This window comes from Perognathus longimembris, chromosome 6, assembly GCF_023159225.1.
Source record: "Perognathus longimembris pacificus isolate PPM17 chromosome 6, ASM2315922v1, whole genome shotgun sequence".
Taxonomy (NCBI): Eukaryota; Metazoa; Chordata; class Mammalia; order Rodentia; family Heteromyidae; genus Perognathus; species Perognathus longimembris.
Window position 1 is genome coordinate 76,273,045 of NC_063166.1, and position 143,078 is coordinate 76,416,122.

At 43.4% G+C, this 143,078-nt stretch overlaps 4 protein-coding genes and 1 long non-coding RNA gene across 7 annotated transcripts; 1 reads left to right on the forward strand and 4 right to left on the reverse strand.

Annotated features, from left to right (window-relative positions):
* The first annotated feature begins 1,338 nt into the window (after window positions 1–1,338).
* Stk4 (serine/threonine kinase 4) lies at window positions 1,339–81,620 on the forward strand. 3 transcript variants are annotated; one of them, XR_007211361.1, is made up of 12 exons: window positions 1,339–1,443; window positions 6,892–6,972; window positions 16,866–16,994; window positions 20,064–20,178; window positions 22,444–22,608; window positions 24,531–24,698; window positions 26,524–26,661; window positions 27,980–28,108; window positions 29,143–29,329; window positions 42,251–42,408; window positions 77,843–79,842; window positions 81,275–81,620. XR_007211361.1 is itself a non-coding variant. In XM_048349492.1 (11 exons), the coding sequence occupies exons 1-11, from the start codon at window positions 1,409–1,411 to the stop codon at window positions 77,999–78,001; spliced, it is 1,464 nt and encodes a 487-aa protein (XP_048205449.1). In that variant the 5' UTR covers window positions 1,339–1,408; the 3' UTR covers window positions 78,002–80,175. The 3 variants fall into 3 exon arrangements, 1 of the variants encoding a protein (XP_048205449.1); XR_007211362.1 differs by having other exon boundaries at window positions 77,843–79,234; XM_048349492.1 differs by lacking the exon at window positions 81,275–81,620 and having other exon boundaries at window positions 77,843–80,175.
* Window positions 81,621–89,604: 7,984 nt separating this feature from the next.
* Kcns1 (potassium voltage-gated channel modifier subfamily S member 1) lies at window positions 89,605–94,234 on the reverse strand. Its single transcript, XM_048347475.1, has 2 exons — window positions 93,202–94,234; window positions 89,605–90,245 (listed from the first exon to the last, which is right to left on the reverse strand). Exons 1-2 carry the CDS (start codon window positions 94,225–94,227, stop codon window positions 89,775–89,777), a joined length of 1,497 nt encoding a protein of 498 aa, XP_048203432.1. The 5' UTR covers window positions 94,228–94,234; the 3' UTR covers window positions 89,605–89,774.
* Window positions 94,235–99,944: 5,710 nt separating this feature from the next.
* On the reverse strand, window positions 99,945–104,267 carry Wfdc5 (WAP four-disulfide core domain 5). The gene is made up of 4 exons (XM_048349403.1): window positions 104,180–104,267; window positions 100,585–100,725; window positions 100,338–100,492; window positions 99,945–99,950 (listed from the first exon to the last, which is right to left on the reverse strand). Exons 1-4 carry the CDS (start codon window positions 104,265–104,267, stop codon window positions 99,945–99,947), a joined length of 390 nt encoding a protein of 129 aa, XP_048205360.1.
* Window positions 104,268–124,411: 20,144 nt separating this feature from the next.
* Window positions 124,412–124,818, reverse strand: Wfdc12 (WAP four-disulfide core domain 12). The gene is made up of 2 exons (XM_048347477.1): window positions 124,734–124,818; window positions 124,412–124,569 (listed from the first exon to the last, which is right to left on the reverse strand). The coding sequence occupies exons 1-2, from the start codon at window positions 124,816–124,818 to the stop codon at window positions 124,412–124,414; spliced, it is 243 nt and encodes an 80-aa protein (XP_048203434.1).
* Window positions 124,819–131,313: 6,495 nt separating this feature from the next.
* LOC125353822 lies at window positions 131,314–133,425 on the reverse strand. Its single transcript, XR_007211364.1, has 3 exons — window positions 133,302–133,425; window positions 132,333–132,932; window positions 131,314–131,487 (listed from the first exon to the last, which is right to left on the reverse strand). It is a non-coding gene; the product is annotated as an uncharacterized LOC125353822 (long non-coding RNA).
* Between the last annotated feature and the right edge of the window lie 9,653 nt (window positions 133,426–143,078).

The window sequence follows — 143,078 nt, forward strand, 5'->3', positions numbered from 1 at the left end:
TCTTTGTCTCTCCAGGATGTAATAGAGTTTACCATCCAGCATGAACATGTCCTTTAAAAGCTGTATGTTGGGGCTGGGAATATGGCCTAGTGGCAAGAGTGCTTGCCTCCTATACATGAGGCCCTGGATTCGATTCCTCAGCACCACATATACAGAAAAAGCCAGAAGGGGTACTGTGGCTCAAGTGGCAGAGTGCTAGCCTTGAGCAAAAAAAAGCCAGGGACAGTGCTCAGGCCCGGAGTTCAAGCTCCAGGACTGGCAAAAAAAAAAAAAAAAAACACACAACAAACAAACAAACAAAAAAACTGTATTGCTGTATTTGACCATTGGCCAGTGGCTCACATGTGTAATCCTAGGAGGCTGAAATCTGAGAAGTTCAAGGCCCACCCAAGCAAGAAAGTTTGTGATACTCTTTTATCTCCAGTTAACCTTCAAAAAGCTCAAGCGGTGGAGCATTAGCCTTCAATAAGAAAAGCCAAGTGAGACTATGAGGCTCCAAGTTTAGGAAGTGGGGAGTTTGGGAGGTAATTCAGAAGCAGAGGCCTTATGGGTAGATTCCGTGTCCTTATAAAAGAGGCATACCATAGTGGACAGCTGCTTCCAAGACGTTGGGACACAGCAAGAAAGTGTCCTCTATGAACCAGAAAGGAGCCCTCACCAGGGGCTTCAGTTGCCTCCATCTTGTGTTTCCAGCTTCTAGACCTGTGAGAATTAGACTTGTGTCCATATTATACTTTCCTGCTACTAAAAAAAATCGCACAGACTAAGAAAAACAGTTCAAAACTGCAGAATTATAATTGACCAATCATGATTGCTGGTTAGACATCTACCCTAAATCCGCTTGTTTTTCAGCTTAATGTTTCAAGCCAACATATGAAAGTATTGGCTGAGCCTGGGTTCAAATCAATGAAACCTTAAGACTTGGGATTCTTATTTTTAACATTACTTGCCAGTGTTTTCTCAACTAAGGCACATTATTTAAGGGAACTATTAACACTGGACAGAGCATTTTAAGGAGGAGATGGAAAGGGGATAGTGGGTTGGGGATATGGCGCAAAGGTACTTGCCTAGCATGTACAATGACAAAGAAAAAGAACAGTTCTTGTTCTTGCTCTCGTCGGAGCCCCAGTACGGAATACCTCGGGAGAAAGGAGCCTGAGGCAGAGACAGGTGCAGGCCTGCGGCATCCTGACAAAGCGAGGCGGCCCTCCAGCACTTCCGGGGTCCGGCTCCGCGCAGGCTGCGGCGCCACGTGACAGGCCGCGGCCCCGCCCCGTTGGCGCGCTCACGCCGCTTCCGGTAGGGGCGGAAAGCGGAAGTGTGGGAGGGTCTGCGGGGCGGGGCTGGCTCCGGGAGGTGCGAGGCAGGATGGAGCTGTGAGCGGAGTTTGGTGGCTGCCGGCAGCGCCATGGAGACGGTGCAGCTGAGGAACCCGCCGCGCCGGTGAGAGAAAAGGCAGCGGGCGGGAGAGGACAACGGGGGAGCCGTCTCGGGCGGGGGGGGGTCTCTTGTGTGGGAGTTCCCCCACCACCCTCCCCGAGGGGAAGGGAGCTGCGGGGCGAGGCGACCCGGCTTGGCGGGGCACCTGCTGGTCGACGGGGCCGTCCAGCAGGCAGAGGTCGGGCTGCGGGGGCTCCGGCTTCGAGGGGAGAACGAGGGAGGACTCCCCTCAGGAACGAGTGGACCAGCTAGGGAGAGCGCCTGCCGGGGCCCCTGGAGGAAGGCTGTCCCCCAAAAGAGACCCACGGAGGTGGCGGGGTGTGCTGCGTCTGGATGAGGACCTGCGCGGGGTCGGTCGCCGGGGATGAGGGAGAACTCGCAGAGAGCCAGACTTCCTAAAGTAGTTTTCAAGTCCCACCTATAGGTGCCGGCGGGGGAAGATCTGTTGCGCTCAGAGCTTTGCCTCGGAGGGTGAAGTCGTGCGAGAACCGGTGGAGAGTTTGTAACAGTTGAGAGGTTTGGTGAGGATGGCGTTCAGGAGGATATACTTGGTGGTGTCCCTACTCGAGGGTGACGGCAGCGTATTCCATCGTAATTTCCTTTACAGCCCCTCGCCCCTTTTCAGGTCCCACCACTGAGAGACAGATAAAGAAATAAGATAGTTTTAGGATGAGCCACGGAGATCCAGAAGAGTCGAGAGACACATGGACCCAGCTAAGCCACTCCATGCCTCTGTTGTGCTACCACCAGTTACTCCATGCCCCTCGTTCAAGCTTCTCTTGGTTTGTGACGAGCAACTCCATGGTCCTCTTTCAGACTTTTGTTGATTTGTGACTATCAGCTTCAGATCCTAGTGGTACCTGGAGTGGCTTTCGGTCTAGTGCAAGAAGGCTGATCCTATCAAGAGTCTGAACTCCTGATTGGTTGCAGTTGTGCCCATGAGTTCCCCAGTGGGCATCAAGAGATGTCTGTGGAGACTTGCCACATCTGGAGAAAAGTAGGGAGTAAGGCTGAGAGTGTCGCCCTCTAGGAGGTGCAACATGGTTAACTTCTATCTCACAGAGAAGACATTTGACTTCCTGCTGCAGAATGAGCCCTGAAGTAGGAAGTGTTGAGAGCGCTGGGAGAGGTGAAGGGAGGGGATTGACAGCCCAGACATTGCACAAACATTGTTGGACTGGGCTCTTCTTTTTTTTTTTTGGCCAGTCCTGGGCCTTGGACTCAGGGCCTGAGCACTGTCCCTGGCTTCTTCCCGCTCAAGGCTAGCACTCTGCCACTTGAGCCACAGCGCCGCTTCTGGCCGTTTTTTTCTGTATATGTGGTGCTGGGGAATCGAACCTAGGGCCTCGTGTATCCGAGGCAGGCACTCTTGCCACTAGGCTATATCCCCAGCCCCAACTGGGCTCTTCTTGATCCACCGGTGAGATGAAGTGGGACCATAGTAGCAATGATTCTTGTTCTTACAGGCTACCAGGCACGGTTGTAAGTGCTTACCGTGTTTCCTGTCCAGTTACATGAAATTGCTGCAATTTGATCATTATTGATGAACTGTAAAAATGGTAGTTCCATATAGTTCAACATATCGGATCCCTTGGACCCTCATATCTATTGAATAAGCTGGATATCCCTGTATCTTTGCTTTACAGATAATAAAACTGAAGTGTAGATGTTAGTGTTTTCCTGAGGTCGAGTTGGGATTTTAATATCCAAGTGTTTGGTCTAAAGTCCATTCCTCTCTCTGTGTCTGTGTCTTTGTCTGTGTCTCTGTGTCTGTCTCTCTTTTTCTCTGTGCGGGTCCTGGGGCTTGAAATAAGCACTGTCTCTGAGCTTGTTTTGCTCAAGGCTAGTTTTCTACCACTTGAGCCCACAGCTTCATGTCCAGCTTTTTGGTGATTAATTTGAGACTGTTTTCTCACTTCTTCCTCTTATAAAGACACCGAATTATATTGGACTAAGGCCTGGTCATATGACCTCTGTCTGTCTTACTCAATGATTCTATCTCTAAACACAGTCAAATTCTGAAGGACTAGGAGGACTTTAACATGGTGGGTGACACGGTTAATTTTGATATTAAAACATTTAAAATATACCTTATATATTTGTTGTAACCTATATGTAATTCTGTTTGAAATGAATGATAGGCATCCTAAATAAAATGAGCCTTCTCATAGTTTTGACATGGGAGATAGAGGTTGTAGAATTAGCCAGACTTCTGAATGACCTCTTCATAAACATTATTTGTGTTTGGAAGATACAGGTGTCTGACAGCTTCAAATGGCATGCATTTCCAACAATCCCAATGAAGGAAATGCTCTGTATGTTCATGAGTGTGGTATTTGTGTGACTAAGTAACTGGTAATAGATAGGTATCTTAATGTGGCAGTGGTTTTAAAAAAGTGAGTTGCCATTAGGTTGTGGTATGGTGGAAGGCATGGAGTGCATTCCTGGGATTTTGGCTCTGCAGATGGCTCTATGGCAGGAGAAAGACATCCACCAATATTCAGTGCATGTAGTCTGTATTAGCCAGACCTATTTGTTATGAGCAAGCACTGAAACTGCTCCAGACCTGGGAAGTCCCAGGTGAAAGAGTCACATCACCAAAGTCACGCCATTGTGGTCATTGTACTTGTTCCATGAAGACTCGTGGTATAAAATGCCAGTATGACTCACTTATCAATAGATTCTCCATGTCAATTTTGACTTGTTAATAACCTCATAGTACATTTTATTTATTTATTATTCATTCATTACCAATCCTGGGGCTTGATCTCAGGGCTGGGCACTGTCCCTGGCCTTTTGTGCTCAAGGCTAGTGCTTGGAGCCATGACTCTATTTCTGGCTTCTTGGTGATTAGTTTGAGATAAGAGTTCCATGAACTTTTATGCCCAGGCTGGTTTCAAACCATGATCTTCAAAGCTCATCCTCCTGAGTAGCTAGGATTACAGGCAAGATCCACCAAGCACCCCGCTCATAATACTTTTTAGATGAATTTCTGTTTCATTTTGGTAACTTGCACAGTTAGGATTCCCATAACATTTGTTGATACATTTAACAGATAATATGGTTATTTTTTGACCACTGCTTTGTTATATCAAGCACCAGAGATAATTTGTTTTAAATTACTCCTGGTCAAAAACAAAGAAAACACTTAGATTGTTTGAAATAAACTTGTAAGCAGTTATATAAAGTTTGTCACAGTATTATCAGAGCCTTGCAACTGTCTCCCATGGCAGTAGCTGTTTCCTTTGTTTTATACTGTGGTCTCTGTGGTAGCTGAAATAGCTGAGTTTTGCTTTCTGTAAACTATAAGAATCAACACTTCAAAGAAACACATTTGATCTGTATGTAAACTGTTTATAAAGCTCCAATTTTACTTGATTAATGAGGCTTTTGTTTATATAATTCAGAGCTTTACCAAAAAACCCTGGCATATGAGCTGTTCATTGTAATTCCTGAGTTCATAGAATTTCACTTCTGAAGTTTTAGAGGAGTTTCACTTCAGCTCTTCAATTTTTTTTTTTTTTTTTGGCCAGTCCTGGGGCTTGGACTCTGGGCCTGAGCACTGTCCCTGGCTTCTTTCTGCTCAAGGCTAGCACTCTGCCACTTGAGCCACAGTGCCACTTCTGGCCATTTTCTGTATATGTTGTGCTGGGGAATCGAACCCAGGGCCTCATGTATATGAGGCAGGCACTCTTGCCACTAGGCCATATCCCCAGCCCCTCCTCAATGTTTTTGGAACTGGGAATTTTTATGCTGTCATTGGAATTTAATTTTTAGGATCTTTGTTTTTTCAAAGGTCAGTGTGGTCACTGTGTTCTGTTGATCTACAAGTTAAGGCATTGACCTTTTTAGTTTTGCATTTCTTTAGTATGTAGTTATTGACTGTTTATAAAATCTAAGATTTTTCTTTTGAGATCGGGCTTTATAGGTATTTATACTTGATGTGGTCAGGATTTTTTTTTTGTCTTCTGATTTTGCTATTTAGGAAGGTATAGTTGTGTGTGTGTTTGAATTCAACTCTTGTAAGAATTGGTATTGTCTAGTTAGCTTAAACCTTTTTCTTTACAAGAAATCTGCAGAGTGACTACTTCCATATTTCACCATTTCCTGAGCTCTTTGTGTCCTTTGCCATTTTAGGAAGCCATTGTGTAGAATGAACACACACATAAAGACACACGCACAAACATGTGCACACACATATACACACATACACACACATATCCCCTACAAGATTCTTTAAGCCTGTTGGCAATTCTCAGAGGTTTCAGAATTTTTTAAATGTTGTTAATTTATAACCCCATGGTTGCTATGACTGTTTATCATCATCAGTAAAATAAGAACTGTGTAGAGGCTGTGACCAGCCTTGCACCTCTGATTTGGAGACTAATCAAAAGTACACAGCTGTTCTTGGGAGAGTGTTAGAAGGACTGTTTCAACTCCCAATTGTCAAGTTACTTTTTGCTTTGCTCATACCTAAATACTCACTTTCCATTCTCTGTTTCTGTGGTCCTGTAGAACTTAGATGTTTTGACAGTTACCAACGTTTTGCTAATAGAGTGCAAGGACCAGCTTCCTTGCCACCAGTGCAATTCATGTTTCAGTACATTGTTGACCTTACTTTTCTGAAGAGATCGCTATGTCCTTTCAGTTCATGATTCTAAAGGATTTATCTACTGATTGAACCTCCTCTACAGCATTTCAGCAACATAACATTTCTCCCATTTTCTGTTTAAATTTTCCAACCACTGGGAATTTAGGAATACTTATGATAGTCTAAACATTGTAGAGTAATTTCTGTTGTCAGAAAATTCCTGTACATGTTGATTGAATTAAAGTCTCGATTCCTGGCAACTCCTCTTCTGGTTCTGATTTTGCTGCTTAGGTGACCCAGAACAAGCTTAATCATCCCCCAGAACAATCCTTCATTGTCCTCAACTAGCTTTTCAAGCTGGGCACTGGTGGCTCCTGCCTGTAATTCTAGCTTCTCAGAAGGCTGAAATCTGAGGATCCCAGTTTGAGGCCAGCCTAGGCAGACTAATCTGAGAGATTCCTACTCCAGTGAACCAGCAGAAAGCTGGAGATGGGGGTGTGGTCCAAGTGGAAGAGCCTCAATCTTGAGTGAGAGGCTCTGAGTGAAAGGCTGAGTCAAGCCCCAGTACCAGTATGTGTGTGTGTACACACACGCACACACACACAGCTCTTAAAGTTAGACATGGTGGTATATACCTAGCTCTTCAGAGGCTTAGGCAGAAGGATTGCGAGTTTGAGGCCAGCCTTTGTTACATAGTAAGACTTAGGCAAAGTGAGACAAAGTCTTCGCTTTTGTGGCTTACCAGTGAAAACTTTGTAGAGAAATTCTTAGTATGCTAGTTGTAAAATAAGTGATATATTTTATGTTTTAGTTGCTAGGAAGTAAAATGGTATTTTGTGTTTATATTTCTTCATTCACAGGCAGCTGAAAAAATTGGATGAAGATAGTTTAACCAAACAACCAGAAGAAGTGTTTGATGTTTTAGAGAAACTTGGAGAAGGGTAAGTATGAAGAAAATAAAAGTAGATTAGAATGTCCCAGTCTTTATTCTGCGCTAGTACTTGAAGGATGTGAATTTTGTCTTGGTGTACAAGCTTGATTTGAGCAAAAGAAAAAGAAATGTTGCATATAAGTCTGGCTATAGAAAAAGTAGGAGGTAAATTTGCTGCTTTAAATGCCTTTCATTACTTTGCCTTAATCACTGTTCTAAGCAAATTTAGTGTGACTCTCAGACATTAACACCAAGGACACCTACTGTTTCCTCTCTCATTGAATCTGTGGTATGTATGATTTTATATGCCTAACAGATAATACTAATTAAATTATAATAATTGTGTTTTTAGTAATCAAACATAGGTGCCTCTATTTGCTGCTCATGACTTCTGATATGCAATCACTGTGGTCTCATTAAAAAAGCACTTTAATTCAACATTTTAGTTATTGCAGCTTTATGGAATATAATAAATAAAGGCTTGCCATCCTTTGTAGGTTCCTAGGAGATCCAGAACTCTCCGTTGGGAATCTCGTTTGGGTCTCTTGAAGTACAGACTTGTGAAAGAGTGAATGAAATATGGCAGAAATGATATTTACTGATAGATGCCTTTCATAATACAGTAGGGGTTATATCATAATTCCTCATGTCTTTACATATATTTTAAATCTAATTGTGTGTATTGATTCCTTCTTCTGTAACTTTAAAATATTAGGAGTACCTTTTCTTAAGTCTTCGTTGTTAACTTTCCCCTTAAATAGGTAATAAATTCATATTTCAAAGGTAAGTTTATGCATATATAAGCATATGTGTGTATGCTTTTCAACCCTCAAGGATACTTCTTAGAGCTGGGTGCTGGTGGCTCATGCCTATATTCCTAGCTACTCAGGAGGCTCATATCTGAGTATCACCGTTTGAAGCCAGCTAAGGCAGGAAAGTCTGTGAGACTCTTATTTCCAATTAACCACTGAAAAACTGGAAGTATTGCTATAGCTCAAATGGTAGAGTGCTAGCCTTGAGCAAAAGAGCCCCGGGCCGTGCCGAGGCCCCAAGTTCAAGCCCCACTACTGATTAAAAAAAAAAAGAGTACTTCCTTATTCAAGAGAACACACTAACTTTTTGGGTTTTTTGTTTGTTTGTTTTTTTTTTGTCTGTCATGGGACTTGAACTCTGGGCACTGTTCCTGAGCTCTTCAGCACAGAGTTAGCACTTCACCACTTGAGCCACAGTGGCACTTTTTGTTTTTCTGGTGGTTAACTGGAGATAAGAATCTCATAGACTTTCTTGCTCCGGCTGGCTTTGAACTGAGATCCTCAGATCTCAGCCTCCTGAGTAGCTAGGATTACAGGCCTGAGCCACCGGCACCTGGCACTAACTTTTTTATACTGAATAGCATGATTGCATTTGTTTGCCCTTCCTCCCTTTCTGCACCTACATCTTTTTTTTTTTTTTCAAGACCACAGCACCTTCATTTTATTTTCCAAGTTTCTCAGCCATTACAGAAAAGCTCAAAGCTGTAGGGAAAACAAAAATTAGTGAAACAAATGGACTGTCTGTCAGTGGCCAATAAAAGGAAGTTCTGGCAGTCACTCCAACACACACATACAGATATCTCTTCATCTGCGGTTGATAGGAAATAAATTGAATGCACGCAGGAGCCTGCTGCCATCACTGCTGCCCGGCTGAGCTACTCACCCCTCTTGCTCTTCCCAAGGCAGAGCCCCATGTCACCTCACAGCCCACTGAGTGGGGCTGCACCCACATCTTTGCCCTCCCTAAAAAGAAAAAATAAACCTGAAAGTAAAAAAACAAAACAAAACCCATCCACTTCCAGGAATTTATTTTGATAAATAGTTTTTTGTTGTTGTTGTTTTGTTTTGTCAGTCATGGGGCTTGAACTCTGGACCTGGGTGCTGCCACTGAGCTCTTTTGCACAAGGCTAGTGTTCTACTACTTTGAGCCACAGTGTCACTTCCAGTTTTCTAGTGGTTAATTGGGGCTAAGAATCTCATGGACTTTCTTGCCTGGATTGGCTTTGAAACAGGATCCTCAGATCTCAACCTCCTGAGAAGCTAGGATTATAGGCGTGAGCCACCAGTCCCCAGCTATTTTTCCTATTTTTAATGACAATATGTTACTATACTAAGAGCATGGGCTCTGAAACACATAGACCTGGGTTGGAAGTCTTCTCCACATTTATTAGTCATCTGAAGAAGTGAGTTTGAGGTTAGTATTTTGGAACCTCATAATCTATAAAATGAAGGTAGTACCAATCTCTACTTCAAAGGGTTATGGCAGGTAGATGAAATAATACAGTATTAAGTACAGTGCTTTTCACAGAGTAAGTGCCTAGTAAGTTGTTATGATATTTATTATTTATTTGCCAGCATTAGGGTGTTAATTCAGAGCCTAGTTATTTTACTTTGTTTTATTTTTTGCTGGTCCTGGGGCTTGAACTCAGGGCCTAGGCTCTGTCCCTGAGCCTCTGGTGCTCAAGGCCAGCACTCTACTACTTGTGCTACAGCACCACTTCTGGCTTTTTCTGTTTATGTGGTACTGAGGAATCGAACCCAGGGCTTCATGCATGCTAGGCAAGCACTCTTATTTTAGAGATAAGACTTTCCTGAACTTTATTGTACAGGCTGGCTTTAAGCCAGTTTGAACCACGATCCTTCAGATCTCAGCATCCTGAGCAGCTTGGATTATATGCATGAGCCACCAGCACCTGGCTTGCGTCCTTCTTCCCTCCCTCCCTCCCTCCTTCCCTCCCTCCCTCCATCCCTTCCTTCCTACCTACTTACCTAGTGCTGAGACTTGAACTCAAGGTCTGGAGCCCTTTTTTGCTCAAAACTTGTGCTCTACCACTTGAACTACAGCTTCACTTCGAGCTTTTCAGTGGTTCTTTGGAGATAAGAGTCTCTGGACTTTCCTGCCTGGGCTGGCTTTGAACTGGCATCCTCAGATCTCAGCTTCCTGGGTAGCTAGGATTACAGGAGTGAGCCACTAGTGCCCAACATTATTTATGTTTACTTATTTATTTAGTGCCAGTTCTGGTGCTTGAGCTCTGCACCTTTTGTTCTTACTGTTTTTTTTTTTTTATTGCTCACAGCTGGTCCTTTACCACTTGAGCAACACCTCTAGTTCCAGTTTTTTGTTGGTTAAATGGAGATGAAAGCCTTACAGATTCCCCCCCGCCCCCTACTTACTTTGGGCTGGTTTTGAACCACCACTCTCAGATCTCAGCCTTCTGAGTAACTAGAATTATAGGTGTGCCAAGCTTATTTTATTGTTACTTTATTTTGTGCCAGTTCTGGGGCTTGAACTCAGCACCAGGGTGCTATCCCTGAGCTTCTTTTGTTCAAGGCTTGCATTCTACCCCTTGAGCTACAGTGCCACATCTGGCCCTTTCTATGTATGAATGCTAGGCAAGCACTCTACCACTTAGCCACATTCCCAGCCCAGTTTATTTTATTTTTCAAGTAAAAAGATGGATTTATTGGGGAAGTAAAAGTATACTGATGGGCCAGGGTCACGGCCCAGATTTAGGAGCTGGGACTGTGACCATAAAAAGCAGGCTGGTGGGCCAGGCTGTGGGCCAGGCTGCAGCCCAGGCTAGGGAGCTGGGGTTGGGTTATGAAGGCAAACACCACATGGTCAAGCCTGCCACACGCAGGTGGCCAATGAGGTTACAGAGCATGCCAGGTCACACACAGGTGGCAAGTGGAGCTACAATCTGCCTCATAGCAACTGTTTGAATCAACCTATCATTTTAGTTAGACTTGGCACACGGATTTGGCAGGGCTCACATGATGCAGGTGGATTCGCCAGCTTATTTTATTTTTAAGTATCAACTAAATCATTTTTTTAGACCTCATCACATCAAATTTAGTTAAAACTTAACTCTTAAAAGTATATTTAAATGTTTTCATAGGTTACCCTGTGTGAGTTTTTTGGGTTTGAGGCGTGTCAAAAGAAAACTATGAACAGAATATGTCAGAAATATAATGTAAAAGATAAAGCAAAGTAAAGCTAATGGTGACTTCTTTCTTTTTTTGTTTGATTTCTTTTTAAAGTTGTGTTTTAGATCTATGGATGCCTTCAGCAAGAACTTGGAGATTTTCCCATATTGACTTCATCAGGGAGAAAAAAAATAAAGCTTCAAATCTTTCTCATACTATTCATTGCTCCTTTAAGTGATATTACAGATACTTGGGTTTCTGTTACCCTGATTTAATGAATCTGAGCACGTTTTTTTGAAAATAGCAAGATCCTGCAAGAAGACCTTACCTGCACTTGGTTCTTAAATTCAAAATGTCACATTGTCCTTAAATGTTTCTGTAGAACGAATGGATTACAAACTTTTTTTTTTTTTTTTTTTGCCAGTCCTGGGGCTTGGACTCAGGGCCTGAGCACTGTCCCTGGCTTCTTTTTGCTCAAGGCTAGCACTCTGCCACTTGGGCCACAGCGCCACTTCTGGCCGTTTTCTGTATATGTGGTGCTGGGGAATTGAACCCAGGGCCTCATGTAGATGAGGCAAGCACTCTTGCCACTAGGCCATATCCCCAGCCCGGATTACAAACTTTAAAAAAAAATTTTTTTTTTTATTGTGAACTCTTTATGACTGGTGTCTTGTGAAATGGGCTCTTGCTAAAGAACTATACTGGATTCTAGAGGCTGCAGGCCTCGTTGTGAGGAAATGCTATGGATCTGTGGTGTTGTAGTCACAGCTTGGAACCATGAATGGAGAGTACTTGGAGAGTGTCTTAAATTGGAAGCTCACTTCCTTTTATTCAGGTTATACTTAAAGTTTTACATACTGATTCAGTTAAGTTTTTAATCATAGAATAATAACAAAAATATCAGTGCTCCTGGTTTTAGATCTAATGAGTGGTATTGTTTAGGGGCTGGGGATATAGCCTAGTGGCAAGAGTGCCTGCCTCGGATACACGAGGCCCTAGGTTCGATTCCCCAGCACCACATATACAGAAAACGGCCAGAAGCGGCGCTGTGGCTCAAGTGGCAGAGTGCTAGCCTTGAGCGGGAAGAAGCCAGGGACAGTGCTCAGGCCCTGAGTCCAAGGCCCAGGACTGGCCAAAAAAAAAAAAGAGTGATATTGTTTAGGTTGGTCTCAGATAATGCATAATTCCCATTTCTCTACAAAGATCTTTGCCTCCTATAGCTTGTGTGAAACATCTATTTGTTATGTGTGTTCTTTGCCATTAAAATTCATTGAGTTGTTTTTAGTTTTTGTTGATGGCAACCAGGCCTTAATGGGCCTGCCTATAAGCTTTTGTGATTGTGTTTGCTAACAAACTGGTTTAGGGAAATATGAAGATTGTTTTGGTCATGATTGTTAGTGAATATTTTCCAACATCTCTCTCTTCCATTTTTTTTTAATTTTATTGTTAAGGTGATGAACAGAAGGGTTACAGTTACATAATCAGGTAGTGAGTATACATTTCTTGTCATATTTGTTACACCCTCCCTCATTTTTCTTTCCCTTCCTTAGCTCAGATAAACATAGATACAATATCCAGTGTACCAAAATCATATATAGTGACCACAGTGGATACGCCATAGGAAATTCACCTAGTACATTAAAAATAATGACAACAATAAAATCCTCCTGTTTCTATCTCTTGGAGTTCATTTTGCTTAGCCTCATCTTATATAATCATTGAACAATGTATATATATATATTTTTTATTAGAAAGATATGGGGTTGAGGATTTAGCTCAGCGGAAGAATACCTGCCTGGCAAGCGCAAGGCCCCGAGTTCGGTCCTCAGCTCTGGAAAAAAAAAACATAAAAGAAAGATAAATTTATTGGGCTATTTTTCCTATTTATTTATTTTTTAAATTAAATTTTATTGACAAGGTGTTGTGCAAAGGGGATACAGTTACATAATAGGGCAGTGAATACATCTCTTGTGATATCTTACACCCTCATTTTTCTTTCCCTTCCCTAGATCAGGTAGGCATATATACAATATCCAGTGTACCAAAATCATATACAGTAACCACGTGGGGTATGCCACAGGAAATTCACCTAGATCTCTTCCATTCTTAATGCATGGTGAAATTTACTATAAAAATATTTACATACATCGTTTATAAATAGATCCTTTCTTTTAAAGGATCTATTCATTTAAATGGACTTTATAATAAGGATACATTTACCACTAAAGATCAAGGATAGGAAAATATTTGTCATAATAAGAGAAGGACTTGAATCCCTCTGTCTGGAGATTCACTTGGGCTTCCTAAATGAACTTGTGAGCAGTTGTTAGATTCTCTATCTGAATTAAAGCTGAAATAAATTTACCTGACTTCCCCTCGAAAATGTCATTTTCTTGTAGCCTGAGGGAAAGGTGGAGGTACTGGTCTGACTATAAGTATGGCAATTTGAATGCACCTCATTTAGGTATGGTAATTTGGATGTTAAGATCCCCAGAACCCTACAGTGACACTTGGTTTAAATTTTGTAGCCCAAAAGACATCTTACTGAGTATAGTGTGGAGGAAAATCATTTAGGATAAAAGGAAATCCATGCTGCCATTAGATAATTAGCAGACCAAAAAAAAAAAAAAAAATGGGAGGGGCTGGGGATATAGCCTAGTGGCAAGAGTGCCTGCCTTGGATACACGAGGCCCTAGGTTCAATTCCCTAGCACCACATATACAGAAAACGGCCAGAAGCGGCACTGTGGCTCAAGTGGCAGAGTGCTAGCCTTGAGTGGGAAGAAGCCAGGGACAGTGCTCAGGCCCTGAGTTCAAGGCCCAGGACTGGCCAAAAAAAAAAAAAATGGGAGAATTCATACCCAAGGAAACAAAACTAATGAGATAAAAGATTTAATAGGCTGTATGTTTTTTTTTAAATAGAAATAAAGAGATTTAGTATGTTTGTTAAGGTCTTAATTTGAAATATCTCTGGAAGGCTCATTTGTTAAAAGCTTGGCTGGCAACTAATGGATTTGTTGGGAAGTGTTTGGATCCTGAGGGCTGTGACTAGTCTGAGTTAATACACTGATAGATTCATTATTAGGAAGCAGTGGTCACTAGGAAGTGGGGTCTAGTTGGAGGAAGTAAATTATGGGGAGGGGAAAATATATCATGTCCAGGGCCCCATCTTTTCTCTTTTCCTCCTGTCTGTCATGAAATGAGCTACTTTGTTCCACCACATGTGCTCTGCCATTTTATTTTGTTTCACTATGCATGGACCTAACAGCAGTGGAGCCAAGTGAACCAAGACTGATAATCTACTTGATCTTAGCCAAAAGGCTGAGAAGCTGATCAAGACCTAAACCTCTGAAACTATGAAGTGAAAAAAAAAATTCTCCTTCCTTTAAATTGTCAGGTGTTTCGACATTACCATGGAAAAAAGCACATAAGCAATGTTTGTTTTTGATGTTCAAAAGCTAAAACAAGGGGCTGGGAATATAGCCTAGTGGCAAGAGTGCTTGCCTCCTATACATGAAGCCCTGGGTTTGATTCATCAGCACCACATATATAGAAAAGGCCAGAAGTGGCGCTGTGGCTCAAGTGGCAGAGTGCTAGCTTTGAGCAAAAAAGAAGCCAGGGACAGTGCTCAGGCCCTGAGTTCAAGCTCCAGGACTGGCAAAAAACCAAAACAAACAAACAAAAAGCTAAAACAAGGAAATAGTAACTTTTAAAGAACCCCAGATTATTAACATGAAAAGTTGGCCCAATGAAAGAATTAAACTTTGGGAATCCTGATGGTGAAAAACTGTGATAATTTAAGTTTCATTGTGGGAAACTAGGAGGACATCGTAAATGTGATAAAAATTCTAGAAGTTATTAAAAGAGATAGAGGGAATGTTGAGAAATTTCCATACTTGAACGACATAAACCCTCCAATTGAAGACACTTAGGAAGTGCCAAATAAATCCTAATTACAGAAAAAAAAATAGAAATTTAGGATGAAGAAGACATCAGCTACTATGGAGAGATTACCAATAAAGAATGGTAATCCATTTAGTATCCTTCTCAGGAATACATGTGCAAATAAAAGTGCTAAGAGAAAGCTATCATTGAGGCAGAATTCGCCAGAAAAAAATTCCGACAATTTTGCGTGCACATAATATATCAAGAGTACCTTTGGATGAGAATAACAGAATAACTGTGGCTAACCTGTAGAGGCATTTAATGAATAAACAATACATTTTAAGTAAGAGAGTCCAGAACTAGGTGATAGACTTGGTAGTGGTTTGGTATGAGCAGTTCACATAGTCTCAAGATGGTTATATTAGTTTCAAGCATCATCCCTCACTGGACAGTAACCAAAACAAGGAAGAAAGTGGCTGGGGGAAATGTTCCTTGTCTTACTCTGGGAAGAAAATCTTTCCCAGAAAGATTCTGTCAGCAGAAGTCTAGTCAGATATCACTGGTTAAAACTGAGTCAAATGTTTGCTAGTTCAGACTGGCAAAGAGAAAATGCAGGCTCACACTGGTATAGTCTACTATGATTTACACCCTGGGACCAAGTGATTTGCCATCTTAACTAACTTAGAGTTACTTCAAAAGAAAAGACAGTGGTTAGGTCTTACTCATAGCTTTCTGTGGTGAAAGAGTATTTGATACTGGGTTTGAACATCATTATTACTAGTTTGTAAAAGAGGGGATCCTGATGGAATTTATGTGATCTGCATAGTTTTGTTTGTTGTTTGAGTGTTTTTGGTGTCAGTCTTGAGGCTTGAACTCAGGGCCTTAGAGCTGCCCCTGAGTTTCTTACTTTTTGTTCAAGGCTAGCACTCTACCACTTGAGCCATAGCTCCACTTCCAGTAGTTTTAGTGGTTAATTGGAGATTAGAGTCTCATAGACTTTCCTGTCCAGGCTGGTTTTGAACTGTGATTCTCAGATCTCAGCCTTCTGAGTAGCTAACTACTGGCACCCGATTCTGCATGGTTTTTATGTTTCTTTGATGAGATAAATCTCCAGCATCTTTGATACCTGGAATGTTTCTCTTAGTTTGACATATTAATTGATACTGTACATATTAGGTGGTATGCAGAAGCAGGTGTGTTTGGGAAATATGAAAGACAATTTAGTCATTATTTCACTGAGAATCACCTAGGATTCTAATGAGAAGTCTGTTTAAGATTATAATGGTGTCTCATTTGATCTTTGTAACTGTATTATAATTGTACTTTAGTCATTTTACAGATGAAAAAGTGGACGTACATAAAATCTAATAATATTTATAAATAATAGCTAATATGTCCTGATGGTAGGACTTAATTCTAGGTCTTTATAATCTAAATCTAAAGTTATTGTAGCCCCCAAATTAAATGGCATAGAAACTTCATTTATTTGGATGTCAGGTTTTCAGGAAAGGTGGAATAGAAAGCAAAATGTTTATACATGCACTGTTCATCTGATAGTGGTGCTAAAGAGAATTAGATTTGAGTTTTTCATAATGTTTAATCATTATTGCACATAAGAGGAACAAGGAGAGATAAACCTTGGGGTACTCAAGTGAATGTAAGAAAAACTTCCATATTGTATTCTAATATAAGTGTGGAAAAGAAACAAGTGCTGCATACAGATACCAGGATTCAGATATTGAACCACTTATTAATTACATATGTGACCTTGGGCAGACATGTAACCTGTCTGAACTTGTTTTATGTTTACTTGTCAAACAGAAATGATGACTGTACTATTTTTTTCTGAAGGCTTAAACTCAGATGATGTGTACAGTTTCTAGCAGGTATTAAGGATCCATTAAAATTATAATGTTCATTTCACAATATTCATAAATGTGTATGTTACAAATATGTATGTGTATATATGTGTATATATATATACATATATATATATATGAGTGAACTGTATTTCTTGGCTTGCTTTGCTTTTGTAAATGTTGTCATTTCCTCAATTGTAGGTCCTATGGCAGTGTATACAAAGCTATTCATAAGGAAACGGGTCAGATTGTTGCTATTAAGCAAGTTCCAGTGGAATCAGACCTGCAGGAGATAATCAAAGAAATCTCTATCATGCAACAATGTGACAGGTAAAGACTTGGGGGATTCCTTTGGAGAGAATGTGGTTTTGACTTTCTGTGATTATTTGAAATTGGACACAGAGATTTTATTTACTTAGATATTTTGCAGAAAGAGATTGATGGAATCACTGTGCATATTCTTTTCAGAAAAAAAACCAGGAAATGTTTGAATGTTTTGAATCTGTTTTACTTTATGTGTCGGTAAGCCCTTTTAGAAACTAGGCAGAAGAGACAGGTGTGGCTTTTTTTTTTTTTTGATAATGATCTCTTACTTCCTGTTGAGAAACTTTTTCTGTAGACAAAATTCAACTGCTTTTTAGCTCTAGAAATCCTAGAATATTAAGTTGGTCTATGCTAAGAATTTATTTAAGCATTACTATTGCATCCTTTACCTTAAATATTAAATATTCAAGCTGAGAGTAGTTAAGCATTTTATTTTTGAGGAACTAAGTTTGTCAAATGCAGAAAGCAGGAAGTTGACCTAAAAGTTGACCACAGAAAAGCACGTGGTATGTGCTGAAACGCTGTGACCACAGGGGTTGGTCACTGTGATGGAACAGGCTTTTATCTAGCACTCTATAGATTAGAAAGAAAAAGTTAAGGGGAATGCCAGCACTAGGGAGTTGGAAATGTAGTTGAAAAAGTTTCACACTTGAGGTGTACTTTATTTTTGTTTATTTATTATTTAGTGGTACTAGTGTTTGAACTCAGTACTTCATGCTTGCTTGGTAGGCCCTCTATGTCTTGAGCCATGCCTCTACCTCTTTTATCCCTGGTCCTTTTTAAGATAGAGTCTTACTTTTTGCTTGGAGCTATCTTTCCTATTTATGCCTCCTGCAGTTTGGGATGTGCCCTTACACCTAGCCTTTTTTTTCCTATTGAGATCTAGTGCTTCATAAACTTTTTGTCCAGACTAGCTTTAAACCATGACTTTCCTGATCTCTTCCTTCCTGCATAGTTTAAGATAACAGGCGGGAAAACCTGTAGGTAGAACAAGTAAGGCTATCTTCCAGGAAGTCTGCCCAGAAATATTCTCTTTTCTCTTTTTCCTTCTTTTTCTTCTGTATTTGTGATTACTGTTTACTAAATAAGGTTCTCATTTTTCTTGATTGTATTGAGCAGATTAAATTAGCAGTTTTTCTTTTCCTTCTCTATATAAACCATTATGTTTTGTAAACTGGAACTTTGTTCATAGGGTTTGGAAATGAATGAAGGAAATTAGAAAATTAATGAAGAGCTATTTTGAAGATCCTTCTAAGCACTGTAGGACAAATGCCTTGTGTGCTGGGAGTTTATAGACAAATTAGGCAGACCAGGATACGCATGTACAGGGAAATCTAGATGACAGTACCAGTCCAGATAGAGATGTACATTGTCTCATAGAGGCAGTAAGTACCACAGGAGTTGAGGGGAGAGTACAGTGGGCATCTGAAACTTAAGAGATTTAGCTACCCATTCTTAATATTGTGTGTGTGCTGTGTGTGTGTGTGTGTGTGTGTGTGTGTGTGTTTTCCTTCTGTCCTTGTCATTGGTGTGCATTGCAAGGATGAAGGGACATGTGAAATTCTAAGAGTTAAGAAAGGCAAGCTAGCTTCAGCATCTTTGGTTGCTAAGCAGTTTCATCTGATCCTACCTAGTTACAGCCAATAGCTTGCAAGAGGACAGATTATTTAATTTATTGGGATGTTGTACTTCTCTCTGAAATCTTTTGTTTAATCTTCGAGCTTGGAAACTAAAAATCTAAAATTCCAAATTAATCTCTTTTGTTTAATATCTTCGAGCTTGGAAACTAAAAATCTAAAATTCCAAATTAATCTTTTTTTGGGGGGAAGGGGAGGAGGCTGGTCCTGGGTCTTGAACTCAGGGCCTGGGCACTGTCCCTGAGCCTCTTTATATTCAAGTCTAGTGCCCTACCACTTGAACCACAGTGCTACTTCTAGCTTTTTCTGAGTAGTTTATTGGAGATAAGAATCTCATAGACTTTCCTGCCTGGGCTGGCTTCAAACTGCAGTCATCAGATCTCAGCCTCCTGAGTAGCTAGGGTTACAGGTGTGAGCTACCAGCACCCAGCCAAATGAATCTTGAATAGATAGATAGATAATTTCTGCTACTATAAAATATGTCTGACTTTTTGGAAAAGAAGGAAATAACTTTTCCCTGTGGAGAAATCATTGTTAAAAACTTGTTGATATGCATATCCTTCCGTGTCTCTTTTATAAAAAAAAAATCAGAGTATTTTCTTAGTACCAAATACTCCCCTACAACATTTTTCATGGATTCACAATGTTCATTATATGGACATATATTTATTAAATAAACCCTCTAGTGTTGGCTGAACATTTAAATGGTATCTGAATTTTCACTTTTATTGACAGTTTTATGTTGGTGTCCATTTTGTTTCTACTTTTGTATTGGAAGTCCTGAGGCTTCATCAGGCTTTTGTGTGTGCTAGATAAGTGCTTTATTGCTTGGACCACATTCCCAGCCCTTTTTATTTTCATTAATTTTTGAAATCAAGTTTCAGTTCTTGCCTGGTCCTGGATTGTGAACCTCCTATTTATGCTTCCTGCATGGCTGGGATGACAGGCCCATGAGACCACACCAGGCTTGGGACCTATTTCTTTTTGAATGTTTATAATTTATTTCCAAGGGCAAAGTGTAAAACTGAAACTCTAAAGTGTCCACCCATTTTTACACTTTCTATTACTTTTTTTTTTTTTTTTTTTGGCCAGTCCTGGGCCTTGGACTCAGGGCCTGAGCACTGTCCCTGGCTTCTTCCCGCTCAAGGCTAGCACTCTGCCACTTGAGCCACAGCGCCGCTTCTGGCCGTTTTCTGTATATGTGGTGCTGGGGAATCGAACCTAGGGCCTCGTGTATCCGAGGCAGGCACTCTTGCCACTAGGCTATATCCCCAGCCCTCTATTACTCTTTGGTTATCACATTTTATGTTTTTGTTAGGAGAGCACTTGTTGTAGTTTTAATTGGGAATAATTGATTTTTTGAGATGACTAAGAGCTGAATTAGTTAATAGAGATGTTTGAAGACCATTCCATTAATTTGTATTGTGTATCTCTCCAGCCCTCATGTGGTCAAATATTATGGCAGTTACTTTAAGAATACAGATTTGTGGATCGTTATGGAGTACTGTGGAGCTGGTTCTGTATCTGACATCATTCGATTACGAAATAAGACGGTAAGTTTACCTTCTAGAAGGTTGCTGCTGAGCCATCTTCTTTTCTGTGGACTTTTAGTCATTTGCTTGTTCTATCATCTCTGCAGAGATGACTGAAATGTCCCATTTTCTATGGTTCTTTGCATGTCCTTATTTACTTTTTATCTCCTAAATGTAGCCATTTCTTTTTCTTCTTTTTTAATGTAACAGTTTTAACACATTGACTGATATTAAAAAATCCAGTGATTTTTTTTTTTTTTTTGGCCAGTCCTGGGCCTTGGACTCAGGGCCTGAGCACTGTCCCTGGCTTCTTCCCGCTCAAGGCTAGCACTCTGCCACTTGAGCCACAGCACCACTTCTGGCCATTTTCCGTATATGTGGTGCTGGGGAATCGAACCCAGGGCCTCATGTATATGAAGCAGGCACTCTTGCCACTAGGCCATATCCCCAGCCCCGGGTGATTTTCTTTTTAAAGCTTGCTTTACTTCTTTATTATTGGGGGAAAGAATAAGTGTCAAATCTGACCTTAGCTTTTTGCCAAGGCTGGCACTCTACTGCTTGAACCATACCTCCACTTCCAGCTTTTTGTTGGGTGTTGGACTTTCCTGTCTGGATTAGCTCCAAGCTGTGATCCTTAGATCTTAGCCTCCTAGATAGTTAGAATTACAGGCATGAACCACCAGTGCACGGCTGAGCTAAGACTTTCAAAGGTACTTGCTAGTTGGAGAATATTGAGAAATTGCTATTGAGAGAATCTCAATAGCTTATTCTTAAGAATTACTCCCTAAGAATAAAGGCTACTCTTTCTCTAAATCCTACATTTTTCTTTTTTCTACAGCTCTTTTCCTTCTAAATGTGAGCTATTTGTCATCAGAGTAGCTGTTTATGATGGATTTTGTTTAAAACTTGGGATAGCTCTTCACAGAGTCAACATTTGGTCCGAGCTGGTTTCTGTGCCAGTCTCCAGCATTCTCAACTACATTTAGCCATCATCATTCAGCATCCAGTATGTGACAGCTAGCTTTCTTGGTGCTGAAGATACAAATAGGAACAAGAGGCATTTTTAATGGTACTCATATTTCTAATAGGGAAGACATCATACAAATAGGTACTCCAGTATTTCATAGTATGTCTGATATACTGCATTGAAAAACAGGTGCGATAAGGGAGTAGAGAATGACTTAGGAGTTGACTAAGAAAAGTCTCTGCTTGTCTGATGACATGACATTTGGGAAAAGTAAGTGATATAAGGTAGCAAATGGTACAGACATTAGATTGAAGGTGCTATAGTCAGAGATCAGCAAATAACAGGGTTGTGGTAAGGGCATATGTGCTTCTATTTGTCAAGTAGCAGCAAGGAAGCCAGTGTGGCTGGAATGGAACAAGAAGGTAGAACATGCTAGAAGTTGGAGAGACATCTGATGAGGAGTCAGATAGTGTCATGTGACTTAGAAAGCTATTGGCAGGTTTTGAACAGATTTGGCTTATGTTTTATTTTTCCAGTCCTGGGATTTGAACTTAGGGCCTAGGCACTGTCTCTGCTCAAGGTTAGCAGTCTACCACTTGAACCATAGCACCACTTCAGACTTTTTCTGTTTATGTAATACTGAGGAATGGAACCCAGGGCTTCATGCATGCTAGGCAGGCACTCTACCACTAAGCCACATTCCCAGCCTGGCTTATATTTTAAAATGAAACATTCACTATAGAGGGTAAAGGGCAGAGGCAATAAGGCCAGTTAAGAAGCTATTAGAATAGTGCAGGCAGGACATGATGGCAACTTGAATGTGATTACAAGAAGATAGAGATGAGTAAAGAATGAATAATGAAGTTACCTTTTACTGAGAGAACACTGTGAAGAGCAGAGTAGTTTGGATAGGGAGGAGGAGAGGATAGAGTGGACCAGTACTGGAGGTTGAAAGTAAAGTCTCATGCTTACCAGAAAAGTAGTGTTGTGATCGAGCTGCACCCTAAGCCCCAAAATAAAGAATTGGATTTTGACATATTTTGACATTTTCTTTTTGTGATGCTTGCTAAGTACTACTCAGGTAGAGATACTGTCAGCCTATACATGAATTTTGTGTTTCGGGGCAGATCTGGTCAAGAAATACCACAAGTAGTAGTTACCATGTCGAAGGCACTATAAGCAGTCAGATGCTGATCAGAGAATAGGATGTTTACAGTCAAGGAAAGGAGTTTGAATATGACTTTTTCCCTTTTTTCTACTATGTGCTGTAAACAGAATTTGACTTCTTGTTTTTTGTGGGGGTTTTTTGTTCTTTTTAGTTAACAGAAGATGAAATTTCTACAATATTACAATCAACTCTTAAGGGTCTGGAATACCTTCATTTTATGAGAAAAATACACCGAGATATCAAAGCAGGAAATATTTTGCTAAACACAGAAGGACATGCAAAACTTGCAGATTTTGGAGTTGCAGGCCAACTTACAGTAAGTAAAAACTTGCTGCTTTTTTTTTGAAACTTCCAAATCTACCTGGAGGAGGCAATTAAAAAAATTACTTTTTTAAAGTGTATTACTTAATTTAATTGTGTTAATAGAAAAGTTGTGGAATCTATGAATAGGTTACAGAAGAGCTAATAGGTTGTTTTTCAGGTCCTTTCTAAGGGTTCCAGTCACAAAGTTCAACATTAACTTTTTTTCCAGTCCTGGGACTCAAACTCAGGGTCTGGGTATTCTCTTTGACCCTTTTTTGCTCAAGGCTATCACTCTACCACTTAAACCACAGCTCCACTTGCAGCTTTTTTGGGGGGTAATTTAGTGGAGATAACAGCCCAGGTTGGCCTTAAACCATGATCCTCAGTTCTCAGCCTCCTGAGTAGCTGGGATTATAGGCATAAGCCACCAGTGTGGGGCATCTAAGTTTTTATACCATTTGCTTTTTGAGAGACATATTGTAATTTTACAAAACCAAGGGCAGGAAAATGTTCAGAAGGTCAGACAGCAATTTAAGATAATGGGAGACTGGGAGTTTCTCTTTTTCTCTCCCATTTGACAATGTCTTCCTATGCATCTCAGGCTGGCCTTGAACTCAAAATGCTCCTATCTCTGCTTCCCAAGCCTGGGATTACTGTCCTGGCTCCATCAAGCCTAACAAACTCTTGGGTTCACTTAAGCGATCCTCCTGCCTCAGCTTCTAGGGTAGTTGGGACTATAGATGCCTGGCTCCCTTTTGAGCATTTCTGTAATTTTGTGCATCTGTCTTCTGGCACTGGTGTGCTAGACACAGTTTTAGAAATGTATTTGTTGCTGAGCACCAGTGGCTCACACCTGGGATCCTAGCAATTCAAAAGGCTGAGATTTGAGGATCTTAGTTTGTAGTTTGAAATCAGCCCATGTAAGAAAGTCTGTGAGGTTCTTATCTCCAATAAAAGCCAGAAGTGGAGATGTAGCTCAGGTGGTACAGTGCTAGCCATGAGCAAAACAGCTCAGGGACAGTGGCCAAGCCTCAGTTCAAGTCCCAGGACTGGTTCTAAAATTAGAAATGTATTTGGATTAGAGGATATGAGCATTTAAAAATTTAATAAATATTGCCAGTACTAAAACAGTTGTACTAGTTTATATTACAGAGATCTTGTATTTTGGCTCCTGATTTTTTAGTGCTTTTATCAGTACTACTTACTGGTTACAAAAAATAACAATCTCGATTAGTCTTAATAACTAATTGAGTCCTATTAATTAATCTTTTTATGTTTCTTGGTATTTATATTTCTTCTGTATTGCCTTTAGGATTTTTTTTTTTTTTTGCCAGTCCTGGGGCTTGAACTCAGGGCCTGAGCACTGTCCCTGGCTTCTTTTTGCTCCATGCTAGCATTTTACCACTTGAGCCACAGCTGCACTTCTGGCTTTTTCTATATATGTGGTGCTGAGGAAAAGAACCCAGGGCTTCTGTATACAAGGCAAGCGCTCTACCACTAGGCCACATTCCCAGCCCAGTATTGTTTATATATATATATTTCTAGTGTACAATATTTTTTATTATAGAAAAGTCTCTTTTCTATAATAATATAAGGTCTCTTTTCTATAAATGTGCTGGTGGCTCATGCCTGTAATCTTAGCCACCCAGGAAGCTAGATCTAAGGATCATGGTTCAAAGCCAGCCCAGGCAGGAAAGTCCATGAGAATTTAATCTCCAATTAGCAACCAAAGTCCACGAGACTCTTATCTCCAATTAACAACCAAAAAACAGGAAGTGGAGCTGTGGCTCAAAGTGATGGTGGTAGCCTTGAGCAAAAGAGCTCAAGAACAGCACCTAGATCTGAGTTGAAGCCCCATGACTGACCACAAGTAAAAAGTCTCTTTTGTTCAATAGTTTTAATGACTAGATTTGGTCTCTCCCCTTTCCACTTTAGGATACAATGGCCAAGCGGAATACAGTGATAGGAACACCATTTTGGATGGCCCCTGAAGTGATTCAGGAAATCGGGTACAACTGTGTGGCAGACATCTGGTCTCTGGGAATAACTGCCATAGAGATGGCTGAAGGAAAGCCCCCGTATGCCGATATACATCCAATGAGGGTAAGGGTGTGGATAGTCATCAGCACTACAGAGTTAGTGCAGTGGTTTACTTGGTTACATTCCAAATAGTAAGTGAACTGATGGTTATGTAATTGATGTGTTCCCATAGATGAAGCTCTTCCATTATTAATTAATGTAGGTATAATTGTGAATTTTTTTTAATTTATAAATTTAAGCTGGCTGCTGATGGCTGACACCTGTAATCCTAGCTACTTAAGAGGCTGAGGTTGAGAATCACAGTTTTATGTCAGCCTGGGCACTACTGAAAAAAGCCAGAAATGGAGCTATGGTTCAAGTGGTAGAGTGCTAACCTTGAGCAAAAAAGCTCAGGGACACATACACACACACACGCACACATGCACACACACATATTCATACCTTTTTTCTCACAGTTCTACAGGCCAGTAAGTACAAGATCAAGAAACCAGCAGATCAGTGTCTAGTGAGGTCGTGTTCCTCTGTAGTCAGACTGTTGAGGCCCTCACATAGCAGATGAGTAGAGGAGAGAAATTCTTTTACAAGGGCTTCAGGAATCCCATCTACAAATGCTGGGCCCTGTGTTTTAATCATCTGAAGTTCCCACCTCTAATTACTGTCACATTGTGGGACATTGAGGTCATAACTGTGATCAGATCACCAGACCCCAGTGTCTACTGGTTTCACTAGTATATGTGATCAGTTGATCAGAGATCATATCTTAATAGTCTCCTGGCAGGACATAGGCTAGAGAAGTTCTTAGTTTTTTATGTGTACATACATATGCATATATATATATATTTAAAATAGTTTTTACATCCATGCTTTACCATAACATTAGCCAGTGATAAGTACTTATTGTCTTCTTTATAGCATCTTCCCATCTATTTCAGTGTGCTATGGACTCATAGGCAGCATCTCTACTGAACCTGTCTCACTGTTGACACCTTCAGGAGTTCTGAGACTGCTTACTGAAGAACCCTTTTTTATACCACTGTTGTAAGACCCTGGCCTTGCCTTCCTCTCTATACCTCCCGGAGAAATCTCTTTTCCCATTAAAGCTTTGAGTTGTTTTTAAAAACATTCATGTGCCCAAGACAAACTCTCCTCTTTTTTGCTGGGCAAAATGAGGAAGAGTAGAGGATTTACTGGTATATTTTTAGATTCATAAGATGCAATTTAAGTTGTTTAATGCAATGTTGTTTGGTGTGAGTGTGTATATGAGAGAGAGTGAGAGCGAGAGAGCGAGAGAGACACAGAGAGACAGAGAGAGAGAGAGAGAGAGAGAGAGAGAGCTGGTCCTGGGGCTTAAACTCAGAGCCTAAGTGCTGCCCCTAAGCTTTTTTACCTTAAGGCTAGTGCTCTACCACTCCTGGCATTTTTGGTGGTTAATTGTAGATAAGGAGTCTCATTTACTTTCTTGCTTGGGCTGGCTTTGAACCATGATCCTCAGATCTCAGCCTCCTGAGTAGCTAGAATGACAGTCATGAGCCATGGGTACCTAACTCTTAGGCTTCTTAGAGAAAAGTCATTTTAAAAACTTCAGATACAATTCTCATCATGTTTGTATTGGGGCATTTATTTTATTTTATTTTTTAAATTTTATTTATTTATTTTTTTGCCAGTCCTGGGCCTGGGACTCAGGGCCTGAGCACTGTCCCTGGCTTCTCTTTTTGCTCAAGGCTAGCACTCTGCCACTTGAGCCACAGCGCCACTTCTGGCCGTTTTCTGTATATGTGGTGCTGGGGAATTGAACCCAGGGCTTCATGTATAGGAGGCAAGCACTCTTGCCACTAGGTATTCCCAGCCCATTTTATTTTACCAAATCTGTTTTGTTTCTTTTGACCAGGCAATCTTCATGATTCCTACAAACCCTCCTCCCACATTCCGCAAGCCAGAACTGTGGTCAGATAACTTCATGGATTTTGTGAAGCAGTGTCTTGTAAAAAGCCCTGAGCAGAGAGCCACAGCCACTCAGCTCCTACAGGTATGAGTCACCCTGTGAGGCTGCTTCTCTTATTTCATGCACAGACTCACCAGAAGATGCTGTTAAGTCACCTGCTTGTAATAAATCTATTTGAGCAGGAAAGACATAGAAAATAATCTTAACTCATTGAACATAGCACTAATGTAAGAAAATATAGGGCCATGTGGGATTAGAGAAAGGGAATTTCGTGTGTGTGCTGAGTCTGTGTAATCAGGTAAACCCTTTGAGAGGTGGCTGTCATGTTCGTTTTATAGGTGAGAAAAACTGGTTAAGTTAATCCACTTAGAATTGTTCAGCTGATAGTAGGGTGGCCAGTGGCAGAACCTTGTTCTGATGGCCTGCTTTCTTTCTTTCTCTCCCTTCCTCCCTAACATATGTATCCTGTGCTAGTCTGGAACTTGTAATAGTGAAATTACAGGCTTGTACCATCATGCCTAGCAAAAACCTGAGTCTTTCTTGTTCCAAAAGTAGGAATGCCATCAGGTCTACCCAGTTTTGAGGAGGAAATATAACATCAGTGCTGGTGGTGTGCTGCTATTCAGAGTAGGAGGAGGCTACATTGGTTGGAGACACTGGAAGTGTTTTCTTGGAGGGAGGGTGTGTCTGTGTCTAGGCCTTGAAGGATGGATAGGATTTGGCAGATAGCTAGAGGCTTGGCTTCAAAGGTCATACTACCCAGGTTTGAAGTGTGGATCCCTATTTAGTTGCTTGTCTAAGATCACAGACTTATCAGCACTCAGCTAATGTAGACACTATTTTTGCACTAAAATCTACTTTACCTCAGTATGTGGTTGGGTCTATAATGCATTGACTTGAATAAATGAGGTGAGTATATATGCAGTGATCTCTAAACAATGCTTTTATTTCATTTAAGTCCCCCTCTCCTAAATTACCTCCCAAATAAATGGACTCTGCATATCTCTTAGAAAAAACCCAGTATTATTTATTATAGTGTAATAGGTAGTCTGAGTCATTTGAAAAATATATAAAATTTTCAGGACTGTTTCATGTTTTGCAGGATGGCTAGCTAGTGTCTCCATCCCTCATCACCTGCTGTGTGTGTTCTTGAAGCATTTAGAAAACTTCGTGTAGGGAGTTCTGAGAATTTTAGATTAGATGGAGAGAAATGATATAGGTATGCCAAGGAGTACAAAAAAAAAGAGCAAAGCCTGAATGTACAATCTCTCTGTTCAGAATGATATATAAAGAGAAAGCTTATAGTCATTGATCAATTCACATTTTATTAAGTACCTAGTATGTCTTCTGTACTCTGTTAAATTATAAATTGTCTCCAGCGTTTTCCTCTTTACTGTTTTAGCATCCCTTTGTAAAGAGTGCCAAAGGAGTGTCAATATTACGAGATTTAATTAATGAAGCCATGGATGTGAAACTGAAACGCCAGGAAGCCCAGCAGCGGGAAGTGGACCAGGACGATGAAGAAAATTCAGTGAGTGGCAGGCAGTGCTGTGGGGCTCAGGCATGAATGCTTGTTAGTTCCCAATAGCCGAGACTGTAAGATAAATAGATGATTCTGGATTAGCTTGCAACTGGAGATTCTTCTTGAAGGACTGTGCCCTGACCTATATCCAGGTTCATTGAAGCTTGGTAAACTTGTTGCCACAGTGCTTCCTAAAACACTTACATTTTACTCTTGCCACCATATCTTTTATTGAAGCTAACTTTTTGTTGTTGTTGTCTAACTCTCTACCTGTTGTTGAACTCTCTACCTGATGCTTCTGCCCGTTGGCTAGTACTCTACCAACTAAGCTATGCATGCCTCCAACTCCTGAATTCAACTTTATTCAAGACAGGTTTTCTAAGCCCTTTCCGGTGAATCTAGGACCTATACTCAGATGTATACACTTTACACTTATAGACTGACAATCTTGAGATTGTAAGGGTGCTTATATGAGCTGCTTAGATCTGTTTTGCCAAAGTCTAATAAGAAGTAAGGAGTTGGGCTGGGAATGTGGCTTAGTGGTAGAGTGCTTGCCTGGCATGCACAAAGCCTTGGGTTGGATTCCATATAATCAGGAAAAGCCGGAGGAGGTGCCATGGCTCCAGAGGTAGAGTACTAGCCTTGAGAAAAAAGAAGCAAGGGACAGTGCTCAGGCCCTGAGTTCAAGCCCCAGGACTGGCCAAAAAAGAAAAGAAAAGGAGAGGAGGGACTAGGATATAGTTCAGTGGCATAGTGCTTGCCTAGCAAGTACAATGTCCTGGGCTTAATCCCCAGCACCAGAAAAGAAAATAAAGAAGTGAGATGGGTGGTAAAAGAAGTTCGGTTTTAAGGTTACATATGTTTTCCCACATGGGTGAATTGTAATTTTCTTTGATGAAATAGTATTTTCAGTCCTATTAAGTAAGTTTAAAACCTGAAGACATATGAAATCCAGAAACATTGCACTGAGAAATAGTAATTCAGGAAACTTACAAGGTGTTTTGCTCAAAGTAGGTCCAGTTTGAAGTTTTGTCATTTTGCAGGAGGAAGATGAAGTGGATTCTGGCACGATGGTCCGAGCAGCAGGTGATGAGATAGGCACTGTCCGAGTAGCCAGCACCATGAGCGATGGAGCCAATACCATGATTGAGCACGGGGACACGTTGCCATCACAGCTGGGTACCATGGTGATCAACGCAGAGGATGAGGAAGAGGAAGGGACTATGAAAAGTAAGGCTCTCTGATGAAGTAGACTAACTCCTCAGACAAAGCATACACATTCCAGAAAAGATGGTTTCTTGTGGTTCATGCAGGCTTAGCCTTTCTGTTGCCTCAACCAAAGGAGGCTTTACATTGGAGGGCTGAGTGGGGAAAGGCTGGCATGTGGAGGAAGAGGCAAGAAGGCTTTTGAACCCAAACAGGTATTCTCTCATTGAATGTTGTCATCCATGGAGGCAAATATATAGATACCATTTTGAAATCCTAAATATTGTACATACCGAATTTTCAAGATAGTTTGGTATCTAGCCAAGGTTTACCAGCATTCAGTAGTCACAAGGATGGGTATCTAAGTTTAAAATTCTATAAAGTCCCTTCAGAAGTATCCATTCTGCTCTTTTCCTTTCTTACTGAGATGGGGATCTTATTCTGTCCCGTAAGGTCCCTGAACACCTGGGCTCAAGCGACCCTCCTGCCTCACCTCCCATGGAGCTGGGATTGCGGGCCCTATCACCATGCCTCCCTCTCTGCTTCTTTTCATATCTAGCTGGTCCTTTTTGCCTCTAGGCCTCATACCTTGTGTCTCAGCTTTCATCTTGAGGCAGCTATTGACTTTCCCTTTATTTTGAACATTACACACCAATTTTTCAGAGGAAAGGAATTGGGGAGTACAAAATGATAATAATCAAAGTTGGAAGGTACAATTTAGCTAAACATAGGTTTAATGCACCAAGTCTTTCATTATCTTTTTTGTTGTTAACCTTCCTCCCTCCCTCCCTCCCTCCCTTCCCTCCCTCTTTCTTCTCCTCCCTCCCTCCCTCCCTTCCTCCCTTCCCTCCCTCCCTCCCTCCCTCCCTCCCTCCCTCCCTCTCTCCCTCCCTCCCTCCCTCCCTCCCTCCCTCCCTCCCTCCCTCCCTCCCTCCCTCCCTCCCTCTCTTTAACATTGCTAGGCATCTAACCCCAGGACTTGTAGACCAGACAATTATTCTATCACTGAACAACATCTCTCCCTCCTGGCTTTTTTTTTTTTTTAAACAACAACAACAGTTTAATGTACCTTCCTCTTTTTTTTTTTTTGGCCAGTCCTGGGCCTTGGACTCAGGGCCTGAGCACTGTCCCTAGCTTCTTTTTGCTCAAGGCTAGCACTCTGCCACTTGAGCCACAGCGCCACTTCTGGCCATTTTCTGTATATGTGGTGCTGGGGAATTGAACCCAGGGCCTCATGTAGACGAGGCAAGCACTCTTGCCACTAGGCCATATCCCCAGCCCTGTACCTTCCTCTTAACCAGGGATCAGCCAACTGTGGTCCTTGGCCAATTCTGGCCTGGTGCCTGCTGTTGGTAATAGACTTTGATTGGAATGTAGGCATGGCCATTCACTTATGTGATGTTGTCTATGGCTTTTTTGTGTGCTAATAGGCAGAATTAAGTAGTTGTAAGAGGGAACATATAACCCACAAGGCCTAAAGTACTGGTTCTCAGGCTTGTGACAGAGAAAGAGGTTGCTGTTTTAGTTCCTTTGTGATTAGTTTATTCAGTAGATTTTTCTTCAGTGCCTACTGTTTCTGAAGTACTTTGCTAGATGCTAAGGACAGCATAGAATGAAGGAAGCAGTCTTTGCCCTGAATGAACTGATTGTCTAGTCTTGGAAAAGACCACTAATTACAGCTCAGCATATGAAGTGAGCTCTAACAGGGGAATAACCTCAGGGTGTTGTCAGAACAGAACTCAGACAGGCCTCACTGAAAAATGCCTAGAGGGAAAAGGCAACAAGATTGCCATCCTGCAGAGTGGGCAGAGGTGTCCCAGCACAGGGAGTGGAGTAAAGAAGGTGCTGGGCACAAGCTAGATGAGGCCAGGGAACCCAGGTTGGCTCTCTGTGTTTGGGATGGACAGCTAGCGGCAGGCTGCTCAGGCTTCTCCAGTCTTCATCTTCCCCATTAAGGACTGTATGTTTATTGTCAGCCTCTTGTTTTCAAATGGAAAATGTTTTCTCTTTTTCTCTGGGAGACCCAGGCTCATTAGCTGGCTTCTGATTTCAATTTTATAAATGGTGAAGAAGTGGTAGCAATGTTGGTAGATGCTTAAATTGGTAAAAATTTTTGGGAATGTTTCAAGAGTTTGAAAAGTTCAAACCTTTGGTTTAGTAAATTCTATTTCTAGGAATTTGGTTCAAGAAAATAATTGTATTTATATTGAATACACACATACACACACACACACACACACACACACACTCACACGATATATTTAAGAATATTCCCAAGCATAATACTTTTTTTTTTTTTGGCCAGTCCTGGAGTTTGAATTCAGGGCCTGAGCCCTGCCCCTGGCTTCTTTTTGCTCAAGGTTAGCACTTTCTACCACTTGAGCCACAGTGCCACTTCTGGCCTTTTCTGTGTATTTGGTGCTGAGGAATTGAACCCAGTGCTTGCCTCATGTATATGAATGCCTCATATATATGCCTTTAAGTTTAGCTTTGTATATGAATGCCTCATATACATGAGGCAAGCACTCTACCACTAGGCCATATTCCCAGCCCCTCAATCATAATATTTATAATTTAAAAAATGGATTAATTTAAATGTTTAGTGATGAATGATTGGTCAGATTAATTATGGCATATCCCAAGGATGAAGTACTTTACATGGGAAAACAAAGAATCCTGTTGTGAGGAATACTTAGTGAATTGAGGAAACAGCTGAGTGAAAATTATAGCATGATTATAGTTTTGTAAATATAAAAAGGAAATATATGTATAGAATAAGTACTGAAAAGAGAAAAAGAAGGAAAAAGGGCTGGAGGGAAAGAAAGCAAGTCTTTAAGTATTCCTGGCAGCTGATGCTGTCTTGAATAGAATATGATAGGCATGTACACTACCGCTAAGCCATATTCCCAGCCCTTACTGCTTTTTAAATGGAATTTTTGTGTGTTTTTGGATGACGTGTCCTTACATACTATACTGTTGGTTTTTTTGTTTCAAACTTATCTTTTAGTAGAGGTACATGAATATATTTTGAGAAATGGGATTTGCTGGGTCTCATGGTATGGGCACTTTGGCTTATACTTAGAATCTTCCACATTGCTCCCTTCCCCTCCAAATAATGTATACTTTCACTAGCAATAGGTATATTTTTTCCACTAGTTGATATTTCTAGGTCTTTTGCTGCTTTGTCAGATGTTTTTGTTTTTCATGAAATATTTAAAATGATAAATGGAGTACAGTAACAAATGTGCACCATCCATTGTATAGAAGAAGTGGTCACTGTTTGTCCCCTCAGCTATATATTCCTCTCATTTTTCCACAGATAATGATGTTTTGTTCCTTTCTATTTGAATTTATTTTGTCATTCTAGTTTCTTAAATTTAACACTTAGTCTTTTTTATTTGTTCAGCATTTTAATTTTTAAATGTTAAGGCATTACCTGAAAAGCATCACACAAATGTTTGTCTGTAGTGCTAATGTGTTTGGATTACTTTTGGCAGTCAGTTTTATTATAAATTAATCTACTGAGGTGACATTTCTGCACTTTCTCTGTAAGGGAAAAGCTTCAGAGAGGGTGTTCCTTCTTCATGGTCCCATGGCTAGTAGTGATAGAGTGGGGAACTGCAAGCTCTCCAGGTTGTTCCTTCTTCATGCTCCTATGTCTAGTAAGTGGTAGAGACTGAGCTGTTGTCATTCTACTGAATGTCTGATGTGTTTTGGTTGTCTGTGCTTCCAGGCACTGATTTTATAATAGAAAACTTCTGGAAGCTAGTAGTAAAACTTGTGCTGTCTTCTGATTAGATTCTAGGGATGTCTTTAGTTTGTGTATGTGTTTTTGAGACATTATTATTATACTAAGTAGGATGGAAGTTAACACTATTAATAGTAATTAGTGAGTAAACAATATATACCAGTCTTTGTGTTTAATCTTTTATAAACATTTCACATTATTTTAATCATCATAGCCAGGCTATGTGGCAAATATATATAATCACTGTTTTACAGCAGTTGAAACTGGGTTAGAGAGATTAAGTAGCTTGTTTCTGATTATATAACATGTAATAGAAAAGTCAAGATTTGAACCCAGATATGCTTGATTGCAGAGCGAATGTTCTTAACCATTAAATCATGCTGCTTCCACAGAGCTCATTTATGTTGATTGTCCAAACTAAGGCTCATGTTATGGTCTCAGCCTGTAGTGATTTGTCTCTCCTTGCTGGTTTCAATAATTAGCTCCTCTACATGCTCTTAGGAGTTCCAAAAGGAAAGCAGATGTCAAGGGGGACATGCCTCCGGTGGATGATGATATTGTTATATCTGAGAGCCATGTTTCAGATACACACACACACATACACACTTGCTTTACCAAGAACACTTGCAAGAATAAGAAGTAAACCATGCTCCACACTACTTCTGTCCCCGCTCCCTTGTGCTGGGAATTGAACCCAGGGCCTAAGCCATGTTAGCAAGCATTCATCTATGTTTTTCATTTTTTCCCTTTTGAATAAGATATCTAGGAAAACCTTGTTTGTCCCCAAGAACTGAGCAGCATGTTCCAAGTGATCCTGATAGGTTGTAGTTGGGAGTCATTGTTTTTTCTCTGGCCAGCAGAGGGAGCTCTGTGATAGGTTATGTGTTAAATTCTATCCCAAGTCACCAAGCCCTTTATTTATTTCTTTATTTATTCTTTATTTATTCCTTTATTTATTCTTTATTTATTTTTAAATGAATCTTAAGTAAGTATAGCAACACTAGATCAGTGCCATTATTTATTTAGTTGGGAGATTGGATGCCTCATATTTGGCAAAATTCAGGTAAGACTGATGTCAGCAAAACATCTCAACGTAGTAACTTTTCTTCCTCAGATTTCTTAGTGGACCTTAACCAGAATTGGTGTAGCATGCAACTCTGAATATTGTTTTGAAGCTTTCAATAGCTTAAACTGTCCTAACCAAGACATTTAACAAAAAGTAAAAATAATAATTGTTGGGTAGAGTTGATTTTGGAGAAAGTTACTTCATGTGTAAAAGTAAATAGTAATCATATTTTACAGCTTTTTTGGGAGCTGCTCTATTTGGGGGGGAGGGGGTGCTTGGCATTGTGCATGTTATCCTACCACTTAGCAATACCTTTAAGTTTAGCTTTGTTGATTTGATTTGATTTTGCCAGTACCAATGTTAGAGCTCAGGCCCTCACGCTTGCTTTTCAGTGCTTTTGTCCCACCAGAGGAAGTGGAAGGAGGAAGGATGACAGTCACAGTAGTCAAGTACCCATTTACCAACGTCTTGCCGTGCTGTGCTTCTCTCTCTGTGAGACTTAGTGACTATAATGCCATGATCTTTATAGCTCACCACATGTCCAAGAGAGACAGACAGATCAGCTGTTCTACCTTGGTCCTTCCCAGGCTTGTTGAGCTAATGGAAGCAGGAAGTAGAAGACTAATACAAAGTTCTTTTCCCAGACTTGAGCCTTTCCAGTTAGACTCTTGTGAACTGAAGGGAGTGAGTAGGTGATTTATCTTAAAAATTTGCATTTAGGGGGCTGGGATATAGCTTAGTGGTGAAGTGCTTGCCTAGCAAGTGTAACGTTATGGATTCAATCCCAAAAAAGAAAAGACCAAAAAAAAATACAGTTAAAAAAATATTGGGGCTAGGAGTGTGTGTGTCTTAGTGGTAGAGTGCTCGCCTAACATGCATGAAGCCCTGGGTTCCATTCCTCAGTACCACATAAACAAAAAGCCAGAAGTGGGGCTGTAGCTTAAGTGGCAGAGTGCTAGCCTTGAGCAAAAGAAGCTCAGGGGCAGTGCCCAGGCCTTGAGTTCAAGCCCTAGGAATGGCAAAAAGAAAAACAAATAACATTGCATTTAGTTCACAGAATTCTTCTTTGTCTCTCTCTCTCTTTTTTTTTTTTTTGCCAGTCCTGGGCCTTGGACTCAGGGCCTGAGCACTGTCCCTGGCTTGTTTTTTGCTCAAGGCTAGCACTCTGCCACTTGAGCCACAGCGCCACATCTGGCCATTTTCTGTATATGTGGTGCTGGGGAATCGAACCCAGGGCTTCATGTATACGAGGCAAGCACTCTTGCCACTAGGCTATATCCCCAGCCCCTCTTCTTCTTTGTCTCTCTAGAATGATAAACTCATTAATCTCTTTAAAATGGAATTTTAAGGTATAGTGGCATACTTAAAGCAACTCTGATAAATTACTGTCACAGTATTATGTGGTGAAAACATGTATTTAGAGTTTCAGAAAGTCCTTAGGGGCATGAAATTCACTGTTGTGAATTTCCTCCTTTAAAACCAAAGGTCAGGTTCTTACTGAAAAGATTTTATTTCAACACTGTCCATCAGATACACATGTCAGAACTGCGTAAGAGAAAGATTCTTGACTGGCGGCCTATTTTCTTTTCACTTACAGTTGTCTGAAGGGCGTTTTTGTTATAAACATTGCCTCTTTTGTGTGTTATCTTTTTCATTCTCTCTGGGATTATAACATTTGCAGTTTCAGTGGTTAGGACATAAAATATGTTAGCACTTTTTTTAAAAACCACTGTAACCTAATTGTCCAATTTCTGATTGCTTCAGAATTTTAAAAACTATCACCAGAGAGTATTAAGGGGCTGTGTATATTTGTCACTCCTATTTAGCATCATAAGACAGGTGCACACATATTTACTAGATTTTAAATTTAGGACATTTAGCTTTGCTGGAATCATATTTCTCTTTTGGAACTTAAGGCCTGGGAGCTGTCCCTGAGCTTTTTTTGCTCAAGGCTAGCACTCTACCACTTGAGCCACAGGGCCACTTCTGGCTTTTTCTGAGTAATATATTGACGTTAAGAGTCTCAAGGATTTTCCTGCCTGGGCTGACTTCAAACTGCGATCCTCAGATCTTAGCCCCTTGAGTGGCTAGGATTACAGGCGTGAGCCACCAACACCTGGCTAGAATCATATTTCTGAGTAAAAAATGAAAAACTTTCTTTTGGTAAGACTTTCAGAATCAGTCTTTGAATCTTTGGTTCTAGGCCTTATACACTGAGTCTTATTGGGAAAATTATTCCCTTTTTGGGCCTTCAGTTTCCTAGCCTGAAAAAAAATGGCATAGAAAAGTTCCTGTTTTGTAGCTGGCATGATATAATGTACATAAAATACTTAGTGTTTAAATGCTAAAACATGGTAGGTATTATAATAGATATTTATAAGTCTTATAATATATGAGCGACTTTTTTTTTTATTGCACCTGAACATTCCTGCAGCCAGGACTATTTATATCCATCCTCATTCCTTTTTTTCTTTACAGTTATGCTTTTTAGTCAGTACTCTTTGTTATTAACCATGTTAAGTGCCACCTTAAGTGTGTCTGAGCATCAGCAGGAAAATGGTTGAACTAAAGGAAGGTCACTTATTCATTTCAGTAATGTTTTACAAATACGCAGAGAAGAAAGTGGAAGAGAGAGAGAGAGAGAGAAAGAGAGAGAGAGTTAAATTCCTTGGCAATAAGAAGATAGATGTTTTTGAGAATCTGTTAAGTAGCTCAGCACAGCAGATGACAGATTCTAAGACAGGCCAGACTTTGGATCCCCATGAGCCTTCTTTTGTGAAGTTTCAACCTCTTATCTTAATACTGTGGAATTTATTACTGACTGGATTGTTTTCCATCCCTGAAAGATAATCTCCGTGGCTCCCTGTGTATTTTATCAGAAGCTCCCACTTGGGTGACATTTACAATGGAATAGCAGACATCTTGCTACTTTAGCTTTTCTCACAGTTTCACAAATAGTCAAGGTCATCCTGCCAGAGTAAAGACTAAATCCTAATAGTTTGTGCCATTTTCTTATTGTGTCCAGATGTTGGGCCTACATTTATCTTCGGAAGCCATTAACATTCTAAAAAAAATTCTTTTTTGGATGAGCCGAAAAGCATAGACACCTTGGTGCCTGAAAATTTGTTCAAAACACCCTGCCAGACCACGCATTAGCCATGGATGTACCACATCTCACCGTGACTTGGTGAAGGGTTCATGGTCTGTATTTTTGGGAATTTAAGGTACTGCAGTATAGTTACATTAGTAAGAGGAAAGCCAAGAAGAGCCACAAAGAAATATGTTTTCCCAGAACAGGGGCACAATAGTAATGAAAAACAAAAGTAATTCCAAAAGATATACTTTGGCTCTTTTGCCTAAGTGGTAGGTAAATCAGTCTTGATCATTAATGAAATCTGTTTCTCTGGTGCCCAAAGCTGTTGTAACCATCTTGTTTTTGTCAGAAAGAAATGGAGCTTCATGGATAGCTAGGATTATAGGTGTGAGCCACTGGCACCAGGTAGTATGTATGTATGTGTGTATATATGTAGTATTGAGGGGTGTACTTGGGACCTCACACTTGCTCAGCTTGCTAACTCAGCTGGTTTTCTACTACTTGAGCTATACCTGTAGCATTGCTTCTTGCTGATTATTTGGGGGATGAAGTTTCATTGACTTTTCTGCCTGGTTGGATTTGGACTGTGATCCTTTAGATCTCAGCCTCCTAAGTAGCTAGGATTACAGATGCAGCCACTGGCACCTGGCTTTGACCCAGCACAGCTTGTGTAATTTATATAAGTACATGAGTTGATACATGTAAAGCAACCAGGTGCTAAGGAACAAAACCAAAACCCCAAATCATATACCTAACAAATATTAGACTTAAAACCTAAGCCAAACAAAAACTCCTAGAAGCCCTAAAAAGTTTACATGATGGCATAGTATTCTAAACCAGAAGGAAACACCAAGGGATTACTGGAGTTTTTCCTTGCAATTTTTTTTTATGTATAAAGCAGAGAAGAAAATGTTGGCTTTTACCCATTTCCCTTCTTTGAACAGTTAATTACCATTCAGGTAGAAAAGAGCTGTCGTAGGAATTAAGGAAAGAATCGGTTACCCATTGTGGTTTTACTTAGTGACAAGTCTGAAAAATGGAAGCTTGAAATGGGAGGTCATAAAGTCCAACTCCTTTGTAGTTAGCCCTGCCCTGGCATCATTATGTTTTGGTTCACATAAATCCAAAATTAGGAGTGAACAGTAGAGAGAAGAGATCTTGCTGCTTGTTTGAACATTGAGTTAGTGACATGTAATTTACAACCATGGGCATCTCTTAAGAGTGTGTAGTTAGTGGTTTTTAGTATATTCACAGTTGTGCAACTGTCACCCCCATCCTCTTATTACCCCCCATCCAAGGGGGGCAGGATTTGAAATCACCCTTGGGCTTGCTAGGCAGGCACTCTTATCACTTTATCACTTGAGCCACACCCAGCCCTTTTTTGCTTGTTATTTAGTTATTTAGTCTTGTGATTTTGCCCAGTACTAGCCTTAGACTGCAGTCCTTTTATCTATGGCCTCACATAGGGAGACCATATGGGACATAGGCACATGCTATTTCACCAAATAAGGTTGAGATGATGGTCTTGATAACTTTGTTTTCCTGGATTGACTTTGAAGTGTGATTCTCCTGACCTCTCCATGAATTACAGGCATGAGCCACCAGCACCCAGCTGGATTGTTGCTTTAAAAAATGTAATTTTATTGTGATTACTAAAAGATTGTACAGAGGGATTACCAGTTCATTAAGTCAGGTAATGAGGTGAAGATATTTCCTTTTTTTTGACAGTGTTACCCCTTCCTTCACTCTCTCTTTCCCCCTCATGTCCCTCCCCGTAAATTATATAGGTCATTTTCCACATTGGATTGTTGCTTGTATGTAGCATTTTTCAACAAAAAAATTAGCAGAAGATATTAAGTGTTTATCATTTAACTCCTTTGCCTGTAGGGCTAGACAGGTTGCCCTTTTAGCTTGATAGATGTGGCTCGCAGAGAAAAATAGGCCAGTTACAGTATAGGAGTTCATGCATTTCCTGCATCAGATAAAAGAATCAGTAAGATGTGGCTGTTTTTAAGGCTTTTCTCAGTCTAGTCTCCCCATGGCTTCAGGTTTCTTCTATTATTATTTCACTGAATGTCTTCCTTGCCTGGGATACATCTGAAAAAAGTTCAAGTTGAAACAGAAAGCTGGTCAGCCAACCAGCTGAAGCCCTGGGGACAGTGTAGCCTTTAATCAGTTTGGAGTGATTGTCTTAAGCCTTTCAGCACAGTCAGGCTGCTGTCCAGCTCTTGATCATCTAACTAAAGGATGCCGAAAGAAAAGTTCAAAGATAAAGTTCCTGGGAAATTCCATTCCCTCATTCTTTCTGCACTCAACTTAATGGCACCACTAACATGTCAAGAATCTTCATTTTGGTTTCAGAGCATTTATAATATAAGGGTTAGCTCACCAGACTTAAAACCTGGTCGCTTGTATTCGATCCTATCCTTGTTGGTTACTAGCTATGAAATAAATCTTAGGCAAAATTCTCACCTATAAAGTGGGGAAAATAACATGTACTTCAAAAGTAGTAGTGCTTTGGCTCTTGGTAGTGCATGTCAGTGCAGGTCCTTTCCCCCTCATTCTGTGGTTCAAGGGTTTTGATGAGACATATGTGAAAGCACCTAGTAGAAAGCCTGAACGTCAAAGGCATTTAGTGAGTGTCTATTGAATTTGAATTGAATTCCTCAAGGATAGATCTCTTTTTGTGGATAATGTAGGGTGTGTGTGTGAATGGGGGGCTGGAGTAAAGACACACTATATCCAGCTTACATCTACTAGCCAATAAAACACTTCAAAATTTGATGGCTTAAAATAGCAACCATTTTACTTCATGATTCTGTAGATTGACTGCTAAGTTGCACTCATCTAGACATTTCTTTTGGTCTGGTCGGGTTAGCTTAGCTGTATGGTCAGCTGGTAGAATAGCAGCTAGGACTGACTTGATGAAGGCCTCCACTAAGGACTAGCCTCCTCCATGTGGTATTTTGTATTTTACATCTAGCAAACTGACTGCTTTATTTGCATGGTAGTAGAATACACAGAACTTAAAAACTCTCATCTGTAGTCAGGAACAGAATCTAAACCATTGATTCCAAGGATATAGATTTTTATTTGTGGTACTGGAGATTAAAACCAGGGGCACGTGCATGCTAGGCAAGCACTCTACCACCTGAGTGGTGCCCCAGGCTCAGGACAGGATGTTTTTCTTCTAATATTTTTTGTTTTGTTTTGTTTTTGACAGTTCTGGGGCTTGGACTCAGGGCCTGAGCACGGCCCTGGCTTCTTTTTGCTCAAAGCTAGCACTCTACCACTTGAGCCACAGCGCCACTTCTGGCCTTCTCTATATATGTGGTGCTGAGGAATTGAACCCAGGGCTTCATGTATAGGAGGCAAGCACTCTTGCCACTAGGCCATATTCCCAGCCTTTTTCTTCTCATATTACTACACACATACACATGCGCACGCGCAACAAAATTGCAGGGATTTTTCTAAGGTGCTCTTTCTAAAATCAACTTTAGGTCTTTGGTAATCTGATATATGTAACCTTTTAACCAGTCATTTCTAAGAAATGTGTGAATTTCACTCTTGGCTTATGTTTGAATAGGTGATTAGATTAAAAGAAAACTTTTCTATTTCCAAAATTTATTATAGTTTTTAAAACTTTGAAATCTGGGCTGGGGATATGGCCTAGTGGCAAGAGAGCTTGCCTCTTATACACGAGGCCCTGGGTTCGATTCCCCAGCACCACATATACAGAAAATGGCCAGAAGTGGCGCTGTGGCTCAAGTGGCATAGTGCTAGCCTTGAGCAAAAGGAAGTCAGGGACAGTGCTCAGGCCCTGAGTCCAAGGCCCAGGACTGCCCCCCCCAAAAATAAATAAATAAAACTTTGAAATCTAATAGATATCAGATATTAACATCAAGATGAAGGCAGAAATAATTCATATGGAATTTTTGATTCTTATCTATTTGAAAGAGATTTAAAAAACAAAACAAAACACCAAAAAACAGTTAATGTAGCCGGGGCGCCAGTGGCTCACACCTGTAAGTAACCCTAGCTACTCAGGAGGCTGAGATCTGAAGATCATGTTTTGAAGCCAGCCCAGTCAGGAAAATCTGTGAGACTCTTATCTCCAATTAACCACCAGAAAACCGGAGTGGAGCTGCGGCTCAAAGTTGGAGAGCTCAAGCTTTGAACACAAAGGCTTAAGGATAGCGTCCTGACCCCCCCCCCCCAAAAAAAAAAATCCCAGAAAACAAACAAAAAACAGTTAATGTTTTAGCTCACAAAGTACCATCTCTTGGTTTGACCCCTAGCACCAGAAAAAACAATTACATAGCATTTCACAGAGTAGATGGATTGTGATTTCTTAATTTTTTTTTTTTTGGTACATATGTTTCTTGTTCTTTTAATTCAATCTTGAATTTATCCAGAAAGGTCACCTCACTGTATTATCCTCCTAACTACCTATGGAAGAAAGAAGTGTATATGGCTGACATTTGCTTTTCAGTTGTTTTTAGTCTAAATAACACAGAGGTTATTTGTTACAGAAAATCAAAAATTGTTATTCACAGCTTGTTTAGTTGTTGGAGCATGCAAATCTTTCTGTATAGAAGGATGGATTCCACATATCTTTCAGGGGAACTTTGGTGTTTTTTTTTTGTTTTTTTTTTTTGCCAGTCCTGGGGCGTGGACTCAGGGCTTGAGCACTGTCACTGGCTTCCTTTTTGCTCAAGTGCCTCTTCTGGCCGTTTTCTAGATATGTGGTGCTGGAGAATCGAACCCAGGGCTTCATGTATACGAGGCAAGCTCTCTTGCCACTAGGCCATATTCCCAGCCCTCAGGGGAACTTTGGATTCTATTCAAGTCTATGAGAAATATTTTGAGTGAGCATTTGCACATTTGTGCATTTTTTTCTTCTGTTTCCCTGGATTTCTGAAGGAAATCAGAAAAGCCTACTGTTAAAGAGATGATAGCCTCCCTGGAGATCTGTTTACTGAACTTACCTAAAATACAGGTGTTTCTTTTTACCTTTTCTCTTTCTTGTTTTTTCAGGAAGGGATGAGACCATGCAGCCTGCGAAACCATCTTTCCTTGAATACTTTGAGCAAAAGGAAAAGGAAAATCAGATCAACAGCTTTGGCAAGAGTATACCTGGCCAGCTGAAAAATTCTTCAGAGTGGAAAATACCACAGGATGGAGACTATGAGTTTGTGAGTAATGTCAGAATTAAATGGTTATATCTTCTAAATTTATTTGAAATATCACCCATCCAGTTGTGTCATTTCATGACAGAGCCCTGAGCAAGTAAGCATGGTGTTTTTTAGGTTGTTTTTATTTTATTTTTTTTTTTAGTGTAATCTTTCTGTAAGTACCTCCAGTAGCAGCTCCTGAGCCATGCAAGGACTTCATGAGTTTGAAACAATGATAGATAGATAGAGTGTGGGTACATGTGTGCTTGTGTATGTGCGTGTGTGTGTGTGTGTGTGTGTGCGTGTGCGTGTGCACCATAATCCTGGGGCTTGAACTCAGGACTAGGCACTGTCTTTTAACCTTTTTGCTCAAGGCTAGCACTCTTAACACTTGAGCCACAACTCTACTTCTGGCCTTTTGGTAGTCAGTTGAAGGTAAGAGTCTTACAGACTTTCCTGCCTGGGCTGGCTTCCAAACAAGATAGTCAGAGCTCAGCCTTCTGAGTAGCCAGGATTATTGGCGTGACAGAGGCACAGGCCAGCACAGGCCTGGCCAGAGGCAATGATATTTTTACTGGCATTTGTTGTTCTAGGGATCTCTGATGAGTGGTATCAGTTTTGCTTTAAAATCCTTTATCTGCCCTTTCTCTTTTTGTTCAGTTTAAAATAGTTTAATGGTAAGAGAAATATGTGGTTATCAAACAAAGCTGCAACTGCCATTAACAGTTTATTGAGAATTGTGACTTTATGTTTAGGAATTAGATCAAAGGGAGGCTGACCTTGCTTTGTGTTGTCTTCAGTGTTTTTCTAATCATTTTGCTAATCTTAGCCCTGAGGATTATCCTGAGTCTTTTCAGAGGATGAGTTTTAACTTATTCCAAAATGCCTTGTGTGTTTTTCTTTCTATGCTGTGGAACCTTCTCCTTCCACCACAGACACTTAGTAATGTGCATAGGGCTTTAACAAGTTAGAGACAACAGAGAGATGGTGGAAAAGTAAGCTAGAGGACTCCATATTGCTTTTGTGAATATTTCTTAAAAAGTATTTCCTTTTAGAATTTTTTTTTATCTTTACATTCTTAAATCCTGAAGCTTCATAGCTCTGTGTGTGTGTGTGTGTGTGTGTGTGTGTGTGTGTGTGTGTGAACTTAGTTGTTAGATTTGAATTCTGTAGGTCTTTGTAGTCCTGGCTTTCTACTTTCCTACTGACTTCCATAGAGGAGGTGATATCATTTTCCCATAACTTCACTTGTACTTTTATAAAAGGCTGTCATTTACGGTAGAGATCTTTTGAGGACCAGAATGATTCACTTGGGTTTATTTAGGTGATTAGCCACTGTCCCATGCCAGGGCCCAGTTTCATTTGCTCTGTCATCAGTATTCATTCATCTGTTTCTTTGGATGCCATCACATACTCAACACTGTTCTAGGGCTAGAGAAGTAAACAGAAAAAACAACAAAAGCCCATCCATCATAGAAAATAAACTGTTTAGTGTGTCAAATTGTGATCAATATTGTAGAAAGAATAAAGCAAAAGGAAATAAGATGGGAGAGGGGAAGGAGAGGGAGAAGAGAGAGGGAAAGAGAGAGGGAGGAGTGTGTTTATGTAACTTTTTTTTTCCCCTGTGCTGGTCCTGGGGTTTGAACTCAGGGCCTGGGCACTGTCCCTGAGCTTTTTTAAAATGCTCATGGCTAGAGTTCTACCACGTCAGCCACAGAGTCATATCTAGATTTTTTTCATGTTTTTTTGGGGGTGGGTTGGGGCAGGGGACATGGCCTCTTCAGTTTTCCATATTATTGGGGCTACTTCATTTGTACCTATCTTACCTGTCGGGCACTTGCGGACATTGATATTGAGATTCGTTCCAGAAAGTATCTGATTTATATATCCTGAGGTAATCCATCTGCTATGTAAAATTCTATTTTTACCTTCAGAATTTCAAGATAGTTTAGTTTTTAAATTCTCATTTAAAAGCATTTCATATTGCCAGGTGCTGGTGCCTCATGCCTGAGGCTGAGATCTAAGGACCACAGTTCAAAGCCAACCTGGCCAGGAAAATCTATAAGACTTTTATCTCTAGTTAACCACCAGAAAACCAGAAGTGGAACTGTGGCTCAAAGTTAGAGCACTGGCTCAAAGTAGTAGAATGCTAGCCTTGAATAAAAGAGCTCAAGGATAACACCTGAATTCAAGGCTCCTGACCACCCCCCCGCCAAAGCATTCCATATTAATCAATGAAAAAATTGAAGTAGGATTTACACAAACTGTTACATCAGATAGTACCAAAGATCAAATTTTAAAAATACTTTTATGCATTGAAAGATTAATATATAGCTCTTACGTTAATGCCACAACAAGAATTTGAAATGATAGCCTGTAAGGTTGGTCCTGAACGTTATCCCCAGAACAGCAATGTCAACCTCACCTGGAACCCATGCCCCAGTTGTACTAAAGCAAAGTCAGTGAGGAGAGCACCAAGTAACGTATTCACCTGTCTCTAGTGATCAATCCACAAAAGTCTGATCTAAAAGCTTTTCACAGTATAGTATATCTTCTCACAAGTTTCTTCTTTCTTTCCTTTTGGCTACTATAAATACCTATAAGAATATATTTGTATTTCATTAACATATTCCTTATTTTCCTTTTTGAGTCTCATGTACTCATATTGAAGATGTCAGAGTACATAGAATATGTGGAAACTAGGTATATCTATAAATCACATCCTTTGAAGAAGAACAGTCTTATGATTGGAGAAAGTCCTGAATAATCTCTTTCAACTAAAGAAGGGTGTGTCGGACAAGCTAATGTATTTCTCTCAGTCTCATAGAGACACTTTCTGATTCCAGACAAGCACTATTTGATTAGGAAAAAAGAAACTTCTTTTCCTCCTGTGAATGCACTTGCTATTTTGAACTGAACCTTTTTCCTAAAATGGCAAATAAGAAATAATTTAATAAAAAATGGCTGTATTGGATACTTGACAAAGCTGCAAATTTTCATTTGAAACTAAATACTTAATCCCATTTCTAAAATTGAATTACTTTATTTACCAGGTTAAAAAGAACCAAACTCCTCTTAATGTTCAAGATATATAGTGATTAAAGTGAAAAAAGGTGCTTGAAAATGCAATGTTCAGCCGGGTGCCAGTGGCTCACTCCTAAAATCCTAGCTACTCAGGAGGCTAAGATCTGAGGATCTCGGTTCAAAGCCAGCCCAGGCAGTGGAGGGTCTCTTATCTGGCTCAGTCCATAGGAGATAGAGGAGTCCTGGTCCATTTCGGTGTCGCTCAAGGTAGTGCAGATGGCTCTCCCTTCCCTCGATGGTGAGGTAGAGGCAGGTTCGGGTCCTGGCGATTTGGCAGCCAGGGTGCTGGTAACTTAACGATTGAAGTTAGTAAACACTTTATAGAGAACATTGCAGCAAGGTACCAGTCCCTTGCTTATTGTAAACATTTGTCATAAAACATAAGGTGTCCAAACCCTTTAGCTCCTATTTCCCTCCAATGGGGGCCCCTAAGATAAGCAGCAAGGGGAGGGCAAAGGAAGGAACAACAGTGTGCAAAATTTCCCTTTAGTTCTTGTGCAACGCTATGGGCCACGCTGCCACAGCAAACATTGCGCCAAAAGGCATCAGGCAAGGTCCAGGGAAGAAAAAGGGCCAACACTGGGTCCATCACTGGTACAGGCAGGCTTTCCCGTTTCTCCATGGAAAAATCCACCACGGTCTTTGTTTTCCTGAAGAGAAAACAAGGAGAGACATCCCTCAAGGGCAGGTGCCCTTGGGTGGTCATTCAGATGAACAATATTTTAATTCTCTAGCTGGTATCCAAATTGGATTCGGTTCCCCAGTTGGGAAAACGCATGCGAAGCCTCTTCCCGCACTGATAAGTGGGTCCGGGCCTCGCCATGCTCCTGTAAGGGGGTCCTTCCAACGGACTTCCACCTTTAAGTAGGGTGTTTGGCTTGACCAATGTCTCTGGAAAGCCGACAGAGGTTGGTCCTTAGAGAAATTTAAAATACTCAGTGTAAACATCGCTGTCCTCAGCTGGTCATGGGGGCTTCCCCCCCTTTTTGTTTTAATAATTGATCCTTCAGGGTCTTATTATGCCTCTCAATTATGGCCTGACCCTTTGGGTTGTATGGTATTCCAGTGGTATGTTTAATATTCCATGTTTGGAAAAAGGCCTGTAAAGGCTTGCTGATGAAACAAGGTCCATTATCTGTCTTTACCTGTAAGGGGAGCCCTAGGATATGATAGCAAAACATTGTAGGAAGTGGCTCTCAGCATGCTGTGCTCTTTCCCCCAAATGTGCTGTGGCCCAGCACGCATGTGAATGAGTATCTATGGACATAAATATATATTTCAACCTTCCAAAAGGAGCATAGTGGGTCACATCAGTTTGCCAGATGACATTAGGCTTTAGGCCTCTGGGGTTGACCCCGGAGATTGCAGAGGAGGGACTTGCAGAAAGGGCATACATGACTTGCAAGTCCTAATAATCTTTTTTAAGTCTTTTATAGGAATTGAAGGAAATCTCTGATGTAACCCTCTCTAGTTTAAATATGTACGCTCATGGAGTCCTTGGGCCATTTGAAGGTTTTGAGGTTGTACAATGACCGTAGCTACAATAGTCCCATTAGTGGCCAGCTGGTCGGCCATATGATTACCTTGTGTCAGGTCCTCAGGCAGTCCTTGGTGTCTGCGAAGGTGCTGTAAGAGTATAGGCTTGGCCCGCTCTTTGTTGAGACCTGACTTGGATCATCAGAGGAGTGATTGGGTTTTCATCTAATTTAATACATGAGGACACCAGGTTTGGTAGCAAATTAACCACATACAAACAGTCAGAAAACAGGTTCATTGGCTGCTTGACATGGGTTAGTGCCAGGGCGACTGCATACAGTTCCTTAAACTGTGCAGATCCAGTAACTGCCTCAAAGTAATGGGTGTTTCCTTTCCCATCGGCAGGAGGGGAGGTGGAGCGTACCACCATGGCAGACCCCACTCTTCCCCCACCTGTAAAAACATTGGCAGCCTTGACAAGAGGCCTGGTAGAGAAAAGTACAGGAGGGGTCCATTGTAGCCTGAAAAATGAGGTCACCCACCTTGAGGTGCCATAATGGCAATCTACCTTTCCCATAAAACCCTCCAGGGCACTGGACACCCGTGTGTTATTCCTTCTGACCCATTCAAAATCTGACAGCCGGTAGGGAATGGTTAGCACATCGGAATCTCGCCCATAATGTCTCAGGGAAGTATCCCTGCCCTTAATTACCAAGTCAGCTAGCTGGTCTAGCTGGGAATAAACCCTGGGAGCTCCTCCCACTGACGCGTGCACCCATTGAAGAGGCTCGCCTGACTGGGTAATAGTGGCTGAAGAAAGCTAAGACCCGGAGAGGATCCAAAGGTAAAGTGGGCACTCAGGCTTGTAGCGGGCCAATCGTGCCATATTTAGGGCCATTTGGATTTTTTGGAATGTTGCTTGAAGTGATGGAGTTATTGTAATAACATCAGTGGGCACTTTGCCCTTCAAGGAGTCATGGAGCGGAAGCAGCTCCTCTGTAGGCAGATGAAGCCAGGGTCTTAACCAGTTAATCTCTCCCAACAGTCTTTGCATCTCCACCAGAGTATAAGATGACTGGAAGGATAACTGGGGTTTAAGAGGGCACACAGAGTCTAGTTTTAAGTTCTGCCCCCAAGATCTTAAACGGGTATACCTTCTGAACCTTGTCACTGGCTATATGCAGTCCTCCTCTTTGTAGCTTGCTATAGGCAGCGTCTAGCACTTGGACATCTGCGGCTCCAATAATGATATCATCCATATAGACATATAAAATAATATCTGACTGGCTCCTAAGAGGTTGAAGAACTTGTGGCACATAATGTTGGCAGAAGGCAGGACTATTTACCATGCCCTGAGGTAAGACTACCCACTCATACCTCTGGTCTGGCCCCTGGTAGTTAACCGAGGGCATGGAGAAAGCGAACTTTTCACAGTCCTGGAGGTCAAGGGGAATGGAAAAGAAACAGTCCTTGATGTCAATTATAATGAAATTCTGATCCTGAGGAATGGAGGGGATCCAGGGCAGCCCCCGTAAAGGGGTGCCAGCGGGGATTATCCGCTCATTAATTTTTCTTAGGTCCTGTACCATCCTCCATTTACCTGAGGCCTTTTGTACAACAAATACAGGACTGTTCCAAGAGCTCAGCAAAGGTCTAATATTCCCTAGGGACAGTTGTTCTGATATTATTTCCTTTAATCTTTCTAGCTTGTTTGAGGCAAGTGGCCACTGTTCCACCCACACCGGGGGACCCGGAAGCCATCGAATGGCAGGGATGGTAGGAACAGTGGCCCTTAGAATTGGGGGTGAGGCCCTATAGAAGAAACAGGAGCCTCCTGCCCCGAGGCCTCGGAAGGAGGCAGTCTCTGATAGTCACTAGGGCCACCTGACAGGCCCTGGCCTGTGATGATCGAGGCCTCAACTTTTCCCAAGATATCCTGTCCTAGCAGGTTATCTGGTAAGCCTGTCATTATCAGGGGATGCACTATTCCCTTACCACCGTTCATGTCATCCCAGGGAAGCCAGTCCCTGGTTGTCTCACTCTCAGCTATGCCTCCCACCCCCGAGGTCTGGGGTCCGGGGATTAAGTCCCACCATGGAGGCACCCCCTCCTTTAATATAGTCCGATCTGCTCCTGTATCGATTAAGAATCGGAACCTTTTTCCAGATGTAATAATTTCTGTCTTTGGCCTCATTTCCGGGACTATTGGGACTGCCCAGAGGGCCTCAGGCTGGTCATTAGGCCCGTCACTGGGCTGATCACTGGACTGATTGCCTCCTTTGGGTGACGGGGCTGGAGGGCACCCCACTACTAGTTTAAAGGCCTCCCCTTAGCATCAAATCTGGACTTAGAATCCTTTAGCCAATGAAATCCCTTTTTGCAGCAGGGGCAAGGTTTTGTGGGTAGCTCCTTGGTCCAGCCAGAGGGCTGTCCTCTCGAGGCACCAGATCTTACAAGACCAGAAGGACACTCCCTCTTGAAGTGGCCCCAGCCACCACATTGGTAACAGCGCTCCCTGCTTACCTCACCGGTGGGGGCAGGGGCAAGCTCCTCAGTAAGCAGAGTGGTCAGCAGCTGTGCCTGGCGGGCTAGCGCGCTGATGCCCCCACGATGGCCCGACAAGCGTAAATCCAGCTGTCCACAGATCTCTCCTTTACTCCTGCACAAGCCAATCTGCATTCTGATGTCATCCCTTCCCACACCAGGGTCCTTAGAAATTGATTTACCTGGGACCCAGGAAACTGTCGGTGGAGATTGTCCCTCACTCAGCCAACCAAGGCAGCAAGACTCTCATTGGTCCCTTGGGTAGCTTTTACTGCCGGGGTCTCTAGGGACCCCCTCTCCCAAGCCACGCCATGCGGCCAGTCCCACAGCCTGTATCTGCTCCCGGTAGGGGGCAGGGAAGGCAGCCCGTTGGGGGCGGGTGGATCCAAACAGCATGCCAAAGGTTATGGGGATTGGGGGATCGGTGGCCTGATTTCTCTCTGCCTGAGCATAGCACTCACATCTGAAAAGGGAACACCACTCCTCATACATTGTTCTATCAAGCAGTGACCGGGCCAGGCTTCTCCATTCCAGAGCGGTAGAAATCCAGTGGGCCATGCTCTCGAGTAGGCTCTCCCCCCAGCGGGTGTTCGGTCTCCCTCCCTCGAGGACTATTCTCCTGAATTCTCTGAAATCTTGTATCTCCTGGGGCCGCCACGAGGCTGAGATGCTACCAGGTTGAGATGCTACCAGGTTGAGATTTGCTGAGTCGTCTGAGCTCGGTGAATGCGCGCTGCTGCAGCCACTGGGCTGCTGCTGCCGCTCAGCAGGGCTCCTTAGATCTGCATATGTGTAGAGCTGAGCCAGGCCTCTGGCGAGGGAGGGGGAGGGAGACGGCAGGAGCCACTGCACACATCGTTCTCCCGCCACATGCCTGGGGCCGCGGCCTCCCGAGGCACCCGCTGCTGCCCTGGGCCCCACGTCCTCGGAACCCAGCATGCGGAGCCGCTGCCGCTCGCTAGTCGGGACTTTAAAAGTCCCCGGCAGGGTGGGGGGGGCCCCGGACCAGACTGCTGCCGCCGCCCCGCCTGGCACCAGGAGACGCGCAAACCTGCGCGCCACCCAGGGCTCGCGTTCGCGCCCGTGCCCATCCCCGCGTTTTGGAGGATGAACCTCAGTATTTTAAGAGGCGAATTATTCCACCTGTTCTGACTCTGTCCCATCTTCTTTGCTGACCTGATGGGAGAACCACGTGTCCCGGAGACTCCACTCCAATTCCCTTAGGGCTTGCCGGTAGCTGCCGGACTCCCTCCCGTGGGCTCTGGGCCCCACGTTCGGGCGCCAATTGCCGGGCTAGCTTTACCTCCCCTGGTGCAGGGATGCTAAACTTACTCCCTTATCAGTGCTCCCCTTTTCACCCTCTCCCCTGGGCACCCGACCCGCGGGCGGCCAAGGTGGAGCGAAGGGACATGGGCAAGCCTAAAGTGCACGCGGCCGAACGAGATCCCCTCTTCCTCCCTCCTTACCCACCGAGGAAGCCAGGCGCAGACGGATCTCGAAGATGCTTCGGAGAGCAATCTGGTTTATTCTGGAGGGGCTCACAGTAATATGATGATGACGAGGATTGAGCACGAGCTGGTGATAGGCTGGCGAGCTTGTCCATCCAAGAGCAGCTCCCAAGGACCTCCCTCATGGACTAATATCACTTCCCATAGTACCGCCCTCTGGGCAAAGCCCGAGAAAAGAGAGCACACATGCTCGCTGGTGCAAGGTGGGGGATGGTCTCAAAGCTACCCCTTCTGGTTCGGGACCCAGAAGGAGATAGGTGTGGCTCACTTCCACACTGCCCCAGGGCTGGGGGAAGGGCGGCGTCTCGGGAGCGCTCTCATCGCCCTTCCCCCCTTAAGGCCAAGATGAATCCCCAACAGAAGCCAGCCCAGGAAGGGAGGTCATGAAACTCTTATATCCAGTTAACCACCCAAAATCCAAACTGGATCTGTGGGAGCTCAAGTAGAGGGCAAGCCTGTAGCAAAAAAAACCTCAGGGCAATACCTAGGCCTTGAGTTCAAGCCTTAGGACTGGCACATACACACAAATGAAACTTAAAGAAAAATAAGACATTTCAGGCAAAGGATGTGTCTCAATGGTGGAGCAAATAATTAGTATATACAGGGCGTTGAGTTTATTCTTAGCACCAAAAATAAAAGGTGGTGAGAGATGATGTTTCAGTTAGACAAAACTCAGAACATAAAGTTAACAAGGTTGCTAGAAAATGGGAAAACTTTTCACATAAACATCTGACTTTAGAACACAGGTTAAACCAATGGCTAGCACCTAATATTTCTGTTATAACTGAAATACAATGTTTTTTTTTGAAGCAAAGCACTTTGCAGTTGAGCTGTAAGCTCAACCAGTGCTTTTTCCAGGGCACCATTTCTCTGAAAAAATATGAACAAGCTGGTTATTTAGGCTTGGGTATGTAGTACATGTTTTCTAAAATTGAAAAAGCCTGTCATTTAAGTCGGCTGAGGAGTTGTTGCCAATGATAAAATTCAAACTTTCAGCATAAATTAGAATTTTGGAAAACTCAATTCTACCATCAGCATGATAGCTTCCCTACACTTGAGACAGTTTGCTGATAAGATTGGCCACAATTTAGAGGAATGTGATTTTTTAAAGTACTATGTAAAGTGGATTGCCAGTGGTTCACACCTGTAATACTAGCTACTCGAGACATTGAGGTCTGAGGATCACAGTTTGAAGCCAGCCTGGGCAGTAAAGGCCATAAGATTTTATCTTCAGTTAACCACCAAAAAGCCAGAAGTAGAACTAAGGCTCAAATGGTAGAGCAATAACCTTGAGCAAAAAAGCTTAAGGATGATACCCTGGCCCTGAGTTCCAGGACTGGCTAAATAACTAAATACATAAATGTCCTCAGTCTTCTTTACTTTGGCTTTTTTATTGCGGGGTGGGGGGGGGGGGAGATAGAGTATCATATTTTTCTTAGAGTTGGCTTAGAGTGAAATTTCCTATTTATATATCATAGTATTTGGGGTCATAGACGTTAACCACTGGACTCTACTTGTTAAGATGGGTGTCTCATTCACTTTTCTGCCCAGAATGGTCTTGAACTGAGGTCTTTCTGATCTCTGCTTCCTAAATAATTAGTGTTAGAGGTATGTACTCACTATTTTTTTTTAAAGCAAGGAGTACATTTATACAGAAGTATGCTTCTGCCAGTCTTTTGCTGATTACATAAACTAGCCTCTAAGACTAATATAATCATAACATCATGTGTCATAAGAGAGTAAGCAGTCCATCTCTTGGCCAAGCATTATTAATATGCTCCAGGTATCAAGACTTCGCCAAGTTAGTGTTAACAAGTGCAGTCCCTGGGGCCTGAAGTTACTAATTGCTATAATCAAATCCTGACATTTTAAAGTTTGAATCTCATTACAGTCAGGGCCAGATTGGGCTCAGTTACTTTATGTCATAATTTGAAGTCAGAAAATAAAAACAGCTGTAAGTTCAGTAGTTTGTTCTTCATCAAGAAGGTTCCAGAGGGCTGGGGATATAGCCTAGTGGCAAGAGTGCCTGCCTCGGATACACGAGGCCCTAGGTTCGATTCCCCAGCACCACATATACAGAAAACGGCCAGAAGCGGCGCTGTGGCTCAAGTGGCAGAGTGCTAGCCTTGAGCGGGAAGAAGCCAGGGATGGTGCTCGGGCCCTGAGTCCAAGGCCCAGGACTGGCCAAAAAAAAAAAAAAAAAAAAAATTTAAGGCTGGGGATATAGCCTAGTGGCAAGAGTGCCTGCCTCGGATACACGAGGCCCTAGGTTCGATTCCCCAGCACCACATATACAGAAAACGGCCAGAAGCGGCGCTGTGGCTCAAGTGGCGGAGTGCTAGCCTTGAGCGGGAAGAAGCCAGGGACAGTGCTCAGGCCCTGAGTCCAAGGCCCAGGACTGGCCAAAAAAAAAAAAAAAAAAAAAAATTAAAAAGAAGGTTCCAGAGGCTGAAGAGTATTTAAAAAATATAAATTAGTTATTAACCTAGAAAACAAAGGTTTAATTTTCAGCCAAGCAATGGAAACCTCCCTCTTCCCCTTCTATTGAATTCAGGGCCTTGGGCTTTTGAGCCATCCCCTAGCCCAGAGCTTGCTTAAGCTCAGAGCCTTGGAGCTTGCTAGGTCAGTGGTGCACTGCTTAAGCCATTCTAGTCCTGTAAATTATTGCCATGCATTTGAGCTCTTACCAGATTTGCTTAAACACTCTCCTTACAGTACTAGGGCTTAAACACAGAGCCTTGTATTTGCTTTTTGTGTGTTCTACCACTTCAGCTATGTCCCCAGTCCTTTCTGCCTTGTGTATTTTTGGGTAATGTCTCACTTTTTTCCCCCCCAGAATCTGGTTTAGACCCCTGTGCTCCTGTTTCCGCTTCTTCCTACTTTCTTTGAGCTGTCAGAAATCCTTTAATTCAATAACTTTTCTTTGCTTAACCCTCCCCCCCCTCATTTTTTTCCTTACACGGGCTTTTGACAATTCAATAATCCACATTCCTTGGATGTGAGAGCTGAGAATAAAAGAAGACTTATGTCAGTCTTCTTACCCCCATCCAAAGTGAGAATCTCTGTTAAGACTAAAAGTACACATGGAGGCAGGAGGATAGAGTTCAAGGCCAGCCAGGGCTACACAGTGAGACTTTACTTAAAAAAAAAAAAAAAAAGAGTCCTCTAAAAGGAAATTAAAACACACAAACCACAAACAAACAAACATGACATGAAACCCTTTTCCAACACAAGTCAGCATCTTTTGTCCTTGATGGCATGTTCTTCAAGCTCTGACAGTTTTTGAGTGGAAGTCAGGCCTCGTTCCTCCACTGCTTGCTTCGCTTTGCTGTTGGAGTTTGATTACTGATGGACCGACAGTGTGGAGAGAAAAGGCACTGAGGTGATTTGGAGGCAAACGCTGGTTGATGGCCTTTCACTGTACTTTTAGGAGAATGACATAAATCTCAGGTGGTTCTGTGCATCCTTTTTATTTTTCTGACTGACAAATGTTAGATTTCACATTTGTTCAGAAGCTCTTTGCATGGAAGTAGGTTCTACCTCTGTGTACCATGCTGGTTTAGTTGAGTGGCATTGCATCTGGCTATTCAGATCACTAGACTCAAGCTCTCTGGACTTCAGTTTCCTCAATCGCAATATTAGACAGACCCTAAAGCATAGAGAGTGTGGAGTGCTAAATGGGTAATGCGTTAAGCACTTCATGCACGCCAGCTTCCTCTTTCCTTCCACCTGCCCTTTCTTGAAACATTGTCCACTGAGTCCGTTTCAGTTATCTAAATCTCCCCCACCCCTCCATATCAAAGCAGAGTACTTTCCCAAAGAAACCATGTTCCCAAAGGACTGATTTTTAAAACTGCTCCAAAAGAAGGAATGGAAAGTACTTCGACTTGTAAATTGATTACGGAAGTACTCATGTCAGTTTTGGGATTTTCCAGTCCCTCTTTCCCTTCTTATATCTCTGTTCAGTATAGTATAGCTTTCTAGCCAGCTCTCACTTCACGAACAGTTGGTGTTTCCTGATAATTTTCAAATTGTGAAGCTGAGTGTTTGCATTGCAATAGCATGCCTTGGTCAGTAGATGGCGCCCTTTCACTTCTTGTGTATAGTGTTCTACAGAATATCCTTAGAGCAGAGAGATGTGGCCAGCTGTGTAAAAGGGTGGTAATATTAATTCCCCAGCCTAGAGTTTGGGCATTGTGTGAAGTGACTTTTCTTAAAAATAAGGATATTCTCTGATATACACCAGCCAACTCAGTGAACATCACATTATACCAGAGGAGGGATGGGCCCTTGCCTTAGATGGAACCTTTGGTTTGAATTTCAGGTCTGTGGTCTTGTATTATATCAAGCATAATACCACCATTCTCACTTTTCCCACAGGGTTAGAGAAAGGATCAAATGAAGTGTATCTGAGATTATTTGAACCAAATTTATTTTCAGAACCATGGTGAAATTGTGTTAGATAATTATCAGGTTGTATTGATTTATGGTCCACTGTATTGAAATAATGTTACTTATTTTATATTTTATTTTACCTTTGTTAAAAAAACAAGGTCATTAGCTCTTTGCTAATGACCAATACTCTAGATGCAGGAGAAAGCCAAGGGAGCAATTAAGTCCGTTTGCTGGATGCCAGTGGCTCTCATCTGTAATCCTAGCTCCTCAGGAGGATGAGATCTGAGAATCAAGGTTTGAAGCCAGCCTGGGCAGGAAAGTCTCTGAGAATCGTATCTCTAATTAACCACCAGGGTTGGGAAGGTGGCTTAGTTGCAGAGTGCTTACCTAGCATGCATGAAGCCCTGGGTTTGATTCCTCAGTACCATATAAACAGAAAAAGCTGAAGGTGGCACTTGAGCAAAAAAGAAGCTCAAGGACAGTGCCCAGGCCCTGAGTTCAAGCCTAGGACTGGCAGTCAATCAATCAATAAAATAACCACCAAAAAGCTGGAAGTGGATCTGTGGCTCAAGTGATTGAGCACTAGCTCTGAGCAAAAGAATCTCAGAGACAGTGCTTAGGCTCTGAATTCAAGCCCCACGGCAGATACCTCAAAAAAGAAAAATAAATATTATCATTGCTTAGTAAATAGCATTTAATACAGTTATGGGTATATTTAATGCAGATAAGGGTAAAGACATATATTGTTGCTTTATTTGGTGATGCTTAGAGTGTTCTTGTGAGGGAATAAGGTAGCATTTTTACTTCTTTTTTATAGCCAGAGAAGTAGAAGTTTAAGAGACAAATTTCTCTCTTCATGCCAGAATTCTGTCTGGAACCCAAAGCCCCAGGTTGTTTCCAGCCTTGTTCATCCCTTGGTGTTTTCTCATGTGAAAACCACAGCACAATGCTGTGAGCTCATACTAGGTGCTTAATTTGTTTTGCAGGCCAGGAAAAAGAGTCATTTAAAAGTAATAGTGGCGGACACAAGACTAATCAGGAAAAATAGATTGCAGGCTTATTTTGTCTGCTTGGGAATTTCATGAGGTTAGAAGAGTATCGTTGACTCAGTTTTGTTTTTTTTTCTTCCCTCCCATTGGCTCCATTTTTTTTTCCTTCCATGCTTATTCAGAGTGTACTACAGATAGACAAGCTTTGCGTTTATTCATTCTTAAGGTAAATAATTTCCTTCATTGGAACAATTTAATTTTTAATCTTGTTTTGTTTTTGTTTTGGTCAGTCATGAAACTTGAACTCGGCCTGAGTGCTCTCGCTGAACTCATTTTTTGCTCAAGGCTAGTGCTCCACCACTTTGAGCCACAGTTCCACTTCTGGTTTTTGAGTGGTTAATTGGAGGTAAGGGTCTCATGGGGGCTTTCTGCCTGGGCTGGTTTTGAACCATGATCCTCAGAACTCAGCCTCCTGAGTGGCTTGGATTACCTGGGTGAGCCACTGGAGCTCAGTTTATTGTTCTTTTATTATTTACTTTGTAACTTTAGGTTTTAGAATAGTTATGTCATTGTTAAATAATGTCACCTTGAAAAAAGGTCATTGTTATTTTAAGCACACTCTTGGTTTTGGTCTAATAGAACCTCTGTGAAAGCAAAAATACTTCAGAGGAGTGGTAACCAAGGCTGCAGGAAACACTTGTGTTTTCCGCTGCAGTCTGCCTGACAGTCTTATTCAGGTACTTGTTCCCAGAAGCTCTCATCGCATACTCCTGTTATCTGTTGCCTAATCAGTACGGGCATTTCTGAGCTTGCACTTCTTTTTAGTATCAACGATACGCAGTTTCTGTTTTACATAATCTTCATGTTGACTTGTTGCTCATTTTCTGGGCTTCTGTCCTACAGGCAGGAGGACTTGCTGCCATTAGACCAGGTTGTAGAAGTTGGGAAGGGAAGGATAAGAGCAGCTACTGAGTACTTAGTGTATATAGTCTCAGAGTTTCTGGTCTGTCTTACTTCTCCTACTGTCATACATAAGATGCACAATAGAATTCCTGTCTATGCAGCAAAGCTTGGAGACACTAGATGACATGCTTCGTCCACAGCATGCATTAATAGGAGGTAGAGTTAGGCTTTAAATGAAATATTTTGGTGTCAAGATTATTGTTCTTCATATAACACACACTAGTCTGCGTGGAAACTCGTATGTGCACTGATGGGGAGCTTGTGTCTGATTCAGGAGTCATGTGTTTCTTTATGTGCAGATAGCACATTGGCAAATAGCCACAGGGCACAGGTGCTCAGGACGCGTCATTTAACCCCGTCATTTGAACCCCCTATGTATTCTTTGCTGAACTTTCCAAATCCTTTCAGATTTTCATTTTGTAATATCTGCTCATCTGTGTGTGTAGAAACATGTTAATTAGACTGTTGATGTGATTGATGGAATGTAAATTATTCCCTCAGTTCATTGGAACAATCTTAGTAGAAATCATGAATTGGAACTGCAGTGTTAGGAATCCCCCAAATCAAAATTGGGCAAAGCATATTAAGCATTAGCGGAGAGCCAGGCATTCCTACTGTATTATTAATATGTGGGTTCTGCAGTGCATTGGAAATCAAGTCCAGGGTCTGACAGTAACCAGCTTTGAGGCCTTAACTGGCCTCCCAACCTGTCTAGGGCTTGTTTTTATCAGACAACGATGATATTAAAAGGTCTTCAAAAGCCCTCAAGCTGTCTTGGTTTTTGTTTGCTGCTCTTTACAGTGGAGCATCAATCAGTCATAGGATTATATTAGCCTAAAAGAGATAGCTGGAGTAATGCATGCAAACAATGCTTAGTATTTGTAAGGCTGTCTTCCTGTCCTTTAAAAATTTTAAGGAAGTATGCCAGGTGGTACAGACTCATATCTATAATCCTAGCTACTCAGAAAGCTGAGGTCTGAGGCTCAAGGTTCAAAGCCAGCCCAGGCAGGAAGGGCCACGAGACTCTCATCTCCAATTAAGAACCAAAAAAGCAGGAAATAGAGCCGTGGCCCAAGTGGTAGAGTGATAGCCTTGAGCACAAAAGCTCAGGAATAACATTCAGGCCCTCATCCAAGCCCCAGGACTGATACACGCTCATGGACTGGTACACACTCATGCACTGACACACAGACACACACACACACACACACACACTCACGGTGCAAAGACATGCTTTGGGAATGCAGGAGATTAAAAGGAACATAGGAGGCAGGATAATTGACCAAGAGCCAGATAGATCTATTAATCTTGCTATGAGATCAGTGATTCTAGTTAAGTTGCTTAACTAGGTGTCAGTGTACTAACCATATTTTACCTCAGGGTTATTGAGAAGATTGTTTTAAAAATCATTTAAAGCACTTAGCCCTGTGCCTAACACAGAGTGAGCATTTGGTGCACTTTCTGTATATGCATAGCACTTAAGATAGGAGAAGATTGATGAACTACCAGCAAAGGAAAAGAGGTTAATAAGGCAGGCTGCCCACAAAAAAGGGAGGTAGGTGGAAGCCTAACCCTTAATTTCACGTTTTGTTAAAGGTCCTAACATTGCAGCTCCTGTTTTCTAGCTCAAATATTGTTTGCTTTGAAGCATTTTATTTTGCAATGCTAGGTATCAGTTTTGGGGCGTTATGCATGCTAGATAAGTGCTCTCCCACTGAGTTATATCCCTGATCTGTAGAAACATTTATTTATTTATTTATTTATTTATTTATTTATTTATTTATTTATTTATTTATTTATTTATTTATTTATTTATTTATTTATTTATTTATTTATTTATTGGCCAGTCCTGGGCCTTGGACTCAGGGCCTGAGCACTGTCCCTGGCTTCTTTTTGCTCAAGGTAGCACTCTGCCACTTGAGCCATAGTGCCACTTCTGGCCGTTTTCTATATATGTGGTGCTGGGGAATCAAACCCAGGGTTTCATGTATACGAGGCAAGCACTCTTGCCACTAGGCCATATTCCCAGCCCCAGAAGCATTTATTTAATACTTAAGATGAGCTCAGTTCTGTTGTGATTTTCTTACTCTTAGGCTTAAGTATCAGGTTTACTGATCGAAACCATAACAGACTGTTTTCTCTGACCAAATTGCTTTCCTTCTATTCTTGACCCTGGAAACTATAATACTAAACAGTTCCTACATTGATATTCCTTTCAAACTAGCTTGAATCCTAGTGATACAATTATTAATGAAAAAGATCTCAAAAAGGTGGGGGGGGGGACGGCCAAAGGGGGAGTGGAAGAGAGAGACAGGGGAGCCGTCCCACATGCTCCTTCCTGCCTGTGCTTCTCAATTTTGCACCACCCTTGGATCTGGAGGTGGTCAACTGCTGGAAGAAGGGCAAGTTCATGTTCACTGTGTGGACTCACCAATCACTTCCATTTGCTTTTTGTAGGAAAATCATGGCAAAGCCATTGGATAGGGATATCTAAAGGGAAGGTGTTTAAAGTGAAGTCGGGAAACTTGCTAGGCCCTCCCAAGCACCCTTACTCCCAGATATGGCAGGACCAGGCATGAGGTTATTCTTGCTCACTGGGAAGAAGCGTTCCATTCCAGATTCAAGTGGGAGCTTTCTACTTTTGGAAGTGCCACTGAAGCTGTAATTATAAACCACAACCATTCTAGGACTCATTTAAAACAGTTCATGGGATGAATTAAGATCTTCCAATAAAAATACCATGTAGAGTGTGTCACATTATCTGTAGCAACTTTTATCCAAGCCAGCCTGGTTAATGAGGGAGTCAGGTGCCCAGAAGTTTATTGCTAAAGGAATGTTTAACACTGGTACTATGAATTCATCACTTATATAAGAATAGTGCTGAGTTCGTAGTATTTTAGTCAGTATGTAAAGGTTTTTTTGTTTTGTTTTGTTTTGTTTTTGGTCGATTGTGGGGCTTGAACTGGGCCTGGGTGCTGCTGTACCTGATTCTCTTTGTGCTCAAGGCTAGCATTCTACCACTTGAGCCATAGCACCACTTCCAGTTTTTGAGTGGTTAAGTTGGAGGTAAGAGTCTCACGGGGACTTTTCTGCCCAGGCTAGCTTTGAACTGCAATTCTCAGATCTCAGCCTCCTGAGTAGCTAGGATTGCAGGCGTGAGCCACCAGTGTCTGGCCTCAATATGAGTTTTATGCTTAGTTAAGTGGAAGCCCCTGATATGCAGGAACTCACCTGTTTTCATTCTTACGATCTCTCCTCCCAATTCAGTTTTTGCTTATGAAAACTGAAAATCCAAAGGAAGACCCGGCCTTCTCCTCATTCCCTGACTTCTGGCTTTCCTCTCCATCACTTTCCATCTGCTTCCCTCCCTCTAAATTTTTTAAGTGAGTCTAAACAGGACTTAAATGATCACAGCCTCTAGGGAAGCTTCCTGTTAGACATGATGACCTTTAAGGTTTGGTTCTATCCTCAAGGTCTGTGACTCCACATCTGAGAACGCTTGTGGTTACTCAGCATGCAGTGTAAAGGGATTCTTCAGGCTGTTTACAGAGAAAACAGGCAAGCATCCCTGTTCCAGGCTTATAGATTACATACTCACCCAAAGGGATGGAGAGGGGAAACCTAGTTGGTCCCGCACACTGAATTTTTTTTTTTTTTTGTAATTTCAACTACAGAAATGGGGTATGAGATCTCCAGTGAACCATCAATCCCCAACTCCCTGAAAACATTTCTGTTTGTGACTTGTGATTTAACTAATCTTCAGTTCAGGGACCTGTTAGGTGACTTTGAGCTTTCTAATGTTTATGTTATTATTATATATAGCTTGATACTATATAAGTAATATATAATATCTGAATAACATTTGACACAATATATAGCATGTTATGATCATATGCTATTGATTTTCTAATGAACACCTTTGCACAGTACATATAATTACTTCCTGTGAGTAGAAATATTGGGTCAAACTATTTAGTTTGAAATTGTGCATATTGTCTGATTTCCCTATTGTTTTTGGTGTGAATTTCTGTTTGGTGCTACTTAATTTTCAATAGAAGTTTAATTTAATGATTTTCAATATGCATATATCAAGTAAGATTATGAACCTTTATGCATATGTGATAAAGACATCTTCTCAAGTTATAAAGCATGTCTCTATATAGTATCTAACTATTTTAAACTTTATGTATTTTAGTTTATTAGATTTTTCTTTGTGGTTTCTGAACTTTTTCATGTCATGTTTAGAAAAAAAAGTTCATATCCTAAGATTGTAAAAACATTAACCCTTACTTTGTTGTAGCTTTTTTTTTTCCTTTTTCAATATGTAATCTTTCTGGAATTTGTCTTGCTGTACAGCCTAAGGTAGCAATCTAGCTTTATATTTCCCTTAGCAGATAATCACTTTTGCTAGCAACTAAGTTTTTTTTTTAAATAAGCAGTTAATTTACAGTGACCAAATAATAACTTCTGTATCTAAAAGTTTCTACTTCAAACCTTGAGTTTCTGTATTCTGTTTTAAAAGCCTCTAGAAAGGAACTGTGAACACAACACCATATTGGTTTTGGCAGTGACCTTAATGCATCTCAAATAGGCTGATTCTACAGAATTTGATCCAGAGTACTTCTGTGTCTTCATACCTTTTTGCCAAGCAAAATTGGTTATTTCTAGCCAAAAGTCCTTCAGTACTGGATTGAGAAAAGAAAAAAGTAAAGAGAGCTTCTGAGACTGGGTGCAGATTATATAATTTGGCGTAAATACAATGCCTTTTATTTTTCTCTTATGTCTATTCTTTTTCTTCCCACTGGTGCATGCCTTTTGTTTCTGGAGGATGTTTGGGAAGCAAATTCATATACTTCCTGTGAAAATTCTAGTAATTGTGTCTTTCTGTTTTTCTTTCTTTTTTTTTTTTTTTTTTTCCTTGACAGTTCTCTAAGTGGGTTCTAGGTTCTTGGACAGTTATCTCAGGCTTTCTATTGTGACATTTAGTTGTGGATTGAATTTGTTGTGCTGGCATATATTTTTAAACACAATGATACTTGGTGACAGGTTCTATTTCTAGCTTCAGTGAGAGCTGTTTAGTCCCTATTACTTGAATAGCTTAGGATCTTGGTAAAGTCCTCTTTTGTACTCACATCTCCTCAGTTACTCTAGTGCCTCAGAGTAGACTTTGTCACTGAGGCTTGTTTTTCAGTCACCCTTGTAGGTGGCCAGGTGGATTTTGCCATTTTGGTTGTTGTGTATGACTCCACGGAAGTCATTCTGTAGGATTCATAGCCCATCTCATCACCTGCTGTTACCTATCTATTTTCTTATCTGTTAAAGATGGACACAAGTACACTTAGCTCATAGGGCTGGAATGAGTATCACGTGATATGTAAAACACTTAGATGTCTTTGGCCTGCACTTCATACTGTTTTTGTTTGGGTATATGCTGGTACTGGGGATTGATCTCAGGGCCTTATGTTCAGTTTGCTGATTGGTGCTCTACACTTTGAACCACACCTGTGACCTGACATTTTGCTGGTTAGTTGGAGATGGAGTTTTTCAGGCTCTTCTGCCCAGGCTGGCTTCGAATTTCAGTCCTGTAGGTCTCAGCCTCCTGACTAACTATTATTACAGGAATATGCTACTGTTGTTTCTTTTATTGTAGTGTTGTTTTGCTCTTCTAGGATGTTACAGTACTATTTTTCCTTACTAATTATATATGCATCTATATCTATGTACACATTATACACACACATACACATGTGTATATATGTGCATGTAAGTTTTAAAAAGCCCAATGTAGAAAGTTTAGGCTGAAGGAAAGTTTATAAAGAAAAAATTACCTATAATTCTACCACCCCTTACTAATCATAATTTACATTGTCCTCCTTGTTTTTATATACTTGTTGTCTTACTTTACACTGCTGAAGCAATTTTGAATATAAAATATTTCTTTTTAAACTTAGCATATCTTGAACATTTTCATTTTTCTTTCTTCTTCTTTTTTTTGGTGCTAGTTACTGGGGCTTGAACTCTGGGCCTGGGCACTGTTGCTGAGCTTTTTTCACACAAGGCTGTTATTCTAGTACTTGAGCCCACAGCTCCACTTCTAGGCTTTTTGCTGATTAATTGGAGATAAGAGTCTCATGAACTTTTCTGCCTGGGCTTCAACTACGAGCCTCAGGTCTTAGCCTTCTGAGTAGCAAGGATCACAGGCTTAAACCACTGGCAGTAACTTTTTTTTTTTTTTTTTTAAGATTTTTTTGAGTCAGGGTTGGTCCTGAGCTCATAAACTCCTGCCTCGGCTACTGAAATGCTGGTGTGCATAGGCTATACATTCAGGGTGTGCAATATGTGTATTCATATATATATATATATATATATCTTAAAATTTAATGGTCACATGATAGTCCATTATATTATATTATTTTGTTTGGCTTAATCATTCTGTTTTTTTTTTATTTGGCATTTAGTATTTGGGTCTTTTATTTTATTTATTTATTTATTTATTTAGCCAGTCCCAGGGCTTGAACTCAGGGCCTGAGCACTGTCTCAGCTTCTTTTGCTCAAGGCTAGCACTCTACCACTTAAGCCATAGCACTACTTCCAGATTTTTCTGTTTCTGTGGTACTGAGGAATCAAACCCAGGGCTTCATGCATGCTACTAGGCAAGCACTCTACCACTAAGCCACATTCCCAGCCCCTTTGCAGCTGTTTTTGGCTGGGGGATTTAGATCATCCTAATTTATTAAATCAGGTTTTCATCTTGTCCATGAGAAGTTAGGGCTTCATATTTGCTCTTCTTGTTTTTGCATTGAGTGAATTAAGCCAGGATTTAAGTTGATCCACAAGACTCTGTGCTCTCAAACTCTTCCCACCATCTTTCTGGGTATCTCCATGTTTGTTTTTCTTTTAACCTTTTTTTTTTTTTTCTTTTCATATTCCTGTGCTAGAAGAAGGATGAATGAAGACTATGATTCCTATTGAGGTCTCTGGCCTGATGGTGCCATGTGTGCCAGAAGCTAGCCAGAGTAAACACAGTTGCATGTTAATGGGTCTTTACAGAGATAATCATGCTGAGCTCTTTCTGCTGAGAAGACTGTCCTAAATTGTTCTTGACTGGGCACACTATTTTTGTTTCAACTTCTTATTTTTCCTGTAAAGCCAGGTTTAAACTATGTTGAGACTGAATTCATTAGTACTTCATAGTATAATGAGATCTTGTACTCTTTACTTTCAGAAAACTGGCCAAGAATAGCAGTCTATAAAAAGACATGTGTATCCAAAATTGCCAGGGAAACCTGCTGTGTCGATATGCTTTCTGAGAAAACCACATGGTATTTGAATGTCGTCTTTGTCTCAGAACCTTCCACAGCATGGTTCTGCTGGTGGATTGTACTAGTTGATCTGAGCCTGGTGGTCCCCACCCCCTTTTTAAACTCTTATGTCAATTTTTAAAATGATTAATTAGCTAGTTAATTAATCTTATAGTTTGTACAAGGGCGTTACATTGGGGACATTTTTTCATACCTGTAGCCAGACTGACTCAGACTTGGATCCTAAGAAGTGAAGCCTAGGAACTGCAAAGAAGTACCTTGCCACCTTGGGCTCTTGGAGGGCCTCTTCCAAAATCACTTCCGTGTGGCTTCATAGGAAGGGCAGGTAGCAAAGGGGCATATGAATTCCTAGACGCGAATGCCCCTCTCAGAGCTACTTCAATCCTGTCCGCAGTAGCCCTTCAGGATTAAAGGAGACTTAAAGGACATATGCTCTACCTCCTGCTGTCTCCCACAGGGTCACCTTCCTTCCATGTTTTCTTGGCCACTCTGATCATTTCTGAGAAAAGGGAGACTTCTACAAGTTGGGAGATAGGTCATGTCATTGTTAAAGAGCTATGAAGAATATTGCATTTTAAATTTTCAGCCAAAAGTAGTCCCCTGGGAACTTCACCCCATGAAATTTTGATTATGTCTCACAAACTCAGCAGGTTAGCTAGGATTGCTAACCAGGATAGCAATTGGATTTTCTTTTCTTTTTCTTTTCTTTCCCTCCCTTCCCCTCCCCTCTTCATTCTTTTTGCCAGTCCTCAGGCTTGAACTCAGGCTTTGGACTCTATCCCTGAGCCTCTTTGTGCTCAAGGCTAGCGCTCTACCACTTGAGATACAGTGCCACTTTTGACCTTTTCTGAGTAGCTTATTGGAGATAAAAGAGTCTCAGGGACTTTTCTTCTGGGTTGGCTTTGAACCATGATCCTCAGATGTAAGCCTCCTGAGTAGCTAGGATTATAGGCAAGAGCCACCAGTGCCTGGCAGATGTTCAGTTTTATAGATGGAAAAAGACAATCTCATGTCCTTAGCCACTTAGTATTGTGATAATCTGGCTTTGAGTTAAAAGTCTTGGGAGCCTTGTCTTGCTTTTTGTTACTAGGGCAAGCATCTATAGCGAGATCCTCTTGTATTGCAGTTCTGTTCAGCCTATGGGCTTTGCTGGGGTCTTTACACACTCTGAAGTAATGAGGGAAAGCACCTGACAGTAGATGTAGGATGATGTCTCCTTGAAAGTGCAGCCTCAGTGGCACTGTGGCTCAAGTGGGAGAGTGCTAGCCTTGAGCAAGAGGCTCAGGGACAGTGCCCAGGCCCTGAGTTCAAGCCCCATTGCTGGGCTTGGGTCGCCTCCCCTGGCACGGGGGGTCAGGCTCTACTCTACTCTAATCGCTCCCTTTCTCACCCTCTCCCCGGTCACCCGACCCGCAGGTAAGGCCAGAGTGGAGTGGGGGGCTCAGGAAAGACCTCAGGTGCACGTGGCCATACGAGATCGCTTTCCTCCCTCCTTACCCTTGAAGAAAGCCAGCCGTACGCGGATCTTGGAGACGCTTCAAGAGCAAATCTGATTTAATAAGGGAGTAGATAGCAGTTGATATAGTAGGGGGTGACGAGAAAAGGGGTTGATCGACCAAGAGCTGGCGATAGGCTGGCAAGCTTGTCATAGGACCCCCTCATGAGCTAACTAGCACCACCCCAGGGGCAAAAGCCCACCAGAATGGGGAGCACATGGGCTGGCGAGAAAGTTGGGGGGCTGGTCGCAAAGCCAGTTCTTCTGGTTCTGGACCCAGAGAATTGTGGCCTGCTTTCGCATTCCCCCAGGGCTGGGGGAAGGGCGGCTTCTCAGGAGCGCTGTCCTCTGCCCTTCCCCCTCAAGGCCAAAGCTGAACCCCAACACCCCATGTCTGGCCAAAAAAAAAAAAAAAATTGAGAAAGTGCAGGCTCTAGATTCAGATAGAACCAGATTTTATTTTAGTCTCTGCCACCTACTTACTGTGAAGCCTCAGACAGATTTGGTTATGTAATTCTTCAGACCTCAAATTCTCCATCTATAGAATCAGGTTAATTATTTGAGTTGTAAGATTTGGTGACGTGCAAATAAAATTAACATACATAGGAAGCATTTTTAAAGTCTGAGTTGGATGTTACTTTTGCTGTTACTCCTATAATTATCATGTAGCCAGGTCCTAGAGTCCTGCGTACCTTCTCACCAGGGCTGCACTGGCAGGGTTTCTGCTTGCTCTTCCGTTAAGCCTGACTTTCTTTGATTTTCTTCCCCCCTCTGTGTAGGGGTACTCTGGTGTCTGTTTGGCATCCTGAGGAGGCTGGGGCTGGGTGTGCACACTGGCACACAGGCCCTCTGGACCCCTCTCTCACAGGAGGAACTCAGAGTTAGGTTAGCACAGTGGGCTACGTGACCAGAGCTGGAAGTTGGGCGTTAACTTTTTTCCTGTTTATAGGGAAAACACCTTGCTCTTAGGAATACCATGTTTTCTAGGTTTTTAAAGATTGTTTCATCCTCTGTGGCTCTACCATTTGAAAACATGTTTGTAACAGTATAGCTAGTTCTACTTTGTGCTGTGTTGCAATTTTTAGTCCTGGTTTTGTCTTACATTAATCTAGGTTCTCCCTTATAGAAATTAAGGTTTTGAATATATTGACATTAAAGTTTTGGATTTTAAAATTAGTACTAAGAAAGTTTTGGATTTTAAAATAGTACTAAGGATTTTGAGTATAACGCTATGGTAAAGAGATTACCTAGCAATCATGAGGTCTAGGTTTGCTCTCTAGAAATGCAAAACTAAAAAAAGTAGTATGCTTTTCTTTTTTTTTCTTTTTTTCTTTTTTTTTTTTTTTTTTTGGCCAGTGCTGGGGCTTAGACTCAGGGCCTGAGCACTGTCCCTGGCTTCTTTTTGCTCAAAGCTAGCACTCTGCCACTTGAGCCACGGCGCCACTTCTGGCCGTTTTCTGTATATGTGGTGCTGGGGAATTGAACCCAGGGCCTCATGTATACGAGGCAAGCATTCTTGCCACTAGGCAATATCCCCAGCCCAGTAGTATGCTTTTCATTTCTAGTGTTTGTCTGTTCTTCCTCTTCCTTGTTAAACTTACCAGGTATTTAAAATTCTTAGCCCAAACCAGATTTTGTTTTTGTCAGACCTTTATATTAAACTTTAGTTTTTAAATTAATTTATATTCTTTATTTTTATATATTTTAAAGTTATATGTATATTTATTATTATTATTATTATTATTATTATTATTATTATTATTATTTTGCTGGTCCTGGGGCTTGAACTGTGTGCCTAGTAGCTGTCCCTGAGTTTTTGTACTCTAGGCTAGTGCTCTACCACTTGAGCCACAGCCCTACTTGTGGCTTTCCTTTTTTGTAGTTTAGTGAAGATAGAGTCTCATGGACTTTCCTTGCCTGAGCTGGCTTCAAACCACGATCCTCAGATCTCAGCCTCCTAAGGAGCTAGGACAGGTGTGGAGCCATTTGCACTGGGCATAATTTATATCTTTTATTATTTGCTTATACTTTACGTTCTGTGAGTTTATTCTGATTTTTTTCCCCTACTGGACAATTTCGTTTTTGTTAAAACATCCTTTCCTGGGCTGGGGATATAGCCTAGTGGCAAGAGTGCCTGCCTCGGATACACAGGCCCTAGGTTCAATTCCCCAGCACCACATACACAGAAAACGGCCAGAAGCGGCGCTGTGGCTCAAGTGGCAGAGTGCTAGCCTTGAGCGGGAAGAAGCCAGGGACAGTGCTCAGGCCCTGAGTCCAAGGCCCAGGACTGGCAAAAAAAAAAAAAAAAAAAAAAAAAAACAACATCCTTTTCTAATATATTTATTTAAGGCTGTAAAATTCCTATAATGTCATCACCTTCAGTTTTTGATGTTTTTTGCTTTGTTTTGAAAGTTATACCACAAAAGACATACCACAAAACTTAAGTATTAAGTATAGTTTGATGAGCTTTGACAGATATTACAAATATTTGTCTCATATATATATGTATATGTATATTTGATGTAAATGTAAAATGACAGTATCATATCACCATAATCAAGTGATGGAACATTTTTTATCACCCTGAAGAGTTTTCCTTATGCAAATAAAATCATAGACTATATTGCCTTTTGTGTTTGGCTTATTTAACGTAGCTAACTGCTTTGAGATTTATTCATGTTATTGCACATACCTGGAGTTTGTTCTTGTTTGTTTTTCCTGAGCGGGTTTAATTGTATTTGTTTATTCACTAGTAATTTTCAGTGGAAGAAAATGAGAGGTTTAGGCTTTCCCCCTCCCTCTATATATCTACACATAGGTATAGATATATAGGTATAAATATTACTATCAGGCCTTGCTAATTACACAGGACAGACAAGGTCAACTACCCTCTCTTGCTCCAGATCACAGACCCCATGGCTTCCATGGAACCAGTCTATAGATACATACATATAAGCATACTCTGAATTTCAAATTATCTTAGTTTTTTTTTTTTTTTTTTGCCAGTCCTGGGGCTTGAACTCAGGGCCTGAGCACTGTCCCTGGCTTCTTTTGCTCAAGGCTAGCACTCTACCACTGGAGCCACAGCACCACTTCTGGCCTTTTCTGTTTATGTGGTGCTGAGAAATCGAACCCAGGGCTTCATGCATGCTAGGCAAGCACTCTATAACTAAGCCACATTCCCAGCCCTATCTTAGCATTTTTCAACGTTAAATTTTTATTTGGGGTTTGGTGTCTTGGAAATTGTTTTTCATTAGTGGAGAAGCATGTGCTCGATCCTTCCTTCCTGGAATCTGGTCCATAAAGGAGAAAGAAAACAACAAGAAGGTTAAAACAGTGCACATTTAATGAGAAGTATTTCCTATGATAAAAGCATTGCAGAACACATATACAAGTTTGTACTTGAAGCTTAGGGCAGTAAAGTAATAACTTACATTTTGGGGGGCAGGTTGTGTATTGGGGATAGTCAGGTAGAACTGAGGTTTTGAACTCAAGGCTTTATGCTAAGTAAACACTCTACCACTTGAGCCACACTTCCAGCCAATTCTCCATATATATACACATATATGTATATGTATATATATATGTATATATATGAGTATTATCGGGGCTGGGAATATGGCCTAGTGGCAAGAGTGCTTGACTCATACACATGAAGCCCTAGGTTCGATTCCTCAGCACCACATATATAGAAAAGGCTAGAAGTGGTGCTGTGGCTCAAGTGGCAGAGTGCTAGCCTTGAGCAAAAAGAAGCCAGGGACAGTGCTCAGGCCCTGAGTCCAAGCCCCAGGACTGGCAATAATTAATTAATTAATTAATTAATTAATTAATTAATTAATTAATTCAAAGCAGCAGTAAATATATGCTTGTACCATTAATGAGAGGAGATAAAAAAGAAAATTAGACAAACTTACAACTTCTAGGTATGTGTTTATAGTTGCATAGCATCGGCTTAATCAGGAACTTTACCTTCCCATGAGACCTAGCTGTTTTAGAAACAAAGTGTGGTATTGCCGTAGCTCCCTCCCTCCTACTCATTCTAGATTGCAGATAAACTGTTTTCAACTTTAAGCTTAGATGAATTTACTGCTAGTTAATATGACAGTCATACTTTCTGAGCCAAAAAAGTAGGACACACAATCTTCACAAAGACATTTTTCTGGTTTGTGAATTTATACACATTTTTAAAGTATTGCCATGGCATAAATTAAGTCACATTTGACTATACCAATTAGATGTGTGGAAGAGAGTAAAGAACTTCCAAAAATATCTGGGACACATACATATTGTGGAAGAGAGTAAAGAACTTTCAAAAATATCTGGGACACATACATATTAATGTATATACGTATGCATGTTTTGGTTTTGTGCCAGTAGTGGTGCTCGAGCTCTTGTTCAGCCTTTTCCACTCAGTGCTGGTACTTTACCACTTGAGTCACACCTCCACTTCTAGTTTTTTGCTGGGTAGAGTTAAGAGGCTTAGATTTGTCCTCATGGGCTGGCTTTGAACCTCAGCCCTCAAATCTCAGGCTCTTGAGTAGCTAGGATTACAGGTGAGAGTTACTGCATCCAGCAATCTTTGTAGTTGAATCCCCTTTAGTCTGAATATATGCCTTAAAACTAGTTGTTTTGGTGGTACTAGGATTTAAACTCAGGGCTTTTTTGTTGTTGTTGTTGCTAGCCATGTCCTCAGACCGTTTTGCACTGGTTACTTTTTAGTTAAAGCCTTATTTTTGCCCAGGCCTGTGCCTGGACCATGGGCCACTTTTTTTTTACACTTCGTGTTGTAATTAGGATGACAAACATGCACCACCATGTTCAGCTTATTCTGTTGAGGTGGAGTCCAAGACTTTTCTGTCCAGGCTGGCCTTGAACCATGATACTCCCAATTTCAGCATCCTATGTAGCAGAGACAGGTGTGTTCCACTACACCCAGCTACTAAGAAGGGGTCTTGTGGGTTTGCTTTGAATTGCAATCCTCTCCATCTCAGCTTCCCAAGTAGCTAGGATTTCACTCATGAGCCCCTGGCTCAATATGCCTTTTAAAGATAATATTAAATAAAATGATAACAAGTTTCATTTTTAGCTTAGAGATTTTGCTTGGGCTTCTTTTATTCTTATATTTGGCAGAGAGAGAGAGAGAGAGAGAGAGAGAAAGAGGAGGGGGAAAAAGAGAGAAGATACCCTTTTGCTCTCTTGGAAATTTCCAGCCCAAGAGTGTACATAAGGCAGGCACACAGCTTGTAGGGATTGGCACGTGACTTGCCAGCTCTTTTTCTAAATTATTAAGCCTGGTAATAACAGCAGCTTGGTGCACTTGGAGGTTTAGCTGTTTCCATCTTCTGAAACATTAATATCCTTACAAGGGCGATGTTACTGTCTGTGTCTCCCTTCAGTGTTTTCAGATATGAAGAGCACTGCATCCTGCTCTATCTATGCTTATACGCTATCCTCTTTAGGCATTTAGTTATTCTAGGAGGCTTAATGTGTGTTTATTACCTCCCTAAAGGTTTTCTTTTTACAGTTTGACTTCTTAAGTGTGAAATTTATACACCAACCAATTTAGAACTACTCTTAAAATAGAATTTTTCTTAAAGAGCAATCAGGGATGGAATGAGAGAGAGAGAGGAGTGTGTGAGTGTGAGAGAGAGAGAGAGTGTGTGTGTGTGTGTGTGTGTGTGTGTGTGTGTGTGTGTGTATGATCTTTCTTTGTAGCCCAGGCTGGCCTTAAATGCTCCATCCTTTGGTCTCAACCTCCTGAGTACTAGGATTAGAAGCAGGGGCCACCAGGCTGATCATTTTTAGAAGGAAATGATGGAATATTATGTGGCATGGCTACAATTTGAGTCAGAAGAAATATTTCACAAAGGTCTTACCAGTTTCATTAACAAGCAACTTCTTTGGAAATTGATGGTGTAGTGTTCATTTAATCCACACAAGTTGTGATTTGGTTGTCAGCTTCTGTGATTCTCTGCTTTGCTCTCTTCTTTCTCATCTAATGAGAGTTGCCCTGTTACCTGAGAATGTCATCTTATTAGAGTCACCTCTCCTTCTAGGTAGAGACAGGTTCAAATCAAGACAAAGAAGTATCTTTGGTGGTGGAACTAAACCAGTCCCTGATGCCCTTAAAATTTTTTAATTTTGGTGGGGAGGGGGTGTCAGTGTCTGGGCTGTTTCTGAGCTCTTTCACTCAAGTGCTCTACCACTTTGAGCCACCACTTAACTTCTGGTTTCTGCGATTACTTGGAGATAGGAGTTTCAAAGGACTTTCTTGCCTAGGCTGGATTTGAACCACAATCCTTAGGTCTCAGTCTCCTGAGTAGCTAGGATTACAGGCAAGAGCCAAGATTACAGGCATGAGCCATGGACGCCTGGCCTTTGATGCCTTTTGACTGACCTTTGTACCTTTTCTCTATTTAACTTGCACTGGCTTTCTAGGTGCTGGTCTAGTTGAAGGTATGGAATGGCATATTGGTGACTTTATATTACGTCTACTAAACTTCCCTATCGTCTCACTAAATTCCAAAGGTTTGTATTCTTTCCTTATTCTTGGCCATAATAAGACATGTAAGTAAGACATGGCCTCTGACAAAATCAGTTTTGCCCATGCAGAGGGATGATGTATTTGAGAAATCCTGTAACATTAGAGGCAAAATTACAAGTGTTCAAGTATGTAAAGAATAAAAGTTTATCCTTAAAATATTTAGCAGGTGGCTCCTTGATTTTTTTTTTGAGACACCTCATGACACCATTTCATAATAGATGTATAAGGTGAGAGTCTGTGGCAGCAGAGAAGAACTTCACAATAGATATAAAGCCTATACCTTGGATCGACCTGCTTGCTCACCATAGGACTTGTTGGCCAAGGAAGAATAAAGCTGTGTTGTATTTTGCCATGTGTTTAGTTTCATTTGTCTCAGCTGATTCAAAATAGCCTGTCAGTTAATTCTTGTCAATTATTTCTTGTGATGAGGCATCAGCCAAAGCTTCTCAGTTGGTCTCTGGGCCGGTTGTGCAGTGATATTGACAAGATATGATTCAGAATACTGTAATCAGAGTTGCTACGGTGTAACTGGACAGAATCAGTTCCCATCAGTCTCCATATTGCTGATACTGAGATCTGAAGATATTTCTTGGTCTGGCAGAAATAAGCCAGCTCCATCTGATTTGGGGTTGTACCCAGTTTACTAGTGATGCTTCTATGTGTGTGGTCTGTTCTACAATTGACTGTAACCTAATCTAACAGCAATAGCAGCCATTACCTACTTGTTTTCCAGGGGGATTTAAGGTGGTATTTCCCACCTATCCACTCTCTTTTTGGATGCACAGTGTCTCTGATGCTCACAACTTCCCCTTGCGGGACACTGTACTCTCTACTAACAAATGATGGATGGAGGCACGCACTAGATGACCTGCCCATTGGCATTGGCATACCAAGGACAGAGCTGAAAGCCAGAGTCGTTGCCCCTAAGCTTAGCCATGTCTTTGATATGTCACTCTTCATATTCATGTTGCCCCAAAGTGTAGACCTGGTGTTGATTTGCTGTGAATGTTCAGCCACTTGTACCTGAGTCACTGCTCCTCAGAAGCATCCCATTCACACATTAAGCACCTGGTAGTTTTGCAAGAGGCAGGCAGCATATTTACCTTACAGAGAGGGGAAATAAATTCCAGAGCAGCCAGGTAACTTGCCAGAAGCCACCTATTTAAACCTGAGGGCCATGTAATATATTTAATGTCCATTAAATTCCTAATTTTCCTAATCTCTTCCACATTATTTACCAAATATAGCCCCATTTCCAGGAACCTTCGGCTTTTTTCATTTACTTGTCTCTTCCAATTACTTGGAATTTGAAGTAATTTGAAGCAAATGACTTGCCTACTTACCCTGATTGGCTTCATATGTAAAACGAAGGTAATCGGTACTCACTTTACAGTTGGAGAAAACACAATAGCGCAGATGAAACGCTTGGTCAGTATAGATCACTTGGTAACTGCTGAGGTCATCATCCTATTTTTTTCCATGTGTATGTGTAAAATCCAGTAGTAAGGCAGTGTTGTATCTTGCTGAAAAGGGGTGAGACTGAACTTTCAGTCATATTTCCAGAGATACTAAATTTTAAAAGAAACCTCATGCACACATATGTTGTCTTTACATTCTCAGACACCTTTAACAGACATTATACACCATTGGACAGGATGAAAGGTAATTGTGAGTGAGTGTAATTACAATCTAGGCAGTTGGAGAGAAAAAAAACAGAAAACCCTCACTGGCTTTGAGTCATACCAGTATATCAGATTAGATTTCTAGGACTGCAGAATCTTGGATGTGGGCAGGAGAAAGGGGAAAGACCAAGGATAATTTTGAGTATTTGAGAGTTTTGTGGTACCATTCTTGGGGTGGGGAAGAGGTTGGAAGATGAAAAAAGGATAAGACTCAAGTGTTTTGTCTCAACTATAAGATGCATGTTTCCATGAGACCTCAGAGACTGAGGGCACTTGGGTTAGTATCGCTAGGATAAATTTTACCCTAACCTAGTGAAAAGAGCTCAAGTTGTCTGAATGGCTGCTTTGAGGATTTGCTGCTCAGGATGTTGGCTGTAGCTGATCTATAGAACCACAGCTATTTACTCCAGGAGAGCCACTTAAAGTTTATTTATGTCATGAAGGACCAGGAAGGTGAAATGCTACACTTGGCGCCATTGTCTGTGCTTGTTTTTCACCACCCCCCCCCAAAAAAAAATCCATATCTGGATGGTGTGAGCAAGTCCTCTACAGTCTCGGCTGGCTGTGTTCTCATAGGTCAGGTGTAACGTAAGCCCTCAAAGCCTAGGGAAATCATAGGTTTGACTGAAGGTGGCTGAGATAAAGCAAGAGTACCTTTGCCCCCAGATTAGAGTCAGGACAACAAAGTTACCTAGGATTAGAAATCTAAAAGAAATTTCAGAGCAGAGACAAGCAGAAGTTATTTTGTGAGACTTTTGCTCACAAAGGAAGAAGGAAGATGTAAAAACATGCTTATCCAATTTGAGGATTTATAAGAAATACCCGAGGAGCTACTTGAAAATGCACTCTTACGCTTCTTCTCAGGGAGTCCGAGTAACTGTGGGCTCCTGCTCAGGATGATGTTTTCCACAAGTAATTCTGATACAGGTGAGCCATAGATCTTATTTGGAAAAAACACTGAGACTGGAAAATGTCTACTCAGTCCTGCCTTACAAATGAAGAAACTGAGGCTCATGGAGGAGAAGGGGTTTGCCCAAAGTTGTGGAGCAAGTTGGAATGTCAGTGCTGTTAGTTAACCAGCATACCTATTCGTTGTCTTGATGCATGAGTGGAAAGCAAACATGCCTTTCCACTTCCCAGTTCCTCTTCCACTCTGTGTGTTCTTTTTCTTTTCCAGAGCACATACCACTTAACATGAGACTAACTTGCTAGTTTACCATGCTTGTCATTTTTTCACTCAAATACAGACTTCACAAGGGCAGTGGCTTTTGTTTGCTTTGTTTCACCGAAGTACCATCCTATGTGCCTCAAATAGTGCCTGACCCACAGCAAGAAGTTTCATGAATGTGAATGAATGGATGAAAAAATACTTTGTTTAGCTCTTAAGTAAATAGTTATTGTGGGAAAATTCCAGCTGCTAGGCATGGTTAGTACAAAGTAAAGTAGAATATTTTCTTCTTCAGTTGTTTGATTCTGCTAGAATCAGGGTTTTTAGGAACAATTTGTGTTTGGGAAATTAAAGCTTTCCCCACAATATTAATATTAATACCAACTATAATAACAATAGTCACCAAACACATAGATTGGAAGTGCAGAGCTGGGAATGCCACACTCATGATCTTTTCTAAGTCTCCTGACTTCCAGGATTGGCAGACAGGGTTGGTCTGTTTTATAGAAGATGGATGTTGAAGAGGTGAAATTACTTCTTCACAGCCAGTATCCACTGAAGAATAAGTTCTTGGCGACCACTAACGTTCAGAATCAGGTTGGGGATATTCTCCTTTTGGAGGAGAAATTAAAATTGCTAAAGACTAGGTGAGAATTGCTTTTTGGGGTACCTCTGGCCAAGAACATCAACGTCCAAGGTGGTATAAAACCACAGGATGGGAAGAAAGGTGCATTTCTTCCAGTTCAGCTTTCCAGCCACTTCCTCATACCTCACATCTTTCCATTCTCACATTACAAAAAAACCCCCAAGAAACACACCTTACATCTTAGACTGTTAGGCTTTTCTTCCTAGACAACCTCCCTGAGAGCAGCCAAGGAAAATTCCTGTGGTGACAGGTCACACTAACCATTTCTAGGGAGGCCACTGTGGCACTCATTCAGAGCCCGCCCCTAAGGAAGGGTGGACAGAAAGGGCCCCTTCACCCACCTTTTCTAACACTTCCCTGTTGAGGCCTCCACAGGAAAATGATGGCTTTCTAAATGTAGACACAGTACATCTCTTGTGAGACCTGGGTGAACCTCCCAAGTTCTGGAAGCCCTGTACTTTTTTAACTGCTTATGAGCAGCACAATGATTGTCACCACCCACCCACTGTGGATAATGTCAGCATTCATTCAAACCCCACCAGCCAAGATGGGCCATGCTCAGAGTCAGTGCCCCTCCACACATAGGGCAGGAGATCTCTAATTCACACCAGCAGACAACACTCTCCCACTTCTGTGAGTGTGAAGGCCTCAGGTAGTTGCTAACTTGCCTGAGTCTCATGGCTTTTGCAAGAGACAGAGCTGTGTTTTAAACATACAGATTGTATGCTAAGGCATGTGCTTTGTTAGTCTGCTCCCTACAAAGCAAGTTAAAAACATGGATCTTGGAGCCACAGCGTTTGGGTTTGAATCTTGATTTTGCCACTCGGTGGTGGGAGGTGGACATGCCTGCCCTCTTCTTAGGCATGTCCGTCGGTAGCAAATGATAGCTCCTACCATTTGTTGTGAGAATTAAATGAATCAATGCATGTAAAGCACTTGGTTTCTGGTGCACAGGCACTATGCAAATATTAGTATTAATTCTAATATAAGTACTAATACTTACATATCAAATACTGTTTCCTCTGTTTGTAAACTTAAGTCTTGGGAATTTCAGGGTCTCCCCAATTCCCCATCCAAAGGCTGTGCCTGTATGTTCAAGAACCATGTGGTTGATCCACACATAGTGCTTGAGGGGTGCCTGGCATATCATTTGCCCCTGCTAACTGTTAGTGGTGACAAATATGACATTGCCAAGGCGCTGAAGGTAGAAGTTGGGAGGGCATCTCCCCTTAGTCAGGGCCATCCTCTAGGCTGGGGATTCGGGGAGAGATGGGCACATGTGCTCTTCTTACGAATTGGGCAAGAAGTGGGAGGTAGCCATTATTTCACATACAGCAAGTTACTTTTATTTTAATACCCTAGCAATGAATGAAAACACACGCACATACACACACACACAGCTAATTTAAAAGGATGGGGAAGTAAAACTATTTGTTCCTGATTGGGACACATTAAATCAAAACTATAGGAAGTAGAATGTAGAGCTATTGCAGTGATAATTTGCCTCTGAACAGCTTTGTGGTGTGCCACTCATTGGAATGAATTTTCTCTGTCTAGTTGCCACCAGCCCATGCTTGGTCTGAGTGCCGACTCCTGACAGCCTAGGCTTTGTCATGACTTCTCTATCCCTTTCTCCTAGCTTAAGACTTGGACAGTGGAAGACCTTCAGAAGAGGCTCTTGGCCCTTGACCCCATGATGGAACAGGAGATTGAAGAGATCCGGCAGAAGTACCAGTCTAAGCGGCAGCCAATCCTGGATGCCATTGAAGCTAAGAAGAGGCGGCAACAAAACTTCTGAGCGAGGCTGGGCCTCTGGCAGCTCTAGATCGCGCGTCTCACTTTGTTAGCCAGCACCTGCTCTGTCATTTCTCCACAGCACCTTTGTGAACTCAGGAACATGCACCACTGGGAGGGGCTACTTGGCGGTCATTGTGTTATCTTGATGAGTGCATTTCCATTGGCCAGATTTACTATTTCAAAAGATTCGTATGGGCGCTTCTAACTCAGAGTTTTAAATCCCAGGAACAGAGACTCCTAAGTTGAGTGATTGCTGGGAAAGTTTTACATTATCTTTTTGATTTTCTTTTCCCAATAGCTTTCGGTTGTTCTTTCTGGAAGACTTTTTTAAAAATATATAAATATGCATATATATTATAAATTATAAATAGATTCCCCATGCCATGTGGTGGCATCTCTGTACAGGTACAGTTTTGAACATTTTTGCCTCTCTCTGTAAGTTTATGGTACTGTGGAACAAGGGGGCAGAGGACGTAGGGAGGCTCATAGGAGCCACTGCATTGCAGGAGCAAACCTCACCTTTGTAGGACGGCATTTAAAAATCAGGACCCGGACAGTCTGCTCACGTTTTCAGCTATGTGTGGCCCTCGCTGACTTCTGGCGCTGTCAGCTGAAGCACGGGGAAAGCCTTGAGAATTTGCGTTTGCTCTTGGAGTCCCAGGGGAAGCCTGGCACCCTCTTTGCAAATTGGCCTTTGTTGTTTCAACGTCTTCATCCTTCTCCACTCTTCTCACTGCCTCAAGTCACATCCCAGATACTGCCCAGTGCCTTAAGAGGAGACCGTGAGCCAGCAAAGGGATAGGCCTGCCAGGAGCTCTCAGCAAACACAGGGCTGCGCTCCGTTCACAGGAGGGGAAGGGTTTTTGAAGCTCTCATTGTTCCTGTGTAAAATCACGCATGTGTCAGTTCACTCCGCATTCCTTACAGACAGGGTAGAGGGCATTGCTTCTGTGTATGTGACCATTTTCTTCTTCATTTCCTGTTGGGGTTTTTTTCGGGGGAGGGGAGAGGTCTGGAAAGGATAAATGAATACCAGACTAAGATTTGTTCTCCAGGAGCTCCGTTGCTTGAAGGGACCATGGAGACCATCCGGTCTGACCCTGTGTTGTGTAGATGGGAAAGCTGAGGCTTTGAGAAGGGAAGTGACCTGGGGAACAGCACAAATCAAGTTAGAAGAACAACAGATTGGAACTCAGGGCTCTTCTCCTTGAACTGAGCAGCCCTTTCATGAGAGGTGGGATCTGTGTCTGTTTTGGTCATGTTGTCCCAGGGAACCCTGCTTATGGAGACTTACCTCTGGCCTTGCCTCTTTAGTAGCTCACCTGGCTGTGGAGACATTTCCCTGAGGGAGCTGCACCATTCAGTCCCAGTGAGTCCATGAGCTCTGCACTGTCTGTAGACACACACAAACACCCATGGAGGCACGTTTAGGCTTGAAGGGAATGAGAGGCTTTGCAAAAGAGCTGTCTTCCTGCAGCTTTGACTCAAAACCTCCTTTAGTCACACAGCAGAAAGAAGACAATTGAGAAGGACAAAGGTCTTTTTATTTTCTTCTAATGTCTTTTCCCTCAGATGGGAAGCCATGATTAAGTAGCACCAGAGGATACTGTAACCTGACTCCGTAATTGCTCTCACTCCCTAAACCTTGGGATCTGATCGATGTGAAGGCAGGAGATGTTCCTCTGTGTGACAAGATTCTGATCTTCACAATTACAGCAAGGTTTTAACAATGCAAGATACAATTGGGCTTTGATGCTTGGCCTAAAGAAAATTGAGGACAATCTGAAGATCTTATAAGAGCAGCAGCTGGCATTTGCTGACCATATTCAGGCACTAGGCTAGGTGGGCTCCAAATTTTACAGTAGTCCTGTGGGGTGAATACTTCAACTCCATTTCATAGATGAAGAAATAGGTTGGAAGGGGACAATTCATTTCCTCCACAGTACTCAGGAAGTTGTAGAATTAGGATTCATAGCATCCTTGTGTGGGGCCAGTATTTACAGGAAAAGGAAACTCATACATCTTTTTAAATGAAGTGACCCTCTTTTCTCATACAGACTTAACTCTAAATGGAATTTTTAGGTGGAGAGCAGCCTAACGAAGAGTCAACTGTAACAACCAACTAAGTTTTAAAAACCAAAGCACTGAGGATACATATCCAATACACCATTTGTGTGCGTGCATGTGTGTGTGCACATGCACATGCATGCTAATTAACAGTTCTGTCTCAGGTTCTTTCCTCTTTAAGCAAATAACTTTGTACTTGGCCCAGTAGGAAGGATGAGCCCATTTCTCTTTTCCTAAGCTAGATCCAAGTCAATGAAAGCTGTTTTTCCCATAAATACTCTCAGGCCATGAACCTTGATCTGGAGTTAATTTTATTTCAAGCATGTATGCACCCTACAGGCTGGTCTAGCAAACCCTGCTGCTCATCAGTCCAGCTAAACAGCCTTTTGGCCAGAAGTCAGTTTATTTTGGAACAGATAATTTTCCTGGCAAGGTGTATTTATTTTCTAGAGACAGAAAGGCAAGAAGAGAAAACCATAGTCATTTTTTCCTTGAATGCTACATTCAGGATACTTTAGCATGCTTTCAGTGAGCTTGAGCATCTGTGACTCAAGCTTCCAAGGAACTCTATGGCTCTTGGCTTTAAGAAACCACGACCTGATTGCATTTTTTGAAAAATTCTACATCTTGACTGCTTTCCTCTTAGAGACCTGAATTTCTATTTTTTAATTTTTCCTGTATTCCTTTTCCCAACCACCAATTGGATAATGAGAATTTGGTTGGGAGTGAGGAGAGATGGTTGAATCGTAGGTAGGTAGAACCAGCAGTTTGAAGCAGTTTAAGAACTATAGCCTTGACTCTTTGTGACTATAGATTCCAAACCAGGAAACTTTTACTTAATACCTACAAGATGCAAAACTTACTTTACATCATTTAAAGCTCAATAACCCCAATGACAGGAATGAGAGGAATGAGGTGACATCACTACAGGTCCTGTAGCTCCCACAGATATTAAAAGGCTACTAACAGAATATTACAAACAACGATATGCTAATAAACCCAACAACTTAAATGAAGTTGGTAAATTCCTGGAAAGAGACCAAAGTTCAGAAGGAAAAACAGCTCAGAAAAAGGGGCATTACTGTTTGCATTTTACAGATGAGGAAATGAGGCTCAGGGAGGTAGCCTTACTCAAAGTCATGGCACTAGAATATAGCAGAGTAAGGATTCAAATCCTTAACTCACTTCTGCTGTCCTTCCTTTCTAGCATTCCATGTTGCCTCCAAAGACTGCAGCTCTTTATTTCGAGGAAATTGTTCCTGCCCACCCTTAAGCACCACCTTGATGGTATCATGACTGTATTCATTGTCTTTGGAATCCACATTTTTATGTTTGAAAAAAAAAATATCCACCAGCTTGCACTCGGACCAACTTGGAAAATAAAAACTTAAATGCTGTTGCTGATGTACAACTTAAAAATGTGAAGTTTGTAGCTTTAATTTTTTTTTTGTAATGAAAACTAAACACACTGGCTTAAGTGCTGACCTGAAAAGCTATTTTGTAAGGCTTGGATGTAAATAATTGGTTGAGGTCGGCAATTTGTATATGGGTGAGATATAGCTTCCTTCACTGCCTTCTGTTTAAGTTTTTAAATTTGAGATGATCCCTATGTTTTTATGTCAGAATTGTCCTTTCTTTCCCCTTCCTTTCCTTCCTACCTTGCTCCCTCCCACCTTCCTATACCATGTCACCTTTGTTTTAAATAAATTTGTCCTTTGGACCATGAACTCTTTTTAAAATGACTCACTTTTTAAAAAATGAGAGCTTGCCTATGTCTGCATAGTGGTCTGTTTGTGACATTGACTGTATATAGTGTGTTCCAGGATCCAAGGATGAGGAGAAGCAGGTGAACTTGCATTGCACACGTACTTTGTGCCAGGGCCTGAGCTAGTTGACAAGGACATAAAGGTGAACCGGGCACAGTTTGTGCAGAACCTCTGAAGAGTCAGTCCAGCACAGAGGCTCACAACCCCATGAATGCTGTCGTGGAAGGAAGCACGCAGCTTTCAGCACACCCGGTGCAGTGGCGGTGCTGTGGAGGTCTCCAAAGAAGCTCTCTGGAAGAGGTAATATACCCTGATATTTGAATGATAATGAAGGAAGAGACAGATGTGGTTTGTGTGTAGAAGATTATTCAGTTCTTTCAAAGGAAGGACATTCTGATAGATGCTACCATGCGAACACGCTTTGAAAACATAATGCTAGGTAAAATAAGCCCACCAGAAAAGAAAAATAGATCCTAATATAAGGTACCCACAGTAGGCAAATTACTAGAAACAGGAAGCAGAATGATGGCTGCTGAAGGAAGGTAGCAATGGGGAGCTAGTGTTTAATTAGTGTTTGGAAGATGACAGAGTATAGAGATGGTGGGTGTGATAATTGTGTAACAAAGAACCTACTGCTACTGAACTATACACTAAAAATGGTAGGTATATTTTTCCACATTAGGAAAAAAAACCCATTTGTATACAATGCAAAACAATGGAAAGTTAATCTACAGTGTGCAGAGTGAGGATAGATGTGGAGGAATGCAGCAGGGAGGGGGAGCGTAAGGATGGTCACTGGGGTGTGGTCACATTCTCTTTATCTGGGTGCTCAGTATATGAGGGTGCTCACAATGAGAAGATGCATTATGAGTTACGCATTGTATACTGGAATAAACAAAACTCTACTCCCCAGTGCTGAGTTTGCAGTTCTCACTGTCAAGGATGGGAACCTTTCCAGTCCTATGACAGTTAAGGAGTAGCTCCTGTTAGCCCACTTTCATTCACCTCAGCTAGCACCTTGTTTTGGCATGATGCAACCGAGGCCCAGAGTTTTGGTAATGTCAAATCCAACCTGTCCCCAAGCTTCTGGACTCTGGTGTTCATCAAGTTTATGAGTGTAACTTGTATAGATAAAAATTGCAATATGTGGATTGCGATCTCTATTCAGTTGTCTGAACTCTCTTGAGGAAATCAAGGCCTTTGGTGGAGGCTGTGGAGGCTCCTATCAGTGTGTGTGTTGTTTCTAGTGTTTACTGTGCTGGCATGTCCACATTATCTCACTTGAACTTGACATTAACCCTCTGTGAGAGACATGTGCAAAAGCTGAAGCTCAGAGAGGACAAGAAACCCAACCAAGATCACACCACAGAAGCTCAGGCCCAAGTCCATCTGATCCCACACCACGTGGTCTCCCTCATGTTTCTTAATAACTGCCTGAGAATGAAGCCAGCCCAGTAATGCAGAGCAGAGAGGGAAGCAGGGGAAGGAGATGATGACCTCAGGTGAACCTCTGGATCCACCTTGAGTGAAGTCAGGCCTGTCATTGGCCCCGAGAGATCCTGCCCAGTCTCAGTGGGTAGGAGATGAGGACTGGATACCAGAAGTTGTCCCTGAGGAAAGGTCACTTCTGAGTGCCAGGTCCAGTCCAGGGTCATGCAGCTGGTAAGTGATGAAGCCAATATCTGAACCCAAGTCTGATTTGCAAAAGACCAAGGTGTGTGCAATTCTTCCTCTTTAACAAATTTCCTGTGAGTTTTCAACTGGTCCTACACAAGGTTAAACATCAGTCAACATCTGTCTTATCCTCTTCCTTACTAGCCAACACAATCTTTTCTTCTCAGAGAAACTTAGCCTCACAACTTCCCAAACTTCCTAGAGAATTTTTCCACACTTGGGCACAGGGCCTGGCTGTCCCCAAATATGAGCGCTTATAGTCACTGAGGACCATCACTAACACCTAAGAGATGTGTTCAGAGCTGAGGAGAGGAGCAGCTAAATCAGATCCGTACGTGTGTCAGAGCCATTTCCTTTAAGTGGGGCCTGTGGAGTTAAGGTCTCCAAACTGACGATGGTAGGAATGCAGTATCATCACAACTAAAATATACTCCATGAATACAATTTTGTATTAGGAATCCTAGGTTTAAATCTCTGATCTGCTTTTTTTTTTCTTTTGAGAGGGGAGGAGAGGAAGGGTGATAATAAGGGGTTTGAACTTAGGGCCTACCACCAAGGTGAACAGTTTTCTCACCCAAAGAGACCCAGGAATAAAGTTGGCTTTATATGTAACTTTGGGCTTCTCCGGATCTCTCTGTTTGGATCTGCAGTATGGGGCTGGGAAGGGACAGATACACTAAGTCTGATTATTCTTAATAACAATGTCTCACTCATCAGGGAAGTCTACCTGAAGGTCACAACGAATAGGGAGAAATCCTCAGAATTTCTTCACCATGAACACCATAACCCCCAGAATATCCAGATGCCCTGAGCTTGCCTATGCAACACAGGACGCTAATTCCTCCTGAACATTTCTAGAATTCATCTCTCTATTGTATAGACTACGAAAACAAGACTCACAAGACTGCAAGGGACAGCTGTAATTGTGGCACCTGTGAAGTTCTTTTTCTCTTTTTATTCTATTTTTGGCAGAGACCGCAACTCCAACTCAGTGACACTTTCACTTAGTGGCTGGTGCTCTACCATCTGAGCCACACCTCCAGCCTCACCCTTTCTGTTTTGGGAACTGCTGGGCTCACACCAGTAACAGGGTCAATTTGGTGGCTGCCAAATTGTCATGGACACACTGCCCCTGTCTAGTCAGTCACCTTGCTCATGTGCTCATCTCTTGCTCTAGCCTGATAAACTAGCAGACTGAGTAAGCACTGAGGAGGAGCTATTTCTTGTATTATTTGTTATCATTTGACTTCTGATGGTGATTGTGGCATCTTTCACAGTCCAATTTTAAGGAAGTGAGGAATGCCCAGCATAGAGTAATGTAAAAGGAGAATCAATAAAGCAAATCCATATAGTAACACGAAATGAAAAGTGGAGGATTTTTCATTCCTGTGATCATGGTGAAAGAATTATTCATAACTTGCAGTAGGTCTGAATTCTCCAAATAACAACATTCGTTGTGCTGGTTCCTGAATCCAGTCTTGCTGCACTTTTATGAAGACCAGCATTGATTAAGAGTAGGATCGTAAGAGGAATGGCTGTATGAGAGCATGCGGGAGAAACCCAAGGGTCTCTAAACACTGGTGTAAATAGTTCACAACCTTCCCTAGAGAGGAAAGAAAGCTCATGACTTCCTGTTTGTCCCACTCCTCCAGGCTGCTTAGCTGGGAGCCAGGGACCAGTTTAGTTTGGAGAGTAAAAGTAAACTGAGCAGGAAAGACCCTTGGGCCCATACAAAAATTGTAGAAACTTGTTAACTAATACCATTGGAAACTTGGGGAATTTTTGTGGAAATGGATTTCTGAGGCATTTGATCAAGCAAGGGAAGTGGAATTTTGGACCAGGCTGGTCTTCTTGAGATGGATGCACTTAGCAGGGATTCTGCCTTCTCTGTGCTAGCTCCAAGAGCTGGCTGGGCTCTAGCAATGTGATGAGTTGGCTAATGCAAACTTGGACCCAATGTTGGCCCACATAAATGGGAACTTAGAGGGCCCAAATCCTTTGGCATCATGTAGACAGGAAGAGAATAAAAAGATTTCTGAAGACAAGATGCTAGGTTGGGTTTATTCTGTGCCTTCTCCCCTTAAATACCTCTCACGATGGCCTCCAGTGAACCAGCATGCTTTAGTCTAGATCAAGAGTGGCAAGTTTGGGGCTGGGGATATGGCCTAGTGGCAAGAGTGCTTGCCTCATATACATGAGGCCCTGGGTTCAATTCCCCAGCACCACATATACAGGAAAATGGCCAGAAGTGGCGCTGTGGCTCAAGTGGCAGAGTGCTAGCCTTGAGCAAAAAGAAGCCAGGGACAGTGCTCAGGCCCTGAGTCCAAGCCCCAGGACTGGCCAAAAAAAAAAAAAAAAAAAGAGTGGCAAGTTTGGAGAAGCTGCAATTTGAAATGGGTTCCTAAGTGTAGAGGGGAGGAAGACCACAGAGAGGCAGGAAGCCATGCATGTCATTTCATTTTCAGAAGTTTGTCATAATATTCAGCAGGCTTTGAGTGAGGCAAGAACTCATGGTGCCAGTGACCCTTGAATGTTCTGATGAAACCTTGTCAGTTCTTCCTTTGATTGGATGAATTTCATACGCCCTTTTGTGATGGGCTTAACTGTGGGCCTCCAACATATACCCACATTTAGGTCTCTACAACCTATAAATATTACCTTACTTGGAACAGGGTCTTTTAGTGAATATGATTAGGAATCTTGAAAGGAGGTCATCTTGGATTATTGAAGTGGGCCCTAAATATAATCACAAATGTCCTTATGAGAAAGATGTATTGGGAGATTTAGCACAGTGGGGAAAAGAGAACACCAGAGACAGAGACTGGAGTAATGGAGCTACATGCCACGGAATGCCACCGCTGGCAAAATCCAGAAGAGTCGAGAGGATTCTCCCAAGACCCTGGAAATGATCAGGGTACAGCCAACACCTTGATTTTGGATTTCTAGACTCCAGAACTGTAGGAGAATAAATTTCTACTATTTTAAGACACTTAGTACTATGGAGGCTTGAATTCAGGGCCTTGTGCTATACTTGACTTTCTTGCTCACAGCTGGTACTCTACCACTTGAGGCACACCTCCAGCCTAACATTTTCATGGTTAATTGGTGTTAAGAGTCTCAGGAACATTTTTGCCAGAGCTGTTTTCGAGCCATGATCTTCTAGTTCTACCCTCCCAAATAGCCAGGATTACAGGCGTGAGACACCAGAACCTGGCTAGGCAAAACTGGAAGAGAACATATCTTCAAAATATTTATTTTGCTGAAGGTATTTGGTGGGTTTCTGTTAACTTGCAACAAATAACTCTAATTATAACATTAGTTCGTCATCATTCCTACTGTTTGCACCAGTTCATTCCAACTAGACTCTTGTCACTTGCTACAACTCTACTTTGTGGGCCAAATCTAAGGCCAGACCCAGAAGATGTAGATTCCAGAGCACTCTGCACATCCTCCCTCCCCAACAACTCAGAACATGCCAGGAAGCCAACTCCATGCAAGCAGAGACAGGTACTCAGGCATGGCTCTTTATTTGCATGATATACTGGGGTGGGAAAGACTTGAGGCGCTTTGGCCAGGATCACACACAACCTCGTGTTAGACTTGAGTCAGATGATTCTTCCCTGAGCTGTTCGTTCCCACAGCAGCATTAGCAGCATTGGCTTGGCAGGAAGTCTAGAAGCCAGCTGGCTTCTTGGTGTGTTTGGTCAAATCAAAGGAGGGGTGCATGCAGCCGTTCAAATACCTCTGTTCCTCATCTCAAGCACAGTTGGACTGGTTGTGAAGAGGTGGACGTGCAGGAGTGCCTGGGTGAGAGGCGGGCTCTGGAGGGCCGCTTTGGCTTAGCTCTTGCCCTGCTCCAGTCTGGACACCATGTGTGTGCCGGCAGCCCGCTATGTACTATTCACATGCCATTCCCCACCCCAATCTCCTTTGCTTACTTGGTTGTTCGTCCTTACAGTGACAGGTTAAATGGTACTTGCTGAGGAAAGCTGTCTCTGATCTTGAGTCATAAACCCTGGCACACTGTATGTGCTTAGAGTTCTCTGTATTGAGTTGAACTCACTATTTGTAATTATTGGATTAAAGTATTTATTTTCTACTAGTCCAAGTGGCATCATGAGTATAGTGATAATCTGATTTTCTACCACCATTCTTTCTCTCTCTCTCCCCCTTGTCCCAACCCTCTCTCTCTCTTACTGAATCTCTTCCATCTCTTCTCTATTTTCTCTTTCCCCTCCCTCTGGTACTAGTGTTGAACCCAGGGCTTTATGCTTGCCAAGTAAGTGTTCTACCCCTTCAGTGAAATCCCCAGTTCCTTGGTTTTTGTGTTTTTAACTCAGGCTGGCCTCAAACTTGTGATCTTCATGCCCTTGACTCCTAAATTGCTGGAATTATAGCCTTGTACCACCAGACTCAGCCATTATTTAATGCCTTTTGAACCTAATAAAGATTCAATGATTCAGAGCCCAGGAGGCTAAATCTGGGGTATGTGCCTTTGTAGGGACAGGGGAAGTGCTATGAGTGTGTATACCTCTTCCAAAGGTGCTCAGAAATTTAAACTATACTAAAATCTGTCTGTAAGCCATACATGAAACCTCTGTTCTTAAATGGCTGAGCGAAAAGCTTACGGTTAAGCTTAAGAGGGCTATGGTTTAAAACAACAACAAACCAGCCAGGTACTGGTTGCTCACACCTATAATCAATCCTAGCTACTCAGGAGGCCAAGATCTGAGGATCGTAGTTCAAAGCCAGCCCAGGCAAGAAAGTCCATGAGACTCTTATCTCCAATGAACCACCAGAAAGCCAAAAGTGGCTCAAAGTGGTAGAGCACTAGCCTTGAGCTGAAGAGCTCAGGGACATTGCCCAGGCCCAGAGTTCAAGTACTATGGCTGAACCAAAAACAAAATAACAACCACGAACAAAAAACTGTGTAAAGACCAAGTAGGGACAATGAAGCCAAATCGAATGGGCCTCCTTTCTTTTCCATCTTGCTCACACCCTTTTAAGGAAAGGTCTTTGGTAATTTCCTCTTTGCCCTCAAAGCCTGACAGGCTGTGGGAATTGGTTGGTGTAAACAACATGTACTAAAGGCCTACCCTGCTGCAAGTCTGGGGTTCGGCTACATAGTGCCTTCCATTTTGAGGCCCAGTGTGAAGGGATGGGAAGAACCAGGCAGGCCAGGATGGCATGGTGGCTGGCACGGTGCTTTAGGCAAGGGCTGTGGGAACATTTCCCACCTTGCTCAGCCAGGGGGCAGAGGACTTGGCAGGAGACTATAAAGAGATACCCCCATCAAGGAGGGCAGGGTCATGGCTTACTGAAAGGGATGAGCATTACTCAGGCAGGACTAGAAGTGTGTATAGTGGGCGGAAGGGAAGGTGCCAAGTGGGAATGGGGGTCATGCCACTGACATTTCAGAGTCGAGCTGCCTCCTCAGCCCCATTTGCTTTCCACCTCCCTCTGGGTCACAGACTCTGACCCTTTGGCAGATGGCCTGCCATCGTGAAGCAGGAGCACAGGGCTGCCTCACTTCCCGCAGCAGGTACAGCGCTGGATCTGGGGCTCAGGCAGCGAGCGCCCTGTCAGGCTTGCTCTGTCTCAAGTCAGCTCTGTGTGTGTGTGTGTGTGTGTGTGTGTGTGTGTGTGTGTGTGTATGTGTGTGTGTGCTGGAGATGATCACTCAGCAAACTCGCAGAGCAGCTAAGGAGGCAGCCAGGACTCATCCTTGAACACTGACTCCTAGAACTGCAGTCCGTGGCTCCCGGGTCTGAATCCCCTCCGACAGATGATGGTTCTCACCCTGACCCATACCCTCCTAAAATCCACATACAGACTTTGTAGGTCGAAGACAGAGCGAATGGCAATGCTTCTCATAGCAGTCCATAAGCAAGGACTCCAGACCTGACTCCGTAACTGCGAGTCGTGATGTTTGTGTGAGTCATGGCTCCTTTCTGAGCTTCAGTTCTATCGCCGGGGATGATTCTCCTCTTCAAGCACAGTCACAGGTGGTAGTCAGAACCATCGCCACGCTGCCTGACTTCCCCTTGCTCCTGGCTCACGCCTGGAGCTCCGGTGGCTCGGAGCCACTCTGGGCACACTGCCCTTACTGCCCCGGGCCTTTGCAAGAAAGTACGCAGTTCCTGGGTCTGACTTCAGGCTGGGCACAAGAAGTCCTAGGAAGCCCACCCCCATGAAGAACCTGGGCCGGGGGGGGAAGGGCTCTGCTAGTTCCAGCTGGCTGAGGAGAGGGGATGCAGAACGATGGGTTTAATAACTCTGAGACTTTGCAGGCTCACTGGGGGCCTGGCTCTCCAGGTCTGCAGACCGTCCCTCCTGTGAGGTCTCTCGGGATGTCTCTAGAGACACCTCCGACACCCCATCCATGCTACTCAGGATGTCCTCAAATTCCCGCTGGCCACTGTTGCGCACGGCTGCCTCCAGAGCCTTCTGGCGCCGGTAGAAGTGGGAGAACTTGTTGAAGATGATGGTGATGGGGAGTGCGACCACCAGAATGCCTCCAAGGATGCAGCCCGAGGCAGCCAGCTTGCCAGCCACCGTCACCGGCACCACATCCCCGTAGCCCACCGTGGTCATGCTCACCGTGCCCCACCACCAGCAGGCCGGGATGGTGTCAAAGCCCACGTTCTCCTCCTCCTCCGCCGTGTAGGCTACGCCGGAGAACACGGACACACCCACGGCCAGGTATAGCAGTAGGATGCCCACCTCGCGGTAGCTATGCTGAAAAACAATGTAGGAACCTGAGTCAGCTAGATGGGCCGATAGGAGAAACGGAGGCCTAGAGAGTATAGCACTGAATAGCTCCCAAGACACAGAGTAAGGGTGAGCTGGCACTAAGCCCTAACACTAAGCTCTTCTTGTTAAAGGGCAACAAAACTCCCTGGGATTGAATATAGGCCTCATTTCTGTTGTCCAAGGTGCCTGCCTGGCCATCGTGGTTTCTTTTAACTCAGAGATCCTGTTACTTTTTTTTTTTTTCACTTGCAGAACCAAGAGAATTATAGTTTATATTTCACAATGCAATTAGTTCGGTTTCATGTCCTTTTGACTAATCTGTCACATGAGTGGCAGGTACAAAAAAAAATCCTTTCTGCCCCTCAAGGAAGTTGAGAGGATATGGTTCCTGAGACAAAACACACATCACATTTGCTTATGGCTGTATACATCTGCTCTGCCGCTGAAGTCAAGACTGAGGACGGTGGCTCTCAAACAGGGTGATTTGGGCCTCACCTGGGGACATTTAGCACTGTTTGGAGACACCTGGTTATCACAGTGGGAACAGGAGTGCCACGGGTATCTGCTGGATAGTGGTAGAGAGTGTGGTTTAACGCCCTACAGTGTGTAGGGCAGCACCGATAACAAAGAGTTATTTGACTCTAAATGTTGTTAGGGCAAGGCTGAGAGAACTTAATTTAGTGAAAACTGTAATGTGTGGCAACATCACATAATTCTTGTTTAAAAGCCAGGACCCAACTAACTCAATTTGTGCCATTCAATTTGACTCAATTAAAGTAGGTCTGTGGGGCTGGGAATATGACTTAGTGGTAGAGTGCTTGCCTCATAAAGTAGGTCTGTGGTAGGGCTACAGATCTTACCTGTCTGGCAAGCTTCTATGTGTTAACAGAGCCATTTCCAGCCTGGGGCCTCGCTCTGAGTCCTGACAAGGGTCTCGTCTGGAGAGCATGACACTCGAATCTTGACCCTAACAGCCGGGATCACCATGCTGCTCCTGCCTTGCACATAAAGTTTAGATCCTCAAGCCATGACTTTCTGCCTTAGCATGGTTCTCATGGTAGAGGCAAGTCAGGGTTCTGGGGGCATGAGGATTGTCTCTAGACAGACACTGCATTCAAGGGGTCTGGCTAGCAGAATTCTCTGAACCTGATCAGTACCCTAGGATTCTGCCTAGATCACCTGCCAGGGTCTTGTACCCTTGGTCTCCTCCTGCCGGAAGAATAGGCAAAAAAGTAAGCAAGCATGGAAGGGACCTTTGAGTGCCTTCCAGGGATCCTTCACAGAGTTGCAGGATGCTTTAAGAGAGAGTCTGAGTGCTAGAGTTAGGGACAGCGAGGTTAGTCTCTGGACTCCGCCATTTACTTACTGAGGAACCTTTGGTAAATCCTGTCATTCACTGGAGCCTCAGTTTCCACATCTGCAAAGGGGTGACAATAAATGCTTTCACAAGCTCTTCTATGCTCTCGGGGGAAAGGTAAGAACTTGTAGGCCAAGAACTCATGCCTTAAGTACCTCGACCCATGTATTTCTTAGACCACGTTTTTGGCACCCCCATCCCTCTGTATCCCCTTTGCCAGCATTCCTCCTGTCCCCTGGCTAAACCTTGTTACAAGTTGTTCACATTGCCTTCCTTCTTTCCCCATCAGGTGAATGTCACCCCCTGGGCAGAGCCTGGCACAAAGACGATGTGTTCAGTAAGTTGCAACTAGGCTTTAAAAAAAAAAAAGCCTTCTAAATTCATGATCTTTATCTACGGGAAGAAAATGAATAATAACATCATCTTGAGGAAGTTGTCCTAAGGACAAATCAATAATGGATGTGAAATTGGCACCAAATCTATTCTGTGCTCAGTAAGTGTTAGCTCCAGGGCCACATTCCTAGGTTTGGCCTATTGTGGTGACTACCTGTACCTTCTGATAATGCCAGAAGAAAGGCTCACGGGGAGATGCCAATTAGCATCCAGGCGTATTTTTGTTCTATAATTTGAAGGGTTTTGTTTTTGTTTTGTTTTGTTTTTTGCCTGTCCTGGGGCTTGAACTCGGCCTGAGCACTGTCTCTGGCTTCTTTTTGCTCAAGGCTAGCACTCTACCACTTGAGCCACAGCACCACTTCTGGTCGTTTTCTATATATGTGGTGCTGGGGAATCGAACCCAAGGCTTCATGTGTGCGAGGCAAGCACTCTTGCCACTAGGCCATATCCCCAGCCCTCTATAATTTGAAGTTTGGTAGATACACTCGAAGTGACCTTTGTCCCTAGTCATGGGAGTCCATGTTTGTGATCATAACACTTGAAAGCCAAAGGCAAGAAAGAAGATCCTGCGTTTGAGACCAGTCTTGACTACATAGGGAGTTCAAGGCTAGTCTGGCCTAAATACAATGAACTGTCTGCAAAAAAAAAATAATAATAAAAAAAAGAGGAGTGGGGGGAGGAGTCCCAGGCACTAGTGGCTCATGCCTGTCATCCTGGCTACTCAGGAGGCTGAGATCTGAAGATGGAAGTCCCAAGCTAGCCCAGGCAGGGAAGTCTGTGAGACTACTCAGAACAAGCTGGAGGTGGCACTGTGGGCTCAAGTAGTAGAGCGCTAACCTTGAGCCAAAGCTGCTCTGGGACAGCACTCAGGGCCTGAGTTCAAGCCCCAGGGCTGGCACAAAAAGGGAGGGGAGGGGGAATGGAGGAGATGATCGTTGTCTTTTTCTTTGCAGAAAGAAAATCAAGCAATGGCTCAGCCTTCTCTTCCAGTAAAGTAAACCCTTCCTCCATACAGGGCCCCCCGTAGGACGAGGTCAGGCTGGATGTGAATGTCCGCCTGGCATCTAGCTCTGCGCCTGGCCATGGCTCCTCAGTCTGCCCTGCGCCCGGATATGGGAGGCTTGTAAATTCTCCCGCTAATCTGCCCGATTCTCCCCTCGCTCTTCCCCCATCCCAACGCAAACATCCCACCTTGAGCGTGGCACCCAGCGATCGAAGCCCGGTGGAGTGGCGCGCCAGTTTGAGCACGCGGAAGATGCGCATGAGCCGGAACACCTGCACCACCTTGCCCAGGTCCCCCAACTCCTCGCCGCTGGCGCCGCCCCGTTCGCCCAGCGCCGCCCCGGCCAGCAGCGTGAGGTAGAAGGGCAGCACGGACACGATGTCGATGAGATTGAGCGGGTGGCAGAAGAAGTTGCGCGTGCTGGGCGCCAGCAGGAGGCGAGACGACACCTCGAAGCTGAACCAGGCGATGCAGAAGTACTCGAGCCGTCGAAGCACCGGGTCGTCGCGCACCTCCTCCGCGCTGCGGCCCGCGGCCACGGCGGCCACGGCGGCCGCGGCCTCCCGCGCCTGGTACTCGGGCAGGCTGTGGATGCACATGGCGGCGATGGAGGCGAGCACCACGCCGATGGAGACACAGCTGAAGAGCTTGCTGGGCAGCGAGTAGCCCGGGTTCTCCATGGTGAGCCACAGGCGGCGGCGCAGGCGGCCGCAGCGCGCCGTGCCGTAGCGCGCCAGCTCGCGCTGCACGTCCGAGATCTCATCCGGGCACGGGTCCACGCTGCTCGGCGTGTCGCTGTCCTCGTCCCACGCGCGGGGCCGCGCCACGCGCCGCTCCAGGTAGCGCGCCCGGCAGCACGTGGCCAGCGCGCTCTCGCCCAGGCCCCAGTAATCCGCCTCCTGGCCGAAGGCGAACACGCACAGCTCGTCCAGCACGTGCAGGTGGCCGGTGCGGTAGAAGTGCAGCAGGCCCAGGAAGAAGCCCGGGTGCCGGTCGAAGTAGAACTCGCGCGTCCCCGCGTCGTAGTCGTCGCACAGGCGCCGCGCCTGCTCCTCGGACGCCGCGGCCTGCAGGCGGCCCAGCCGCGTGCCCGGGAAGCGCGCCACGGCGTGGGCGCTCAGCCGCCGCCGCACGCCGCCCACGTTCACGCGCAGCGCTTCGTCTCTTCGCCGCCAGGGGGCGCCGGCGCCCGACCCCGAGGACTCGCTCACCATGGTTCCGCGGGAGGGGCGGGCACGGCGAGGCTGGCGGGGGGCGGGGGGGGGGGAGGCTTTGTGTGGAGCGCCCGGTGTGCAGTAGGCGTTCAGTAGAGGTCAAATGCCCCCTAGATCCCGGTTATCCGGGGTGTCCATTTCCTCCTCGGCCAGTGGGAGCGGTAATGCTTGCCACCTGTAGGATGGTCAGGAAAATCAGTTGAGAACAGTGGGTCTCCCTGTATGTTCCCTGGACGAGCCGCCTCACCTGGGACTTGGTCCGAGATTCAGGTTCTCCAGTCAACCCTAGGTTTGCCAGATCAGAAAGTGGGTAGAGAGAGGAGGCCAGCAGTCAGTCTTCCTCCCTCCCTCTCTATTGTCTCTGTCTGTCTGTCTGTATATATTTGTGTAGTTTAATTGCCTGATTGGTTTGTGTTTTTTTGAAACACAGTCTTGCTAAGGTAATCAGGCTGGACTTGAAGTCTCCTGCCTCAGTTTCCTAAGCGCTGGGTTTTCAGACCGGCCTCCACCACAGCAAATAGTCTCGTGTTTAAAGACAAGGTGGGTGATTCTGATACTTGGTTAAGTTGAGAGCTACTGGGTTAGAGGATATAAGGCATTTGTTGAGTCCTTCAGACATGACCTTGAACCTTCTCTGTGTATGGGTGACTCTGAGCTTCTGTGAAATGGAGACTAATGTATGTATATATGCCTATCTACTTCAAAATGTGGTTTCAATGATTTGTGTCCTCGTGTCCTCTTTAGACCTGGCCCACATAAAGAGTTTACTGAATAATCCACCAGTGCCGCTCACTGTCTTTTGGAGTCAGGCAAACCTGGGCTTAAACCCACCCATGAGCCTTGAGTAAGGTGGTTTTATTTATTTTTTTTCTCTAGGTCTCTGATTCTTACACAATGCAGGCAGTAGCACCCCTTCCCAAGATTGACTGGAGGGTCGTGGAAAATTCTTGGCTTTGGTGAGCAGTCAGGAAATGCTAGATCTTTCCACAGAAGAAGTGCACTGATGTCTGTCTTTGCTAGAACCTAGGGCTATGTCTTGACTCCTGAACTCTATCAGCCCATCCGTGGTGGGCCGGGGCATCTAGCACACATCCAGTACTCCAGCCTGGCTGCCTTTCACTTAACCCTGGGTTTGTGTTAGGTGGATTGGAATCTGATTCTGCCCTTACCTCTGTCTCTTGTGCAACCTCAGGTCAGCTTTCCTGTTCTAGGCTTTAGCCTCCACGGACTCTGAATAAGCTGTTATCACGATGGTGTACAGAGCCCCAGCAACACAGTTGGAGCTCAGTGTGCTCATATTCTCTTAGCTAATATGAATCCCTTGTGTTTTTCTTTGGTTGAACATGAGTTAAAATTCTGATGAGTCTGTCATGGGCCAGCGGTTGACCTTGAGTGGACCCACTGCCATCTCCGAGCTCCCTTTCCTATCTGCAATCAGGAAGACATCAGTCTTCCCACGAGAGGCTGAGGATCCAATGCCGCAGTGCTTAACGGCAGCACGGTCCTGGGGTGTCATCAGCGCATCGTAACCACGAGTGGGATGCATGCGGCTCCCCTCCAGCCTCTTCCACCTGGCTTTGCCCGCAGGAGATGAAAAAGTTTCCAACCCATTTCCATCATCCATTAGAAGCATGATCTCCAGCAAACCCCTTTCCTGCTTTATGAAGCAGAGGAATTGGTTGAACAAGTACTGCTTGACAAGAACCTGGCTACCAGTAAGAAAGGTGGGGTGACTTGCTCAAAATTACCCAGCTGGTTCCCGGCCCACTTAAGCTGCAATCTCGGGGCCACTCATTTTGAGCACCTCCTGTCTAGTACTTTCCTAAACCACCCACCCTGCCAACTATAACTTCGGTGAATCCTCTACCAGTGCACCCAGGGAGGTTTATTAGTCCCATTATACAGATGTGCAAGCAGGACCAGCTCCGGTCTCCCCAAAGCAGGGCTGGCCCACATTGCTCCCTCCTTAGCCAGGTCGGGGCCTGAACCCCAGAACCCTTGGCAGCCCATGCCTCCCACTCTCCCAGCCCCTTACCTTACCAGCACCACGCCTCTCCCCGAAGGAGCCCTCAGACGGTGTGGTTGGTTCCCTTTGGGGCCTCTGTGTTCCCTGCCGGCCGGCCTCCAAAAGGCGCCGCCAAGGACTCCAGCCGCCTCTCAGCCCCGCGGCCCTACGGCGTCTCTCTGCGGCCCCCTCCCTCCCTGCTCCTCCGTCCCCCGCGGCTGAGGCCGCATTGATCGCTGCCAGCGGAGGGAGGGAGGCCTCGGGCCGGCCGGAGGAGGTGGCTTCTATTCCTGACTCGAGTGAGAGCTGGGGGTGTTGTCTGGAGACTGCGCCCAACAACCCAGCCATGCCCACAAATCAGGGGCCCAGAAGGATGGGCCACTTAGGGGGATGGTGACCCCTCTGGAGAGACGTCTCCTCCGGCTCTGGTCCAGGAATGGCAGTCGCTGTATTTTGCTTCTTGGAGTGCCTGCCACGGTGACAGGGGACTTAGCTCAGTCATTTCCTGACACAGATTTGGCGAGGGCCGAGGCTCTGCGCTCTGCATTGTACAGGGGAGACCCAGGCAGTGGCTCTGCCCGTGGGGATGGGGGTGAAGGAGTGGGGAGAAGCCGCTCCAGATCCCAGGGAGCTCCCAGGCGGTGTCTAGCAGTCCAGCTCTAGCCCGGTGAGTTGTGAAGCCTGAGCTCATCCTTGTGCCCCGAGAGCCAGTGTCCCTCACCTGCGGGTGGAGTCCTGAGTCCCATCTTCCAGGAAGGCTGGGGGAAGGGAGGAGAGGGGAGGCAAACATCCATCTGTGATCCTCAGGCTGTTGTGGGCCTGGCTGGGACAGGGTGCTGAAGACTAGAACCGGGGTTGATGGGTGTTGGTCTAACTCATGGTCATTATCATTGTTGAGAACATACTCGGATCCAGTACAGGCCTCATCTCATTCAGGCTGCAGATACATCTGCGGGATGCTATTCTCCTACACGCTCACACGTAAGAAGGGACACAGCTCCCTGTTCCTCTGTCACGACAGGGTGTTCAGTCCCCTATGCCCGTGCTGTGCCACAGATAAAGTGAGCTAACTGTTGTTTGAAATCCATCCCCGTCTCTGTCTCTTGTCTCTCCTCTCTGCTAGGGATCTTGGCCAACTCAGTCCTTTCAGAGCTGCTGCCTCTCCATTGTCAAATCAGAATAGCAGCTTGCCCAACTTTCTCAGGGCTAGGGGGTGGATGAATGAGGTGATGTTGTAAAGTGGAAGGCATTTAAGATGTGTATTGCTATAGATGAATAATCGATATTGGCGTGGGGCTCTGACTATGGTAAATCAATTCCTTGTCTTGAACCAGCACACTGCCATTTCTACTCACATCCCGTCATCCTAAGCAGGTTCCTAAGCGAGCCCTAAGTCTGTGGGGCGGGGATGCGCACAATCCCCCAGGGAAGCTGTGAAAGCTGGGAATGGGGAGTGGGGGGCGGGGAGAGGCAACTGCAGGCCAAGAACACACACTCCTCAGCGTGCTCCGTGTTAATTCCTGGAGGTTGCGGGGGGGGGGGGGGGGGGGAGGGGGAGGGGAGCAGGGAATCTGAGACACAGAAGGATCCAGACACAGAGCCAAGGTCCCAGCAGCTCAAGGACGCCCACAAAGTGCTCTCTGTTCTCCATCTCCTCTCTCAGGCATCACCTTGTATCCAAGGTGCTGCCTTGGTTACTTTGAGCCCACAATTTCAGTTCAAGTGTTTGAACTGTGTGAGAAGGGTTGCAGCAGCCAGGATGACCAGATGGGTGAAGGACTAGAGTGGGGATCATCCCCTTCCCCTCCTTAGGCCCTGACTGTAGTGAGAGCCTGGGGAAACGGAAGCCAGTCAAGTGTAGTCTAACAATGGGGAGAGACCCACTCTACTGCTACTGCTCGAGTAGCGTGTCTCCTCATGTAAGGCCAGTCCCAAATGACCTTAGCAAGCGCCTGGATGTATCACGCTACAACATCGACTCCTGGAGTGACATGGGCTCTCTTTTCGATCCTGCTTGTGGCAGCTGGAAGTTCTCAGCTTAGAGCTCTGACAGCTCTTTCCCCCTTGCTAATCTCCCATTCATTTAAAGCAGAAGGGCTGCAGGCTCAGTCTTGGCAAAACGCCCTTATCTAGCTAGAGCTTAGTAATATTATTTAATCGGACATGAATTAATTGAATGGAACTGAGCCATTCTGTTCGAATTTGCTTTCCCAATTATGTTCTTTCTGTGTGGCCAGTGATGTTGCTTATTGCTTCCCTAGTAGTGAGGCCAGATTTTCTTTTGAAATGGATTTCGTTGCATACAAAAATGAGTCACCTAAAAGGGAAATACAAGTGAATGGTATTGCAGGTGGCTGGGAATCCATCATGCTATTTTACAAGTACAGCTGAAATGATGCCTGAACTAAGGTGTGGAAAATTCTGCTGGACATAACTTTTTTTTTTTCTGTGCTAGTCCTGGGGCTCGAACTCAGAGCCTGGGTGCTGTCCCTGAGCATTGTTTTTGCTTAAGACTAAAAAAGGCCACACTTCATTTTTTGATGGTTTGGTAGTTTATTGGAGATAAGAATCTCACATACTTTCCTTCTCCAGGCTGGCCTTGAACCATGATCCTCAGTCTCAGCTTCCTGAGTAGTTAGGATTACAGGCATGAGCCACTGGTACCCAGCTGGACATACATTTTTAGGGTATAGAATTGCCTGAGTTGCAGGCAACAACAGATGCTGGAGGGGGTGCGGGGAAAGAGGAACCCTTCTCCATTGTTGGTGGGAGTGCAAATTAGTACAACCACTTTGGAGAACAGTATGGAGGTTTCTCAAAAAACTCAATATAGACCTACCCTATGACCTGGCCATACCACTCCTAGGCATCTATCCTGAACAGCAAAACCCAAGACATCAAAAAGACATTTGTACTTCCATGTTTATCACGGCACAATTCACAATAGCCAAAATATGGAAACAACCCAGATGCCCCTCCACAGTCGAATGGATCCAAAAAATATGGTACTTATACACAATGGAATACTACATAGTGATTAGGAATGGTGAAATATTGTTATTCGCAGGGAAATGGTCAGAACTCGAACAAATAATGTTGAGCGAGACAAGCCTAGAACACAGAAAACAAAGGGGCATGATCTCCCTGATATATGACTGTTAACAAAGGGAGATGGAGAGACAGTAGAGACCAAGTCTGTGAATACTGTATATGTTCTTGATACATTGTATATTGTATATATGTCTACCTGACCTAGAGAAGGGATAGAAAAACAGGACGTAAGATATCACAAGAAATGTACACACTGACCTACTATGTAACGGTACCCTTTTTGCACAACACCTTGTAAAAAAATTGTGTTCAATTAATAAACAACAACAAAAAAAGAGAACAGCAAAAAAAAAAAAAAAGAATTGCCTGAGTTGGACATCTGAAGGAGAGGAACAAGATACACAAAATGATGTAAACGTGGTGTTGGTCAGCGTGGTGCGTGGGAAGCTCAGTGTGGTGGTAGTTTCAGGGTGCTGGGCTGGTAAAGCCAAATCCCTCTGAGGTCCGGTGATGAATATTAACTCACAGGAGGAGAAGCAAGGGTTGCTGGGACAGCAAGTGAATGTTTATCACAGAAGGTTGGTGCTGCCCCTGGCAGAGATGGGCCCTTCTGTCACCCCTCACTGTTAGGACCCTGAACTGGGATGTGGAGCCATGGATCTTAAACCTGAGGAGAGAGAGAGATAAAAAGGAAAAGTCAATCCGCTATCCAGGCCCCGTTAGCCCGGCTCTGGTGGCCACCAGGGCAGAGCTGCCTGTGCTCTTCACAAGGGCAGAAGGAAGCTCAGAGCCGTTCTGAGTTGCAGCACATCCAGGGAATCAGGGGCTGGGTTCCAGTGCTCACGCTTGGCATCCTAGCTACTCAGGAGGCTGAGATCTGAGGATCACAGTTCAAAGCCAGCCTGGGCAGCAAAGTCCATGGGATTCTTATTGCCAATTCAACACCAAAAAGACAGAAAGGGAGCTGTGGCTCAAGTGGTAGAGTGCCAGCCTTGATTTCAGAGCTAGGGCTGGGAGAGGGACGCCACCGCCCCCCCCCCCCCCCCCGCCATGCCTCGAGAGCCGTACCTCTGGTAGGATCCCTGCAGTCTCGGCCACAGGCAGTGGGGCAGCAGCGCTTACTGCGTGAGCAGTCGGAGTCCTGGTTACAAAAGTGCTTCATGGGACTGAGGCAGTACAGCTGGTCCCGGGGACAGTTGCCCATCTTGACTGCAACAAGAAGCCTGGGTGAGCCCTTCTTTTCCCCACAGGCCCTGGAGCTTCAGTGGTCAGCCAGGGTGGGGGCAGGGGGAGGCACCTACCTGAGACCCTGGGAACACACTGGCGAAAACAAGCTTTGGAGCAGCATTTGTAGTTTGAGGGACACTGGCGGTCATTCATGCACTGGTCCGGCACTGACAGGGTGCAGGGCCCATCGTCTGGTGGGCAGCCCCCTGATTTCTCTGTAAAAAGAACCCCCATAGCTTGTAGGTGGAGACAGCTCAGTCTCCATCCCTTAGTCTCTGCCTGTCCTCTGGGGATGCTGTTTCCTTGTACCTCATTTACCCAGTGCATACATTCGTCCTCACCGAAACATCACCTCTGCGGAAGACCCTCTGTCCCGGGTGCTGCACTAATTATGCAGTCCCAAATTATCCTCCCCTCAGAGTATCTGACTACAGCTGTCTGCAGCTCGCCTCGGGCCAGAGCTGAGACTGGTCAGCCCTCTCCTTCGCCTCGTCCCACCTTGGGTTCCGGCTCAATGACGACTGGAAAGAAAAGAGTTTGAAGGGAGACTCAGTGTTGCACATGTGGCACCTGCTGCCAGCCTGGTGTAGCACCACATGCCACAGCTGGCCACATCTGCCTTGGCACACTGTCACCGGTGCGTGTGGCATAGCTTTAGATGTACCTGTGCACGCTACTGATAGTCTACAGCTGCAGAATGTTCCGTCCTGAACCTAGTCACAATTCTTGTTGGGATTTGGGGCTGTTTCCAGACTTCACACACGAGGCAATTATATCTTCCCCCCACCGCTCCCCCCTCATTTGGAGGAAGAAATCAAGGGCTGTAGAGGGAGTGACCAGCCTAACCACACACAGTCCTGGGGCTGGGACTCCCAGGGCCTGCTTCCCTCTGACCTCTATGACCTCCAGTTCTGGTTGCTTTGGGGCTTTGGGGATGAGACTGGACTGCGAGGCTCTACTTCAATCTCGCACCAAAGAGGAGGTTCAGGAGCCTCCCATGGCCGCCAGATGCAGGGTTGTGACATTGCCCCTGTGTCCCCTGCTGCTCCTGTCCGGGTGCTGGCTGCACACATAGTAGGTGACCCCTTGCTCACATAGTGAGTACTCAATGGCAGCTTCAGTTCGTTTAAGTTGAATTGCTGCCCCCTGCTGGAAGAAAGGATACCTTACCTAAGAGGGAGCCCCCACTCTGACGAGCCTCTCTTAAGGGAGATCTGGGGGGGCCTTGGGAGACTATCTACAGGGTAGGGTTTAGCCCTGAGCTCAAGCTTCGGTGAGAAGTGCTCAGGCCTCAAAGAATGGGCCAAACAAAGCCACCTGAGCCCAAAGCCAGGTGAGTGGGAGCTGCCTGTGTGTTGAGGAGGAGGTGGTGGTGTAGGGTGGGTCTGGGATAGAGGCCGGGGAGCTCCTAGGGGGAGGGGTCTGGGACGGGGCCCTGAGGAATTGACTGGCAGGGAGAGGGGCTGAGTTGGCACTTCAAGTTGGAAGAACTACCAGCCACAGGCCTACAGCATGCAGAGGCGTGTGGAGAGATTTGGGTGGTCACGCCAGCTCTGTTTATCTGCCCTCCTTAACCATCTCTCCGTATCCGGGCTCCGTGTTCACTGACTGGCACACTGGGCACCGCATAGGCACACACGTAGATGTGGTTTACCTGTGTATGCCGTGAATGTGTAGATTCAGGGAGGGAGCTACCACACCCAGATGACTTAAAGAGACAGTCATCTATGCAGAGGTAGACACACCAACAGTCAAACCTACAAGTACACTTAGGTCTATACACACAGTTCTTGGTCAGCTTGACCTATGACATTGCTGACAGTCAGCCTTTTAAATCTATAAGAGCAACTTACACATAAGATATGTACGTATAAATATATATGTGCATGAATATATGTGTGTGAATGTTACATATATGTGTATATGTAACATATTCACACATATATTCACATATATACATATATTCATATGTTACAAGCAGTAACATCCATACATTCAAAATGGGACACAAATATACAAATGTCATTATGTACACATGCCTACACACACACACACACACACACAGACATCAAAGACATGCATGTGTCACATGCAAATGTGTGTCGGCAGTACTAAATACATCAACAGTTGTACATACACAGAGCTACACATACACAGGTTTGTTCCAAATATTACCATTTATCACCATTGAAAACACCTTATTAGGCACTTACTGTTTCCTAAGCAATTTGTGGCAGAGTACCCAGCATTTGATTAAGAGGCAAGGGGGGTGTGTGTATGGGGGGCGTCTTAAAAAAAAAGTAGTGACTGACCTTCCACAGACAACAAACTAACACTTCCTTTCCCTTGACACCCTCCTCCCCCGCCCCCCCTCCCATCACCTTATGCTGCTGTTGGCTGAGGACCAAGCAGCTGTTGTGGTAAAGAAATCAGGGCACAGTGGGTTCCAGTGAATCAGAGGAGCCACAACTGGGCATGCAGAGAGGTCCTGGGCAGGCCCAAGCTCTTGCAGGCCCCAGAACGCACCCTGAACAGCTGAGCCAGGGACGGAGACATGGCCTCCTGGGCCTCCTGGTTGCTCCTCTGTATCACCCACTTGCACTGCACTTACTCCTCGGGGTACTTCGTATCACCCCCCCCCCCGCACTGGGCTCCATTTCACAGGGAGGAAGTTGGTGAGGTGAGTCTTTCTGATTGCAATGATACTCTTGATACCAACTCAAGAGTCAGTCTTTGGCCTTGGGCAAGTGGTTTCCTCCTCTGAAAAAATGGGAATCAAACAGTGCTGACTCCCCGGACCTTGCTGGGACACATGTGTGTGGTGACGGTGCATGAATCACCGCCTCAAGGTCTGACCTTGGAATATCTCCTCAGCTGGGGTGCTCTGGGCATCCTTCTCCCCAAACTAGCTCATGCGCCAGGCAGAGACCTACGCCTCTGCGGAAGGCATACTGTAAAGCTCAGGGGCAGAGAGGATGCAGAAACTGCTTCCTGGGGCCTTGTGGAAAAAGAGGACCTGCTCTCATAACTGCCCACTCCTCCACAGGCAGGGAAGCGCAGGTGGATGTAGGTCAGAGCATTCCAGCCCCCGAGGAGGATGGAAGGGGTGGCCTCTCTCAGACTGGGAGCCATCTGTCTAGCCACTCAAGCATTCACACCTCCCTTGCTGCCAGCAGGCCACTCTGAGTCTTGTCAGGGAATGGGGTGGGGACAGCATTTGAGGGAGGGAGAAGAGAGGCAGGTGGATTCCAAGAGCCACATTTCCTTCTACAGTCCCTTCTACAGATGTGGCTTCGGCCCAGAGAGGGCCAGAGCAGACTCACACCCCATGGTGAGAGTTATAGGACCACGGGGAGGGGATAGGACACAGGATGGACACTCAGGGCACAGAGACGCACATGCACAGACACACATGGTTGTGGGTATATGTGTGCGGGGGTTCGCATAGTCAGGCACAAAAACACACATGGACACAGGCAGGCCTGTGTATGTTCCTAAACACGCTCAGCCAACAGACAAGCATGGACATGCTGGCAGAAAGATATGTACCAAACCCACAAATAAAAATGCATTCTCCTGAAAGTAACACACACACACACACACACACACACACACACACACACACACACACACTGCGAATGACCTGGTCCCTGGAGGTATCCCACTCACCTCCCTTCTTCTTCCAGCCTGACACCCCAGGCAGCTGGCTCCCTAAAGCCAGGAGAACCGTCAGAAAGAAGCAGCTCAGGATCCTCATGTTTCTACCAAGACAGCTAATAAGATGAGGGCCCGGAGGCCCCCAAATGAACACCTGTGGCCCCAGAGAGGCTACAGCGGTTGACTCAGGGGAGGAGGAGCAGGGGTGGGGCTAGGAACATGCCCTCTCCATCATGACCCCAGCCCCTCCCAAGAGTAGGGGTATTTGTGCAATAACTGAAGGCAGGTCTTTCGTGTTAGGGCCTTGGATCCAGTTCTGCCTGTATTAATGACTTGGGCTCTTGATACTGGGCAAGAATTTTTGTTCTTTGGGTCTCAGTGTTTCTCATCAGTCTTTTCTTTTTCTTTCTTTTGGCTTAAAAATATTTTAGCTTGTCCATTTATGTGTGCAGTTCATCTTTGTCAGAGTCACTCCCTCCTCCCACCATTAAGTTTCCTAGTTCCAGTCTCCCGTATGTACATTGAGTACGATGAGTACATTTGCCCACCATTTCTCTTCCACACTCTGTGTGTTGGGAGGGGGGAGGTGCTGGGCATCAAACCCAGCGCCTCACACATGCTAGGCGAGTGCTCTACCACTGAACTAGATCCTTAGACAGGGAGAACTTTAAAAAATGGAGGCAGCATTGGGCACTGGTGGCTCACACCTGTAATCCTAGCTATTCAGGAGGCTGAGATTTAAGGCCTGGAGTTCAAAGCCAGTCTAGGCAGGAAAATCCATGAGACTTTTATTTCCAACTAACCCCCTCCCCTACCCCCCAGAAAAAAAGCTGAAAGTTGAGCCGTGGCTTAAGTGGTAGAGGGCTAGCCTTGGGCACAAAAGCTAAGGGACAGTGCCCAGGCTCCTGAATTCAAGCCATAGGATCTGCGCATGTGCACACACACATACACACACACACACACACACACACACACACACACACATAATGGAGTCAGGAGGTAGCTGCATTGACTGTAGCTATCTGAAAGTTCTGGAACCTGCCAGAGGCTAGAATTGTGCCCAGAGGTTAAAGATGTATAATATATAATTGTTTTTATTTATCTTCTTTGATCATAGACCTGCTGTTCTTTCTCAATGTTCCATAGATGATTCCTACTGAGGGATTTTTTTTTTTTTACTGTTTTGTAAATGAATCAGCCTTGCCTCCCAGTTAAGCCCCAACTTCCCTGCCTTCTTCACAACACCAATTCGGAGCCACTAGGCCTGTGTCTCCTGATCTGCAATTCCTCAGATCCCCAAGTACAGTCCTTTTCGATTCCAAGTTTGAATCAATCAACACTATTCAGGCTAGGGAGTCAGGCTTTTCTTTCCTGGCTCTCTGTCTTTCCTAAAGCGCCAGTGATATCTTAGGCAGGGGCTAGAAGTCAGCTTTAAAGGGCAGGGAGGACTTTGCAGAGTTCTAGGTACACATTACGGTTGGGGTCAAAGCTTCCGGTCAGAGAAACTGGCTCAGCTTGGGAAACAAGCCCAGCCCTGTCCCCTTCTCTTGGGCCCCTGTGGATGGGTGGAAGAGGAAGCACTCCTACCTTTGGGAAAATCACTCCCAAAGGCAACTGGTGGAGCTGCCCTCTGCTGGCTTGGCTACCTGGGATGGGCAGAGCGTGGCTTTGGTTTGGTTTATTCCAGGACTGGGGCAGATAAAAATGCCAATGGCACTCCTTCCCTAGCTGCAGAGGACTCTAAGCAGGACTGTCATCTGACTCAGAGCCACCACCCAGGTTTCATACCTGTGATATGAGCCTATGGTTGGTGGGAAAGAGGCTGTGGCGGTTTGGTATCTCAGGGGCCAGGGAGCACAGAATTCACCCGCACTGGGCAGAGCGAGTCCTTCCTCTCAGTTCTTCTATTGGACAGATCCTGAAATGGAGCCAGAGACGGGGATGACCCCACGAGGCACCTAATTCTCAGAACCAGGCTGGGCCTTCCCCTGTTGCTTCTCTAGTTCCTGGATGTTGAAAGCAGGAAAACAACGCAGCTGACTATGAGGAAAAGAAGGTGACATTCTAGGGCTTGTCTCCCTCACCTTTTGCCTTCCACAACAGCCTGGCAGGAAATTAGTTCTTCCTTGAGTTTGACCCAAATCCCTCATGCTGCCTCTTAAGCTCTCAAGAAGAGGGATTCTATTTTCTATGGTTTGATACTACTTTTGGGATTCAGTGATACTATAGATGCCATTTTTTAGTGTTATTATTTTTGAGTTGTAAGAGCTGCTTATATATTAAAGATATTTTTAGTTTATCAAAATCCATGAGAAGTAGAACAAAAAGTGGTTAGCAAATCAGTCATGACTGAAAATCTTAGTACCACCAAGTTCTAATTGTGTGACTGAACTTTTCCAAACCTCGGTTAATTATTTTATAAAATAGAGATAGAGGTACTAGTATTTATTTTACAGGATAGTTCTGAGCACTAAATGAGAGGAGCTTGACAAATACTTATTTTGATTCTCTCTCTAAATAATCCTTTCTTCTTTCCCCTTAGTTTTGTGTCAAATTTGAAAGTGTTAGGATAATCAAATGAGGTTTTTTGCTTAAATTTTTGTTCTAAAATCATTACGACTTGTGAAGTCTAATAAATACTTGTCACATTCTCTCTCTCTCTCTCTCTCTCTCTCTCTCTCTCTCTCTCTCTGAGCACATCATTTCTTTCATCCATCTGGAAATTGATCACAGGGCAAGCTGTAACAGTATGTAAGACAGAAAACATCCTTCCTGCCTGGGTGCAGCGTCTCGTGCCTGTAATCCTAGCTATTCAGGAGGCTGAGATCTGAGGATGGTAGTTCAAAGCCAGCTTGGGCAGAAACGTCTATGAGACTCTTATCTCCAATTAGCCAGCAAAAATTCAGAAGTGGAGCTATGGCTCAAATGGTAGAGTGCTAGTTTTGAGCACAAAAGCGTAGAGACAGTACTTAGGCCCTGAATTCAAGCCCCAGGACTGGCATAAAATAAATAAACAAAAATTCTAGAAACAAACAAAAAAGAAAACTTTTCCCCTGTGTTGTTAACCAATTGTTCCATTAGTATTTAGTGAATAATTCAAACTTTTGCAATTGATTGGAATGGAGAACTTTATAAAAAATTCAAGCCGCCTATGTCACAGGGTCTATTTTGGGATTTCTGTTCTCTGTCCTTGGGCTGTTTATTCTTGTACAAGTCTTGCTGTTGTAATGGTATATCGCTTCACAATGGGTTTCAGTGACTTGTGGTATCCACTCTTATTCACTAATGTACATTTTCAATATTTCAGGTCCCAATTTCATTCGTCCAAATTAACCTGATGATCATTTGCTAAATTCCAAAAAAACATTCACTGTGGCAAAAATAACTCATCACAAAAATTTTTAAATGCACAAAAGAATGGTAACCACTTTGATGAAACCCTACCTACTTATCCTACTTATCCTCAATCAATAATACTCATCTTACAGTCCTACACTTTCATGGGCAGCCCTACTCTTTTTTTTTTTTACTGAAGCGTTTTTAAGTAAATTTGCACCTTCTATTTTACTCTGAAATACTTCAAGATGGCTCTTTAAGAAATAGGATAGGTTTGGGTGTGGTCTGGTGGGACATGTCAGCAATCCCATACCCCAATAGAAAGGGCTGAGGAACACAAGTTCAAGGTCAGCCTGGGTTATATAGAAGGACATTTTCTCACACAATCACAGTGCCATTCTTCTACACAACTAAATTAGTGTCGGGGACACTCGGCTCTGAGTGCTTCTCCCGCCGGCAGGAGGAGCAGGGAGCATATCCCAGCGGGGCAGAGCCGAGATGAGGTAGAACCGCCCCAGCCCCCCTTACATTTAAAGCAAGACTCAGGACACAGGCGTCTTTCGGAGAGCCGTCCATTTAATAAAGGGAAGGCAATTACATTTATAGCAGTAATGACGGCGGGAAGGCGGGGGACTTGGAGTGGCTAACTAGGTACTAGCGATAGGCTGATGAGCTGTCCATCCAAGGGCGGCATCCTAGGACCTCCTCCACGGGCTGACATCACATCCCACAGGACTTCCCCCTTGGACTCTGGCTGCGCCATTTTGACACACGTGCTACAAGATGGGAGGCGGGGCTGGTTAGCTACCTCTTCCAGTTCCAGACCCAGATAACAGCCTCGCAGCCCCAGGGAGGGAGAAGGGGTGGCCAGTCAGGACGGCCCCTTAAAGGTATAGCCGGTGCCCAATAAATTAGCATTCATTTCTTAGCATCATCTAGTATCATATTTGCCCAGGGCCTAGCTCTTGCTATGTACTCCAGTACTTCAGCTGCATACTCCTTTTGTTTGCGTTTTTGAGGATGGAGTTTTGCTAACCTGCCCTGATCTGGCCTTAAACTCCAATCATTCTTCCTCAGCATCCCCAGAAGCTGAGTACAGACATGGGTCACCACATCCAGCAACACTATTTGCTTTCTTAATGTCTGGAAAATGACTATCAAGTTGTTTGAATTGAGATCCACACAAGATGCAAACGCTGCGTTGGTGGAATGCCCCTGCAGTTTCCTTGAGTCTAGAATAATCCCTCCAACTCTTTTCCATTCTCTTACCTCCTTCCTCCTCCTTTACTTCTCCTTCTATCCTTTTCCCTCTTCGACTTCTCTTCTTCCTTTATATAATTTTACTTGTTGAACAACACAGATGAGTGGTTGAGAGCCTCACATCCTTTCTTTGTCATATCTTTCAGCTCTCAGCCCTTCCAATTTCTGTAGACAAATGTCTACAGAATGAACTGGCCAGGCACCAGTGGCTCACACCTGTAATCTTAGCTACTGGAAGGCTGAGATCTGAGGATCAAGGTTTGAAGCAAGCCCAGGCAGAAAAATCCCTGTGAGGTCAATTAACTAGACCTATAGCTCAAAGTGGTAGAGAGCTAGCATTGAGTAAAAAAGCACAGGGACCGCAACCAACCCTGAGTTCATGCCACCACCACCACCACCACCACCAACAACAACAACAACAAAAAGAAAGTTAATGAATTGGAAGAGCAAATGACTTCACAAGAGCCTTCTGTGTGCAGTAGGTGTTGTGTGTTTCTGTGGCATCATCTTGGGAAGAATACAAGCTTGGTTGACAGAAGTTTAATGTTGGGAAGACAGACTAAGATCTTAGCAGAAATGCTCCAATTCTCCCATTTGTAAACCTGTTTTTCTACCTAGGAACATTAAGCATGCCATGAGCTGAGTGCTGGTGGCTCATACCTGTAATCCTAGCTATTCAACAGTCTGAGATCTGAGGATCAGGGTTCAAAGCCAGCCAAGGTAGGAAAGTCCACGCGATTCTGATCTCCAACTAACCACCAGAAAACCAGAAATGGTGCTGTGACCCAAAGTGGTAGAGTACTAGCCTTGAGTGCAAAAGCTCAGGGATAGAGCCCAGGCCCTGAGTTCATGACTCAGTTCATGACTGACATAAATAAATAAACAACAAACAAACAACTAAGTCATGGGATGATGAGCTGATACTTATAAATATTTGGAGGCATCTTTTCTGAGTCAATTATTTAATTAGTGGTTAAAAAATTCCAAGGGGTTTTTGTTGGGGTTCTTTCTCTGACCCGGCTCAGATGCTTATTTCTTTCTCTCTTATTACCCTCCGTATCGTCCTCTCCCCTAACCCTCGGCCTGCAGGTATGTTAGGGTGGGACGTAGGGGTGACTCCGGCCTGGCGTACACGCGACCTACGTGGTAATGTGGCCGCTATCCTTCCCTGGGAGCTAGCGTACATAGACCACGGAGTAGGCTTCTGAGAGCGAACTAACTTTATTGAGGGAAGGTCAAGGGGAGATGATTCCGAAGGAAGGGGGTTGGCCAGGATTCCGATAGGCCATGAGCTGTCACCTGACTCCCAAGGGGCTGCCGTCACTCTGAGCGCGCCGAACCAGGGCGGGGCTGGTAGGCGCCGGGCTGGCTGCCAGCTAAGTCGGGGGTCTATTTGCCCAACCGGTTTCTCCGGATTCCAATGTAGAGAAGGTGGAAGGGCCGCATTCCCCAGCTGGGGGAGGTGCATCAAGCCCCTTCCATCAAAGCGAGAAAGATGGACCCCAACAGTTTTGATTTCAATTTTATTATAGGCATACAATGTGCTGGCCAGAATGAATATTTTTACTTAATAGAGGCTTCCTGTTTGAAGAAAAGCATATCTTTAAGAAAAAAACAATTTGATAATGGGCAATTTCAGTTAAGACCTTTTAAAATCTCGTTTACTATATTCTTATGATTTTCTCCAGAAAATATCTGTACATCTCTAGAGGTTTATTGGTAGGGATGACATAGTTGATCAATTTTCATAGTGTTGAATAGGAAATTTCCCATTGCCTCAGTTGGCTGGCCACGACACTCCCACAGATCAGGTGTGGCTCGTAAACAACATTTATTCTTCATAGGATCTCGGTACCGGCCAGCTTTGATCTCTGGCAAGGGCTTGTTTCCGGTGTCTGTGGCTTCATGCTGTGTTCGCATCTGGTAGAAGGCAAGACAGCTCTTTGGGGCCTCTCCTATGAGGGCCTCACTCGTGAGGGCAGAGCCACAGTAGCTGCAGAGGAGGGGGAAGCAGGCCCTGGGGCCTGGGCTCTGACACGCTTTGTTGAACCTGGGTAACTGCAGTCGAAATCAGGACACGGGGGATGCAAGGCGAGTGAACCAATGCATACTTTATTCCAAGAGGGCCAGGGTTTATATAGGGTTAGAAACCAATTTTACAATTACAGGGTAAAAGATTAATACAGCATGACATTTGTCTCAAATACAGAAGTGGAGGAAATTTCCTACTGTGAGGGCAGGAACTTGATACAAATGCCTTTCTAATTACAGGAGGTAGTGACTACAAAGATTATTGATATCAAAACAAGGAACTGTATACAACCGAGGTAGAACTAATTATCTCCTAGCTACTATCTCCTTAAGGCTAGATAACATCAATCTTGACTTCTCCAAATACTTGTGAAATAACAGTGAGGAGACTTTCCTGTTTACAGTGAGAATCTAGTGAGGAGACTTTCCTGTTTACAGTGAGAATCTAGCACTAAAGGGAGACTTGCTAAGTAGGGGGAAAGAGGAGATTCTCACAACAACTGGTGGCTTCCTTTGGCCCACAAACACCAGAAACTCCTTTCTGGGAATGTGTTCCCAAGGGCCTATTAGTGTGCTAATGAGGCATCAGAGTAACCGTGCCGGGGCTAAATTTTTCCACTGGTTGGAGACTTTAATTCTCCAACAATTCCCCCTTTTTTATTAATTTTCCACAGCCGCTTCTCTAGAAAGTTTAAGGGCAGTGAGTAAAACATCAGAGGAATTATTCCTAGTGTAACGCTTCATTATAGCTATGATAGAACTATATCCTAAGAAAAAGACACATATCATAAGTATTAAGGCAATAAAAGCACTTCCAACACTATGGGTAATACTTTGCCACCACCCCCTAGGGTCTAGTCCTTCTAAGGTCTGAGCTAGTCCTTGGGCTATGTCATCAATAGAGGAGGCATCTGGCAATTCCTTTTGAAAAGCTTCAAAAACCTCCCTGTACAAGCTTTGTTCACTTAACGTACCATTTAGTAGGGCTCCATCTATAAGCATTTGTATATCATTCCATTCATATTCAGAGGCATTATATTTATAAGGTGTTACACAGACATGACTAGAATTCCAATCACAAGTCAAAAACAATCGTTGCTGCAAAGCCAGATATTTCTGTCCAAGCCAAAACACTCCTCCTTTAACAGCTTCTAACTCATCTTGAAGGTGGGCATTTACTTCCAGCTGGTGTTGCCACAGATTGTGGGAGTCCTGGTGCCACTGCACCATAAAGTCATGAGTTTGTACAGATTGTCGCAATGCGGCTCCAGATACTGCTGCAGTTGTAGCAATGGCAATCAGTCCAACGAGTCCTGCAATAATCAGTCCAATGGCACGACGACTCCTCCTCAGAAGCCGCTTGAAAAACTGCATTACCAATCCTTGTACAGGTCCTCCAGCCCAGGGACGATGCATGAGAACAGGAACCCAAAGGGAGTTGCGCTGGGTTAAAATCATGATCCTATCTTGACTAAAAATAAAGGTGACATTGTTATTCAAGCAAGTATACAATTTACAATTTATGCTGGTACTGGCATTCTTAGTTATGTTTATGGGGCCGACCATCAGTACTTGTGGAAAATGAACACAAGCAGAGATATTATAGGTCTTTACAACTGTGAAGTTGTAGGAGGCTGAGGATCCTTTAGTTCCTGAGTAAGTTCCATTGGCCAGCAATACAGGAGTCAGAGAAGCTGCTAATTTCCAGAGATGACGTTGTGGAGGAAATAGCCTGTTTCCATGGGCGAGAGCAGGCGGGGGGTCACTAAAGCCTGCTCCAAACCACCCTAAAAGCTGTTTAGCAGACATGGCATTGGACATGTTCATAGATAAAGTAGGTTCACAAGATGAGTTATATTCAGTGCAGTTTTTCAACCACACACCAAAAGGTCCCCAATCATACCAAGTATGCTGGGATGTATTCCAAATAGTTGGAAAAATTCCTAGACAACTTTCCCAATGTCTTTCAGTAAAGTTCAGGTTCAGATAAGTAAAATTGTCACATTTAGGCAGGCCAGCAGGGCTAGGATAATTATCTAATTTATAGGTATGAGATCCCACAGACCAGGAAGACAGTCTAATCAGCCGAGTTCTACTGGAGTTATATGAACCTCCATGCTGAATCCAATATTGATATCTAAAAGGGTAACATGGGGAACGGCCTTGACAGATAGCTTTAGAGAACTGAGAATAAGAGAAGTTAAATGATCTTTCCTCTTCCATAGGAAAGACTGGAATGTCAGACCCGTAGGGGGAGAGAGTAAATTAGGAATAGATGTAAAAACAGAGACAGGGGCTTTTGTCCATAAATATGGACGTAATAAAGGAGGGTTAGAAGTATAGGCCCAATACCTTACCTCTGATGTAGCCCCTACAGCTTACCAGTGCACACTTGTCCATTTGAATGGCCTTATCACTTGGATGAGAATGTTTCACCCCGGTCTTGATGCACAGAGGGGTGTTTGTTGCTGGATCCACTGGAGCAGGTGCTAGAAAGATGGGCTGTCTTCTGTAGAAACATAAGCATACCCTCGCCCCTGGGTTAACAACTCCCGGGGGACCCAATCTAGCCCAACCCCCAATCTAATCCAAACCGGCTGCGGTTTGTTTTGCATAGGCGGAGCTAGGAAGTGTCGCTCAGCTCTTGCTAAAACATCTCCTTGAGGCAAATTTAAAAAGTTAAGGACAAATAATGCTTCTGCAATGACAGCTCGGGCTGTTTTATAAATACTTTTCATAGAAGTTTCATATCCCTCAGTACTATCCATACTCCCCCTCTTTAGTTTTGTAATTTGTGTTTTTAATGTATAATGAGCTCTTTCTACTATACCTTGACCTTGAGGATTGTATTCAATTCCTGTAACATGAAAAATGTTATGAAATTCTAAAAATTTTCATACTTGTTTACTGGAATAAGCTGGTGCATTGTCAGTTTTTATTTGAGAAGGAATCCCCATGACTGCGAATGTTTCTAGTAAATGTTGAATGACATGAGTCCCTTTTTCCCCTGGTAGAGGTGTTGCCCAAATAAAAGAAGAATGTGTATCAATGGATACATGCACATATTGTAAGCGGCCAAATTCAGGGATGTGTGTTACATCCATTTGCCAAATTTTATTAGGAGCAGTTCCTGACGTGTCAATTAATTTTTGAGGGCTACATAAATCCGAATCTCCTTGAAGAATGGAAAATAGGTTAGGAATTCTGGGAATTCCTAAGGAAGGGCAAAGCCAATTGATGTCCCTAGTAACTTTTGAAAATTATTAAGAGTTTTAAACTCTTCAGTACGAATTTTTATTAATTGGGGGGTAATTACTTGTCTTCTAACTAAATATCCCAGATACTTAAATGGTTCTTCTGTTTAAATGAATTTTATCAGGGGCAATTATTAAATTATACTGTTGAAAGTCTAAAGGCAAAATTTGTAACAATTTTGATACAATATTTTTATCAGGTGCAGCAAATAGATCATTTTATTGAAAACCTGTAAAACAAACTGGAGTAGTAATTAAACAATCATCTTGATAGCCATCGTTTTCCTATATCCAACTTAAAATAAACATTTTAAATTTCATATCTCAGAATACATTTTTTATCTCAAGTCTTTTACCAAGCCTGGTTGTATTAAAAGAAATCTGGAGCCTAGGTATCACCCATTGCTTCATGCTGCTTGTTTTTCACTTCCAAATTTCTTATCTAGAAAGGCATTCTAAAACCTTTTAAAGTAGAGGCTTTCACACCTTTACCTTAGCCTGTATTTGCATAGAAAAACTGAAGCCCAGGGGGCACATTGCCTCCTGGTTGTCTGCTTTAAAAGACCCATTTTCCTATATACAGAGAGTTAATGAAAGTTGTGTACTTCTATCCCCCATTAGTTTATATACTTTAAAATATTTACCTGATTATATGTGACTTAAGATAGTTAATCTTACTGTTACAGTACAGTTTACACTTAAAAAATTTAGTACCTGATTCATTAAAGTGATACCCAAAACAATTGTAACAAGAGTACACTTAGCAGTGTGCCCCAGAATTATAACCATGAGATTTCAGAGTTAGCATATTTGCCTTTTTGATACATCCAAATTGCAAACCTGTACAGAAATCGAGTTATATCAGGTAAATAAACTTTTAACTCTCCTTTAAGATATTCCAATTTTAATCCATCCTAAGGGGCAGTTTTAGAAGTATCCGTCAAATCATACATTTTACCATGAGGTTTCCAATGTTTACCTGAAAACAAAAGAAATAAAAGAAAGGCCTCCATTGGCCTGTCCTATAGAATGGGCCTATCTCCATCCTACTCCTTAGAGCTTGATGAACTGCCTTGGAGCCAGCTTGCCCTCTCCCACTATGAATGGACGCCACCCTACGGCTGTCCCGTCACGTGGATTGGCTAAACTACACTTTTGTCAGTTTACCCCTCACTACTGAGGATAGGTTCAAGGGCCCATGCTAAGTTCTTATTTATTTATTTATTTATTTTTAACCATGAATTAAAGAATTTTTAACTATAGTTCCTTTTAAAATAAAGTAATAATCCTTTAAAGCTTTTGGTAATGCCCAAATTCGATGACCTTTTGAAGTTTAAAGTTAAACTAACCTATTTTTACATCATACATTTTTAATCTTGAACACATTCACACCCACATACATTTGTGCACGTGCACACACACATACATACATTCACATATGTAGGTATTAATGTAAAAAGAACTTAAAAGCAGTCCAAACAACTATCAGCCGTACATTTTTTAGTGGCAAAAGATGTATTTTCCAATCTTACTCTTGTAATGACCAAAACTTAAACCAAAACCTTTAATGAATGATTTTAACATTGTTTAGTCTTATTCACTAGGGCCTATTAGTTTTAGCAAAGTATCTTAGCATACTAAACACTTTTTAGCTGAAGATAACTGGGTTGGGGTCCCCTGGAGTATTACTGAGTCCACCTAGCACTTGACTCTTAGTGTTTACTCTCAGGCTAAGATTAGCCGGCTGTTTGAACTCGGTTCTTAGCAGCCTGCACTTTTTCTGCCTTCTTGCAGAAGGAGACACAGTACCTAGTAAATGTTTTGCCCATAGACATGTAAATGGACAACAGAAATATGGGAAACAAAAGTTTATGTTTAAAACTGGTACCAATCTCAAAGACAAAACTAGTCAAGACAAAACAGAACATAGAAACAGAGGCTTTTACGCCTTGGATGGCATGTCCAGCGTCCACAAGCTGCCAGCCAGAGTGATGGAAAGTCCATAGGGCCCTGAAAATTCTCAGGGGGATCCTCCCCAGTGGAGATTTCCATCCCCTGGCAATCAACCTGCCGAGGCCGCCCACCAGAGGACTTTTTTCCCAATTTAGCACTCCACACGAAACACAACTAATCAAACAAGGACAAAGACACATGAAACATGTAGCGCAGGCGCAAATTAAAAGTGCAATTGCAGTAAAAATTCTCTTGAGAAGTAAAAGAAAAATCACTAGTCCTTCCCCAATTCCAGGCTGATGGACTAAAACAGGGAGTGTCAGCTCCCCTGCTAGTGCCTGGTTGTAAAGAAAAGATGATGGGGAAGCCTCCTTCACTGAAAGGGAGCCATGAGACGGCCCCGTATTACAGCTGTCCTAAGTTAAGTGACCCTGGTCAATATCTTGTTAATGAGGGGGCTGTGCTACACCTCCGGTTGGAGGGGGTTGAATGACAGGAAAAGTTTGATAGCAAGAGAGAGAAGCAGAACCATAGGACTTAGATTAATTAAAGTAAAAGTGGGCTTCGCGGCCGCAATGATTTGTTTTTTACTTTTACCTTCCTGACTGCCCTTGGCAGATTGAAAGAGCATCTGTAGCACTTTGACTGCACTGCTGAGCTGCCTAAATTAGCATCATTCTCTGAAGGAGCATAGGTAGAGGCTGAAGGCTTATTTGATGTTAATTTTTCTTTAACAAAACTGACAGGAGATAGTTCAGGTGTTGCCATGTTTTTTAGCTCCTGCCCAATTTGAGTTTTTACCTCCCCGGACAAATTATAAGCCTTCATAGCTTTTTCCACGTCAGCCTCTGTCTCAGCAGCTGATGTTATGATAGCATCAGGAGACATCATGCTCATGGCTGTATGTATTAATGCCCAAACAGACCAAAATGTAACTGGAATCTTGTCTCCACACCGATATTCATTTTCCATATCATTCTCTACTCGTTCCCAGACTTCTAAATCTAAAGTGTCTCCCTCCGGGAACCACAGATTATACTCTACTACCACCTGTCCACACTCATCTCTTTGTGAACACGAGACCATAGCTCCATCCCATTTCAATACATGGTGGATAAAATTAGAAAATGGAGTTGGTTTAGCTTGTCCCATAACCCCGTAATTTTTTAAGAATAGGAGCTCACCACACAGATCCCTTGTCTCCTGTGAATTACACACAGATCCCTTGTCTCCTGTGAATTAAAAATATCTCTCACCTCACTCGAGAGCTCGGCAGTTCCGCAATCTCCTGTGGATCAATTGTCAGGTCCCTGGGTCCGGACGCCAGATGTTGATCCTGGGTAACTGCAGTCGAAATCAGGACACGGGGGATGCAAGGCGAGTGAACCAATGCATACTTTATTCCAAGAGGGCCAGGGTTTATATAGGGTTAGAAACCAATTTTACAATTACAGGGTAAAAGATCAATACAGCATGACATTTGTCTCAAATACAGAAGTGGAGGAAATTTCCTACTGTGAGGGCAGGAACTTGATACAAATGCCTTTCTAATTACAGGAGGTAGTGACTACAAAGATTATTGATATCAAAACAAGGAACTGTATATAACCGAGGTAGAACTAATTATCTCCTAGCTACTATCTCCTTAAGGCTAGATAACATCAATCTTGACTTCTCCAAATACTTGTGAAATAACAGTGAGGAGACTTTCCTGTTTACAGTGAGAATCTAGTGAGGAGACTTTCCTGTTTACAGTGAGAATCTAGCACTAAAGGCAGCTGGTCTAGCAAGTCTCCTCAGGGAGACTTGCTAAGTAGGGGGAAAGAGGAGATTCTCACAACAACTGGTGGCTTCCTTTGGCCCACAAACACCAGAAACTCCTTTCTGGGAATGTGTTCCCAAGGGCCTATTAGTGTGCTAATGAGGCATCAGAGTAACCGTGCCGGGGCTAAATTTTTCCACTGGTTGGAGACTTTAATTCTCCAACAACGCTTCCCTTGCTTTTGGTGAAAAGGGCATCTGGACTAGGTTTTTCTCAAGATACCCATTTCTTCTTCCTTATTACACTCCCCAGGGGACAATGACTGGGCAGTGGTCTCTGGGGACCCTTGATGGTTGGGGGTGGGGGCAAAGGCTCCCATGCTGCTCTGGGGTGGCCTCAACACCTGTCTTTCTTGTTTCCTCCTTCGTACCACGGAGACTCCAGACAGGGTGATCTCTGAGCACAAGGCTACTCCTCAGCCATCCCTCCCCGCACCTCTGGGACAAGTAGTGCTCCCCAGGGCTTCCCCAGGGCAGAGGGGACGGGGCAGGGTGGGTGACCACGGGCTCCTTACCTTCATCCAGTGTTGCCACAGGCTTGACACAGGTAAAGCCACAGTGGTAGTGACAACACTTCAGGTATTCAGCACAGTCTCTGTCTCTGTGACACTGAGGTGGATTTTCCTTGGAGCACCGTGTGTTGTCAGCTGGGCAAACTCCTGGTTTCTCAGCACCTGGAGGAAACAGTCGCCAGGTGAACTGAGGGCTTCTGTTCCACCTGCAGCCCCCCACAGCTCTCAGGGGTTCCCCCCAGCCCAGCTCTACCTGCCCCACCAGGTCTACTCACCACCTTTGGCGCCTTCCGCAGCCACCAGAATCAGGAAAAGGAGGATCGCCACAAGGCCCAAGGAGCTGCCTGCCTTCATGCTGTCTGTGCTCAGGAAGACCCTTGTGTGACCGGCCGTTGTGGCTGAGCCTGACTTTCTAGTCCCCTGCTGGGTGTGGCTGTGGGCTGGGTGATAACAGGAAGGCCTATCATTTCCCAGCTCTAGCACACACTGCCCATCACTCTGAGGGAGGGACTTGGGGTCCCTCCTACACCCCAGATTGCTTGACTGGAATAGAAGCAGACATCCAAAAGACAACTCGTTGTAAATGAGAAGAGAAAGATGGTCAGCAAGAGCGTGAGTCACTCTGGGCATACTCCTGGCAGTGGCAGGATCAGATTTCTTCCTTCTGTAAGAAGTTCTTTTCTCAGCCTTCTCCATTAGCACCCCACCCTAGAGGAAGACCTGACTCCTTCCTGTACCACCCAAGGCTCTTCTCCACCCAAGGAAGAGACAGTGCTCAAAACCCCCTTGGTCTCCCATCCATCCATCCACACCCACCCTTAAGCTCCTGGATCAGGTGCTCCTAACCCTGCCCAGTCACGTGGCACGGACACTAGCACACCTTGCACACCTTGCATCTCTCCCCAAGTGAGACTGAAGTGGCATCACCTTCCAAGCCTCGGTTTCCTCATTCATGACAGGTGCAGAAGGAAAAGCTCCATAGGGACTGTGTTTTAGTTCCTGGATAAAAAAATCCCACACAACGCCCCAACCATTTTTCATCCTTCGGAGTCCTTCTGAGATTTGGAATCCACCATCAAGATTTCTGGATTTGGGAGTTTCTTTGGGGATGTGGGTCGTGTGTGTGTGTGTGTGTGTGTGTGTGTGTGTGTGTGTGTGTGTGTGTGTGTATGTGTCTGTCTGTCTGTCTGTCTGTATGAATTTTGGAAGGCCTCTCTTGGATTGATGCTAAAGAGTCCTTCCCTTTGGAAAGCTTAGTGAGATACACCCAGAAACTCCAAGAAGATAAATCTAAGATGGCAAGAAGGAGAGATATGAGATGAACTGTGTGTGAGGAAACCTAGGGCACTGCCAATATTCTTCCTCATGCCGCCGCATCCGAGCCTTCCTTATGGTTAAGTCATCATCTAGATAATTCACTCTGTGGCCTAAGCTGGTCTTGAGTTGGATTTCTGGAAATTTCCGCCAGGAATATTGAGTAATGGAGTGATTTGTGATCAGAGTGCTATACATGCTCAAGTATGGAGGGCACGGATGTGGGATCAACAGGAACCAGGGAGGGTCCCGCTATGGTGGCTTCTTATAGGGCAGGGTGGGGGTGGGGGCAGTCTTTGGTTCTGGTCTCACTAGTGTGGCCATGGTCAGAGACCATTTGGTTGCCAGATCTGGAGACTGGGAGCCATTGAGGAAATGGCAAGACATTGGGGTGTGCTGGTTCTTCCCTCACCTAACTTTTCATTATAAGCTTTCAAAATACTTAGAACCAAGCCTCCCTCCCTCCCTCCCTCTCTCCCTCCCCCGTCCTCCCCTTCCTTCTGTCCTTTCTTTTTTCTTTTGAGTTTTCTTTCTTCCTGTCTTTTTTCTCCTTCCTTTCTCTTTCTTTCTCTCTCTCTTCCTTTCCCTTCCTTCCTTTCTCTCTTTCCTTCTCTTTCTTCCCATCAGCCCTTGAAAACCATTATCCTATCTTTTGCTTCTAAGATCGACTCCTTTAGCTGCTTTCTGTAAACAGGTAACACAGTATTTGTCTTTCTGTGATGTGACTAGCTTGTTTTCCTTAGCAAACTGTTCTCCGTGTGGGTTGAGGGCAGGACTCTACCCCTTATTTTGAGTGTTTTCTCCTTGTTACCTTTTCACCAAAGAGGTTTGCATAGATGTCAAGTTCCTTTTGCGTCTTCTCTCTTTCTTCTTCTTGTTTTTTTGTTTGATTTTTTGGCAGATGCGCTTTTGGGCCTTTCCTTCCCTCATCTGATATGATCTGGCCATTCCAGACCTCTTTCTCCTTTCTAAACATTTACTGTAGAATTATCTTCTCTCTTTTCTCTCCTAATTCTGTTGTTCTCCTCTTGGATTCATGTGTGGTTTCTATAATAGATGGGGATCTCTTCTGAGTGTTCTGCATTTAAAATTCTCTGCTAATAACTATGAAACCACAGGGATGTGATTTATGCGCAGCAGGAGCTTGTTAGTTGAGTGAATTGGTGGCCACCTTCACTTTCTCAGCTCGAGTCGCAGACACTCCTCTGTGGAAGTGGGCAGGGAGTCATGCTTCTGAGAGGATGTATCTATTTTTTTTCTTATTTATTGTCAAAGTGATGTACAGAGAGGTTACAGTTTCATATGTTAGGCCTTGGGTACATTTCTTGTACTGTTTGTTACCTCCTCCCTCATTCCCCCCTCCCCCTTTCCCTCTCCCGCCATGAGTTGTTCAGTTGGTTTACACCAAATGGTTTTGCAAAGGATGTATCTTTTATCCCTGCAGTAGGAGATGAAGCTCTTTTATCTGGCCAGTAGGAGATGAAGCCAGTGTAACTGTGTTACTATTCACAGTCACCTGATTGGATAGCAGAAATGATTCTGTGGGATGCATTTCATTTGGCGGTCCCATTAGTCACAAATCTGTCTCTATAGAAGTCTTAGTGTAGGAATAGGGAGGAGGAAGAATATTTCTTCTAACAACATTGTTTTCAAAGTAACTGCCACAACAGAGGCTTGGGAAAGGGCATAGGGACTTTCCTCCCTCCCTCCCTCCTTTCCTTCTTTCCTTCCTTCCTTCCTTCCTTCCTTCCTTCCTTCCTTCCTTCCTTCCTTCCTTCCTTCCTTCCTTCCTCCCTCCCTCCCTCCCTCCCTCTCCTCCCTCCCTCCCTCCCTCTCCTCCCTCCCTCCCTCCCTTCCTTTCTTTCTTTTTTTCCATGAGGCTTGAACTCTAGGGCTGGGTGCTGTCTCTAAGCTCTTTTGCTCAAGGCTAGCTCTCTATCACTTTGAGCCACAGCGCCACTTCTGGTTTTCTGGTGGCTAATTGGAGATAAGAATCTCATGGACTTTCCTGCCTGGGCTAACTTTGAACCACGATCCTCAGATCCCAGCCTCCTGAGTAGCTAGGATTACAGGTGTGAGCCATTAGTGCCCATCTGGACTTTTCTTTTAAAATCATTTTCACCAAACAGAAAAGAAAATTCGATTTCATAACAGGTATTTAGAAAATTCTTTTGCTAAAAAACATACAGACTCCTCACTTAGGATTACAAATTTAACTAAAAGCAGGAGGAAAGCTTGCTCTCCCTGCCTCCATTTTGCACCTGTCTCCTTTGCTCTGAGTCTCTCTTTCATGCAGTCACCCTGGATGCCAGGAATGACAGCTGTCGATCAATAATATCTCTATGACAAGGGACCAAAACTACCCCCAAGCAACAGTGAGCCTTGCAGGATATGCCCTCCCCTGACCCCCAAAATGAGGACAATTATTTCTACCAATGAGGCTAAACCCCAGAGTAGGGCTAATCATGGGGATTTGAAATGTCAGCTGTGACAACGTCTTCCAACTCCCCACCCCCCCATACAACCAGAACCGACCGAGATCAAGATCAATCAGATCACACTTTGTCTAGGAACTGCTTAATTCTGCACACCTCCTGCCCCCAACATCTATTCTTCCTCTCCTCACTGGTGGGCTGAAATACTTGCTCTCTCATTCCAATTGGTGTGTTAGTCTCCTTTCTCTGATCTCCACCAACCCTTTCTTTAATGAGCATCTTGGAGCAAGTAGCCAGGCTTCCTGTGGCAGAATCTCTGCAGCTGGGCACCCAGCCAGGTGCACAGCTTACCATTTCACTAGCACCCATTGTATGGATATGACAGCATTCACTGTGTACCTACAATGTTACTCTTAGCGACCATGACTTGTTATAAATTAGATGGCCATTCAGAGCCGGCTGCAGATTACAAAGCTTTTCAAAACACTTACTGTCCATCACAGACAAATTGCAAGGATTTTTTCCCCCCAGCTCTCTGCTACCATTGTGGCCCTTATGGAAGATGGATGCATAGAGTTACCCAGTGAGGACACTCAAGGTGAAAAACATTTTATTCCTCAGCTGAACCACAGAGAAAAAAATTCTTTTCGTAGAAGGCTAGAGCAACTTTAGGACCTTAAAGTTCTGTAGAACTTAGGATATGCTCTGCTTCCTCTCCAACCCAGAGTTCCCAAACTAGTCCAAGAGGGGCTAGTTTGGCCAAAAGGCCTCCAGCACCAGTACCAGAGAAACTGTAGCAAAACCAGCTTGTGCTTCTATCCCAGGATAATGTATTTGCCCTTTCATGAGGTCTAAGCACCGAAAATTTGACTCTGACATGCACCTCTGGAATCTGAGGAGCCAAGTGATAGGGGATGCTGAAAAAGAATGAATGTAGGATGTCACTCAGTGGTACAGCTCTTGCCTGGCATAGATGGAGCCCTGGATTTGATCCTGAGGATGGTAAAGAGAGAGAGAGGAGAAAAGAGAAGAGAGAGAAGGAGGGAGAGAGAGAGAAGGAGGGAGAGGGAGAGAGGGAAGGAGCGGGAGAGAGAGCAGATTTCTTTAAGAGGCAGCGGCCTACTGAGGGGTAATTAGTCCATGGGAATGACATCAGGATCAAAAGTGATCAACAAAGAGCTGGAGGTGTGGCTCAATGATAACATGCCTGCCTAGCAAGCATAAGGCCCTGAGTTCAAGCTCCAGAACCTAAATCACCAATCAACCAACCAACCAATCAGTCAGGAAGATCTCCTGGGACTGAATTTGTTGGCTCCATTCTGAGGATTTTAAGGGAGACTGGCACCTCTGCTGTATCTTTCTTCTGCATGCATTATCACAGTGTACTGTTTGCCACAGGCCCTACCAAGAGTTGAAAGATGGAGGTGATGCACTCTGGAGCCCCCATAACAGTGAATCAAATAAACCTCTATTATAAAGGCGATGTACAAAGGGGTGACAGCTACACAAGTCAGGTAAAGAGTATATTTCTTTTTGGACAATGTCACCCCTTCCCTCGCTCTCTCCGTTACCTCTTTTCTTTTTGTAGCACCCAGCCTCAGGTTGTTGTAGCAACAGAAAATGAGCTAACACACAGGACTTTATTTTTTCATTTTGTTTTTCACATGCATAAGCATTTAACTCCTAATAACAGGGAAGGGGGGTGCTGGGAGAAGCAGGGAAAAACTGGAGCATGGTTATCCAAGTTGGAGCCTGCAGTACACCTGTCTTCTGATTTAAGAAGTTTCCACCTAAGGAGAGAAGAAACAGAGGCAAACTATACTTGGGATATGGCTTTTGTTCCCAGGACCAACCACCATGGCCTGGAACTTCCTAGGTACTCTTTTCCCAAGAAGACTGAGATGGAATGCCAAGAAATTAGGGACTGAGGGCCAGGGATTCTTGGCAAGCTACACAAAGGAATTCTGATCTCATAATTCTTTACCACACAATTTAAATGTGAGGTGGGAAATATTTCATTAGCACAGACTATTAAAAATTCAAATAAAATGGAGACAGAGGAAGAGGATTGGAAATCATTTACAGCAAAGAAAAAAAAAGCTGAGTGATAATTTTGTCCCAATATACCTGCTGTCCAGTGGAGAAGCATAGTGCCATTCCGTGAAACAAAGGGTGCATTTTCTGAGAATCCCCCCCCCCCACACTTAAAAGCCTCTGATCACAGGGAGTTCAAGAGGGACAGACCCTGTGGGGGCATCTTTGAAAGGTAATGCTTCTGTAGGAGGATTTCAGACAAGACAAGGAAGGACAGCTCTGGGATTTGTCACCTCAATCCAAACTCCACCATGGTTCGACACACTGCCTCCGGCAGTAGTAGAAGCAACACTTCTGGTCTCCCTTGCAGCCTTTATCTTGGCTGCACTTGGGAATCATGGTGAAACGGCAGTTAAGATAAAACTCTGGGCAATACCCAGCTTTTTCCTCACCTGTAGAAAAACGTCACAAAGCAAGTCAAGGTCACGGTTGAGACACATGGAGGGCATCAGCGCCAACCTGGGTCATTTATCCCCTGCTTCCAGCATCACGGCCATCTCCTGGCAAGTGCTACCTCTTTAGATGGCCCAGCACCCCCAGGACTGCCAGGCCTTACCTTTGTGCCACCAGGATCCAGGTTGAGCCATAGGGAGGCAAAGGAGGACGGCCACAGTGAGTAGAAAGAGGCTGCTGGGCTTCATCATGCCAGGGAACTGCCCGGTGACTGTTGTCTGTCGGCTATGGTGGAGGACCACCGACAGGGGGAGCTGTGGTTCCCAGGACAGGAGGGCAGAAGTGCAGAAATGTCAGCGGTTTCCTTCAGTCCCCAGAAAGAGACACTGTGAAACAACATCCGGGTATGCCTTCCTAGCCTCTCCCCCATGGACTTGCCTCTTTTCAGGGTATTGCTTTATACCATGATTTAAAAAAAAAAAAAAATCCCAAGGTAAATGCATGGAATACTTCTTATTAACATTTTTTTTTTTTTTAGGCAATAAAGAAGGAGTTGCTTTTCCCAGGCCATGAAATCCTGCTCATCTCCTTACATATCTGGGCTCAGATTTGGTTGCCTTTGAGATCTTCCTTTTAACACTTTAAGATTTAAATGCCATCGACATCATCACAAAGACAAAACAAGATGACGGGCAAAGTGCGTTCTAGATTTATGGGGTAGAAAAAAAAAAGCCAAGCCAATTTGTACTGTGTGAGACTTAAGTTGAATGTGTAAGTAATATTTTATCCCTTAGTTCGTTCTTTTCATAATCTCTTAGAATGTGCAAAAGTTACATTTGTTGATAAAATTTGCAATGTGAACCACAGGACAAATAAGTGTGTCAGTTTTTTCTGCACTCCTGCTAAAGTGTGTGTTGTTTCTACTTGCTTGGTTGCTAGAATATACCTTTGCAAGCAATGTTTTTAAAAAAGAGTTTCCTTACTGTGTGTGCCCAGTAGAATTGGAACCAGAAGTGGGAGGCTAAAGTTTTGCTCTCTGCAACAAGTCTTCCCTTATTTCCTGGTTCTTCCCTGTAGCTCCTTGAAGGTTTTGCATCCTTTTGCTGTTGTTGTTGTATATCTGAGCTGCTGTTTTCTAGCTCTGGGTCGGCTGAACTCTGAGAGTTGCAGTTCACATGTAGAAAAAAAAATCCTTTCTACTTGGTTTAACCTTTAACAAAGCAATTTTGTTTTCATTTCCCAGATATTTTTCTGCATCTCCGAGCACTGACTTAGACCTTCTGGATTTTCAATCACATTTTGTATTACTTTTTTTTTTTCAGGGCCTGGGCACTGTTTTTGAGCTGTTTTTTTGCTCAAGGTTAGCACTCTACCACTTTGAGCACAGATCTACTTTTTATTTATTTATTTATTTATTTATTTTGTGCTTATTTGGAGATAAGAGTCTCAGGGACTTTCCTGCCCCGGCTGACTTTGAACCATAATCCTCGCATCTCAGCCTCCTGAGTACCTAGAATTACAGGTGTGAGCCATCAATTTATGGCTAGTATCACAATTTTATAATACTAAATTGCAAAGATAAATACATGAAAGGAAATTATATTCTAATCTTGCTATAAAAATAAATCCAAAAATATTAATAAAACTTAGTGCATTTTGTACATATATACATATGTATATGTGTAAAAAAAGATCTACCACACACGTGGGCTATTTCCCCCCTCCCTAGCAACATATGGTTAGTCTAAAATGTAAATAAGGTTAATAAGGTCAAGCTACAGTACCAGCACAAAAAAATGGGAAAAAAAATCTGAGTGAGGTCAGAGATAGGTTATTTAAAAATATGTAATGGGTAGAGAAAGAATAATAAAGAGAAGAACGCTTATGAAATTCAAGACAGTAAGCAAGACATGTGTACAACGTGTATGTGTTGTGAGCACTCAAGAGGAAGTAGAGAAAGGGGGTTGACAGCTGTTTTTAAAAGAAATAAAACCAGAAAAAAATGCCAAATTTGAAGATGCAAGCATCCAGATCTAAGAAGGTCAAAGATCTTTAACCAGATTTAATCCAACATAAGACGACTATGTGACAGAGCATGAACAAAACTTCAAGGTTGAAAGCCAAGAAAAGATCCTGAAGCAGCACGAGAAACAAAACAAAGAACATGTACGAGAATCCCAGTGCGACGCATGGCAGACTTACCAGCAGAAATCCTAGAGGCCTGGGAGGTTGGATGACATATTCAAGGCACACAAGGAAAGAAATCTATAAACCAAAGTTACTTACCCTGTACTGTCCTTGAAAGGTATGGGACACACATCAAGGGCTTCATTAGAAAATGAAATCCTAGAAACTTCAGCACCAGACCTGTTTTACAAGAAATGCTGGAGAGAGTCCCTCAACCTGAAAGAAAAGAACTTGTCCCTAGTAAATACACACACACACACACACACACACACACACACACACACACAACCAAATTTAAAATGTGCCAATCAACGTGTCATTGTAAAATATAAATCATATGTCTTTCATATTAAGGTTAAAGCTGCTCAAATGAATATAAACACATTCTACAGGGTATCCTTCAAGATGTTGATTGTGACATCAAAATTCAAAATCCACAGGTGCAATGAAATTAAATCACGGAGTTTTTGCTTTGCAATCGAACTTAGGATGTTGTCCACATAAAATAATTTTTTATAAGTATATTGTGTTTTTTTCTCTAAGTGGCATGCCAATCACAAACCAAAAATTATGATAGATATATTAGAGAAAGGATCCAAAACATGCTCTAAGAAGAAATTGAAATACAAAGACTGGGTCTAAGTGGCACCATCTTGGTGGATGCTGGGGACTTTTGGAAAACTCGTAGAGATGAAATCCATGTCCCCACCCCTGCTCCCAGGTGATGGGTGCCTGGATTCCTAGAAGCAGCGGCATGAGCAATAGGTTCCTGGACCTGCCAGACCTGTACTGTGAACTCACGAGACTCTGAGTTTTCCCTGTGACCCTGCTCTTCGGCTGTGACCCTGGGTAGGCCCAATCACCTCTGTCACCATTGCCTCCTTGTCTCCTGACTCTCCTCAGATCACCATGGAGTCCCTCTTCAATTCCCTAGTAGAGTTGATAATGGTTCGTTGAGATTGCTCTTCTGCTCTTTCTCTACTATTCTTGTGGCTCAAGTTTCCTAACAGTATTAAGTCCATCAGACACTGTAAGTTTTTGAGGGACGTGAGTCTGCCCACAGTCTCCGGCTTTCTAATAAAGACTTCCAATTCAACCTCTCAAAATGCAGTTTCTAGGGGTCTGGAGATATGGCCTAGTGGCAAGAGTGCTTGCCTCCTATACATGAGGGCCTGGATTCAATTCCCCAGCACCACATATACAGAAAATGGCCAGAAGTGGCGCTGTGGCTCAAGTGGCAGAGTGCTAGCCTTGAGCAAAAAGAATTCAGAGACAGTGAGTCCAAGCCCTAGGACTGGCAAAAAAACAAAAAAACTGTTTTAATCAAAATGTGGTTTCTGGGGCTGGAGATATGGCCTAGTGGCAAGAGAGCTTGCCTCGTATACATGAGGCCCTGGGTTCGATTCCCCAGCACCACATATACAGAAAACGGCCAGAAGTGGCGCTGTGGCTCAAGTGGCAGAGTGCTAGCCTTGAGCAAAAGGAAGCCAGGAACAGTGCTCAGGCCCTGAGTCCAAGGCCCAGGACTGGCCAAAAAAAAAAAAAAAAAAAAAATGTGGTTTCTCTGTATCTCTGGATTGAATTCACATATAATAAAGTCACTTACTTACAAAGAAATACTTCTTTTTTTATTAGGTGCTACTGGTGAGGCTTGAATGCTATCCCTGAACTTTCTTTTGCTCCAGGTGAGTGCTCTATCACTTAAGCCACAGCTCTGCTTCTGGCTTTTTGCTAGTTAATTGAAGATAAGAGTCTCACAAGCTTTCCTGCTTAGACTGACTTACAACCAGTATCCCCAGAGCTCAGCTTCCTGAGTAGCTAGTACTACAGGCAAAATTCATCAACATCCAGCTAAGGAAGTATTTTTAAGAGAGGAAGAAAGGGTTTACAGAACAACTGGGAATTCATTGGTTAAATTCCCTTATCTACTAATAGTTACCTTGAATATCAATGGTTCAGTCTCTCCAATTAAAATACTTAGTATGGTTGGGGCAGGGAATATGGCCTAGTGGCAAGAGTGCTTGACTCGTATACATGAAGTTCTTGGTTCGATTCCTCACCACCACTTATATAGAAAATAGCCAGGAGTGGCTCTGTGGCTCAAGTGGCAGCGTGCTAGCCTTGAACAAAAAGAAGCCAGGGACAGGGCTCAGGCCCTGAGTTCCAGGACTGGCAAAACAAAACAACAAACAACAAACAACAAAAAACAACCTTAGTATGGTTATAGTAAATGGTCTTGGTAAAATCAACACTCAGCTGCCTGGTGTTTACTAGAGACTCATGTCATGTGGAGAACAGAGACAATGAAAAAGAACAGATGAGAAGGAATCTATGAAGATGGGAAAGTAAAAGAGAACAGGAGTCAGCATAAAAGAAGTAACAGACTTTAAGCCACAAAATATTTTTAAAAGATACAAAAGAAGCTTATAAAGCAATGATAAGGATAGAAATTCAGCATAAGGAAGGTACCTCTTTGAGAAAGAAGTCCGGTCTTCTCAAAATCTTCTTTGTGTGAAGATGTGTGTGAAGATGACTCAGTCACATATAAGTAGAAACACCCCCCAAAACTACCACCCAAATCCCAGTGAGGACTAACAGAGTCAGTACAGTAGAAGAATTCAGGATCAACATACAAAGGCAGTAACACTGTCACAGGACAACAGTCAGTTATCTGAAACAGAAGTGTGTGTGTGTGTGTGTGTGTGTGTGTGTGTGTGTGTCCTAGGTCAAAAGTGAGTGGCAGATTTCTATTTCCTGTGAATTGGAGACTGCAGTTTGATGGTGGTATGGTGGCTGACTGTTGGGAGAGGGTGAGGCTCTTATTCCTAGCCCTGCCCTCAGAACAGGCCTATGGATGGATCTTTATCTCCCCATCTTCACATCCATCCATCTCCCAGGAGCTTCCAGGAGCCCCAAATCATAAGACCCAGAAACAAAAAAGAAGTGTCTATTGTTGGAAAGTGGATGAAAGGCTGCCTTAGTCCTAAGCATCAGTCTGGAGGGGAGAATGGACAACAGTTCACAGTGGATGGAGGGTAATTCTGCCCTGCAACCTGACAGGACATTAGTTACCTATTTCCCCTCCTCCCCACCTGCTGGGGCACAAGATGCTACAGTGAGGACCAGTACCCCCTTGTGGAAGAGAAGAGAATTGCAGTAGTGAGGTTACTACACTTGGCTCATGGCCTGAGAGTTTTAAAAGTCTTGTTAATACCAGGCACCGGCTGCCTTTCTAGCACATTCTGATGGGAATCTATTGTCATTTCCTTGTGATCTGAGTTTGCTCCTACCTAATGACTGGTGAGCTGTAGCAACTTTACACCTTTCAGTATCTATCTGGATGTGTTCTTTTATAAAATGCTTACTAAGTATCCTGCCTTTTAAAAATGGGTTATCTGCCTTTTTTTCCTTCCTAGTTTGTAGAAGAAAAAGATCCTCTCATGTATTCCTAAGGCAACTATGTCATAGTCTGGACTGCCACTCAAAGGGTCAGGCAGTGAACGCTTGGCCCCAGCTGGGTAGTGGGGTGGACTTCTTCACGTGGGAAGTGGGGAAAGAGTTGGGATGTGAGGACCATCCTAGGATTTGGGTCCCTTGGGAGCGTGCCGGTGAAATATCAACATCAGTGGGAGCCTGGATAGCTTTTAGCATGGCTGGTTATTGCAACTTCTAAGTTCTTGTCCATGAATATAAAGTATTGGAGGCCACATTAGCTCTTCACCCTCTCCACTCATCTTCTCCTTCCCATTAGTACCTATCCTCAAATAGGACTTGCTGTACATGCACGTTAATTTTCTACAGTACTTTGCTGTGGTGTTTTGCACAATTCTTTTGATTCCTATAAATGCAATCATCACATCTCCATCTTTATTTCTTGTTTTAGTACGGTGAGTCTTTTTTCCTTGATCACTTTAATGATGCGTTTGTTAACTGTGTGAATTTTCTTCAAAGTGGCTCTTTGGCTACTTGATTCTTTCTCTTTCTCTCCTCACTCTCTCTCTCTCTCTCTGTCTTTTGCTGGATGTACTAAGGTTTAAACTTAGGAACTTGTGCCTGTTAGACAAGCATCTTACCACTACAGCCACATCTTCAACAAATTCTCTATTATTTTCAATTACATGTTGTTTTTACATGTGTGTGTGTGTGTGTGTGTGTGTGTACTTTGAGTATTTTTTTTGTTTTTATCTTTATTCATACAAAGTGCTTTCTAATTTCTCTTGGAATGGGCTGCTATGAGCTGGTGAAGTGGAAGGCAGCAGTAGATTTGGAACTTCCCATGGCCTATTGCAGTTCGTCTCTGCCATTTATGGGTGCTTGTGAGTTTCTGAAGTCTCGCTAGGAAAAGGTCCTAGGAGGCCTTAGACATGGCTTGAGGAGCACAGGATGACTGCCCTGAATGCCCAGTTTCTAACCATCTACCTAAAAATGTGTCTGTGACTAGCATTCTCCTTAATACGCTGAGACACTCCCTTGTCTTTTGGAGCTCTTTAGTTCAGGAATGCCTCCCAGTCCTCTACACCTGGGAAAAGCAAGAGATCTCAGAAGTCAAAAGCAAATGATGCAGAAAGTTATGTTTTTATTGAAAAGCACATGTTTCAGGCATCCACAGGTTGAGAAATCCTGAAGAAAAGCAAGTGGGGGGAGGGGCGCCACCGATGTCCCAAGGGTCTGGGGTCATGTGGTAGAACAGATCTTGAAGACATCACAGACTGCACTCAGGTTAGAGGACCCTTAGGGAAAGAGAGGACTGTGAGTGGTATGATCATGGAGAAGGCATGGATGCCATATTTGACCACTGTCCCTTTTAGCATCAACTGGGCCAACTCATGCATAGTCTTATGCTAGGCCACCAGTGGTCAGCTGGGGACATGGCCTATGTTGCTCGCCCTTTCTTCAGTTGAAGTATTATTTAACACAGGCCTACAGGAAGCATCCTTTTCCTTCATTGGGCTTCAGATTTCTCTCTTGGCATTGTGAACACGCAATGGGGAAAAGTGTGTTCTCTCCCCCTTTAGTCAACTCTGATGTCACAGGCAGACATCTTTCTCTATGTTCATTCCCTCCTTGTAGTCTGAAAGAAACAGTACGAAAGTCCTTGGACCCGCTCTCTCTGAGAAGGACAGCCATACCCAAAACAGGGATGCGAGAATGCTCAATAGTATGCAGAAAGATCAAATAGTATTTTTTGATGCTTTAGATCAATATAAGCAAGAAATAAAATTTTACTAATATGGTGTAGAATAATTAACAATGATTACACCAGCAACTTACCAATTTGCATGGGCAGAACAAAAAAGTTATTTGCTAAGTCTAGGTAAAAGGAAACCATCGCAAATATTTACTAAGAGTAGAAATTCAATGCCTAACGACAGCCCAGGTAGCTTTTTATTCCTCTAATCAGGAGATTAGCTCATCTCCTACCCCCCACACCCCCAAAGAAAAAGTAAATTGGTAAAACAGCACTGTTATGGAAGCGAATAAGAAGTCTTGATCACATAAAATGAGTCCAGGAAGGCTTCATCTACCACTTCTAAACATCAGGGTAGGTATCTTTCCTGTATCGTAGGAAACTTACCTCCAAATTGGTCCTGGTCTTCAGTGTATTATTGAAGATATTGTTCCACAGAGTCTTGGATTTGACCTCCCTTGACAAATCGTTGCTGCATTACCTCTTCACTGGGGTATTGTGATTGCCCTTTAAATGAGACCTGTCTTTCTTGGAATTGTGTGCCTTTTGTTCCCCCATAGAAGGAGCCTCCCTTGGTTTTCATGTAGTGACTAGCTCCCTTGAGCTGTTGGGAAGAGCCTTTGGTTCCAAAGTAGCTTCCTTTGGTGCCTAAATATTGACCTGACCTTCCCTTTGCTTGGCTTATACCAAAATGTTTACGGACTTGTGACTCTCCACTGGCATGCTTAGTAGCGATGACTTGGGCTTTGGTATGGCCTAATCCTCCTGCCTGGCAAAGGGTGGCTTTTTTTTTGGATATATAGGCTTTCCTACTTTGTGTTTGTTGCAAGGCTAGATCACTGTCCTGCAACTGGCTTTTAGTTTGGCCCAGAAAACTTTCTTCACTTGAAATTCCTTTGACGCCTTTTTGTCCAACATGTTGACGAGCTTTTTGCTGTGTCAGTAGATATTCATAGGATCTATCTGGCAACTGGTTTTTCATCTGACCTAGTAATTGATAATAATAATAAAAAAAAGTTATATAATCTCCCATCTCTCCTTTAAAGCCTATCCAGACATTTTGTATCAATTTATTCATGACCCTCTACCCACCCCCGGACATCTGGATTCTGGTAAAGACTCAGTTCTTACCAAGAAGAAGGGCTTGCTGGAAACAAAGGTTTGGCTCAAGTAGTAGATCGCCAGCCTTGAATGTCAAAGCTCAAGGACAGCACTCTAGGCCTTGAGTTCAAGCCTCGGTACCAGCATAAAAGAAGAAGGGCTGCCTTGAAGAAATTCCTGCTCAGCCCCAGAATAATAACCTCAGGGGGTCTGCTCCTTGAAGTATCTTCCCTCTGCTCAAACCTCCCCACTCACCTTGGAATGCAACGCCAGCTGCTTGCTTCTCTAGAACAAAGAGCAGAGAAAGGACGAAGATGATGCTGGGCTTCATCTTGCCAAAATACATCTTGGCTGAGAGCTGATGGCTGCCTCTCATTTATATCTTCCTGGACTGTGTGCACCATGGGTGGGGCTGAGGCTTAGAAGCACCGCCCTTTCTTGCTTATCTTTAATGCCAGCTTCCTCCCCTCCTCTCAGTTGGGGGCATTGCTAATGTCCCTAGGAGCATTGAGCAGGGAGAGCAATGTGAGAGGCCTTTTCCTCCTCCCACAAGCTCCAGGAAAACCTTTGCCATATATATTGCTATATTATATTATAACCTAGTGTTTCCTGTGTCTCAAAAAAAAAAATAAATCAGTCCTGAGTGGGGATGAGACTTCAAGTTACAAAAGTAACCAGAACGTGATCATGCTTCCGTAGTCCATGCTGCCAAGGTTCAAAAGCTCCATCACAGGCCACGTGGCTACTGTATATGTTTTTGATACACTGTGTATTGTATATATGTCTACCTGATCTAGGGAAGGAAAAGAAAAACAGGGTGTAGGATATCACAAGAATTGTACACACTGCCCTATTATGTAACTGTACCCCTTTTGCACAACACCGTGTCAAAAATTTTTTTAATTAATAAAAAAAAAATAAAAAGCTCCATCATAGGTTTCAGCCATATTGACCCTGCTTGCTACAAACTGAGCCTGGAATACTTTTCACCTGTGTAGCAGCAATCACAGGTGATGAAAGACGCAGAAGACAAGTGAACTTAAGGGAGCCAAGCGGAACTTTTAAAAAGGAAATGGTGGGCTTTGGGGGATGTAACTAGGTGGTAGAACAATTTCCTGTCATTTGGGAGGCCCTCGGTTTGATCCTTAGCTCTGAAAATATAAACGAATGGCTGGGGCACATAAATATCCAGCGTTACCTTGAAGTTCCTAGCCATCACAAAAAGCTGTCGAATACTTTATACCAAAAGAAGTAAGAACTGTTTGCTTATATGTTGTGTGGACTGTAATAACATTTAGGAGATGCATACAGTTTTGGTGGGTTGTCAGCTGGGGAATGGAGAACAACCACAATCTTTTCAAGAAGTGTCCATGAACAGTGGAATGTGAGTTGAGACTCTTCTGGTGGGCTAGAGAACTAAAGGGAAGTCTTAAATAATGATGGCAATGATGACTGGAAAAAGAAGGAAGAACATGGTTTCCTCCCTAGTCATATGCCCCATTCTTATAATTCCAGATACTCCAAGAGCAGAGATAGGAAGATTGCAATTTCACAGCCAGTCCAAGGAAAGTTAGTGAGACCCTATCTCAGAAACAAACCAATAACAACAACAAAAGGCTGGGGCTGCTGCTCAAGTGGTAGAGCACTTACTTGCAAAGCGGGAAGAAGGGCCTGGGTACAATCTCCAGTACTGACAGAGAGAGAGAGAGAGAGAAAGGGAGGAAGGGTGGGAGGGAGGAAGGGAGGGAGAGAGAGAGAGAGAGAGAGAGAGAGAGAGAGAGAGAGAGAGATTGAGAGCACTGGTTTCCTTATTGGATTCTTGTCTTGAAATCTACTTTAAGTATACAGTATTTGTGTGTGTGTATAATTTTTTAAATTACCATTAAGTGGTTGTACAAAGGAGTTTCAATTCATGTCAGTTTATGAATATAACACATCTTGAATAAGATCACCCCTTTCATCATCCCTCCCCCCCCCACCCTGCATCACAGTATGTTTTCAATGCAGGAGATTTCCAGCAGAGGTATTAAACTATTGTACTTCCAATATTTTCCACCGTTGATGCACTTGTTAATGCATTGAAACAGGAAGCAAAGCAAGTACTTTCACCTTATGTACAAATGTGCTGCTCTGCCTTTGTGTATTACGCGGTACAGGGTCTCCTGTGGCATCCTTCCCATTGGCTGATGGAGATTGTGGTATGGGTACCTCAGGGAGAAGAGCAGAGAACCTGCACAAGGAGTCAGTACGCATGTGCAGCATTTTGGGGGGGATTAGTTCAGGAGGGAAGATGGCTTGAAGACGTATTTTCAGCCATTCTGTCCTAAAATCCTAATCTGTCATGAGGAGTGAGATAAGGAAGAGGAAAGGAAGTAATCAACCATGTTTTTTTACGTAAGAGCAGGTGGATTAAAAATTAATCTATCATAAGACATGTGAGCTACGCACTTTTACTCTGATCTCCGACCAAGGTTTTCTCTTTGTCCTAAGGGCAGTGATTTCCCTCTGGAGAGATCTCAGCAGATTGAGTTGAAATTACCCTGATGTAGCACTGCTTTTCATGCTCGGCAACTGTACAACTGTACACCTTCCACATTTTTTTAATGTTTCTGGGTTTGTTCGAATGTTTCATTTTTGAAAATATTTTTATTATCTTTAAGTAGTTTTACAAAGGAGCTGCCATTCAACAAAGCAGTTTATGAATATAATGTCACCTTTCATCATTTCATTATTTTCACCCAACCCTCCCTCCCAACTTCACCCCTTCCCCTACTTGTTTTGTTGTTGTTGGTCATGGGGCTTGAACTTGGGGCCTGGACTCTCTTTTCCTTGAGCTCTTTTGCTCAAGGCTAGTGCTCTACCACTTTGAGCCACAGCTTCACTTCTGGTTTTCTGGTGGTTTATTGGAGATAAGAGTCTAATGGACTTTCCTTTCCCAGGCTGGCTTTGAACTATGATCATCAGAGTTTAGCCTCCTGAGTAGCAAGGATGACAGGTATAAACCCTCAGCCCCCGGTTTTCTTAATTTTGTAGGATATATATTGAATTTGTTCCTGCATCCCCCCCTTTCTTCTCTTCATTCATCAAACTCCTGACCTCACCTCATGTCTGTCAAGTACTCATTTCCCACTGTTTATTTTGTTGAACTATGATTTTGCCTTTCTAAGGAATTACCCTAAATGTACTGTATTTCAGTTAATACATTATGTACACTTGCATACCACCCATGGTATTTACTTATACTTATTTATAACCCAAGTCTATCTTCCACATATAAGAGAAAACATGCAAGCTTTGTCTCTCTGGGCCTGACTTACTTCACTTAACATATCTTTTTTTCTAGGTTCTTCTATCCACTTCTTTTGGGAAAGTACCCACAGCCATCTCTTTCAGAGCTTACTAGCAAAAGGATCTGATAACTTTGATTCTATCTTTGGATCAAAGAATATCTTTTGACTAATTCAGTGTGTAAAAGATACAAGTAAAAACTGAGGGGTCAAGATTTAATATTCATATCAGAAGGAAGTCTACTGAAGTTTGGAAAAAAAAATCGTTTCAAAATTCCCAGCAGGGCTGGGAATGTGGCTTAGCGGTAGAGTGCTCACCTAGCATGCATGAAACCCTGGGTTCGATTCCTCAGCACCATGTAAACAGAAAAAGCCAGAAATGGCGCTGTGGCTCAAGTGGTAGAGTGCTAGCCTTAAGCAAAAAGAAGCCAGGGACAGTGCTCAGCCCCAGTTCAAGCCCCAGAACTGGCAAAAAAAAAAAAAAAAAGATTTGAGTTTGAGGCCAGCCTAGGCCAAAAAAGAAAAAAATATGTTACAAAGACTTTGTCTCAAAGAACAAAGCCAAGCGTGGTGACATATAACTGTAACCCTAGCTACTGGGTTACGAAACACTGTCTGAGGCTTGCTCAGGCAAAAGCATGATACTTTATCTGAAAAATAATCAAAGCAAAAAAGACTAAGAGTATGTCTTAAGCAGTGGAGTGCTTGCCTTGTACGTACAAGGCCTTGAATTAAAAACCTGCTCCAAGTTCCCCAATATAGCCTTCAAACAAAAAAAATTATAATGAAAATTTCTAGTAAAAATGGAAACAGACACCAGTAATTTAGAAAAACAGGGGGGAAATGAGTGAATAAAATACTATAGGTATTGCTTCTTGGTAGGTCATCAAAAACTCTTCCTGAATAATTTTTTAAATGTAAGACAGCTTAAAATGGCATCATCTGACCCAAGAATGGAAAATGGCATGTTTGGTGAACGGAAGAGGAAAATTAAAGATGTTTTGTCGAGAGACACAGGGTAAAAAAAAGATAAACAACTACAAAAGCAATATTTGCAAAACTGTTTGGTGTAAATGAACTGAACAGCTCATGGGGGGGGGAAGGGAAAAGGGGAGGGGGGTGGAGGGAATGAGGGACGGGGTAACAAACAGTACAAGAAATGTATCCAATGCCTAACGTATGAAACTGTAACCTCTCTGTACATCAGTTTCATAATAAAAATTTAAAAAAAAGATGTTTTGTCCTTTGTATGCAAGATTACTCAGCAATTAAGAAAAGATAATAAGGGCTGGTATTGTGGCTTAGCAGTAGAGTGCTTGCCTAGCATGCATGAAGCCCTGGGTTCAATTCCTCAGTACCACACAAACAGAAAAAGCCAGTAGTGGTGCTGTGGCTGAAAAGGTAAAGTGCTAGCCTTGAGCAAAAGAAGCTCAAGGACAGTGCCCAGGCCCTAAGTCCAAGCCCCAGGACTTTAAAGTAACAATTATAAAAAAGGGAAAAAAAATCTAAGGAATGAACTTCCACATGATCTAGCCATACCACTTCTAGGTAATATAAAAAACAAAATCAGCCTGGCATTGGTGGTTTACGCCTGTAAGGTGACGTACAGAAGGGTTATGGGTAAAGAGTACATTTCTTTTTGGACCCTGTCACCCTTTCTCTCACTCTGTCCAGTTTTGACCTCCCATCCCCACCCACAAGTTTGCATAGTTCATTTTAAACATAGTGCTCACTGCGGCCTTGGTTCACCCTTTGTCCTTCCATTCCTGTGCACCCTTTCCCCATGTATTTATTAACCATTTGTACTTCTTCATTTGAAAACTGTCTGTTCTGTGGCATGGCCCCATCTATCAATTGGATTACTTGTTCTTTCAGTGCTTAGTTTTTTATAAGTTCTTTGTGTATCCTAGATATTGATTACCTATTGGATGAATATCTGGCAAATATTGTCTCCCATTCTCTCTCTCTCTTCCCATCTCCCATCTCTTCATGCCACTACCTATTTTTTTGTGTTATATTCTACCTTTAAAATAGAATAAAAACAAAAGGTCTGCAGTTAGATGTGTTTTTCCCCCCTCTTTGTTTTATGCCAATTGTATAAACCCTATAAGAAAGAGATACCTCTATCAAGTTCACACAGTAGGACAGGCAGGGACATCTTGGTTTAATCTATCATTAAATGCAACTGGCTGACTTGGTTAAATTATTTCTAATGTAGTTTTTCTGATTCCAGCTTATGCCTAGTTATTTGCATCCTAATACCTGGACTCTATTATTCATTAAAAATGATTACTGTCTTTGAAACTGTTGATCCAAAGGAATGTGGAATTCACAGCATGATAAAGGTTCATGAGAAATATGACTTTCGATCATGATTCAATTGGCCTTAGCCCCCATGTAGGCCTTGTCTTGCCTACCTAGGGCACTGTGGGACATAAATCCCAGGGAAGAGATTATTTCTGCCTTTATTACCTAGCTGCCTTCCCAATTCTCCAGAACCGAGATTGCATTCTCTCTAAACCTCAGTAATACGGAACCATCTGTGAGAGAGAGAACAGGGTATGTAGAGATTTCCAAGCCTCTAACTCTTTCAAGGGCACATCTGTCTTATGCTGGTAACTTTAGAGAGGATGTCAGAAACAGGGGAGGAATTGTGCATTTGTGTTTGACTGGCATTAAGGAAGGTCACCTACAATGACTTTGGAGTTACTTACAGTGACTTGTCTGGCAGATATGCAGTATCCATAACAGGAGGAAAGACCATTCTCCACCTGCAGATCTTACTTTCATACTTAAGATTCAACAAAGCAACATGCGCCAGAACCCTTGTCTCCTGTCTGAGGCATCCTGCTCCTATCTGATGGTCCGTGGTCGGCCTTAAGGCTAAACGATAGAGCAATTGCTGGTCAGCCTAGAGAAAACTTGAGCCACATCACCTGCCCTGTTTAAACAGGGAAAACAATCTTCTACCCAGCCCCCGCCCCACTCAGGGGTAATCAGGCACCAGCGCTAAGATGTGAAAAGAGGCACCCGGTGTACATCAGCTCTTGACATTTCCCTAAGCACATCATACCCTTTCATCTGACAGAACCCCAAGTATTCGTTGATAACACGGATCAAGAACTACATTCTCACATCAAGGACCAAACCACTGGGTCACAGAGAGGACGCCGAAGGGCTTTCATGATCACAGAGCGCTCCGTAGCAGTGTGGAGCCTTAGAAGGAAGATATGGAGCTAATGGTTTCATAAGGTCACATTTGAAGGGTCCCCGGGACGGAGGAAAACATTCCGGATGACAGAACAGCATAGGGCAAAGCACGAAGCAAAAGTTAAATACACGAACTGTAATCCTCCTGTACATTATCTTTATAGAAACCATTAAAAAATAAAAATTAATAAAAAGAAGAGGCTGAAGCGAGATAGTGAGGGTGATCTTTCAGAAACTTGGGGGGTGGGAAAATGACCTGTTCCTAGTGGGGACCCATCACATTCACTCATTTTTCACAATTTAATGATCTCAACTTGGTTGTACATTGAACTCATGATCTCGGTGACAGCCTCTTTTCACTGTGAAAAGGAACAAGAGAATCCATAAAGCAGTCACTCTAACTCCTCCATTTTCCAGCTGATAGAGCTGAGACCTCCAAATTGTTAAGAATTTATCCAAATTAGTTAGCAAATCCACTGTTTAAGGATCAGTGAGGGCTGGGAATATGGTCTAATGGCAAGAGTGCTCGCCTCGTGAAGCCCTGGGTTCGATTCCTCAGCACCACATACATAGAAAATGGCCAGAAGTGGCGCTGTGGCTCAAGTGGTAGAGTGCTAGCCTTGGGCAAAAAGAAGCCAGGGACAGTGCTGAGGCCCTGAGTTCAGGCCCCAGGACTGGCAAAAAACAAAAACAAAAAAACCCAAAAGGATTAATGAGATGTTACAGCTGTCACTGAAGTAGGGAGACAAAGTCTGGCGGGCGCCATTTTGGCCATATGTTAAAAGGTAAGATCTGGCATCTTGTCTTCATGTTGGGGGAAGGTGAAGTGCCCCCCAGCCCCCCTCCCCCCCCCGTGATGGGTCTGCCTAAAACCTGGAGATGGGGTGAGCACTTGGCCTATAGGTTACTGAATCTGTCAGTCCAGTGCCTGGGACTGGGGATTTCCTGTGACCCTGCCCCCCTGACCTGACCCTATATAGGACCCAACCAGCTCAGGCGCCATTACACCATGCCACGTGTCTCTCCTTGCTTGCCTCCTGTCTCCTAGCTGGACTCCAGTCACCATGGCGTCCCCAGTCAGCTCTCCATTGGAGCTGAATTGGTTTGTTGGTATCATTGTTGTTCTATCTTTCCTCCCTGGCCTGTTTCCTAACAGTGTTAAGTGTATTTGTGGGCTGCAGGGCTTTGTAACAATGGGCTGCCTGCAGACTGCTACCGCTCTAGTAAAGACTCCAAGATTCAGCCTTTCAAAATGTGGCTTCTCTGATTTATCACCTTACAACATCACAGCAAGCCAGGAGTTAACTCTTCTTCACCCCATGAGATGACTTGCATACTCTTTGCTGCCTTTGCTATCCAGAATATTTTATTAATTTAAAAGACAATTTCCTTTGTAAAACAAAGCAAAGTTCAGAGCTAGGTTTCCTGCTGTACAACTGTAATTGAGCAGCTAGAGGCTGAGGAAGGAGGCTTACCAACACGAAGCCAGTCTTGAATAGAACCCAAGACTGTGTCCCCTACCAATTTTTATAAAACCAATGTTTTATTACTCTCTGAGAAGTATTTCTTCTCAGTGCTGTATTTTGGAAGAAAAAAAAAGCAGGATTCCTGAGAAGTGAGTGTCCTGGTGAAATGTGAATCTGAAATTCTACAACTGAATATTAAGAACAATGCAACCTCATAAACACATTCCTTCAAGAGAATCAGAAATCTGACACTTCAAATTTCATGTGTAGAAATAGCAACAGCTTTCCAGTAGAGAAAAATTTTTGGACTTGAATGTCCCTCTTCTTTAAAGAGTAAAGGGGGTGGGACAGAAACATGTAGTTAAAGAAGAGAAGCTTTCCTTTGTGTATGGAGAGGGCACCTGAAAGCTACTCTATTAAGCAACATTCCAGGATTCCATCTTGAGGATCCAATGACTAAGAATTCTCACTTTGGAACTCTTGGTGGGACATTCCATGGAGCCTTTTCACATCTAAGCATCTTTGAGTGATGAAAGTTACTTTCAAAAACAACTACTTAGCTGGGCACTGGTGGCTCACACTTGTAATCCTAACTACTCAGGAGGCTGAGATCTGAGGATTGGGGTTCAAAGCCAGCCCTTGCAGAAAAGTCTGTGAGACTCTTATTGCCAATTAAACACACACACACACAAAAGCCAGACATGGAGCTGTAGCTCAAGTGGTAGAGCACCAGCATTGAGCAACAAAACTAAGGGACAGCACTCAGGCCCTGAGTTCAAGCCCCAGGACTGGCATAAAAAAAAACAGAACAAAACAAAAAGGAACCAATTAAAATGTCTGAGAGAGTCGTTAGAGTACTAGTGGCTCATGCCCGAAATTTTAGCTACTCAGGAAGCTGAGACCTGAGGACTGTGGTTTAAAGTCAGCTTGGGCTTACTCTATGCTCCAATTAATCACCAAAATGCCAGAAGTGAATCTGAGGCTCAAGTAGTAGAGTGTTAGCCTTGAATGCAAAAGTTCAGGGACAGTGCCCAGGCCCTGAGTTCAAGCTCTGGGCACTGACACAGACACACACAGACACACCACACACACACACACACACACACACACACACACACACACACACACACACACACACCCCAAACAAAAACCAAACCTGAGAGTCATTGTAAATATATTTATTTTACTTTTTAAGGTACACATTTATTAGTAGATATTGATTTTACAAAATTGTTTATTTCTATGTATGTAAAATACTTTGATCATATTGATTTTCCTCCAGTTACCCATACTCAACCTTGCTATGCTCACTGACTCCCTTCCTAAGGGTCTTTTTTCTACCTTAATGCATTAAAAATGTTTCTGTGACAGAAAACACAATACTTTTACCCTTTGAAATGAACTTCACTTCACAGGATGATTTCTACTTTTATTTATTTCCTGCAAACATTTTGTTCTTCATTTCTTTCTTCATCAGCACTGCATATTCATTGTATAAAATATGGGGTTCATTATATTTTCATACCTGTATATAATACACTTTAATTACATCTGTCCTCAGTTACCTCTTTTATTTGCTCTCTTTTCTTAGTGGTCTCATTCCTCTTCCCAAGTAGTTCCCTTCTACTCTCATATCCTTTGTTTAAACTGTTTCTGGGACTTGAACTTGGGCCCTAGGTGCTGTCTCTGAGCATTTTTTTCTCAAGGCTGGCACTCTACCACATGAACCACAGCTCCATTTCTCACTTCTTGGGTGGTTAATTGCAGATAAGAGCATCACAAACTTTCCTGCATGGGCTGGCTTCAAATCAAAATCCTCAGATTTCAGCCTCTTAAGTAGCTAGGATTGTAAGTATGAGCTACTGGTACCCAGCTTCGTGTCCTTTTAAAATAATGTATTATGCATATCAGAGAAAGCAAGTGGTATTTGTCTTATTGAGTCTGGACTATTTTGCTTAGTATGATGATCTACATTTATATCTTTCAAATGACACACTTTTGTTATTTTCGATGGCTGAGTAATACTCTATGTAGATAAAAAAGAATTTAAAATTTTAATGCTAGAAGAA

What these genes read in the sequence shown, in the direction of transcription:
- Wfdc12 (XM_048347477.1), bottom strand. Translation starts at nt 124,818, where the DNA reads ATGAAGCCCAGCAGCCTCTTTCTACTCACTGTGGCCGTCCTCCTTTGC. An exon ending in TGGATCCTGGTGGCACAAAG is followed by an intron (nt 124,570 to 124,733) that starts GTAAGGCCTGGC and finishes GTTTTTCTACAG; the next exon opens with GTGAGGAAAAAGCTGGGTAT.
- Wfdc5 (XM_048349403.1), bottom strand. Translation starts at nt 104,267, where the DNA reads ATGAGGATCCTGAGCTGCTTCTTTCTGACGGTTCTCCTGGCTTTAGGG. An exon ending in AGGCTGGAAGAAGAAGGGAG is followed by an intron (nt 100,726 to 104,179) that starts GTGAGTGGGATA and finishes TTCTTTTTACAG; the next exon opens with AGAAATCAGGGGGCTGCCCA. An exon ending in GTGTGTTCCCAGGGTCTCAG is followed by an intron (nt 100,493 to 100,584) that starts GTAGGTGCCTCC and finishes TTCTTGTTGCAG; the next exon opens with TCAAGATGGGCAACTGTCCC.
- Stk4 (XM_048349492.1), top strand. Translation starts at nt 1,409, where the DNA reads ATGGAGACGGTGCAGCTGAGGAACCCGCCGCGCCG. An exon ending in TTAGAGAAACTTGGAGAAGG is followed by an intron (nt 6,973 to 16,865) that starts GTAAGTATGAAG and finishes CCTCAATTGTAG; the next exon opens with GTCCTATGGCAGTGTATACA. An exon ending in AGAGGAAGGGACTATGAAAA is followed by an intron (nt 29,330 to 42,250) that starts GTAAGGCTCTCT and finishes TTGTTTTTTCAG; the next exon opens with GAAGGGATGAGACCATGCAG.
- Kcns1 (XM_048347475.1), bottom strand. Translation starts at nt 94,227, where the DNA reads ATGGTGAGCGAGTCCTCGGGGTCGGGCGCCGGCGCCCCCTGGCGGCGA. An exon ending in CGCTGGGTGCCACGCTCAAG is followed by an intron (nt 90,246 to 93,201) that starts GTGGGATGTTTG and finishes ATTGTTTTTCAG; the next exon opens with CATAGCTACCGCGAGGTGGG.